Source organism: Pecten maximus, chromosome 1 (assembly GCF_902652985.1).
Source record: "Pecten maximus chromosome 1, xPecMax1.1, whole genome shotgun sequence".
Classification (NCBI taxonomy): Eukaryota; Metazoa; Mollusca; class Bivalvia; order Pectinida; family Pectinidae; genus Pecten; species Pecten maximus.
In genome coordinates this window covers 15,054,893-15,199,071 of record NC_047015.1, presented here as the reverse complement: position 1 = coordinate 15,199,071, position 144,179 = coordinate 15,054,893, and the positions used below count along the sequence as shown (strand labels likewise).

The following is a 144,179-nucleotide window of genomic DNA, read 5'->3' as shown; positions in this document are numbered from 1 at the left end:
CAACCACAGTTGCCGTAGTTACTAACGTTGCAACACACCCTGAATTTTATTTTCTTCGTATTGTATCTAAACGATTTGTTTGATGTAAATATAAGGATTGTACCTCATTTTGACTGCGTCTACGGTAGTATGCCCGCAGTTGGTAACGAACATATCCTATTGAGCACTAACGCGCTAACCATAGGAAATGTTCGTTGCCAACTGCGGACATACTACCGTATAGGCAGTCAAAATGAGATACAATCCTGAAATAAAGTTTCAAATTTGGTCAAACAAGCGCTCGCACTACCTGTTATAGACACTTGTGAGCATAAAGGCAATGGCTATTTGTGCATTATATCTTATCCACGTGAGCTTTCTGTGTTCTCCTGAAGCTTGCGTTTTACACGTTTTGCCGAAATTAACAGGCAGCTTAACAATAAAATGTCAAAAGCAAGACCCATGGATAGCCATGATACATATTAACAATTGGTCATTTGTTCCTATGCACCAGAATGGTGATTAAATGTTTACACAGTATCACTGGATTTTACCATATATATATGCACCTTTTCAGAAAAAAATAGGCAATCTTTAGTAAAAAAATGTTATGGACAGTGCATCACACAGCTTCACTTGCGACACCCGATAGATTAGGAACATCTCAGTCTGCTTTATCGAAGGCCGCATATACATAAACGAGATAATTTTTTTACAAAATTGTTTAACAATGTATCTCGCAAATGAGCTATATTTGAATCTCTACAGTGATAATAAACAGTGAGCAATCGATCTTCATAAAAACCGTGACAACGTGCACATTAAGTGGCATCTAAACAGCAAATCCAGCCAAAACAGTTGATATTTTACAAGGCTATACATCCCTACCAGGATGCAATTTAATAGAAGTAACGTGATAAAATTTTGATATGTATCATGTCAAACTTTGGGCCTTGCTGTTGACATTCAATTTGTTCAGTAGTTCGTAAATTTCAACAAAACATGGGAAAAATGCATGTTTCAGGGGGACATAATTAACTCATTCGTATCTCATTTATTGTGCAAAACAGTCATGTCGTTTTGCTCACAAGAGTCTAAAGCACAAACTAGGAGCAATGGTTTGACTAGATTGGACTTTATGATATGTATTAACACTGATTTTATTTAGACCTTGAAATGCAAATGGCGGTTGTGAATAAGATCAGACAATTATGGCATATAAGAAGGTATTTCAAACGCCAAAGATGCTCATATTAGATACTATAGAGAACTCTAGACATGGCAGGAAGACTGTTTTTAGGAAAAAATGTTCATCCGTTGAGTTTGGGGTAAAAGACATATATTTCTGAAAAAGGCCCAAAACTCACCAGTTTGACAATTTGTCTTAAAATGGTCATTCTTACTATAATCAGATGTCTTAAATGTATGATATAGGAGCATTTTTAATGGCTGAAATGCCTCCCTTTATGCCATATTTGTGTAATATCATCCACAGCCGCCATTTGCATTTCAAGGTCAAAACTAAATATGTGTTTATACCTATATAAAGTCAAATCCGGTCAAACAAATGCTCCTACTCTGTGCTATAGACACCTGTGAGCATAACAGCTGGACTATTTTTCAGGTTTGGTTATTTTTGTGGCATAGAATTATTCCATGCTACAACTTACCACAAAGTAACTCTATAGAAGAAATTGTTAGCATCTACATCAAATTAGTTGTGATTTTAAGACACTACATGTCCAAACAAACATTTTGGTATATTACATGACTATTTTTGTGCAAATTGTAAGCTATTTATTCGTGTTTGAAATTCAACATTATTCTGCTATATAGATGACCCTTAAAGCTCACAATCTGGAGGAGTTGTCCACTTTTTAGCTACAGTCTTGCACGTCCTGTTAAAACTGAAGTACTGTTTTGAAAAGGACTAGACGACAAACGACTCCATAGCGTGATGTAGAGTTCGGAATCTCATAAAATCTGAAGAACAATACAGACGAGATTGCCAGTCAATTTATTCTTTACCTAATAAATCATATTTTCCCAAAATTTTCATTTGTACTTAGAGGGAAATTTATCAAAATTAAGGCAATCATACAAAATGTCTTAAAAACAGTACTTGTGAAGAATATCCCAAACATCAGTAATGAATCCGTTTTTAGCTCACCGGTTTGGTTTGGTTTGGTTATTTTGTTTAACGTCCTATTAACAGCTAAGGTCATTTAAGGACGGCCTCCCGTGCGTGCGACGTGCATGCGTGTGGCGAGTGCGTATGTGTGTTTTGGGAGGCTGAGGTATGTTCGTGTTAAGTCTCCTTGTGATAGGCCGGAACTTTTGCCGATTTATAGTGCTACCTCACTGAAGCATACTGCCGAAGACACCCAGCAGCACACCCCACCCGGTCACATTATACTGACAACGGCGAACCAGTCGTCCAACTCCTAATATGCTGAGCGCTAAGCAGGAGCAGCAACTACCATTTTTAAAGACTCTGGTATGTCTCGGCTAGGGGACAGAACCCAAAGCCTTCGTCACAGCGGCGAACGCTCAACTGAAGGTCAAAAGTGAGGCATTGTCAAGGGAGACATTAGGAAGAAGAAAGTTGTTCAAAAAGAAGAGATAATATCCCAAATTTAGTCGCCTCTTACGATCATGCAATTGGGGCAGCGGGTACAATTCTTACGCCCTACCTGCAGGGTATCACCGGTTTCGAGTAACCTTGAGGTAATCCTGTACCCCCGGCGTCCGTGTCTGCATCGGCGTCACACCCCACTTTAAAGTTTTTCGGGTAAGTTATTGGAAAGCTTGTGAGTCCAAACGTATACACCTCACAACCTTGTAATTTGATTTATACATTCATTAGAAGAGGTATAGGAGTGATGCTATGGCAAAATCATGCAGAAACAATTTTTGTGTTTTTTTTTTTACCATTTTGTGGACTTAATTTTTTTGGTACCAAAACCCACTTTAAAAGTTTTTGGGGTAAGCTTTTGGAATGATTGTAAGTCCAAAAGTATACACCTCACACCCTTCTAATTTGGTTTATACATTCATTAGGGGTCTAGGACTGATGTTATTGCAAAATCTTGCAGAAAAAAATGATTTTTTCGAATTTTACCATTTTGTGGATTTAACTCTTTTGGCACCAAAACTCATTTTAAAGATTTTGAGGTAAGGTTTTGGAAAGCTTGGAAGTCCACACCCTTCTAATTTGGTTTATACATCTATAAGAGGTCTAGGAGTGATATTTTGTGAAGTACAATTTCAAAATGACATACTTATACATGCATTAAAAAATGAGTGCATAGTGTGTGTATAGTATGATTGCAACTGTCGATGAGCTTCGAAATCAATGATTGCACTTGTTACATTTGTATACACCAAGGCGCTTTTGATGCAAGCGCAATAAAAATAATTGTTAAGACATATAGCCCCCTTTAGATCTTCACAATGCGCCCCAAAATCGAAGCATGCATTGATCTACATATAGATGGAGTGATGATAACCCCAATATACTATTTGCGAAATCTGATCTAGTTCTCAAGGGGAACCACTGAATCAGTTTGGCACATAAATGCTGAACTGATTCGAGGCTTCGTCATTCGTAAAACTAAACTCAGAAGTCCCTGGTAACGACACATCATGGCGCAGGAATATATCCAGCTCAGACTCAACATGATATTTACAGTAATTCTCAAAACAGCAGTCTGAAGTGTGAGAGTGTATACCGGCGAAGTACTCTCCCCAGTGCAATGCCAATGCGACAAGATCCCTGACGATTTGGTTGCCGAATTTTAACTCCAGCTGAACATTTAGATCCTCCTCTAGAGCGAGATTTAACAAGAGACCAAAATGATCTCTGAATTACGTCAGCTGCGACCTCTATATCAGAGTTCATGGTACTCAGATGGTGTTCTGATAACTGACGATGGTTACGACTGTTTGCATCCTTGTATAAACGGAAGTAGCCAGAATTTGGACACCTAGGACGACCTACATTATCCCAGATACACCTCCGTCGTCACATTTTACGGTGTAACTCTTGTAGTTCTCCCTTCCAGTAAGGTTTCAAGAACTTCATGAACTTCCGCTTTTGGAGCGAGGATAAGCAGACATCCCGGATGCCTTTAATCCGTATATCTGTCAATGTTAAATGAATTATGTAACTGTAGAGAGTTGGGATTGGCTATTTATAAGGAAGCGTTGAAGGTTAACCTGATAAGCTGCCGTTCCCGATGTAGTGTCATCCGAATACCATTTAAAGACATAACGTTCAGTTTGAGAACACCTCGTAGAAGGACCAGTTTTAAATGATATATCACAGAAGATAGGTCTATGATTGGATACATCTTAGTAAGCTTGGCCACCAACATAGCAGTTCGATATATATGAGGTCAAGCTTTGCCGAATCAATGATCAGATGATCTATTGAAGATGATACACCGTCGTCGGAATGAACGTAAGTATGTAACGGGCCGGAACAAATGGAAGAGGTCGTTAACACGAACATTTGATGACGATCCCCACAACGTTGTAAACGTACTCCTCGGTAGTTTTGGTAGTTTGGTAGACGAGGACCACTGAGGCGAGCGTTGATATCTCCCATTACGATGATTGATCCTTGAAGGGATAACAAAGCACACAGCGTGTCTAATTTGGTGACGTAATCGTTGATGAGGACCGACCCATAGCTCGTATTAGGTAAATACCCCTGATTGATATACCAGACTCCAGTGTCAGAGACAAGTTTAAGTGTTGTGATATGGTCGTCATCCGAGTCAACAACGATTACACAGCAATACAGCGAAGAAGGTTGCGTTGTTGAAGATGGAGGGGATACGAGGACAGATGGTGCATTCGAATTCCTAGCTGGAGCCGGAGAGGAATATTACGAATACTGTCCTCGCGGTTGGTTAAGTCCCGCAGGTGGAACAGACTTATGGACCAAGCATTGTAAGTCATAAAGTTCTTTCCCTATTTCACAGGCAAAACTAACGCGCGACTCCGCAATGGAGTTTACAAATTGCTCCTCGGAGTTTTGAAGGCAGGAACAAACAGATTCCTAAACAACATTGATTCGGGAGGAAGTGTAGGATCTACAGTTGTCAATGGATACCATCTTAGAGGACAATAGATGCATACGATCGGGGAAATTGTTCAATGATGAACCATTAGAAATGTCACAAGCGAAAAGTTTATCGACTACATCACATGATTGTTTAAATTCTCATTTGATGTCTACAACATTATTTTTTATCTTACAATTGTCTTCTTTGATACATGTAAGTCTGATATTTTCCTTTAGTTAATGAATATTTTTCACGACATTCGCTATTTCTAGCAAGACGGGCTCTATGGGGAATGCGCACCAGAATAGTGATTTATATACTGGTACAATATCACTGGATTTGCTAAATATATGAACCTCAATCACCGTTTTCAGAATTCATGAGCTTTTGTTAATACAATAGAGTAATCACACGTTAACTCTATTGGGCCATTTATAGCCACCACACTTGTGTGTTTCGTTTTCATTGTTCGGATACCTCACCTGTACGGCCGACTTGTCGTCACGCGCTATTGACGCCGATATACACCTTTATCAAGCTTACCGGAACTTTCATGTGTGCTATCGGATGAATTGTATATATCACCGTGGAGAAGGTTGACGGATTTTGAGGGCGCAGGACTTGCGTCCCCTTGTATTAGGTTGTGCGCCAAGCGAGACTATGGCGAAAGATACGAGTATGAACTTTTTTCGATCGGATCACGGAGAGAGAGATATCGAGAAATAATTTAACTAAAATGAATTTCGAGAACCAATTTAATTAAAATCAATTGCAAAAGCTATAACTAATCTATCAATGTACGGTGTTGATTTCAGCGAAGACTTCGCGATTTATTCATTTTAAGGCACATTAATAATACGAATGGAGACGGAGGGTCGTTGTTTACGTTTTCAACGCTAAAACAGCGAGCATGCGAAGGTCTCGCATATACTGTAACTTCAAAAATAATAGTAATCGGATTCAGAAATTATTGTAATCAGTAATATTCGAACATGTTTTTAGAAATATACACTTTTTTATTACTCTGAAAGGTGTTCATCGGCATTGAAGGGACGGTGGTTTGAGGGAGATCTCTCGTAACTGGCGACGGCGAATTGGGAGCAAAGTACCTTAGACTGCTATTGTAGTAGTATACTGTGTCTGTGTAATAACTGTATGTTTGAAATGTTCTGAATATTACAATATGTATATGGAGTTCATGGGAAAAAATATTAAAACAAAAAACAAAAACAATAAAAACGAAAAAACAAGGGCACAATAACGTATTGATCTACTTCCGCCGCACAACCATACAGAATCCGTGTTTACAACCAAGTAGCCCGATATACCTCAAATTTCCGCAGATGATCCCTCCCTCACCCGTCACCTAAATCTGTCTATTCAACGAACAATTTTTACATGACATTTAAAAAAAAAAACTTAGTTAGATTCACTTGATTAGATATTATCACGACTTAGTGACATAGTAGGAAAATTCAGTAAGATGGAAGAATCATTACTGGAGGTTAAACATGAACTTCGTGTTCACAGTGAAAAGTGAGAAGGTGTCGACTTCGATCCGACTATACTGGAAGAGAGAGTCAGGAAAGTTGAAGAAGAGCGAGACGGTGTTAGGGAAGAATATCGGTTACTTAAAGAACAGATACTTGAGATACAAACAAGATCTATTAAAGACAATCTCTTGGTAGGGGGAATACCTGATGGTAACGTTGAGGAAGATACAGAGGCTGTGGTGAAGGAATTGATAGAGAACTGAACTCGGTATATCAGATGATATTCAGCTTCACGTCGCTAACCGACTTCGGAAGAGGACAGATAATAAGCCAAGATCGATTGTGGCTAAATTATCTAGCAGGAAAGGTAGAAAGTATCAAAGATTGCCCCAAAACTAACAGAGAAAGGGTGGCTCTCTGTCTTTGAATAATTTCCGCCAGAAATTAACGAACGGCGACGTCTACATTCCACCAGGTCCGATGACCGATATTATTATCCTGATTCTCGCGCGAAAAGACCAGGATGGAATTCATTCACTAATGGAGCCCGGTCTATCACGTCTTCCAGTGGCTCACGTCCTTTCCGTGATGGTCGGCAGGTTCATTTATTCCGTGGACCTATCGGCCCATAAGTGAAAATAAAAACATGTAATTATACATAAATATACAAAAATACAAATACAGTGTACATGAAATTAGAGAGTGGTCAACAGAATATTAAAAACAAGTTGAAGTGTAGTAACAAGCCTTTGTTCAAAAGGGAATATCAAATAGATAAATAGAAAATGGAAAATCATATTTTTTTTTATTTTTTTTATCAAATTTAAACAAATTGTTATGGACACTTTTGAAATATATAATTAACATAAAGTGCATAACTTTTTACATCATTTTAAATCGTATACCCTTTTTTACATATTATTTAAGTGAAAATCTAACCATTATGTCCCTTTAATGATAGTACTTTTGATGATTTTTTAAATAGGTAAATAACAGTTGAGGGAATTAAGTTTACATTGACTGACTTAAAAGACAACACAAACCCCAGTGTACATCAAATTTTAAATTAATACCTTAAGAACACTTTTCATACCAATTTATCAAAATGTCTTTAATCTTATATTAAACAAAGCACATATATCAAATGTTAGAAAACCGGTATTTTAAAACAAGTACATGTACATGTGTATTAAAATAAAGGTCCGTGTTTACCTCAGTCATAAATAATCGACTGTATACAAACTTTGATGTATTTAACCTGATGAGCTATGCTGAAGCTGGATCCCGAAAAGGGTATTCCACAATTTTTTTTTCTTATTTCTTATTGTATTCTTTAATTTCCGTTCATTTTTCATTAAGGGAAAACACATTTGCACGTTCATCGCTTTTAGAAAGACATTCGATAAAGTGTCGAGGGTTGGTCTCTATAAAAAGCTGTTAAAGAGTAATGTCGATCGGGACAAAAATCAATGTAACATTGATGTTATATGAAGATACCAAATAATAGTAAAGACTTATTCAATTGTCAGATCGGTTTAAAAGAAGGGGAAGATTTGTCGCTTTTTCTGTTTCAATTTACCTTTATGATTCAGAAACTTATCTTGTTGAAAAAATGTCACTTGTTTGACAACATCGGGATGTATTTAAAACTTTTTTTATTATTATTTTATACACATTCTTGATATCAGAAACACCGGATGGTTTAAAACAATTATTAAATAAATTTGAACAATATTGTAATACATTGAGTACTTAAAAAGAAAAAAAACCCACACAAATTAAAATGTGTACAAATCCACCATTTTACATTGTGTAATACAGAACTAGCCATAATTGAAGTGCATACATATCTAGGTATATTCTTTAACTTTATTACTATATTGTATTTTTAAAGCAAGGTAAGAAATAAAGTCGGAAAGCCTCTAATTTTGTCACATAGAAACGTGTACTGTTTATTTAGTGATCGGAGATGTGCCGTTTACCGGTCCGTCTGCGGGTAAGCCTCTTTAAGAAAAGTACAAATATTTTATTGTTTATGGCGAGCTAGGAAGTACCCTCCTGACATTGAAATCAACTTTAGATGCTTACGTTTTGGCATAACTTGATATCCTCAATTAAACTACGCATGTATTTAGGAATTTATAGATTAATGTATACTTTACAGGAAGCTGGATCCTTGTAATTTAAATGATTTTCATGCATTAAAGATTTCTCATCTCAAACTGCCTTAAACTATGTCTGGATTTATCAATCAATATTTTCTTTTTCAAAATGTGAATTAAAGGTACTGGTTAAAAGTAGATTGAAGGATCACAATAGTACTTACTTATCCGAGTCGAAACAAAATGCAAGAGATGTTCAACATATCAAATGTTAAAGTCTATACTCTGTAGATTTTTAGAAATAAGTAAATTGATTCAAATTTAAGCTTTGAATCAAGCCGTGCTCCTCCATTATTTAATGTCCTTAGTAATTATCACAATTATGTATCGTATAAAATATTGTAAATTTAACTGTACGCGATGTATCATTGTTATTATATAAGTACAATGTTATGTACATGTATGTCAGAGTGATACCAATACAACCTTGGTACCTTAGTGTGTAGATATCCTAACGTTATTAAGTAATCTAGCACATATGCCTATTTCCACACTCACCACTATTATAAACACATTTTACGGCTCTATCGTGACAGCTATGACCTAAATTATGGAAAGTTGACATATGAAAACGTGAAGCCATAACACGAACTCGCATGCAATTTTACACAACTGAACCACGCGTGTACGCATTTATCACAGTAGCATAGACATTGGTGCAGAATTCATTCTCCATAAAATGCGCACATATCAATACGCGGACATGTTTTGGTCTGGTTTAGGTTTCCTGATGTTACGAATAAGCACTGTATATATTGTTTACTTGACACTACGCCATTGTAGTGAGCAGCTCTATCAGTGACCCAACAACAACTGTGTGTCACAACGATGAAATAACAATTATCAGAAATCCTATATAAAACCACAATCAAATATTAGGTTCTTATAAATAGGGCAATTCACTTTAAACACGTAAATAACTGGATATTATCATAAAAGCAAAATTGATATTTGCAGTATATAGGGTATGCCGTTGTATATATTGCTGAATTGTGGGATATTAACAGCTGTATAGTATTTAATGTCGTTTTCAAGCGTGCTTCAGGTTCAAGGCATTAAACCACGTGATTGTCGGTTCACATACACATTTGTTGGGGATTAATATTTCACTGTGAAACAGTTTTGTCGAATTTCACTACACGGAGGAATAAAATGAAGTTATGATTAGCATTATCACCCGATCGCGCCAGGTGGCAATATTACACTGCAAATTTGATCGGACATTGATATCAGGTTTAATCAGAGATAGTAAAGAGCTTATTGTGTTAGCAACATTCTAATGTTTATGATACCATATCAACATTTTTCTCGTTACACAATTTTCTTAAGTTTCGGAAAAAGTTTAAGTTTAGCCCGTTATCAGAATAATAAAATTGTCGATTATATGACGTAGCAATAACGGCATATTGGCAGTGTCTCCGTGGTAATATTTATAACGGGACATTGGCAGTGTCACTGTGGTAATATTTATAACGGGACATTGGCAGTGTCACTGTGGTAATATTTTATAACGGGACATTGGCAGTGTCTCCGTGGTAATATTTATAACGGGACATTGGCAGTGTCACTGTGGTAACATTTTATAACGGGACATTGGCAGTGTCTCTGTGGTGATATTTATAACAGGACATTGGCAGTGTCACTGTGGTAATATTTTATAACGGGACATTGGCAGTGTCACTGTGGTAATATTTTATAACGGGACATTGGCAGTGTCACTGTGGTAATATTTTATAACGGGACATTGGCAGTGTCTCTGTGGTAATATTTTATAACGGGACATTGGCAGTGTCACTGTGGTAATATTTTATAACGGGACATTGGCAGTGTCTCTGTGGTAATATTTTATAACGGGACATTGGCAGTGTCTCTGTGGTAATATTTGATAACGTGACATTGGCAGTGTCACTGTGGTAATATTTTATAACGGGACATTGGCAGTGTCACTGTGGTAATATTTTATAACGGGACATTGGCAGTGTCACTGTGGTAATATTTTATAACGGGACATTGGCAGTGTCACCGTGGTAATATTTATAACGGGACATTGGCAGTGTCTCTGTGGTAATATTTTATAACGGGACATTGGCAGTGTCACTGTGGTAATATTTTATAACGGGACATTGGCAGTGTCACTGTGGTAATATTTTATAATGGGACATTGGCAGTGTTACTGTGGTAATAATTTTATAACGGGACATTGGCAGTGTCACTGTGGTAATATTTTATAACGGGACATTGGCAGTGTCTCTGTGGTAATATTTTATAACGGGACATTGGCAGTGTTACTGTGGTAATATTTTATAACGGGACATTGGCAGTGTCACTGTGGTGATATTTTATAACGGGACATTGGCAGTGTTACTGTGGTAATATTTTATAACGGGACATTGGCAGTGTCTCCGTGGTAATATTTTATAACGTGACATTGGCAGTGTCACTGTGGTAATATTTTATAACGGGACATTGGCAGTGTCTCCGTGGTAATATTTTATAACGTGACATTGACAGTGTCTCTGTGGTAATATTTTATAACGTGACATTGGCAGTGTCACTGTGGTAATATTTTATAACGGGACATTGGCAGTGTTACTGTGGTAATATTTTATAACGGGACATTGGCAGTGTCTCCGTGGTAATATTTTATAACGTGACATTGGCAGTGTCACTGTGGTAATACTTTATAACGGGACATTGGCAGTGTCTCCGTGGTAATATTTTATAACGTGACATTGACAGTGTCTCTGTGGTACTATTTTATAACGGGACATTGGCAGTGTCACTGTGGTGACATTTTATAACGGGACATTGGCAGTGTCACCGTGGTAATATTTTATAACGGGACATTGGCAGTGTCACCGTGGTAATATTTTATAACGGGACATTGGCAGTGTCTCTGTGGTAACATTTTATAACGGGACATTGGCAGTGTCGCTGTGGTAACATTTATAACGTGACATTGGCAGTGTCTCTGCGGTAACATTTATAACGGGACATTGGCAGTGTCACGTTAGGGTCCATTGGAGAGCTGTGGGATGTGTTCAGATGTGTACGGTTAGGGTCGATTTCAAGCGTATATGTACTTTATTCGATGATATTTGAACCACGTGATCGACTGGTCACGTGTGTATTCTTTACAGATATTCTTGTTAAGGAGAATTTCTTTGTGTTTCATTAGATGTTAATTCATTAAAAATAATCTTTCAGTTGCTGCAGTGAAAATTATCATTTTGAAGCAGGATGCATCTAGTGGTTCTCGTGATAAAGCAGATTGTCTCCCCTGATATGCTGGCACATCTTATCTTGAATGCGTCAGTGATAGCAATGGCCTTATCTGAACTGAAGCCGTTGTTTACCTATAAGTTATAAACCAATCATCTTTAACCTTGGTACACTTTGATACAGGTATGCACATTCAATACACTGGTAGTTTAAAATTGATGTATTAAGTAAATATAGTTTTACTTGTCTTTAATAACTATGGTAAAGAAACATTGACATTATCTTAAAGTTCCATATCTTTTTAGTGTAAAAGGCTGAAGGGACAGCGAGTTTGCCATGTTCTAATAAACAATAGTAGCAAGGTTTAATCTTGGAATCAAAGAAAGCAATTCAGCTCCCTTGAATGCGATGTCTGAGAGACCAGTCAGAGACTGGGGAGGGGGGTACAGCTTGTAATGACGAGCTGACAATCATCATTATCCTATCATCTCATTTGCAGAGGTATTCTACATGTATATGGTCCACTGAAATAAATAATCATTGAATTATGAGACAATGGGCTGAAAGTGCAGTTGAATTTCTAAATGTCTTTGATTTATTATGGGGAATGCCCTCACAACTATCCTACAGCACCTGTCCATGATAACAGTCCCCCTACTGGTGTACTGATAACCGAAAATCTTACCATGAACATCTTACTCGGACAATCACATATTTTCCAGAGTCTTTCCTGTGCCCATCATTACAGCCCCGCCCCTTACATCTATTTCAGACAGATTTAGAATAAATATGCTGCCTTGTATATCCTGCATTAAGCATGAAAAGGTAATATTTTTGTGTACAATTCTGTACGGACAGGAAAGGTCAGGGTCACCTCTACATTGAATGATAGAATATACACACTAATGATGATATAATGTAAGAATCAATATCGTAGTTCTTCATAATAATTGCAATTAAAACAGGGAATCTACCCACTGGTCACGGAAAGTCTCTATTGCGGTGCCCCACTCTCTATATATAAATGAGCTACGGAAAATATGTCATTCACACAATAGCGGCCTGCCAATCAGAGCCATACATCAGGAATCCAATGTCTATCAGACGTACTGGCTACTTTCGTGAAGGCAAATAAAATGATTGGGTAAAATGACAACATCATCTAGACTTACAGAGTCAACATGAGTCTGTTAGACAAAAGATAAAAATAAGTTAAATGTGAAAAGACATCTTAAATTGGCAGTGAAACTTGGCATTTGATAAACAAACCCGTGTTTTTCTGTTTATCATCCGGGGTTGTTGCTCGGCGCGCCCAGGATTGGTTCGCGTTCCATTTTTAGATGATTATTACATACATTACCTATAAATTGTTGACGTAACTGAACAGATTTGACGGGAACTTATTGAAGATGAACACAGAGGGGATTATGAGGTTTACCTTGATAAAGATTATATTTATAAACAAAAAACATATAGAGGCTTTATGGTATCACACAACTAATAACTGTACTATGTTATTACCAGTAAGTCCCTCCCCTCACTCGCTCATTTAAAAATCTAATGCTCTGTAATTTATATCAGTGAAGTTTTCGCTGCCTGACAAATGAGAACAGTAACCCGGGTATTTACAGTGGGCTGGGCACATTTTCAAATCACAACACCTTTGTATCTATTCTCGTATATAGGAAGTGCCTATTTCATATGTTAATTACCCAGGAAGATAACTGCATGTACAAATCTAAGGAACACATGTCTTTCGGGAGTTTAAATCAGTCGTCGGAGACCTTAAGAGCTGGCTACATATACTCTTGCAAGGATGCTAAACACTTCACCAGAGCAAAAGTTTCCCTCGGATTACAAAGAAATCGTCTGTCCGCTAATTCGTCCGTCCGTTCATTCATCCATCCATCATCCATCATCCATTCATCCATTTCTATCCATCCACACAACCCATCAATAGTGATGTTCCTATTCAAATTAGTTCAATGTATATGATATATACGTCTCTTATTAACATTGGTGATATCGCTAACTACACTAATTTGAAATAGATCCTAATGAAATATATATTCTATCAATAGCTCATTATGAGATCACCGAGTACTTTGTTAGAAAAGTGCTTAACACAGTGTAGTAGTAAAAAGGGTTTATTAAAAAGTTTAGTTCCCCTCGGATGTGTTTAACCTAAATGGTCTGTCTGAATTTCAGGGTGGTCTATCTATATAAATATATAACGTATTTTCAATAAATCACATGTTGTCACAAAACCAATTTATCACAATTAGAAAAGTTGTTATTAGCCTTCAATTTACCTAAGTTCGTTGTCCGTCCTGAAGTTTGTTTAATTTGTGTATTCCAAGGGTTGTTTGTCTGAGGGTGGTCTGTATTGTGTAATTGTATTATTCAGTCTTCTGTGTTTCTCATCGTATAAAATGTCACCGACTTTTATTTATGACAGATTTTATGTGTTAGAAGCTAGTTATGAAACGAATTTATCATTATTGAAATTCACATCAGCCTGCAGTATAATGATGTCCTGGTCTTTCGGAACAGGTTTTCCAAATCAGTGTTCTGTGAAGTGGTTCTTCAACATCTACGTAATTTATCTCCATTTAATGAAAAGTAAGGCAGTAAACATGCAAACATAAATCCTATTTATATATATAAAGCACCTGTTTTTAATGCGGTATAGAATCTACATATATCATAGTCTTATTATCCTTATCACACATAAATGTAAGACACCATGACAAAGTATCCATGTCATTGACATTATATGACTTCTTTCTTTTTTTCAATTCGAAAGTGCGAGCAAACCTATCAAACGAAAACAGGACTTTCATTTTACAATCACCTACAGGTAATTCTAGCTAGGCGATTAGATGCCGTAGATGGTGAGTTCGATTCCCGGTCAAAGCATAAGTCATAACATTATCTTCCTTCGTCATATACTACTATATATGTTATAATTATATCTAATTATTAGCCAATGAAACATATGCACTATGTGCTGTTGATTTTAAGGCTTAAGATTGAATTTTCCATCGTAATTGTACTGTGTTGAATAAATGTAAGATGTGTACAATTTGCATTCATGAATTTAATTATACATTGCGATACAGGTATTCATATAATCTAATAGACGATCTGTATCGACCGTCACTTTAATCATGTTGGAGTATTGGGCGACCATCTCTGTGATCATGTCGGGGTATTGGTCCGACTATCACTGTGGTCATGTCAGGGTATTGGGCCGACTATCACTGTGGTCATGTCGGGGTATTGGGCCGACTATCACTGTGGTCATGTCAGGGTATTGGGCCGACTATCACTGTGATCATGTCGGGGTATTGGGCCGACTATCACTGTGGTCATGTCGGGGTATTGGGCCGACTATCACTGTGGTCATGTCTGGGTTTTTGGCCGACTATCACTGTAGTCATGTCGGGGTACTGGGCCGACTATCACTGTGATCATGTCGGGGTATTGGGCCGACTATCACTGTGGTCATGTCAGGGTATCGGGTCGACCATCACTGTGGTCATGTCAGGGTATTGGGCCGACTATCACTGTGATCATGTCGGGGTATTGGGCCGACTATCACTGTGGTCATGTCAGGGTATCGGGTCGACCATCACTGTGGTCATGTCGGGGTATTGGGCCGACTATCACTGTGTTCATGTCGGGATATTGGGCCGACTATCACCGTGTTCATGTCGGGGTATTGGGCCGACTATCACTGTGGTCATGTCAGGGTATTGGGCCGACTATCACTGTAGTCATGTCGGGGTGTCGGGCTGACCATCTCTGTGGTCATCGGGCTGATGAAAACGACACTGCAGTTCGAACACAGAATCGTTGAAGCGAGGGTAACATACCTAAAATGTATACATTTCACACTGAAACGTGTTAAGTGTACAAAGGGAATAAGAAAAAGTGTCCCGGAAAGGTAAGCGTCTTTTGCTTTCCCTTCGGAACTCTTTTTGTAATAGTTAAACGTACATCAATCTATTTCCTTTTTCTTGTGATAAAATAACCGGATTGTTAATTTATAATGATAATAGATAGACGACTGAAAAAATAAAATCAGGAAAATTGCTGACTAAAGACACGGAGTTTAAGTGACGAAGCAGACGGCCAATGAAGCGAACATCTATTGTGTAAAATAGTGTTATTTTCGAATAGAATATGATGCTGTGAATTCAGAAGAGATGTTTCTAATCAAGCCATATGAAGTCATGTAGAAATAAGTAATCGAGTCAATAAGGGTACACATCAGTGTCACTCTGCAATACCATTGCACAGTAGTGATTTTGAGATTGCGAGATTTCCAATTACCGAAAATTGGTAACTCGAAACATGTACTGTAGTATTGAATGTCAAAGTTGAACAAGTTTTACAATCCCGATACTGTAGCGGTATTGTTTACAAACATGTTATTCAAATATTTTGTCAACGAAAGTTTACACCACAATAAATTATATTTAAAGACATGCATACGTTCACGTGTCTCATCGGGATATTAATTAAAACAATAACTTAATACCCCGTTCGTGGTATAGCACAATGCCTGCGAATTTTAACGCCAATACTTTCTAAAACACTATTTTCCTGATAAAATCGGGAGCGGAAGTGTGATGTTATGGTTAAATTGTTTTGAACATTCAACACATAATGTAAATTATGTCAGTAATCTATACCTTTTTGCAATGAAATACTTTATTTGAAATTGAGTTTGTGTTAGATTGTGAAATAAACACTTGGTTCAACTGTGCGACTCCATCACGAAAATGTCTAACTTGATTTATGACTGATTTAGACAAACTAGTTTATTTAATTGTAACTTGATTTATATTTATACTGTGTGAATTGGCTTGGAGGATGATACAACGACTAATGACGGATATGACAGCAATAAGCACATCCCCAGCCGTGACATCAGTGAACATGTTCACACGCTAAAGTAGGGATGGCACAGGTGTATTTAAGTAGTCGTTAATAATTTATTACAACTTAACTGCAAAACAGAACACCTGTACATCAAACATCTATTTATGGTAGTGCACACACATCAAGCAACAAAACACTTGATCAGCATTTTAACAAATATAGTGGTAATGTTGTAACGCGGTGTATCTCGGGCGGGTGTATATCGATTTATAACTCTCTCACACGATATAACTTAACAGTTAAGAAACGGTACATAATTACTGTCCATGATGATTGCGTACATTTAAATGTATGACACGTGTTGACATCGGGTATAGGTATATATATTTTTATGACTAATACTGTACAATGATACACCAACATACTGTCCCTAAAGATAGAGTAAATCTATCTACTTTTCGAATGGTTCATAAGATACGGCAAACGTTTGGTAGCATATCTTCCTTTTTCTCCATGCATTTTTTTTTTAAACAAAACCAATCTCACTTGACACTTCCTCACTGGTTTTAAGTTGGATGTTATTTTACAAGGTCATAACATACACCAATGTATACTATAGAGAACATAAAATAATGTATACTATAGAGAACATACAATAATGTATACATAGAGAACATACAATATTGTATACATAGAGAACATACAATAATGTATACATAGAGAACATACAATAATATATACATAGAGAACATACAATAATATATACATAGAGAACATACAACAGTGTATAACATAGAGAACATACAATAATGTATAACATAGAGAACATACAATAATGTATAACATAGAGAACATACAATAATGTATACATTGACATACAATAATGTATAACATAGAGAACATACAATAATGTATACATAGAGAACATACAATAATGTATAACATAGAGAACATACAATAATGTATAACATAGAGAACATACAATAATATAAACATAGAGAACATACAATAATGTATAACATAGAGAACATACAATAATGTATACATAGAGAACATACAATAATGTATAACATAGAGAACATACAATAATGTATACATAGAAACATACAATAATGTATAACATAGAGAACATACAACAATGTATACATAGAGAACATACAATAATGTATAACATAGAGAACATACAATAATGTATACATAGAGAACATACAATAATATATACATAGAGAACATACAATAATGTATAACATAGAGGACATACAAAAATATATACTTAGAGAACATACAACAATGTATATCATAATGAACATACAATAATGTATAACATAGAGAACATACAATAATGTATACATAGAGAACATACAATAATGTATAACATAGAGGACATACAAAAATGTATAACATAGAGAACATACAATAATGTATAACATAGAGAACATACAATATTGTATACATAGAGAACATACAATAATGTATAACGTAGAGAACATACAATAATGTATAACATAGAGAACATACAATATTGTATACATAGAGAACATACAATAATGTATAACATAGAGAACATACAATAATGTATACTATAGAGAACATACAATAATGTATACATAGAGAACATACAATAATGTATAACATAGAGAACATACAATAATGTATACATAGAGAACATACAATAATGTATACATAGAGAACATACAATAATGTATACATAGAGAACATACAATAATGTATAACATAGAGAACATACAATAATGTATACATAGAGAACATACAATAATGTATACATAGAGAACATACAATAATGTATAACATAGAGAACATACAATAATGTATACATAGAGAACATACAATAATGTATACATAGAGAACATACAATAATGTATACATAGAGAACATACAATAATGTATACATAGAGAACATACAATAATGTATACATAGAGAACATACAATAATGTATACATAGAGAACATACAACAATGTATAACATAGAGAACATACAATAATGTATACATAGAGAACATACAATAATGTATACATAGAGAACATACAATAATGTATAACATAGAGAACATACAATAATGTATAACATAGAGAACATACAACAATGTATAACATAGAGAACATACAATATTGTATACATAGAGAACATACAATAATGTATAACATAGAGAACATACAATAATGTATAACATAGAGAACATACAATAATGTATAACATAGAGAACATACCACAATGTATAACATAGAGAACATACAATATTGTATACATAGAGAACATACAATAATGTATAACATAGAGAACATACAATAATGTATACTATAGAGAACATACAATAATGTATAACATAGAGAACATACAATATTGTATACATAGAGAACATACAATAATGTATAACATAGAGAACATACAATAATGTATACATAGAGAACATACAATAATGTATACATAGAGAACATACAATAATGTATAACATAGAGAACATACAATAATGTATAACATAGAGAACATACAATAATGTATACATAGAGAACATACAATAATGTATAACATAGAGAACATACAATAATGTATAACATAGAGAACATACAATAATGTATACATAGAGAACATACAATAATGTATAACATAGAGAACATACAATAATGTATAACATAGAGAACATACAATAATGTATACATAGAGAACATACAATAATATGTAACATAGAGAACATACAATAATGTATACATAGAGAACATATAACAATGTATACATAGAGAACATACAATATTGTATACATAGAGAACATACAATAATGTATAACGTAGAGAACATACAATAATGTATAACATTGAGAACATACAACAATGTATAACAGAGAACATACAACAGTGTATAACATAGATAACATACAACAGTGTATAACATAGAGAACATACAATAATGTATAACATAGAGAACATACAATAATGTATAACATAGAGAACATACAACAATGTATAACATAGAGAACATACAATAATGTATAACATAGAGAACATACAATAATGTATAACATAGAGAACATACAATAATGTATAACATAGAGAACATACAATAATGTATACTATAGAGAACATACAATAATATAAACATAGAGAACATACAACAGTGTATACATAGAGAACATACAATAATGTATAACATAAAGAACATACAATAATGTATACATAGAGAACATACAATAATATATACATAGAGAACATACAACAATGTATAACATAGAGAACATACAATAATGTATGACATAGAGAACATACAATAATGTATAACATAGAGAACATACAATAATGTATAACATAGAGAACATACAATAATGTATAACATAGAGAACATACAATAATGTATACATAGAGAACATACAACAATGTATACATAGAGAACATACAATAATGTATAACATAGAGAACATACAATAATGTATACATAGAGAACATACAATAATGTATACATAGAGAACATACAATAATGTATACATAGAGAACATACAATAATATATACATAGAGAACATACAATAATGTATAACAAAGAGGACATACAATAATGTATAACATAGAGAACATACAATAATGTATACATAGAGAACATACAACAATGTATACATAGAGAACATACAATAATGTATAACATAGAGAACATACAGTAATGTATACATAGAGAACATACAATAATGTATACATAGAGAACATACAATAAGGTATAACATAGAGAACATACAATAATGTATACATAGAGAACATACAATAATGTATACATAGAGAACATACAATAATGTATAACATAGAGAACATACAATAATGTATACATAGAGAACATACAATAATGTATACATAGAGAACATACAATAATGTATACATATAGAACATACAGCAATGTATAACATAGAGAACATACAATAATGTATAACATAGAGAACATACAACAATGTATACATAGAGAACATACAATAATATATAACATAGAGAACATACAATAATGTATACATAGAGAACATACAATAATGTATAACATAGAGAACATACAATAATGTATAACATAGAGAACATACAACAATGTATAACATAGAGAACATACAATAATATATACATAGAGAACATACAATAATGTATAACATAGAGAACATACAATAATGTATATTGTTTGTTTGTTTAGGTTTAACGGCCCATCGACAGCTATGGTCTTTTTGCCTAACAAAATACTATTGATTTATTTCAATTGAGTTTGAAAAAAAAAAAAACATTTTTGAAAAGGTTTGTATTTTACATAGAGACCATTAATGTATACTATAGTGAACACACAATCATAAATACCATAAAGTATATACAATAATGTATGAAAAATGAGAACATACTATGTATTGTATTAATAATGAATACAATATAGAATGTGTCCCATCGGTACTTGTATCTGAGAATATGAAACACAATAATAAGGTTAATGCTGTGCCTTCCTCGAGGATGTCTATTACAGAATAAGACAATGCATCCATACGAGGATGAATCATAAAGTGCAAGAGTAATTGATTGAACATACCAAAGAGTAAAGAGAGCGTTTTTTACGGTGATACTGGCATACTAGTGTGTATGTGCGTTCACTGAAATAGTGTATTGTACTGGATATGTTATATTAATGTCAAATTGATGGTGCAGCTAAGTTGTATCATATGTCGGAGAATATAATCTATTCAACAGTATTCAGCGGAGTTCCAACACATGCTAAGTTGGTAATACCGGGCAACATTGTTAGCTCTGGAAGCCAAGACACTTCAGTGGAGAAATCACCCACATGGCCTCTCTCATTACAATGATACAACATTAGCATTCTGATCCAGACTCGGAGTGTTTTACTTATTAAAACAATTACCTCAAACGCAGACGGGCTTGTTTTCTTCTGGACACGTCGATACATTATCACACGTAATACAGCTATATTGAATCTCTTTGGCGGAGTGCTACTGTCACATAACGGTGTGGCGAACAGGCAGCGTGTCGCTTTATATGGAAACTTTCAGAGGAAATGCTTACACTGGATGGCAGCGAGACAATAGGACTTCCAACCTACAAACACTATATTCATATATTCTTCCTGCCTCTTATTTAGATTTCGTCTGATTTCCAATTCAAACTGTGAATTAAATCATCATTTGAAATGGTTCATGTTGGTTTCAATTTAGTGCGAAGAAAATCAGAAATAGGGGAAACATAAAATTTGGTTTGGAAATGGGAATACAATCAGGAGTGGAAATAGCTTTGTCAATTTCTACGATCATTGAACATTGAATAAACTAAGGAGACTTGACAATAGCGCCAGTTCCAGGAGATATATCCGCGACACCCGAGAGTCCAAATGAAATTTACAGTCTGGTATTTTTCACACAATGAAATAGCCTTTAATGATAACAATATCATACTTTGTCACACACGTTAGATATTATATCTCCGCAGACAACAATATACAATCTAAAAATCAGTAAATTCGCCTGGATATTTTACATGAAACAGATAGCATGAATTAATGATTTCCATCAATTAAAATATTCTTGGTTCCAATTTAAATAAAAATGTAAAAAGATTTTCGATAAACGTGATCACGTGATATAGTTTGAAAATGACGTTTTCATAGTGATGAAAAGTTATGAATAATTCGTTTGATATGACCCGATTGTTCTTACAGGAAGAATATAAGTCTGTTACGTTATACAGGGTCTGATAGGCGAAAAGTTTGTACTCTGAGTGAAAGAAACAAAAAGAGTGACACAGGAAAAGTTTGTTGTACTGCAAAAGTGTGACAGTCGAAAAGCTTGTGCTCCATCTCTGAGTGAAAGAAACAAAAATAGTGGCAGTCAAAAGGTTTGTACTTCATCTCTGAGTGACAGAAACAAAAATAGTGACAGTGGAACAGTCTATCTGTGAGTGACAGTGGAACAGTCTATCTGTGAGTGACAGTGGAACAGTCTATCTGTGAGTGACAGTCGTACAGTCTATCTGTGAGTGACAGTCGAACAGTCTATCTGTGAGTGACAGTGGAACAGTCTATCTGTGAGTGACAGTCGTACAGTCTATCTGTGAGTGACAGTCGTACAGTCTATCTGTGAGTGACAGGCGTACAGTCTATCTGTGAGTGACAGTGGAACAGTCTATCTGTGAGTGACAGTCGTACAGTCTATCTGTGAGTGACAGTCGAACAGTCTATCTGTGAGTGACAGTCGTACAGTCTATCTGTGAGTGACAGTCGTACAGTCTATCTGTGAGTGACAGTCGTACAGTCTATCTGTGAGTGACAGGCGTACAGTCTATCTGTGAGTGACAGTCGTACAGTCTATCTGTGAGTGACAGTCGTACAGTCTATCTGTGAGTGACAGTCGAACAGTCTATCTGTGAGTGACAGTCGGAACAGTCTATCTGTGAGTGACAGTCGTACAGTCTATCTGTGAGTGACAGTCGTACAGTCTATCTGTGAGTGACAGTCGTAACAGTCTATCTGTGAGTGACAGTCGAACAGTCTATCTGTGAGTGACAGTCGTACAGTCTATCTGTGAGTGACAGTCGTACAGTCTATCTGTGAGTGACAGTCGTACAGTCTATCTGTGAGTGACAGTCGTACAGTCTATCTGTGAGTGACAGGCGTACAGTCTATCTGTGAGTGACAGGCGTACAGTCTATCTGTGAGTGACAGTGGAACAGTCTATCTGTGAGTGACAGTGGAACAGTCTATATGTGAGTGACAGTCGTACAGTCTATCTGTGAGTGACAGTGGAACAGTCTATCTGTGAGTGACAGTCGAACAGTCTATCTGTGAGTGACAGTCGTACAGTCTATCTTTGAGTGACAGTCGAACAGTCTATCTGTGAGTGACAGTCGAACAGTCTATCTGTGAGTGACAGGCGTACAGTCTATCTGTGAGTGACAGTCGAACAGTCTATCTGTGAGTGACAGGCGTACAGTCTATCTGTGAGTGACAGTCGAACAGTCTATCTGTGAGTGACAGTGGAACAGTCTATCTGTGAGTGACAGGCGTACAGTCTATCTGTGAGTGACAGTGGAACAGTCTATCTGTGAGTGACAGTGGAACAGTCTATCTGTGAGTGACAGGCGTACAGTCTATCTGTGAGTGACAGTGGAACAGTCTATCTGTGAGTGACAGTCGAACAGTCTATCTGTGAGTGACAGGCGAACAGTCTATCTGTGAGTGACAGTGGAACAGTCTATCTGTGAGTGACAGGCGTACAGTCTATCTGTGAGTGACAGTCGAACAGTCTATCTGTGAGTGACAGGCGTACAGTCTATCTGTGAGTGACAGTCGTACAGTCTATCTGTGAGTGACAGGCGTCTATTCCTTACATACAGACTGTAGCTCGGAACACTTCCGGTGTAAGGATTACTTAATGGACGACAGTAAATCATTACTTTGTTCGACTTCCATATCTTATATGATGATGATTAATCTTATTTTTCATTTTTTGTCGAATAAAAACCTTTCTTCTTCAAATGTATAATTACTATTTCCAATATACTCAATTAAACGTATGAAATGGATGTAAATCATAGCAGATAATTTCAATCAATGATCTTAAAAAGGATATTATATTGTACTGTGGACACTAAGAGGAAGACAACGTATCACCCGATATGGGCGTTCATTTGGATGCATTCTTTATTGTAATATCACACTTTTAAAATAGAAAACAACCAATAATTAGGAAATATTTGATATTAATGCGAACTGTAAATCGACCATACAGTAAATAGTCTACACAGGCCCAACAACTACGACCATAATTATTGTGAGGCGATGCGATACGACTTATAAAATATGAGTAAGAAACAATGAACCTTAATAGTTAAAAACAATTACTATTAGAAATAGCGGTTATTAGGATAAAGACATTTCGATAACGTGTGCAGCTTTCCAGAGTACACATTGTTATAGACATATTGCTCACTTGGCATTTGTTGTATTTATAGCGTATTGAATTATATACCATCAGAAAAAGATAATTGATCAGACACATATCTATCAGGTACCTAGCACGTGCTTACATGTGTTCATTATTTTAATTGCTGTGATACGTATCGGACTATATATATACAGTAACTAATCGACATCATGAAACGTTATAAAATATATTTTTAGAATTATTGTTATGTGCAAAACTATAATTTATAAAAATAGGCTTGTCAGGATTTGTCTTGCTGATAAACTATCCATTTTATGAGACATGTTTAATTAATATAATTTATGCAATGATATGTTCTCCAGCGACATGAACTCCTCCGCCATTGTATCTAGGTGATACGGCTATTTACGGCCACTACTCCTGTCACGTCCATTACACATGTCTAGGGACCGACACAACCTTTTCTCGTGTCTCTGCCACCGGAAGTACACAGAAAGGACATGTGTTGCACACATAACCTTTGTAACGTGGACTTCCTTGTACAACAGATCTGTCTGCTATATCCTGACCAGACATCTTTTTATCTATTGAACATTTACAGTAGAATAGATTTTCATCTTCAGATATAAAATTACAGCAATCCCATTGAGTTTTACCTGCACACAATGTCATGATGGTATTAGGACAATTTCAGTCCAAAATAACCTTGTAGTTCGTGAAATTGATTTTATTTCTTGGTGGTTCTCGGTTTCTGTGCGAGATCGACATCATCAGTGGGGATTTTACGCCTGGGAACAGTTCTGATTGAGTGTTATGCAGTGTTGAGTCAACACATTTGTCTAGTATTGTTCAGACTAAGTGCATTGTCTTGTGTGCTGATGTAATTACCAGTTCACTCAAAATGTACCACTCTTCCTGTGAAGCCGATCAAGTCTCTAGAGGGTGAATACAACCTCCTCACACCAAGCGTAGTCTTCATTCAAAATTTACTATTGACGTTAGTAGTATTTGCTGACATGACAGTCAGGAAATTTTGAGGTACATCGCATCTACAAAAATACCTTTCTGCTTCCGATAGCTTTGCAATTTATTAAGCAATATAAAACCTGGCGTGCGATTTCAGGCCTAACACCCATTCGACGTCAATGGATGTAAACTCCCCCAGGTCACAGCACGTCCGTAATCGCTCGTTCCTTTAAAGTCGCGAATCTTGTATTCATATCACTTATGAGAAAATGTACAAAAACAGTTAATGCTATTATTAGTTGTAGCCTTTGAGCATCAAGACAGAATAGCAAAACTTATATATGTCCCTTGCTTATGTTATGCATAACTTAGTATTTTCCTTGCACATCGATACGGGGATACTTTAAAATATTGCATTAGCTTATCTCAACTACCATAGCCAGTATTGTACTGTTGTATGTAAGTTAGTGTGTTTCACGGTGTGTTTTTCCCAGTGTTTTATAAATTCTTCATATATGAATAAGTCCTTATTTTGTTAAATGTCTCCTCTCGTTTTTTGTTACTCGGCAGAACCATGTTGCTTTACGTGACTGTGACTATACGACTCGTGGTCTTTTTTTACATGTCATCTTTCAAATTTATATGTACATATTGTGACTTCCTTTTTTGCTTACTTAAGATGTCCTTACTTTTAGAATTCATATATCTAACCTTTTGCTGGACTGCAAGTTTGTCTGAATGTAAACCCAATCGCCTAACAAACTACTCGCGTTTCTGTTTTGATAATGGATAACGATTATATGAGCCATAGAATGGCGATTGGTGTTTTCTATTCTAAGGCTTACAGTTATTGTTTGATTAAGTCGAACTTTATTTTTCTTCTAAAAATCAGTGAAATTTTAAAAATGAATCATTATATTATTCACTATTTACATTGTATAGTTGCCAATATTTTTTCTTGTTTCCATAATCTGGATTTTTCGCTAGTACTTGTATTATTGATTCTACAATGTATGGATGTTAAGCCGAATCCTGGTCCGAGCCTTGACGAGCTTTCACTTTTTCACTTGAATATTAGAAGCGTTCGAAATAAATTGGAATATGTCGAAGATATAATCAGTGAATATGACGTAATATGTTTAACCGAAACCCATCTTGATGGCAGAATATCGTCTGACGATTTGACAATCGAAGGTTTTCATGCCCTTTTAGACGTGATAGAAACTACGCGGGTGGGGGGATTCTTGTGTACGTTAAAAAAATATTAAATGTTACTAGGTTACATCATCTAGAAAATCCAGAGGATGAAACAGTTTGGGTTCAGATTAATTAAAAAAAAATACTCAATTATTGTATGTACCGCCTACAGACCAGAACATTCCACTGCGATATTTTTGGAACATCTTCGCGCTTCTTTAAGTAATGCTTTTGATCTGTCTTCAAACGTAATTGTAACTGGTGACCTAAATACAGTGTATAGACTTATTAACTGTTCAACCCACTCACATTTTCTGTGACATCATTAATTCCTTCAGTTTCGTAAATGTTATAAATGAACCAACACGGTTTGGGCAGACAAGAAATACTCTACTTGACCCTATACTTTTATCTGATTCTCTTTCCAGTTCTATTTCTTCAACTGTTGCTATCGATAGGAATATTAGTGACCATGATGGCTGTATGACTAGCATCAAAGTACCCGGAATTATTTCTCCGAGTTATATACGTAAAGTTTGGATTTATAGAAGAGCTGACTTTTATCGTTTTAATAATCTGTTATCTGAGTATAATTGGGAAAATATGATTTCAAATTGCGATTCTGTAGATTTAGCTTGTGATCGTTTTACCGATTTATTTTTACAATTTGCTAATCAATGTATCCCCTCTAAAGAAGTTTACTATTAGACCTAATGATAAGCCGTGGATAAATTCGGAAATAAGGAAAAATATCAGATTCCGTGATAGGTTATATAAAAAGGCCAAAACGACAAAACGCGATCCGGATATTAGGAAATACAAAGACCAGAGAAATAAAGTTAATAACATGAAAAAAAATGCACGCTTAATTTTTTATGAAAATGTTCATGGTCTTATTGACGAGTATTATAGTTCGGATACTAAATCTTACTGGCGACTTGTTAAACGTCTTATGAAATCCAATATGTCAACTGAACAGATTCCAACTCTTATAGATACTGATTCTAATTCTCTAGCCACTACAGACTCCGAGAAAGCTAATCTATTAAATAAATACTTTTGTGACATTACCAGTCTTGATGACAGTGAACATGTATTACCATTTTTTCCCTCTAGAACTAATAATACATTAAGTAATATAATAGTTACACAAAGTGAAGTTAAAGATGTTTTTAAAATACTGAAACTCGACAAGGCATCTGGCCATGATGGAATCAGCCATCATATGTTGAAATATACTGTTGAGCCTGTTTGTATACCATTAACATTGTTATTTAACTTATCCTTATCAACATGTGTTTATCCAGATGTATGGAAAACTGCTAATGTTATGCCTCTATTCAAGAAAAATGATAGGTATTCTGTAACTAATTATAGACCAATTTCTCTTTTATCAACAGTAGGAAAAGTGTTCGAGAGAGTTGTGTACAAACATATGCATAATTTTATGTTAGAGAATTCATTGTTTTATCAGTATCAGTCAAGTTTCATGCCAGGTCATTCCACTGTTTTTCAGTTAATTGAACTATACCACAAAATCTGTTTGGCCCTCGAAGAAAAAAAGCACACGTGCATAATATTTTACGACATGTCCAAAGTTGTTGATCGTGTATGGCATCGGGGACTTATTACTAAGTTAAAATCATACGGTTTTACTGGTGAACTTATAAAATGGCTTGAAAATTATCTTTCAAATCGTAAGCAGAAAGTCTTTTCATTTTCATCTCTTAGTACGATTAAAGCAGGGGTGCCTCAAGGCTCGATTCTGGGACCTCTTCTATTTCTGATATACGTAAATGATATAGCCGATTTTCTTGAATCAGTTTCTAGACTCTTTGCAGATGATACTTCTCTTTTAGTTTCCTCCCACTCCTGTCAAGACATAGAGCAAATACTTAACAGAGATCTTGAAGTATTGAACACCTGGGCTAAAACATGGTTAGTTATGTTTAACCCTAATAAAACCGAAATGATTTTCATATCTAATTCAAACGAAATTGAAGCAGACCTTGATATTGTTTTTGCTGGAATTTTTATAAATTTTACCGAGACTCACCGGCATCTTGGTGTATTAATCAATTCATCTGCTAAATGGGGAGATCATGTTAATTCTATATATAAGTCCGCTATGAAAAAGATCAATATGTTAAGGAAATTGAAATTCATATTAAAACGAGATGCTCTACTTAGAATTTACAAAACTTTTATTTTATCTATTTTAGAATACGCATGTGAACTTTGGGACGGGTGTTCAATATCAGACTCTATAAAATTAGAATTAGTCCAACGTGAGGCAGCACGAATTATCACTGGTTTACCATCATATGTAAATGTTTCAGCTTTATACTCAGAAACGAGCCTTGAGACACTCTCTGAGAGACGAAAACGCAGAAAATTAAGTCTATTCTACAAAATGGATAGGAACTTAACTCCACATTATCTTAATTCTCTTCTTCCTCCAAATGTCGGCGATACTAACAACTACATCTTACGAACTAACAATAATTACAGAATTCCCCACTACAGACTCTCCCTTACTACCTCCTCCTTTATATCTTCATCTCTACACATGTGGAATGACCTGGATGAATCTACTAAATCATCTCCTTCCTTGGCAACTTTAAAAAAAAAGTATATCCAGGTCTGATGAAGAAAAATATCCAACATTTTATAATTTTGTTGACAGAAAGACAAATATTATCCATACTAAATAACGACATAGATGCAGTGCATTGAATTATGATTTGTTCCGTGTAAATCTCATAAATAGTCCAGATTGTAGTTGTGGAAATCGTTGCGAGAGTGCCTATCATTATTTCTTTGAATGTGAAAATTATGTAAATTGCAGAGGCATTTTATTTGACAATTTAAGAAACTTAAATATTAATATAACATTGAATGCTTTATTGTATGGTAACAATCTGTATGCCGACAATGTAAATCTAAATATTTTCAGACATGTGCATTATTTTATAAAGTCCAGCAAAAGATTTTAAGATATACATTCGTACATATATATACATGTATATAATGTGTTATATTTCATTAATATTGTCTAGGCCAATAAATACATTGTATTTAGGAGAGGGCGTCAATAAGTTGACATAACTTGTGCCTTATCCTTTTGTTCACTTAATTGACAATAAAATATGTTTAAACTAAAGCTTATCTCAAATATTCTAGAAAACGATGGCGCCGATGCCCCATTGCCTACAGAGATTTGACGGGAGTCTGTAGATTATCAGTGTTCCGTAAATGATTGACATATACCGCATTAAGCAGAATAGATTTAGTCAAAATTCTCGACGTTACATCGCAATCCAATAAACGGTACGAGATATACATAATGGTTAACAATTATATCGACAAAAACGTTTTATTAGGATCCCGGACCCATAATGTTGTATAATGAATGGCGGTCAAGCGTCCGAGGGATACGATTGTTCCCAGCGTGCATCTTTGTCCTTTGGGAGCTTGACGCCAGGACGTCTATTGGTCCTTACCTCGTGCATCATTACATCTTACAAAATGATGCGATTGTTTGTCTACAATAAAATTAGACATCGTTAGAGTGGCATTGTTAGTCAATTCTTGCACCGCGGAACAAAAATAAAAAGGAAAGTATTTTCGAAACGATACCATGACGTTAAGCTTAAAAGAAGCTCCTTGTGCTTTTGGCAGGTGCGCGGAATGAGAAAACGTTTATTTTCAAATTGATAGAATACTTTAAGATATATATTACACGTCTGCCTATGTAACTGAATACTTGTCCGTCACGCTGCTGGTCATATTATTAATATTTCAATGTTTTCCCAAAATGACTAAAGATTAATATTGCACTTCCTTGAAAATGTCACACATTGGAGTTTCGATACATCTGAGAGATAATTAACAAATATATATATCGCATGGTGCCGAGGTGATGGTAAGGTGTCATACAGAGACCTGAGCGTGAATGATAGCGTAACTGTTTCCATCTTCCTGCTGTCATAACTCAACTGCTCAACTTTTGCGTCGTTGTTCCTCCTCTGATTTGACTACTTTCAGGATTCTGTTCCTTCTGTTTTTGCCTTCTGTTTTTTCCTCCATTGCTAGAAATGGATGACCCCAAATCCTATTTCTACCAATACAAATGTTCCCCACGATATCCTGCAGTTCCAGTGTGCTCTCAACTCGGCTGACTGTATCAACGGCCGGCCATTTCCAGCCTGTCCTCGTGACCACCACTGCTTTTCGCGAACCTTGTTGTCTCTGGAATCATTCAGGGTCATGATCAATCTGCACTTGGCGCCTTGAATTCTTTCACAACGAAAGACAGAGGCAGCTGGAGCTGCTATATTTGACTGTACAGACCTACTGCTGTGAAAGTTGGTGGTACCCCCAACCATGATGGCAGCTTCCTGCTTTCACATCTCATTTCAGTGGTATCTCGTAGAGCATAAGGGTCCAGGACAGCCTAGGAAGAATGCCATGCTGATACAACCATGCCTTCCATGCAGTCCTGGCTTTTCAGCCACTCGTTGACTTGTCACCGACCTTCCTCACATTCTTCCGGTCGCACAATGTGTCGTCGTACAATCTCCTTAATCGTGTGACCGGGTTGTTTATATTAGACTTACTTCTATCAGCTGGAATGTTGAGAACGAGACACTAAAACGAAAAAGTTGTTCATCATTGGAAGGTCGCAGATGATCCAATGTTGTTGAAGTATTGGAATTGGCAAAAAAATCTTCCAGGATCCTAACAGCAACTTGATTACATTGGCAGTGTTTTTGCTGTCTCTGTTATTCGAAATTTTTGTCAACTGTTCTTCATTGTAAGAAGCAAATCGGGCTGAACCGTCCATGTTTTGTTTACACCGCAATCGGAAATTAGCTGGTAGACATCAACATTACGTGCAAGGTCCCGGAGGCTCTTGAAACATCAAATTGAGGGGAAATTGAAATGCTACCTTTGTAATCACGAGAGGACCGACAGTAAAAATTAAAAGACTTGGCCGGGGAAGCTGTTTTCTGTTTGCAAGATATAAAAGCAAAACTGTTGCTTATTTTTCATTATAGTTTGTATAGGGAATTTTACACACTAACATAACAACATATCATATCCCACAACTTAGGCCATTTTGCCAATAAACAGTAGATACGTGTACTTTTCAATAAGCTGGACATTTTACTGCTGTTTAAGTGTTTAGTGTGTCAGCCATCTTGGAAAAATGAACTGAGATCACGCAATATATCAAATAATGAATTTATGCATCAATAATATGTCCTGAATTATCTTTAATTGCTCTTTTAGTGACATAAACATGAATAACATCACTCTTTAGGTCGAGTCCATGAATGTTTGGGTAAGCTTTCCCAAAGTCAATAAAATTCCAGGAAATAACATGCACATCATGTGTTAACATCCAAGAATTATAACTGATTTTTGAAATATGAGAATAGTCTTCATATTTCACTAATATTGCAGTGAAGTGAGGCGGCGTATTTCCCTTTATGTTTCCTGAAGAGGGCATCAGATCATGAAAGTGATAGACTGGACACATTGCTTGGAGACAGTTAACACGAGAAAACGCGTGCTTTAACAGTGGCCTAGCTACCTATACACTTACAGACTGACTCAAGTAGCATATACACAGAAAAAGTCTGGTCAACTTTCAAGGTTTGAAATGGCAATAATCAAATACACTCGCTCACTTTACTGGAGTATTGTGTGAAATGTGAAGACAATTCAGTTTCTTCAACAAATGTCGTAAGACAGATTATTATACCTTTCCTTATTTTACACTATATAAAAGGTAGAAAATAGAAATACTATTTGAAACACATCCTCCACAAATGCTATTTACCAGGTCAATAGTCGAAAGTGCTATTTACCCGGAATGAGCGCATTAACATTTTCGCGGATTTTTTTCTTTGTTCGTTCTGATTGGACAATGCATTTGTCATATCCCTTCGGATCGTCTCTACCGCCATCCCGTGTATTAGGATAAAGTCCGAAATCCTACAGGAACATTTCGGAAAATGGCTTGATCTACAAGATTATATAATCTGGATAAAGAAGCGTTGGAGAGGATTTTATTCTGAAAGACAACGACAACGCTAACACACAAGTTATGTTTTTTTTGTTTTTGTTTTTGTTTTTTTGTTGATTTTCAATTTATATTAAAATTTAATCATTGGAACAGACTTTGCTTTTATTACTAGTCTTGAACAAAATGAAATAATTTAAATGTGGGTATAATAAAACAGTTACTGTATGGGTGTGAGGGAAATAACACTTTTATTGTTCCCCGAGACATTAACTATTTCCCGAGGCTTCGTCTCACCTCGTGAAATAGCTAATGTCTCGGGGGACAATAAAAGTGCTATTTCCCTCACACCCATACAATAACTGTATACTATGGTTATCAACCCAATGTCGTAATGATGTTTTTGATTTATATCAACCCTGAAGAACCACCTACCAATTACCAGTTCAGTTAGCATTTAGTTAAATCGATAATAATGGCTTCCTTTTAGTGTCAATTCAATCAGAAATTAGAATTAATAAAACAAACAAAACATGTCATATTGCATTCCTTTAAATAGCTTCGTCGCAGAGCCCTTGTGTACAGCTGTACATTCTATTAAATACCGTGATACAAACAGAACATTCCACTAAAACCTTCCCCGTGAATTTAGTGTGTGTGAGTCTGGTAGCGTTATCACTATCCCGATATTTAATTGGAGTAAGCAGCCTTATTTGAATTATTCAAATAGTCCCATGAATATGCTTTTACCTGATACGCATATTGTTTTATTTACACAAAACAAAAGTTGTGATAAATAAAGAGAAAATTAATGTAAATGAATATATCTAAATCGTGTGTTCTAAATCGCTTTTTAAAATTGATCATATAAAACAAAATGTCAGTATATTTAATAACTATCAATCTAAATGTAATTTTCGACAGTAATTAATCTTAGACCTTAGTCTCGTGTATAAATCAGGCATTCACGTCATTGCAATAACCAGCAATTTAAGTCTTTATTCTAGTTAAAGTTGATTTTATCATCAATCTTAAGAAAATAATTAAGATTCGCCAAATTAGCATATCAGCTCAATAGTCTTACACGTATGTATAAACATGACTTCACTATCTCAATAGTCTGTTACACATATGTATCAACATGAATTCATTATCTCAATAGTCTGTTACACGTATGTATCAACATGACTTCATTATCTCAATAGTATATTACACGTATGTATAAACATGACTTCATTATCTCAATAGTATATTACACGTATGTATAAACATGACTTCATTAGCTCAATAGGATATTACACGTATGTATAAACATGACTTCACTATCTCAATAGTCTGTTACACGTATGTATAAACATGACTTCATTATCTCAATAGTATATTACACGTATGTATAAACATGAATTCATCTACTCAATAGTATATTACACGTATGTATAAACATGACTTCACTATCTCAATAGCCTGTTACACGTATGTATAAACATGACTTCATTATCTCAATAGTATATTACACGTATGTATAAACATGAATTCATTATCTCAATAGTATATTACACGTATGTATAAACATGAATTCATCTACTCAATAGTATATTACACGTATGTATAAACATGACTTCATTATCTCAATAGTATATTACACGTATGTATAAACATGACTTCATTATCTCAATAGTCTGTTACACGTATGTATAAACATGAATTCATCAGCTCAATAGTCTATTAAACGTATGTATAAATATAAATTATTAGCTTAATAGTCTATTACACGTATGTATAAACATGAATTCATCAGCTCAATAGTCTATTAAACGTATGTATAAATATAAATTATTAGCTCACTTTTCTGTTACACGTATGTATAAACATGAATTCATCAGCTCAATAGTCTATTACACGTATGTATAAACATGACTTCATTATCTCAATAGTATATTACACGTATGTATAAACATGACTTCATTATCTCAATAGTATATTACACGTATGTATAAACATGACTTCATTATCTCAATTGTCTGTTACACGTATGTATAAACATGAATTCATCTACTCAATTGTCTGTTACACGTATGTATAAGCCTGAATCAATCAGCTCAATAGCCTGTTATACGTTTTTATAAGAATGAGTGCGTCGTCTCGTATGGCTCTCCTAGGAGGAACGTTAGAAACACTCCCTCCAAGAGTTTTCGATAATGGTTTAACTTGGTTTGTTTGGATTTAGAACACATAGATATAAACTTTTTAATGTTTTAATCCGATAATGAACATGCACACATAAGTGCACATTGGGCAGTTCAACACTATTTGTTTTACTTATACAGTTCAACACTATTTGTTTTACTTATACAGTTCAACACTATTTGTTTTACTTATACAGTTCAACACTATTTGTTTTACTTATACAGTTCAACACTATTTGTTTTACTTATACAGTTCAACACTATTTGTTTTACTTATACAGTTCAACACTATTTGTTTTACTTATACAGTTCAACACTATTTGTTTTACTTACACAGTTCAACACTATTTGTTTTACTTATACAGTTCAACAAATATTTGTTTACTTATACAGTTCAACAAATATTTGTTTTACTTACACAGTTCAACAAATATTTGTTTTACTTATGCAGTTCATCAAGTATTTGTTTTACTGATACAGTTCAACAAATATTTGTTTTACTTGTTCAGTTCAACACTATTTATTTTACTTATACAGTTCAACAAATATTTGTTTTACTTGTTCAGTTCAACACTATTTGTTTTACTTATACAGTTCAACAAATATTTGTTTTACTTGTTCAGTTCAACAAATATTTGTTTTACTTATACAGTTCAACACTATTTGTTTTACTTATACAGTTCAACACTATTTGTTTTACTTATACAGTTCAACAATATTTGTTTTACTTATACAGTTCAAAAAATATTTGTTTTACTTATACAGTTAAACAATATTTGTTTTACTTATACAGTTCAACAATATTTGTTTTACTTATACAGTTCAACAAATATTTGTTTTACTTGTTCAGTTCAACACTATTTGTTTTACTTATACAGTTCAACACTGTTTGTTTTACTTATACAGTTCAACAAATATTTGTTTTACTTATACAGTTCAACAAATATTTGTTTTACTTATACAGTTCAACACTATTTGTTTTACTTGTTCAGTTCAACACTATTTGTTTTACTTATACAGTTCAACACTATTTGTTTGACTTATACAGTTCAACAAATATTTGTTTTACTTATACAGTTCAACAAATATTTAAAATTGGATATCATCATGATCGATATTTAGCCAACGCGACATAACACTCTCCCTGGTCTCATGACGTCACGTTATTGTTTTCATAAAGTGTGACGTCATGAGAATGTAATAATATATCAAGACAGAAATTCTTATAAATGTGCTTGCCATAGTCATTTTCATCAAGCTTTAACACGAATGAAAGAAATACCACATGTACACGACACGTCTGTTAACAAAATGATATATAATCATAATAATGTTCAACAAACATGTTGTTTTAATCTAGGCTACGTTTTAAACAGCGCCCACTTGGTCTTCTTTTGGGTATTCATAGTCGTCCTCGCCAACCTTACAATACAACGTCTTTTACTAGTCAATACATTCGGTTGTGTATACTAAACTACTTGGCAATAATCCTGACTTTGAATTATTGATTTTGAGACCATGATTTACAGTGCATCTTCTGTCGCCCCTCACAACTATTTAGTGCCAGCTGCTCGTGTGAGGCTAACCGCCCACATTGTATTTTAAATAACCTGTCATCTTTTCTAACAGATTTCGAAGCATGTCAGAATTGTTTCAGTATTATGACACAAACAAAATCCGGTTTTCTGGTTGCGTCAAATTACACATGACTTTGTTAAATATGCGGCTTTTGGTACAATGCTATTTGAAAATTGGAAAAAGTCTTACATTCACGTAAAGTACTTTAAGGCTTGTAAGAGCTATTATACCACCGCACATGTTCTCTTCGCTGTCCCTGGTGTAGGGTATATCGAAGATCTCTGACGTCGTGTCGACTGCAAAACCGTAGCTAGTATTAAATCAGGGAAATAATGAGCTCCTTCCTAAATGTCAGACAACTGAATTAAGTCTTAACATGTATTGTAGAAGGTTTTCAATGTGAGAGGCGATGCTTAAGGAAGGGAGTGTTGTATTTGATAAACAACGGATAAAACCTAGATATCTGAGATAAATCCGTATTCAATTGTTCAATATTGACAAAAATAGAAGACACTTCAAGCGTTAAAGAAGAAAACTGACAAAGTGCTCCTAAAGGATAGCCGCTTAGCTTCATCCCCGACACGTATATTTAGATATAAGTTATGCCAGAGCCTCCACCAGGAAGATCGGCGGAACCACCAGGTACATCAACGAAACTAACAGGTCTATCAACGGAACTACCAGGTATATCAACGAAACTAACAGGTCTATCAACGAAACTAACAGGTCTATCAACGAAACTAACAGGTCTATCAACGGAACTAACAGGTATATCAACGAGACCACCAGGTATATCAACGAAACTAATAGATCTATCAACGGAACTACCAGGTATATCAACGAAACTAACAGGTCTATCAACGGAACTACCAGGTATATCAACAGAACCACCAGGTATATCAACAAAACTAACAGGTCTATCAACGGAACTACCAGGTATATCAACAAAACTAACAGGTCTATCAACGGAACTACCAGGTATATCAACGGAACTAACAGGTATATCAACGGAACTAACATGTCTATCAACGTTATATCGCGCGATAGTTTCCGTAATAACGCGAAAAAAAATTATTTTCTTCTACGAAAATGGCCCCAACCGGCTTTTGTACTATTAATTACTAACTTCAAAAATGACTGCAACTGCAACTGGTTGATATATTGAGAAATTGAAAAAAACGTAAAATGTAAATTTAATTATATAATTATTCATAGGCCGAACTCTCCGTTTCCTAAGGGCGAAATATAAGGTAATAGTCGCTTTCAAGTGTCAAATTTTTTACGTTAATTATGGTAAACGCGATCGATATGATCAACATTTGTTTTTTATGTAAAGACACAACGGGGCTTTTTGCAAGGTGATTGAATTTGTTACTTGTTCTGATTTCAATCTTCTTTGTAACAAGCCTCTTAAGAAAGCAAAAACAAGTTGACATGCATAGAGAAGAATAAACGCATACACCATAATTTAAAAAGATAGAGACAACATACCTCAGATGTCCGAATGCCACTGTGGCAATATATCTCGTCATCGATACTCAGATGTCCGAATGCCACTGTGGCAATATATCTCGTTATCGATACTCAGATGTCCGAATGCCACTGTGGCAATATATCTCGTCATCGATACTCAGATGTCCGAATGCCACTGTGGCTATATATCTCGTCATCGATACTCAGATGTCCGAATGCCACTGTGGCTAATATCTCGTCATCGATACTCAGATGTCCGAATGCCACTGTGGCTATATATCACGTCATCGATACTCAGATGTCCGAATGCCACTGTGGCAATATATCTCGTTATCGATACTCAGATGTCCGAATGCCACTGTGGCAATATATCTCGTCATCGATACTCAGATGTCCGAATGCCATTGTGGCTATATATCACGTCATCGATACTCAGATGTCCGAATGCCATAGTGGATATGACTCCCGTGACCATGACTCAGGTGTCCAAATACCACAGTGGCTGTTTATCCCATCCTCAGGACGGTCAAGGTTTGATTCATGGAACGGATGTGAAAAGATTATCTTTCCAGTCAGGTTTTCACTGAAGTTTCTTCCGAAATTATTTCAATAGGTACATAAAAAATTGCTGGATTTAGGATTTAGATTACCAACTATACTAATATTGACAAAGTTGTCATAGAAAACACCCAATAAAATATTAGTGATAACTCGTGTTGTACAGGAGACACTGTGTGGCCTCTCTCAAAACAATAATATACCCCTGTCGATGCTGTTTAAATCAAGTCAGTAAAACACGATAAATGTAAAATTGCAGAAAATCGGGCCAACCGACTTGCTTCGGTCGACGTTTTACGCGAAAGCTCCAGTCACCTTACCTATTACTTACCCAAGGGAACAAACATATCATCCCGACACGGGTGGGATCAAATTTTGGAATAAAAACGTAACACACGACTCTTCTGACACATCAAACGACCATTTTATTACGTCATTATTTCCCTGGAACATAGTGTAAACATAAGATAATATCACAGTCAGTTATTTAAGCAAAGAACAGTGGTTTTAAAGTTGTTATAGTCGATATGGCAGCAAGATGTACAAATTGTATGGTGGGCAAAAGGCATGGGAACCCTATCGGGGTAACCCTAACGGGATTCCCATGCTACATTTGCCAATCATACATCTTGCTGCCATATCGACTATAACAACATTAAAATCACTGTTCAATACTTATATTTACATTGTCTTAACACTTTCGTCAACTTAGAAAAAAAATAAACCAACATAAAAAAAAAATCATCAATAAAAATCCCGCCTTTTTTAATGTCACATGACCCACTGGGTGCTATAGCAGGCACTGGGTGTTATAGGCGTATGGTGGCAACTGCCTCTTAGCATTGTGTCAATGGGGAAATGCGGAGCAAATGTAAATATTCACATATGATGTTATCAGCCCAATGTTATATCACCAGAGTATATGATGTTATCAGCCCAGTGTTATATCACCAGAGTATATGATGTTATCAGCCCAGTGTTATATCATTAGAGTATATGACGTTATCATCCCAGTGTTATATCAACAGAGTATATGATGTTATCAGCCCAGTGTTATATCACCAGAGTATATGATGTTATCAGCCCAGTGTTATATCACCAGAGTATATGATGTTATCAGCCCAGTGTTATATCACCAGAGTATATGACGTTATCAGCCCAGTGTTATATTACCAGAGTATATGATGTTATCAGCCCAGTGTTATATCACCAGAGTATATGATGTTATCAGCCCAGTGTTATATCATTAGAGTATATGACGTTATCATCCCAGTGTTATATCAACAGAGTATATGATGTTATCAGCCCAGTGTTATATCACCAGAGTATATGATGTTATCAGCCCAGTGTTATATCACCAGAGTATATGATGTTATCAGCCCAGTGTTATATCACCAGAGTATATGATGTTATCAGCCCAGTGTTATATCACCAGAGTATATGATGTTATCGGCCCAGTGTTATATCACCAGAGTATATGATGTTATCAGCCCAGTGTTATATCACCAGAGTATATGATGTTGTCGGCCCAGTGTTATAATACCAGAGTATATGATGTTATCAGCCGAGTGTTATATCACTAGAGTGTATGATGTTATCAGCCCAGTGTTATATCACTAGAGTGTATGATGTTATCAGCCCAGTGTTATATCACCAGAGTATATGATGTTATCAGCCGAGTGTTATATCACTAGAGTGTATGATGTTATCAGCCGAGTGTTATATCACTAGAGTGTATGATGTTATCAGCCCAGTGTTATATCACCAGAGTATATGATGTTATCAGCCCAGTGTTATATCACCAGAGTGTATGATGTTATCAGCCCAGTGTTATATAACCAGAGTATATGATGTTATCAGCCCAGTGTTATATCACCAGAGTATATGATGTTATCAGCCCAGTGTTATATCACCAGAGTATATGATGTTATCAGCCCAGTGTTATATAACCAGAGTATATGATGTTATCAGCCCAGTGTTATATCACCAGAGTATATGATGTTATCAGCCCAGTGTTATATCACTAGAGTATATGATGTTATCAGCCCAGTGTTATATTACCAGAGTATATGATGTTATCAGCCCAGTGTTATATAACCAGATTATATGATGTTATCAGCCCAGTGTTATATCACCAGAGTATATGATGTTATCAGCCCAGTGTTATATCACCAGAGTATATGATGTTATCAGCCCAGTGTTATATTACCAGAGTATATGATGTTATCAGCCCAGTGTTATATCACCAGAGTATATGATGTTATCAGCCCAGTGTTATATAACCAGAGTATATGATGTTATCAGCCGAGTGTTATATCACCAGAGTATATGATGTTATCAGCCCAGTGTTATATAACCAGAGTATATGATGTTATCAGCGCAGTGTTATATCACCAGAGTATATGATGTTATCAGCCCAGTGTTATATCACCAAAGTATATGATGTTATCGGCCCAGTGTTATATCACCAGAGTATATGATGTTATCAGCCCAGTGTTATATCCCCAGAGTATATGATGTTATCGGCCCAGTGTTATATCACCAGAGTATATGATGTTATCGGCCCAGTGTTATAATACAATAGTATATGATGTTATCAGCCCAGTGTTATATCACCAGAGTATATGATGTTATCAGCCCAGTGTTATATCACTTGAGTGTATGATGTTATCAGTCCAGTGTTATATCAACAGAGTATATGATGTTATCGGCCCAGTGTTATATCACCAGAGTATATGATGTTATCAGCCCAGTGTTATATAACCAGAGTATATGATGTTATCAGCCCAGTGTTATATCACCAGAGTATATGATGTTATCAGCCCAGTGTTATATAACCAGAGTATATGATGTTATCAGCCCAGTGTTATATCACCAGAGTATATGACGTTATCAGCCCAGTGTTATATCACCAGAGTATATGATGTTATCAGCCCAGTGTTATATCACCAGAGTATATGATGTTATCAGCGCAGTGTTATATCACCAGAGTATATGATGTTATCAGCCCAGTGTTATATCACCAGAGTATATGATGTTATCAGCCCAGTGTTATATCACTAGAGTATATGATGTTATCAGCCGAGTGTTATATCACTAGAGTGTATGATGTTATCAGCCCAGTGTTATAATACCAGAGTATATGATGTTATCAGCCGAGTGTTATATCACCAGAGTGTATGATGTTATCAGCCCAGTGTTATATCACCAGAGTATATGATGTTATCAGCCCAGTGTTATATCACTAGAGTGTATGATGTTATCAGCCCAGTGTTATATCACCAGAGTATATGATGTTATCAGCGCAGTGTTATATCACCAGAGTATATGATGTTATCAGCCCAGTGTTATATCACCAGAGTATATGATGTTATCAGCCCAGTGTTATATCACTAGAGTATATGATGTTATCAGCCGAGTGTTATATCACTAGAGTGTATGATGTTATCAGCCCAGTGTTATAATACCAGAGTATATGATGTTATCAGCCGAGTGTTATATCACCAGAGTGTATGATGTTATCAGCCCAGTGTTATATCACCAGAGTATATGATGTTATCAGCCCAGTGTTATATCACCAGAGTATATGATGTTATCAGCCCAGTGTTATATCACCAGAGTATATGATGTTATCGGCCCAGTGTTATATCACTAGAGTGTATGATGTTATCAGCCCAGTGTTATATCACCAGAGTATATGATGTTGTCGGCCCAGTGTTATATCACTAGAGTGTATGATGTTATCAGCCGAGTGTTATATCACCAGAGTATATGATGTTATCAGTCGAGTGTTATATCACCAGAGTATATGATGTTATCAGCCCAGTGTTATATCACCAGAGTATATGATGTTATCGGCTTTGTGTTATATCACTAGAGTATATGATGTTATCAGCCCAGTGTTATATCACTAGAGTATATGATGTTATCAGCCGAGTGTTATATCACTAGAGTGTATGATGTTATCAGCCCAGTGTTATAATACCAGAGTATATGATGTTATCAGCCGAGTGTTATATCACCAGAGTGTATGATGTTATCAGCCCAGTGTTATATCACCAGAGTATATGATGTTATCAGCCGAGTGTTATATAACCAGAGTATATGATGTTATCAGCCCAGTGTTATATCACCAGAGTATATGATGTTATCAGCCCAGTGTTATATCACTAGAGTGTATGATGTTATCAGCCCAGTGTTATATTAACAGAGTATATGATGTTATCAGCCCAGTGTTATATCACCAGAGTATATGATGTTATCAGCCCAGTGTTATATCACCAGAGTATATGATGTTATCAGCGCAGTGTTATATCACCAGAGTATATGATGTTATCAGCCCAGTGTTATATCACCAGAGTATATGATGTTATCAGCCCAGTGTTATATCACCAGAGTATATGACGTTATCAGCCCAGTGTTATATTACCAGAGTATATGATGTTATCAGCCCAGTGTTATATCAACAGAGTATATGATGTTATCAGCCCAGTGTTATATCACCAGAGTATATGATGTTATCAGCCGAGTGTTATATCACCAGAGTATATGATGTTATCAGCCCAGTGTTATATCACCAGAGTATATGATGTTATCAGCCGAGTGTTATATCACCAGAGTATATGATGTTATCAGCCCAGTGTTATATCACCAGAGTATATGATGTTATCAGCGCAGTGTTATATCACCAGAGTATATGATGTTATCAGCCAAGTGTTATATCACCAGAGTATATGATGTTATCGGCCCAGTGTTATATCACCAGAGTATATGATGTTATCAGCCGAGTGTTATATCACCAGAGTATATGATGTTATCAGCCGAGTGTTATATCACCAGAGTATATGATGTTATCAGCCCAGTGTTATATCACCAGAGTATATGATGTTATCAGCCGAGTGTTATATCACCAGAGTATATGATGTTATCGGCCCAGTGTTATAATACAATAGTATATGATGTTATCAGCGCAGTGTTATATCAACAGAGTATATGATGTTATCAGCCGAGTGTTATATCACCAGAGTATATGATGTTATCAGCCCAGTGTTATATCACCAGAGTATATGATGTTATCAGCGCAGTGTTATATCACCAGAGTATATGATGTTAATGGCCTTGTGTTATATCACTAGAGTTTTTGATGTTATCAGCCCAGTGTTATATCACTAAATAATGGTTTGATGTATTTTATTCACTAAGTCATGGTTTGATGTATTTTACTCACTAAATCATGGTTTGATGTATTTACTCACTAAATCATGGTTTGAGGTATTTTACTCACTAAATCATGGTTTGATGTATTTTACTCACTAAATCATGGTTTGAGGTATTTTACTCACTAAATCATGGTTTGAGGTATTTTACTCACTTAATCATGGTTTGATGTATTTTACTCACTAAATCATGGTTTGATGTATTTTACTCACTAAATCATGGTTTGATGTATTTTACTCACTAAATCATGGTTTGATGTATTTTACTCACTAAATCATGGTTTGCTGTATTTTACTCACTAAATCATGGTTTGATTATTTTATTCACTAAATCATGGTTTGATGTATTTTACTCACTAAATCATGGTTAGATGTATTTTACTTACTAAATCATGGTTTGATGTATTTTACTCACTAAATCATGGTTTGAGGTATTTTACTCACTAAATCATGGTTTGAGGTATTTTACTCAATAAATCATGGTTTGATGTATTTTACTCACTAAATCATGGTTTGATGTATTTTACTCACTAAATCAGGGTTTGATGTATTTTACTCACTAAATCATGGTTTGATGTATTTTATTCACTTAATCATAGTTTGATGTATTTTACTCACTAAATCATGGTTTGAGGTATTTTATTGACTAAATCATGGTTTGATGTATTTTACTCACTAAGTCATGGTTTGATGTATTTTATTCACTTAATCATGGTTTGATGTATTTTACTCACTAAATCATGGTTTGAGGTATTTTACTCACTAAATCATGGTTTGATGTATTTTACTCACTAAATCATGGTTTGATGTATTTTACTCACTAAATCATGGTTTGATGTATTTTATTCACTAAATCATGGTTTGATGTATTTTCCCACTAAATCATGGTTTGAGGTATTTTATTTATTAAATCATGGTTTGATGTATTTTCCCACTAAGTCATGGTTTGATGTATTTTATTCACTAAATCATGGTTTGATGTATTTTACTCACTAAATCATGGTTTGATGTATTTTCCCACTAAATCATGGTTTGATGTATTTTATTCACTAAATCATGGTTTGATGTATTTTACTCACTAAATCATGGTTTGATGTATTTTATTCACTAAATCATGGTTTGATGTATTTTATTCACTAAATCATGGTTTGATGTATTTTACTCACTAAATCATGGTTTGAGGTATTTTCCCACTAAGTCATTTGTTTGGTGTATTTTATCTGTGTTTACGTTAGAACTCAACGCTACTATCCAAACTGAGTCTGTCCACAAAGATGCGTCTGTGTGTAGGATGTATTTCTCCTACAATACGAACTAAAATGCATTGTCAATATATTATTAAGTACAATCTTGCCCTCATCCATGCGTATGCATGCTATATCGGTAAACTTGATTCAATATAAATTGTCAATGTATAGCTATCTCCATAGCTATGTAACTATTGGGCTCGTAAAACATGCCTTGTTATGTTTTGTTAAAGCTTCAGTATAAAATTTAGTTGAAAGTCAATATTTTGTATCCGGAAATAAAGTAAAGTATACCTTTCACGGCATTATCCAGCATCGGTCTTCGATATACATTTAGTTCCTGGCTTGTAAGAAAACAAGTGCTCTATTGATCGCCGTATATGACAAAATGCTCTTTTTGGCATTTTTCAAAGTTTCTTTTTTCACGATTTCATTCTATACCATTTATCAGCACTCCTTGAAAACAATTGCTATTTACAATGTAGAACTGGGTGCAGAAATAGGCTGTCAACACCAAACTACACAAATACGTATATACAGCGTAACAAAGACATAAGAGTGAAAAAAAAATAATAAAAAATAATAAAAAAAATATGTGATAAAGGAAGCATGTACGCAGTGGTACTGTGTCATTTGGTGAAGGAAGCATATAGTCAGTGGTACTGTGTCATATGTGGTGAAGGAAGCATATAGTCAGTGGTGCTGTGTCATTTGTGGTGAAGGAAGCATATAGTCAGTGGTGCTGTGTCATTTGTGGTGAAGGAAGCATATAGTCAGTGGTACTGTGTCATATGTGGTGAAGGAAACATGTAGGCAGTGGTGCTGTGTCATATGTGGTGAAGGAAACATATAGGCAGTGGTACTGTGTCATTTGTCGTTTCCTAGATTACAATACTAGACATCATTGGTTAACTAGTTATTACGGTCTATGCCTTTATCATTTCATTCCTATTGACCTTACTGTGAACTGCAGTACTACGTATCCACGGGTAGTTATGTTCCGTACGGTGTCATTAGCGAGGTCTGCTCTTCGTCTTGGTTTACAGATAGTATGGCTTTCATAAGAGTTCCTTTCCATTAACAACAGATCTGTCTTAGGTTTCAGAGAAAATTTTCACAACATTGTCTGTTTTGTATCCTCGGACAAACATCAAACGCTCAAATTGCCATCTCTTGTGGAAAGGTCACTAGATCTTAATTTGGAGCCTAGTCCAAGATTTGTACCCGTTTTGTACTGGCGGCGTCTGTTGTAATGGTTTGTATTCAAATGTTACATCAGCGCCTAGTTTAATTATTATTGCCTTTATTTCCTCCAAAATGAAGAGCATGACATAATAACAATGTTCAAAACACATATATGTTACAGAAAATGCATGACAATATGATAAGGAGCAATGTACATAGATATGTATATATATATACTTGGTTAACATAAATGGTATGATTATTAGTTTAAGATTGAAAATGAGCAAAATTATAGATTATTTTTAAGAAACTAGATTTGAATATGATGATCATCGTACAGGTCAAGCATACACTTTATATGATATATTGTATCCAGCCTGAACTGTTCTAGTATATCTGTTTCCAATGGATAAGCCACATGGCCTCCCAGTAAAATGTGAACTAATATATATTCTGACAATGAATGCAAATATGAAATAAATTCAATATCAGAAATAGATACGATTGCACACCACAGTTTGTCACGAATAGATTCTGTTAGTGAACATTTTAAAATTACATGGTTCACAATATCAGTATAAAAATATCCACAATTTTTGAATTTAAGTTTCTAATGGAAACGATGATTTTGATAATATAACTTATATTGTCGAGACAGTTTGGGTAATGCAGTGCTAGTTTCCATAGATAGTGTGGATTTAGTGAGTCGTGCAGTAATGAAAATCTTGAAAAATCTGCATCCTCAGACATTCTTTGAGACCAAGCCACTGTTTCATAAATGGTAACATATCTACAAACAATTTTCTTCCAATATTCTTGGTTAGGAAATGTACCATCATCTAGTAACAGTTTTAAGAACTCAAATAATTCATACTTTTTAAGTATTCTAACCATATCCGGTATATAACCATTTTGAACACATTCATTTGTTTCAAAACAAAAAAAATCTTAAAATAAACATTTTACTGGTTAAATTACTTCTTTTCATTCTACACAACCTACCTAGAAACAAAAGTTTTTTGATATCTATGTATGCTTCAATAGATGTCCATCCAAGTAAGGAGGTACACATATCTGTTCTGGTTCTTTTATCAAGACCTTGAATTGACTTTACAATAAAACGTTGGGTTCTTTCTAACATTAATAATTCAGTATTTGAAAGTAACCAGATTTCGCATCCGTATAGTGCACAAGGGTATACTTTGATTTTTATAATCTTAGCAACAGTTAATGGGTTAAGAGCACAGTGATGGGCGCCAGACCGTAACAGGGCCATAGTACCACTTTTTAATTTATTACAAGCCTGTTTTGTCCTTCCAATGGAATTGTGTCTAGAGTTTAAAAGGATACCAAGATGAATAATATCAGTGACAACTGGTAATACATTATTATACAGATAAACATTACAATTTATCTCTACAATTCTTTTGTTTGAAAATACAACAATTTTGCTTTTTGAAGCTGAATACATGAATCTCCATTTTCGACTGTACGATTCACAAATTTGTAACAATTTTTGAAGGCTCGTAACACTAGTGGTCACCAGACAGAACTTCCTACACTTGTATACATATACTTCAGAATAGTCCACACTTTACCTGTGAGGCCAATGTCATATAATTTAACTAACAGACCATCGTGCCAAACGGTATCAAATGCCTTTGAGCTATCTAAAAACGACACATATACATCAGAAATATTTTCCATATTATAATAAACACATTCCTGTAAATTAAACGCTTTACAAAGACTACATAAATTCTTCTGGTATGCTGACTGTTGCTTATTGGGAAAAACATCAGAATCGATTACGTTATCAATTTTATTGGCAATTGCCATTTCAAAATTTTAAAAAACACTGGCAAAAGCGTTATTCCTCTATAACTGTTTGGGTCAACTTTAGGTTTTCCGTGACCTTTATGTATAGTTACTATTACAACAAGATTGAATAAATTCTGTATATGGTCAATCACAGATTGGCCAGCATATTTTACATGTTCATATACAAGACCTTCATGCCCACCAGCTTTATTTGTCTTTAATGTTTTGCAGGTAAGTTTGATTTCATTTGACGAGAAAGCATTATATAAAAACATGTCTTTATCAGAACGACTATTCCGTTTAATTATTTCAATTCGCTCTTTGATTTCGTTGCGAAAATAACCATCAAACTCTTCAACATCACGATCTTTAAAAATATTTTGAAAATGTGAAGACCAACCTCTCAAAATATCATCAGTGTCTCTTAAAATCTCTCCTTCATACCTCAATTCGGTTTGTTTAATTTTTGGCTTTCTGTTTTTGTTTTTGAAGAGCTGCCAAAACACGTTCTGGTCTAGTTCACCTGATTGATCAATTTCGGCAAACTGGTTTTTCATGTAAGATTCAAAAGCTTTTCGAAGTTGTCTTCTAAATTCTCTTTTACACTCTTTATATTCAGTAAATAATTAACTTTCTCTACGCTTTCCGGATTGTATCCAAGTAACACGTTTTCGTTTCATTTCATTATGTAGCACTTAGACTTTCGTCCCAGTAAGGTTTTAAATATTTCTTATAAACAGTTTTGGGTATACACTTATTTGCAGCTTCAATTAAGACGGCACATATATCATCATAGTAACGATCTGTATCTTGAACAGATGGATCCTTATCTGGTAGCTTGATACAATCCAGTAAGCGTTTAACACAACATTTATAATTATGTATTGAACCATTTTCTAAAGCTCTTTTCCATTTGTATTTATTACAACGTGCAGAACTATTCACAGATATGAATTTAGGTAAACGTATTGAACAGACTACAGGACAATGTTCTGACAAGTTTTTGTAGTCATCTAAAACTTTACAATTTTGAACAAGGTCTATACAGTTCGATTCGATCAATATATGATCAATTGCAGTGGAATTACCCGTTTCAGGATGAAACGTACATACAGGACCAATGCATTCAGATCCAACGTTTACTGAAACCATATTTATCCTTTCTAAAAATATCTGAAAGGACCGTGAACGGTTTGTATCTGTAAAATTATATCGATCACCTCGTATTTTCACATTTAAATCACCTATTATAAACACTTTGCCTTTCTCCGAATATATATTATACAAAGATTCTAAAATATCAATTTGTTCGTGAAAAACTTCAATAGGTCGTGAAGACGCAGGCATGTATACAGAAAACCAGTACGAATATTCTCCATTATGTGACTGTAACTCAAGTCCAACAATTCTAGGACTGTCTATGATAATTTCCTGTACGTTTAGACAAGACTTGTATAGTAGGCATACACCGCCTCTAATACTACACCTGTATCGGTAGGGGTCTAATTCATGAACAGGTTTTACAATACATTTATAACCCGAATCATGGAAGCTATCAAAAAATGACAAATGAAATTCTCGCACCCAATGTTCTGACAATCCGCATATATCAATGTCATAGGTACTGAGACAGTCTAAAAGATAAGGCGTGCCGGCCATTATACCCTCACAGTTCCAACACATGGTATTGACAAATTCATTTGTGGTCATTATGCTCATTCCAGAATACATACATGTATCGTGGCAACCAGGGACGTGCATATATACCTGTCGACCAAAAGTTGGGATTGTCAATAATGTCAGTACCGTCATCTAACACATTCAGCTGAGCAGAGGCTGTGTTTTTATAACGTTTCTCGAAATAACGAAGAAATGTGATTTTGACACCATTGTCTTCCAAGAAATCCCTCATTGCATTTTCCGAAGCTGTATATTTGTTTATTCCATGTATATAATACCTTTTTACACGTTTTTGTTTAACCGGTATAAATCCTACAAACTGATCGCTCAGTTTCTGTACTGACTGGGGAGTAGGATGACAAACCGACGATGGACAATGGACACTAATTTAGGCAGTTTCGGAGTTTAAATGTTCATTTCCGGTTCTGCCTGGCGGACGGCTGGTTCCTCCTCTCGTTGAGGCTACTGTTGATAGCTTGTGACTAGGATGTCGAGCGGGTTGCGTGACCGATGCTGCATAGGCTGTGCGTTGATTTTGCTCGGTATCTTTAGGCACTGTATGCGGTTGATCAGTGTCTCGTCGAATCGCACTAGCATATGTATGCGTTTGTTCAGAAGATTCCGTGGACGGCTCATGGTCTTCACTACTCAATGGATCAAATCGATTAGATGTTGAAACTGAGTGCGGTTTTCCCTCTTTGAATGTATTTGTGTCGATTCTCGCTTTCTCAGTGCCATTTGTGGGTTTAGTTTTCTGTTTACTTTCTTATGCTTTTGCAAGCTTGGTTAATTGTTGTTGGATATAGAGCGTGCGGTTTTGTGTCTCTTGCAACGCGTCATTTGTTCTTTGTATTTCTTCTTCTACTCACTTAACTTTCTGAGTCGCCAGTTTAACTGAAGTTTTGCAACTTGACACACCATTTAGCTGGCAGTTGTCGATTCTCTTCGAAATCGTTAGGAAATCGTTTATATTTTCTGCTACTGTTTTCACTTCTTTGCTGAGATTGCACATTCTGTTACCAATATTATTCTTGAAATCGATTATCTCATCATTTATTGTATTCACACGCACATCAATACACATTTTCGTTTTGTGTCCATGCTTCTTCATGTTTTTTGGTTTTATCGCGTGATTCGCCAAGTTCATTTTCAAGTTTTGCGAGACGGGTTTTGCAAGAAATGAGATCCTCTAGCGTTCTTTTACCACGTGTTTTCGCTTCTTCTTTTTCTTTCCCTAATTTCTGTAGAGACGTCTTTAGTGATTTTATTTCATTTTCGTTTTTTTGTAATTTCACTTTTCATTGAGTTTATTACGTGTCTGTGTTCACATTTCATGTCGTTAATGTCCACCTGGACCTTTACAAGAATTTCTCTCAAACTTTGGAGGCCTCCAGTCTCATTTGCCGAATGGTTACATCTAACTTGGGTATTTTCCGGTCGTTTCCGTGACGGAATTACGTCGCCGAGATCTTCGGTGTATTCACCAAAAGTAGCTCTAAATAGAACGAAGATGTCTCTGGCTAACTTCAGTTCTACAGATTTCGCTGTTGATGAGCGAAGTTCGAGACGTTTACGCAAGTATCCCTCTTTGAGAGGAAAGTCGTCGCGTGCTTTAGCAATATTGAACAATTCATGTCGGAGGTGCTCTAGATCTGGCGTGCTGCGATTGGTCATGTACAAAATGTGGTCAATCAGAAGACTTTTAAGGCCTATCACAGCAGTTCTCGAGTTCTTTTATATAAGCCATCATCATGAGTCTGAGAAGGGGTTTCATAGGTTGATATCTTGGAATCATCACACGTGACACTGTAGGTTTCAGAATGGTTACCAGTTACTTGTCCATTAGGCCACGAATAACTAGTATCCATGTTTTCTAGTGGGACAGGTAATAGTTCTGTATACTCGACAGTTTCAGACATTTTGTGAGAATGATGATGAATGATTTTAAGTATATCAACTTTATACTGATATAATCAGTACGGGTATAGAGCACGTTGTTTACAGTCTGTATAACTTGGCCGTGTGGTCGCCTGAGGCGCAATTATGTGAATACGCGTAGAGGTAAGACAGGTAACACACAGGTGAATGACATCTATTTATAGCTCGATAAGAGTTCAATAATGTAATGTCCTCCAAAAGATCTGTTACACTTCCATTTTAATGAATATAATCAAAGTACAAAATCATCCAAATCTTGTTTCTATTATCATTAGTATATGTTATCAATCAATTTATTCGACAATAATTTCTGATGAATTTGATATGTTAAATAATGTAATATGATCCAAAATTGGGATATTATGAAATTGTCAAAAACATTGAATTATATATATATGATTATATTATAAACTGATAGGCTAGATAGATGAAGTTTGGATACATTCACACTTAATTTTTTGAATTTATTCGAAGAATATGACCTCGAGAGAGAATATGATAAATGGAAGAAGAAAATATATTCAGATGTATTCAGTTTTACTATTCAAATAAATTTAAATATTAGATAGATGATTGGTGTATGAACAGATTCTAGAGTCAAATTCTTTTAGGGATAAGGATTTGAGGAATAGCCTCGAGGATTTTACATTTTATAATTCCTGAGTTAAGAATTAACCTTCTTGCACACAAATAGTAATCAATTTAATTTAGTTTGATTATTGAAATTTCAATACTTTTAATACAAACAAACGAAGCGTACAACACACGATATATAAATGGATAATTGCTGAGTCATGTATTCACATATTATACATTATAGTCATCAAAGAAGATTTTACCGAAAGTTTAACGGCGAATAAATATTGAAAACTTGGTGTTCAAAGTTTAAATGTAACTGAGACCCTGTCATTTTCTCAGTAATTACTCTGAAGACCAGACATAGCTGGGATTAAGCTCGAAATGTAAGCAATTGAACGACCCGAGTCTAAAAGTAATAACTGTCCCAGTAAACTGGGTTTGGCATCTAGAATCGGCCCTCGTCTTGAAATCTTTCGACCTGAAAAGGAACGGAAAATACTATATTAAACATTAACTGCCAGTACTTTATAGCTTTCCATCAACGACTCGTTCTGTGTTTAAAGTAATTATTCATGTACTCCGGAAGGTCCCTCGCCACAGTCCATGTACTCCGGACGATCCCTCACCACAGTCCATGTACTCCGACGGTCCCTCACCACGGTCTATGTACTCCGGATTGTCTCTCGCTACAGTCTATGTACTCCGGATGGTCCCTCACCACGGTCTATGTACTCCGGATGGTCCCTCACCACAGTCTATGTACTCCGGATGGTCCCTCACCACAGTCTGTGTACTCCGGATTGTCTCTCGCCAGTCTATGTACTCCGGATGGTCCCTCACCACAGTCTGTGTACTCCGGATGGTCCCTCACCACAGTCTGTGTACTCCGGATGGTCCCTCACCACAGTCTGTGTACTCCGGATTGTCTCTCGCCAGTCTATGTACTCCGGATGGTCCCTCACCACAGTCTGTGTACTCCGGATGGTCCCTCACCACAGTCTATGTACTCCGGATTGTCTCTCGCCAGTCTATGTACTCCGGATGGGGGCCCTCATTACAGTCTGTGTTAGCTCCGGATTGTCCTCTCGCCAGTCTATGTACTCCGGATGGTCCCTCACCACGGTCTATGTACTCCGGATGGTCCCTCATTACAGTCTATGTACTCCGGATGGTCCCTCATTACAGTCTATGTACTCCGGATGGTCCCTCACCACAGTCTATGTACTCCGGATTGTCTCTCGCCACAGTCTATGTACTCCGGATGGTCCCTCATTACAGTCTAATGTACTCCGGATGGTCCCAGTAGTCCCTATGTACTCCGGATTGTCTCTCAACAGTCTATGTACTCCGGATGGTCTCTCAGCCAGTCTATGTATTCCGGATGGTCCTCATTCGCAGTCTATGTACTCCGGATTGTCTCTCGCCACAGTCTATGTACTCCGGATGGTCCCTCACCACAGTCTGTGTACTCCGGATGGTCCCTCACCACAGTCTATGTACTCCGGATTGTCTCTCGCCACAGTCTATGTACTCCGGATGGTCCCTCATTACAGTCTGTGTACTCCGGATTGTCTCTCGCCAGTCTATGTACTCCGGATGGTCCCTCACCACGGTCTATGTACTCCGGATGGTCCCTCATTACAGTCTATGTACTCCGGATGGTCCCTCATTACAGTCTATGTACTCCGGATGGTCCCTCACCACAGTCTATGTACTCCGGATTGTCTCTCGCCACAGTCTATGTACTCCGGATGGTCCCTCACTACAGTCTATGTACTCCGGATGGTCCCTCACTACAGTCTATGTACTCCGGATGGTCCCTCACCACAGTCTATGTACTCCGGATTGTCTCTCGCCACAGTCTATGTATTCCGGATGGTCCCTCACTACAGTCTATGTACTCCGACGGTCCCTCTCCACAGTCTATGTACTCCGGATGGTCCCTCACTACAGTCTATGTACTCCGGATGGTCCCTCTCCTTACAGTCTATGTACTCCGACGGTCCCTCACTACAGTCTATGTACTCCGGATGGTCCCTCACTACAGTCTATGTACTCCGGATGGTCCCTCTCCACAGTCTATGTACTCCGGATGGTCCCTCACTATAGTCTATGTACTCCGGATGGTCCCTCACCACAGTCTATGTACTCCGGATGGTCCCTCTCCACGGTCCACGTACTCCGGACAGTCTATTCATGCACTCGACAACTGCTAGTTCAGATACACGAAACAACATGAATGACGCTGAAAGCCGTTTTACCTTACACAATAAAGAATCCTTTGGAACACATAAGTTGCGATTATGAATGTCTAAATCCGGCTTCTCTCTACGGTGAGACCTCTGAAGTGACAGGTTTTGATTGCGAGTCTATATCTTGTCACAACGGCTTGCTGGGGCGTCTATCATGACATCTTGTTATTCTCTAAAATATCAAAGTTCATAGAGGTAAGCAATATAGCTATTAAACGGACGAAGAGGGAGGGTAGATGGCGTGGGCTGGCTGTGCTCGACGCCGTTTATCGATTATCCATGAACTTTTTGATTCACAGATTTTCTACGCGACAATGAAATATTTTGATCGATGCTCCTAATATGTAAAACAATCGAGTTAGGATCGAACGTTCGGCCTTGCGGTCTAGTAAGTGTTCCTTGCTCGCACCTGCACGACATCCCCCGAGAGACTTCGCGTGCGGCAACGAGTAATTGGGCTTCCATTCGGGAATTATGAAGTAGGTTACTTCCTATATATCCATTCTATGGAGATTTTATGAAGCGTTATCTTGACGAGTATAATTAAACTCCGCTAACATTGACTATTATCACTCCATCAAACATGGCAAAGATATCGATCTAAATCGGGCGCTGTCCACCGACAGACAATCGCCACTGAAGGTCAGCAGTAGCTCCATTTATAGTCTAGAGGGCATTTCAAGGGGGTCACTTGTTTAAATGAAGCCTAATGCTGCCAAACCTAATGTTCATTTGAAATGCGTTGATCGTGTAAGGGAGATCTGACGTGTCACCATGGTTACAGTATTGTTCTGACTATTGGTTTCCCTGTACATGTAGGTAGGACTCTCGTAAGTATGCCATCAGCTATTAAGTAGGTTTAGTTACGACCTTTAAAAACACAGTGTCTAGCCAGATGTCAGTTTTCTAGTTTGGCTGAAGTGCTGTCACCCTATTTGGCATCGTATTGATTCACCTATGTGTAAAGTTTAGCAGCAACAGTAAATTGAAACCAGTCCGATATATTTTTCCCATTGAACTTTTTCCTTTTCTTTCTTTTCCTAGCTAATTCAGTATTTGTGTATATGTACACAAAAACGCCCGAAGTCGGAAATGCGTCTGTTATCGGTTTCTTTAACAACAAACAGGACAAAAATTGTGATTATTGCATGGTATTTTATCAAACCTACAGGTACATCTGGTCAGTATACCGAATACTAACCAACGTTTTTCTTCTTGCTATTGTGGTATTGTGAAAAGAACACATATTGACACAAGTCAATTCATCCCCAGAATAGCTTTTCTATTCTGATAGAAACAGGTCACACAAACTCATGGTCGTTGTATGTTATTTTTTTCACTCTCGTTAGTCATTGTTTACAATAAATACTAGCTAAAGCTCGTGTATTTGTAACTTTTGAACAGTCCCAATCGTTCCCGTGACGTTGAACCCGACAATACAAAAATAAACAGCAATGCTCCTTAATTCGTTGATATATCTAAAAACGATGTCGAAGAATTTCGCCATTTCTTAACTTATTGCCAGCCAAGTAGGAGGTTCTTCCTGTAAAAGAAATACTGATATATGATACCTAGTGACTGTTAAGGTCGTAAAAATGCCTGGTCAAAGCACGGTCATTGTTCTAAATATAGCCGAATAGTCCTTCATCTCCGAAGAGTCGAGACTTATCAAATGTCTTAACGATGGATATGACAATACAGAATATCAGTGATTACCAACGTCATGTCGGAACAAAGCACCTGATCCAAAACTCATTAGCTTGTACGCTTCTGGTATCGGTAACATACGTACAGTGTTCGTCAAATTACCGAAATCTTACCGCCGCTTTTGTCAAGACACAAAAATGAATGTGACACGCTAGAGGAGATCAGACAGTGTTTAGCTGTACCTCTAAACGAATTCATTATATCATTTAGTATTGTTGCTCGTACATAAGTCCCATATAAAACCTATTTTCGAGATGTTATCGGTATTTGAAAACAAAAACTGCGTCAGCTGTTTCGCTATTCTACATTTCTTTAATGACGTTTTTGGACAAAACTGGAACCCAGACAGTGTCACTTAACGTATACCACTATTCAGGAGAGGTTGTAATTGCTTTCGTTATAACAACTACTGCAATGCTATTTCAGCCATATATTTGTATGTGTAGGGGTCATGATCAGGTAAACAGTGGTAATAATGGAGCATGCTATCTACCGTGGACTACTTATCTATATGTTCATAGCCAATCAGTTCGGTGTTAGCCTGTAGATTTATACACGTAATAATCCTAGTACTGTATCATTGTACTGACATTTCAAACAACATAACTACAACCACGTGACAGTCGCTTAATTGAAACACATATTCAATAAAATCTTAGGAAACAATGAAAACAATGAAAAACATGAGCGGCGTGCTTGATTTCACGGATTTGGGGAATAATAAAGAAATAAGTTCAAACTACAATCCTCACATATATGGAGATATGGTAATACATAAACTACAATCCTTACATATATGGAGATATGGTAATACATAAACTACAATCCTTACATATATGGAGATATGGTAATACATAAACTACAATCCTTACATATATGGAGATATGGTAATACATAAACTACAATCCTTACATATATGGAGATATGGTAATACATAAACGACAATCCTTACATATATGGAGATATGGTAATACATAAACTACAATCCTTACATATATGGAGATATGGTAATACATAAACTACAATCCTACATATATGGAGATATGGTAATACATAAACTACAATCCTTACATATATGGAGATATGGTAATACATAAACTACAATCCTTACATATATGGAGATATGGTAATACATAAACTACAATCCTTACATATATGGAGATATGGTAATACATAAACTACAATCCTTACATATATGGAGATATGGTAATACATAAACTACAATCCTTACATATATGGAGATATGGTAATACATAAACTACACTCCTTACATATATGGAGATATGGTAATACATAAACTACAATCCTTACCTATATGGAGATATGGTAATACATAAACTACAATCCTCACATATATGGAGATATGGTAATACATAAACTACAATCCTTACATATATGGAGATATGGTAATACATAAACTACAATCCTTACATATATGGAGATATGGTAATACATAAACTACAATCCTCACATATATGGAGATATGGTAATACATAAACGACAATCCTTACATATATGGAGATATGGTAATACATAAACTATAATCCTTACACATATGGAGATATGGTAATACATAAACTACAATCCTTACATATATGGAGATATGGTAATACATAAACGACAATCCTTACATATATGGAGATATGGTAATACATAAACTATAATCCTTACATATATGGAGATATGGTAATACATAAACGACAATCCTTACATATATGGAGATATGGTAATACATAAACTATAATCCTTACACATATGGAGATATGGTAACACATAAACGACCGGGGAGGTTATAGTAACCGTGTATAAATGACTGATCACTTTGTACTGTTCTCCTAATGTTCCACGGGCTTCAGTAAAACTTCGATCCCATCTATAAATGGAATAACGGCACTGTCACCATCTCGGTATTCTCTCTTTTAAGCGTAAAGCAAATGCTATTCAGATTAATGAAAAGGAGACATTGCCGATTTTATCCTAGACAATCTGGCGGTACACATATATACAATGTAATATGGTAGAAATGTCGGGACATATTTAATTGATAACCTTATGATGTTACTAGATATATACTGTAATCGGTTTCTTGTGACGTATTCCCATTAATGAATACATTACGGTCCTTCTTGACAGGTGTAAGTAAAGTTTACGACCGGTGACACGCACTAACCTGGACTCGGAATGGAATACTAATCACTCTAACATATTATACATAAATTAACACAGGTATCTCATTAAATTCATTCATGTTAATTACTTTAATTAAAATGTTGACACAGGACGATAAAGAATATTTGATTAGCTTTATAACTTTACTAAACGCTGAAAGAAAAAACTTCAAAAGGAAAATCTCCATTTCGCATTTCGTTTTGTTTTAATTCGAATTATAACGCAAACTTGGTTGTCATGTTTGCTCGGCTACTAGATAAATATAGCTTTATATCATTAAAACTGAGATACATTTTAACCTTACTGTGGTTAAACAACAGGTACCAGGCGTGACATATATACATTTAAATGAGATTGTCTAAATGTAAGAGGTGGAGCGTAACTATACAATAAAGCCAAATATAGGAAACCGGAACTGGATGTATTGATTAAAAGTTAATTAGCATAAACTTGAAGCAGAATGAGAAGCACTTACTTTAAACATTGTCATTTCGATGACTTAGCATTACCTGGATTTAACATATATAAGGGGGTGTCGTCGATAAGCTAATCCTTCCGGGACACCTGGTCGCGTTATACCTCCCGCTATAGTGTGTTGGAATATGGAAGGTGTTATGACAAGCAAGCCATTAATTCTAAAATGTATAGAAGAACATGGTATAGATATATGTGGTCTGTCTTAATATTGGGTAAGAGAATATCACTTGTCGTTTTTTGATACTTAAACGGATTCTGGCAATTCAAGTATAGTAAATCCTGTCCCTGAGATAAACCCATTCCGCTGTAAATCCTGTTCCTGAGATAGAACCATGCCGCTGTAAATCCTGTTTATTAGATAGAACCATTCCACTGTAAATCCTGTTCACGAGATAGAACCATTCCACTGTAAATCCTGTTCACGAGATAGAACCATTCCACTGTAAATCCTGTTCACGAGATAGAACCATTCCACTGTAAATCCTGTTCCTGAGATAGAACCATTCCACTGTAAATCCTGTTCCTGAGATAGAACCATTCCACTGTAAATCCTGTCCCCGAGATAGAACCATTCCACTGTAAATCCTGTTCCTGAGATAGAACCATTCCGCTGTAAATCCTGTTCCTGAGATAGAACCATTCCGCTGTAAATCCTGTTCCTGAGATAGAACCATTCCGCTGTAAATCCTGTTCCTGAGATAGAACCATTCCGCTGTAAATCCTGTTCCTGAGATAGAACCATTCCGCTGTAAATCCTGTTCCTGAGATAGAACCATTCCGCTGTAAATCCTGTTCCTGAGATAGAACCATTCCGCTGTAAATCCTGTTCCTGAGATAGAACCATTCCGCTGTAAATCCTGTTCCTGAGATAGAACCATTCCACTGTAAATCCTGTCCCTGAGATAGAACCATTCCACTGTAAATCCTGTTCCTGAGATAGAACCATTCCGCCATAAATGCAACATGAGAGATGATGTTTGTATTCTTTAAAAAAAACATATCTAAATGTTTTAGAGATTGTCACCGTTAGTCTTCAAATTGTGGGTGTCCAAATTCAAGAATCTGGTAGAAATTATAATCTTATTTTTCTGCATATATGACAACATCAAGACACTTAAATGTTTTTCCGGGAAACCCTAGACATATTAGAATCTCTCGAAGAAAGGGAATGCCATCATCATAGGTAGCTGTGGGGATTCCTAGCATCCCATACAATGTTATGGTGAATATGTGAGCTATAACCGGCGTTAAGCTGTAAAAAGTGATTAGATACAAAGCTGCAAATACATTGTCGATTTTACCTCAGGTCAGTAGCATTTCCTCAAAACATCATCTCAACCCTAGAAATTGCTACCTATGATGGCGTTCTAAATCTGTTTTGCTAAATGCATCAACATGCCGTATTCAGAAATATAATCTAAACGACATCTAAAACCAGATTGGCAAAATCAATTCCAGATATTTATTCTCGGCTTATATCAAAGTTTCGTTTATCATATCATCAGTTAAGAATAGAAGAAGGCAGATATCGTAATATCCAAAGGGCACATAGAATTTGTATTTATTGTAACCAAAATCAGGTAGAAGATGAATTTCATTTTATTCTTATTTGTCCTCTGTATGCAACTTTACGTAAAAAATTTATCAAAAATACTATTGGAACCGTCCGTCGTCGTATAAACTTGTACAGTTACTAGCAGTACGTAATAGTAAGGAACTTTGTCATTTAGGTAACTACTTACGATCAAGTTTATTATTACGTTCAACGTTTCAAGCTTAATATGTAATATGCATTGTTTAATTACCATGTATTTTCTTCCGGTTACCTCCTGCAAATGACATTTTCTGGCACATTTTTTTACTTCATATGTTATGTCTGTCGTCTTCCAATCTATCAAATTATGAATATGACTTCATACAATTATCTCATATATATTTCACAGCTGTCCGCCAATCTATCAAATTCATTCTTGTCTTGTACAATGTAGGTTATTTTTCATATCATACTTAACATTTTGTATATGTTTTTGATATCCTTATTGTACATGCACATGACATTATTCTGTTTTTGCTGTAATACCGATGGGCCACAAGGCTTAAAGTGAATAAACAATACAATACAGTAAAAACATCAGATTGGTAAACAAAAGAGTGCATGGAAATAATAAAAGTTTCATAAATATGCAAGTTTCTTTTTTAATTATCATTTATTTTTGATAAAATTGTGTTATTTGTTATCTTGTGTTTTACTGAACAATGTGATGATAAATTACGAAGTATATTTTGTTCGAATCATATCCCGGAACAAATTTGCGCATGGATAAATTCACTATTCACCGTCGATCCGCCATATTCTTACAACCGCGTCGATTTTGGAATTAAAAGTATAGCAGAAACATGGTGTGCATTTATTCAACTTTAACATCAAATATGACGACAGTTGGAAGTTGCTACAGTAGCTCGAGTTTACCATACGACCGAAGAGGATATTTATGTGTGTATATGGAAAGATGTTGGTATTAATGTGTCGTATCTTAAAATTTCAATCATTCAAACATTGTATGGCTGTGCTGCGCTAAATATACTCATACTCTTGGAGTGTATCGCGATTTAGGTGTCATTTATGCTCCCATAAAATGTAAATCTATCTAATTAGTTCGTCTTCTTGTTCTTCTTCTTGTTGTTGTTGTTCTTGACGATTTCGTCCTCTAGGGTCCTGACGTAGATGCAGAGGCGTGAAAAAGGGATTTTCGATAAAAGGTAAAAACAGTCGTATGTTTTAGTGTGTGATAAGGGCTTAGAGGGCTATTCGGGGTATGAGTGTCTTAAAGTTCTCTAGTATTGTGTATTGTACTACTGCTATGAGAAGGAGATTGTATTGTGTTCTTGTGTGTAGAAATAATGAATATTTGTAGGTGACCTTTGTATCAGCTACGTGTTTGTATGTGTGAGGGCGGACATGCCTCGTTTGAGGATGTGCGGGTATGAGTATATGTCGGGTTTATAGCTACCATATGGTGTACAATATTGGAGGAAATTAACGAAATACTAATAAAAAAACACAACTCTACATTATACTGGACGCGTGCTGAAATAAATGACTTTCACAAACAATTTTGTACTCATCTTTTTTTATTTAAACAATTAGTAATATTAATGATCGTGTATGTTTCCAGTTTTGTCTCAGAGTCCGTGAGCTCGTGTCTAATAACCCACCGGAGTCATATATCTCTATTTTTAAACAGTGACGTCTTTGGACTTATAGTTCGATCATGTAAGTATCGATTTCACACATTGAAGGTTCTACTGTATATCACAGGCGGACTACATCATAACATTGTATATAAATATACACTGTAGAAAAAAGCCGATTTGTGTGACATTGAATGAAGCATTTTATGACTGTTTTGTTATAATGGTACAGAGGTTTATATATTTTAAACTGTAAATATTTTGCTGTGTTCATTTTATTTTAAATGTACAAATGTTTTAGAGGTGATGATTAATATAGACCAGGAAGACGAAAAACAATTTATTTTAAAATGCTGTAAATCAATACTCAGACCTACCGATATTAAACCACAGTGACAATGGTGATTTCCATTGGTAGCCATCAATATATTATCTCTTGTCTGTTCTAAGTTTAACACTTGTGTATCTATCTTATAACCATAGCCATTGTATTTATTGTAAATAAAACAGAAATATGAAAATACCATGGAATGGTTTGGATAAGTAAGATTATTACATTGAAACATGAGTGTTTGTCAAAACTTAGGTTGGAATTGAGGCGAATAACAAAGACATAGAAATGTTTAGAAATGGATACCACTGGAAACGGTCTTAGGATAACTCACCACTGGAAACGGTCTAAGGATAACTCACCACTGGAAACGGTCTAAGGATAACTCACCACTGGAAACGGTCTAAGGATAACTCGCCACTGGAAACGGTCTAAGGATAACTCACCACTGGAAACGATCTAAGGATAACTCACCACTGGAAACGGTCTTAGGATAACTCACCACTGGAAACGGTCTAAGGATAACTCACCACTGGAAACGATCTAAGGATAACTCACCACTGGAAACGGTCTAAGGATAACTCACCACTGGAAACGGTCTTAGGACAACTCACCACTGGAAACGATCTAAGGATAACTCACCACTGGAAACGATCTAAGGATAACTCACCACTGGAAACGGTCTAAGGATAACTCACCACTGGAAACGATCTAAGGATAACTCACCACTGGAAACGGTCTAAGGATAACTCACCACTGGAAACGGTCTAAGGATAACTCACCACTGGAAACGGTCTAAGGATAACTCACCACTGGAAACGGTCTAAGGATAACTCACCACTGGAAACGATCTAAGGATAACTCACCACTGGAAACGGTCTAAGGATAACTCACCACTGGAAACGGTCTAAGAATAACTCACCACTGGAAACGATCTAAGGATAACTCACCACTGGAAACGATCTAAGGATAACTCACCACTGGAAACGATCTAAGGATAACTCACCACTGGAAACGGTCTAAGGATAACTAACCACTGGAAACGGTCTTAGGACAACTCACCACTGGAAACGGTCTTAGGACAACTCACCACTGGAAACGGCTAAGGATAACTCACCACTGGAAACGGTCTAAGGATAACTCACCACTGGAAACGATCTAAGGACAACTCACCACTGGAAACGGTCTTAGCATAACTCACCACTGGAAACGGCTAAGGATAACTCACCACTGGAAACGATCTAAGGATAACTCGCCACTGGAAACGGTCTAAGGATAACTCACCACTGGAAACGGTCTAAGGATAACTCACCACTGGAAACGGTCTAAGGATAACTCACCACTGGAAACGATCTAAGGATAACTCACCACTGGAAACGGTCTAAGGATAACTCACCACTGGAAACGATCTAAGGATAACTCACCACTGGAAACGATCTAAGGATAACTCACCACTGGAAACGGTCTAAGGATAACTCACCACTGGAAACGATCTAAGGATAACTCACCACTGGAAACGGTCTAAGGATAACTCACCACTGGAAACGGTCTAAGGATAACTCACCACTGGAAACGGTCTAAGGATAACTCACCACTGGAAACGATCTAAGGATAACTCACCACTGGAAACGATCTAAGGATAACTCACCACTGGAAACGATCTAAGGATAACTACCACTGGAAACGGTCTTAGGATAACTCACCACTGGAACGGTCTAAGGATAACTCACACTGGAAACGGTCTAAGGATAACTCACCACTGGAAACGGTCTAAGGATAACTCACCACTGGAAACGATCTAAGGATAACTCACCACTGGAAACGGTCTAAGGATAACTCACCACTGGAAACGATCTAAGGATAACTCACCACTGGAAACGATCTAAGGATAACTCACCACTGGAAACGGCTAAGGATAACTCACCACTGGAAACGATGCCAGTCCCTAAAGTTGGAAGCGAAGGAACTAAATTATAAACATTCTCACAGTCGCCGATATCCTTACCGTAGTGAGGTCATGATAGCGACCATTTAGTCAGCTGTGCAGTGACGTCTTCACCAACCTACATCTTTCGAAAGGCATTGTACGTTTGTATATCACCGCTCGACAGCGGGGAACAATAACTCATTGTACGTTTGTATATCATCGCTCGACAGAGGGGAACAATAACTCATTGTACGTTTGTATATCATCGCTCGACAGAGGGGAACAATAACTCATTGTACGTTTGTATATCATCGCTCGACAGAGGGGAACAATAACTCATTGTACGTTTGTACATCACCGCTCGACAGAAGGGAAATCAGTGTACGTTTAAAAGGTTTTTCCTTTATTCCAATGGTCACTACTTTAGATTCAGTAACAACAGATAAGAATAGAAATGCTATGATCAGGAGGTAAAAACTGTTATCTTAATATTTTAGCAGTGTTGAGATCACAGCTGGTCACCATCGCTTCAGGTTTCGTTCTGTCCTTATCGTGTTGTCCGGGTGCATCCATTCTGATTGGCCCGTTGGCATGAAGAGATGACCAGGAGGTATCATGTTGTTGTTGTCATGGTTACGTTCAAGTGCGATGGTCTTCGTATGATCCCATCGTCAGTCGAAACTGATGTTACATAATACAATAACTAACATCAGTCTTTAATAAATAAAAAACGAATTAACATTTTCATCAAGATGATTAAACACAATGGATCGCACTTCCTTGCTTTGTTACTGTAGAAAATGTTCCTCATCTTTCGACATCACTTCAGACAAAAATACAGTTCTTTCTTAACCAAAAGCTTAATGAATGGTGCAATTTGCAATTGATATTGTGTCGACACTGGTGCGATATACTGTACCTTATTATAAAACGTAAACAAAACGAGTCATTGTCAGACATAAAGACGTACACCTCGTTTTTCTTTCTTTCCTTATCCTGTGCACAGCTAATATCCGATGGTCTTCCACATATTCGGTGATCTTACTATGACTATCCTTTATTGAAAGGCTCCGTATTCCACACCGCAATGCAAAATGGTGTTTCCCTTGGTAGCCTGGAAGTTTGGTTAAAAATGAAAATGTCTCAAAAAAATGTATGGCTAGTTTAGATAGATCCTATTAGTATGATTGGAGGTTAGTTATTCAATACCCGTGATCTTTATTTAATGAATAGTGATTTATCGATGACTGCTAATTAACATTGAACATCTTTTGAAAACGCGGGACAGTTTTTATTCGGAGCCCGCCATTTGTTGCTCAGTACGAGTTAGGGGATATCTCGACGCCTGTTGACGCTGTAGTACGGATTACTGTCGCTAGTGTTATTAGGTTGATAAGTAGCATGGTGTAATGTAGAAACATGTTTAATATGCCGGTCAAATCTCACTACATGTCGTAGGAGGTAACTGATATTGCCTAGGATTGAGGGGTAACTGTTGATCGTAAGAAAAAAGTGGTGGCAAAATTAAAGGTTTCTAGAGGGGTTGGGGAGATCAAAAGATCTGTTGTCCCCATCGCAACAGTTAAAATATGCCGATAATGATACATTGTCTATGTGTTTAATGGCTTAAGTAGCAGAGCAAATGTATTATGGTCAATTGTGTTCTAAGATTTGCTAGCATGCAAAGCACCTTCAAATATGAGTTTAGGACTCATCAGTGATCTTTATGCATGGGAATTTAAAACTGGTAACCGGTGAGCTAATGAACCCTGCTATACACCATCGATGGGCGACACTAATTAGGCCATTGTACAGGCCCGGGACCTCATTGGCTGTCTACAACTCTACCATGTTTGCTATACAATGCCAGTTTTGATTGGTTTAAAACCATGTATTATTTTCCAATAACCCACTCTCGTGCCAATTATACACGGTCGGGAGTCACGGCTGTAACAATTTTATATATCTAATATTCACCCGTTTTACAAAAGGTTACTATAGCCAAGTGGGCTAATGGGTTAGTCTTTCAATAAAGTCTTATCACGACGCGAGTTCGAATCCTACAATTATATAAGTGTGTGTTATTTAAGAAATAATCAACTTTGACTCGTGTATTGTTGCAGGATATACCACTCGGACTCTGATATTTTGCAATTTTAATTAATAACTCAGGCCTGCGGCCTTCGTTATTAATTCAATTGCAAAATATCCTCGTCCTCGTTGTATATCCTGCAATAATACACGAATCATCGTTAATTATTTCTTAAATAACACACAATTATATAATTATGTTCACATTGTTCTGTGTGGTTCTCTTGTTGGTGTAACGTATCCGTTAGTTCTTAACGCGCGCGCAGTGCCACTTCATACACGCGTGTTGAGACGTATATATAAATGTATGTATATGTATCTGTGTTAATTACAGGTTTTCCATGACATTTGGCTCCACCGTCATCCTGCGGTCGACTGGAGACCACTCTGCAAACATTAGTAGTCAGCTACGTTTGTAATCAGAGCTTAGAGTGACAATTTTAATAGGTCAATTTTCGGAATTAAATGTTTGACCTTTCCCAACTAAAGTCTCTGATGACCGATAGCGAAGATCAACTTTTCCCAATAAGCTGACTACTTGTTTGCTTAAAATTTTCTCCGAATAACTGGCAGCAAATCGATCCAGCGAGGCTCATGTATATATTCGACTTGTTTCCGGGTTGAAATTAAATTTTTAAATGTTATGTTTCCAATTTGATGTTAAACCGCTGTATATTAGAAGGAAAGTTTTTTTTGGCGCCGGAAGTTCACGACTGACGCTGGAACGTTGCTGGACGAGCAATGTGACACGACTTGTTCTATCATCAGAGGAATTTCACCGACAAGGGAGTGTTTCGGAAGACAGGGAGAGATAGTAGCCACAGGCACACGGACACGTCTCCGGATGCTAAACAAGTAATTCGGTCCAACACATCTTTAATCATCAATAAATGGATAATGAAGTAGGAACACTAGATTTTCTAACTCGATACGATATCGCCACATATTGATGGCGAAACTGAGAATGACCCCACCAATTGACGTCTATCACTAGTAGTGACCATAATTTAATTATAGTAGAAGCGAACTCACCTTGGTTACATGTAATGCGCGCGTGTAGAGAAAAAGAAGTTACACTATACATGTCTAGTCGACTTTACTCGACCACTTGGTCCGACAACAGGAACTAGACATCGTTTAAGCACGCGTCGTCACTTGGAAGCACGGCAATGATTGGTTGTTGTTTATACACACATATGTAATTACGTTAGACGGAATAAAATAGATGACGCCCGAAGTAGGTCATTGATGACGAAACTGAAACGACCCGACCAATTGACGTCTATCAAAAGGTGTACTTTGGCCATTATTCCGTTGAAATCTTCAGTAAGGCAATAGATGGGAGCTTGTAAAACTTCGGTTTATTTGACAATACTGTGGTTTATATTTTAAAGCTAGTGTTTGTTCATTTCTTATTTACTTATCATTTTACATTATACTGCACCACAGGACGTGCCATCGACAATACGGAAGTGATACACGTTCTGACACAAGCTGGTAGATCTCGAAAATAAGTTGGATATTTCGTACAATAATCATACCTTTATGAAGGCGCATATGTACTGACAAACTGAGGCAATAGAGTTTATATTATATATAGATATATCATGAAGATAATCCCCCATCACCACCCTCTTGCAAGACCTTCCCATACAAAAGTGTCCATGTATTAGTCCGCAAACAGTATTAGTTATAATACATATTGATCCTAGCCCGTAATCATGGCTTCGGTAAAGTTGTTTTGATCGTGAAGATTATGAGATGTAATTATCCCGGCTAGATATCAGATTTAGCAGTTGTGGTTCAGATGATTGGAGCAAAATATGGAGTATTTTTCCCGGGCTTAAATCTCGCCGCGCACCATCACCAGCCCTCTGTCCGTTAAAGTGCCAAAACCTTGTGCTTCCTATAAAATGGTTCTTAGCTCGCTAGTGTAAAGTAAAGGGGTCATCGACATTTGATACTTTCTTACTTGTTTGAATATTGTTCTTAGTTGCCATAGTTATGTTTAACGTTTAGGTACAAATTGCTAGACGATGGCCATTAGCTGTCATTGCTAGTTTAACGTTAAGGTACAAATTGTTAGACGATGGTCATTAGCTGTCATTGCTAGTTTAACGTTAAGGTACAAATTGTTAGACGATGGTCATTAGCTGTCATTGTTAGCTTAATCTTAAGGTACAGATTGTTAGACGATGGTCATTAGCTGTCATTGCTAGTTTAACGTTAAGGTACAAATTGTTAGACGATGGTCATTAGCTGTCATTGCTAGTTTAACGTTAAGGTACAAATTGTTAGACGATGGTCATTAGCTGTCATTGCTAGTTTAACGTTAAGGTACATATTGTTAGACGATGGTCATTAGCTGTCATTGCTAGTTTAACGTTAAGGTACAAATTGTTAGACGATGGTCATTAGCTGTCATTGCTAGTTTAACGTTAAGGTACATATTGTTAGACGATGGTCATTAGCTGTCATTGCTAGTTTAACGCTAAGGTACAAATTGTTAGACGATGGTCATTAGCTGTCATTGCTAGTTTAACGTTAAGGTACAAATTGTTAGACGATGATCATTAGCTGTCATTGTTAGCTTTACCTTAAGGTACAGATTGTTAGACGATGGTCATTATCTGGCATTGCTAGTTTAACGTTAAGGTACAGATTGTTAGACGATGGTCATTAGCTGTCATTGCTAGCTTTACCTTAAGGTACAGATTGTTAGACGATGGTCATTAGCTTTTATTGCTACGGTTTCGCTGTTGCTGTTAGGTAAAGAGTAAAATACGAGCGAACGAGCTAATGACAGATACATCATTGTATAGTTCTGAATTACCATTTCAGTTAAAAAAAATCATTTCCGTTAATCGCTATGGATTGATTTAGAAATAATTCAGACTTTTCTTACATGCATGTATTTTATTGGGTGTGATAGGAACTGTATAACATCGGAGTACTGTAGCATCGAGTTTCGACCTTTATCGTTTTAATTATAAAAGCATACCGCATAGCGACACTCTTACTGGTATCAATAAATCTAATTATCATCGTTTGAATAGAATTTGTTATACAATTCCGCTCGCTTTGATAAAAACGTATATCAGACTTGATTTTTATCCAAACTAAAGTTCAAGTGTCGTGGGAAATATGGAAAATACATGAAACTTTAACACTACAAAGTAAAGCGTTTCATTTTTACGTTTTATTGTTAAAATAGATTCATTAAAAATTAAGCTATGGCAAAATGATAGCAGCAAGCCTCAATAACTTACTTCTGAGCTTATCAACTCAGATTTGATACATTTTGTTAGATTGAAGAGATTTGATTTTCACTTCCAATCCCTCAGGGAATTAATAATGATCGTGTTTGTCTTGTTTGTTTTGTGGTTGCTTGTTATTTTGAATATAAGAATGATTAAATATGACAGCGGTGTATTTCATTAGTGTAACTGGAACGAAAATTGATATCCATTTAGATTTAATTTTTATTCCACTTGTTCGACAAGGAAATAAGTCGAAAACGGTATCATAATCGGTCCACCAGTGCCAAGATACCGACCCCAAAGTCTGCGGTTTCTGGCTTTGACATCACAAGTTCAACCAACGGCTATACTGGTCAAATTGTGAAGTGAACACGGATTTTAAGGAGTTGTATTATATTGAAGATGATCGAAATAAAAGTCATGGAAAGTATTACAACGGTAGCTTGACTTTATATAGAATGGCATGTGTACTTTACTTAAGATGTTTAGTAGAAATGTGTTTAGATACGCGCGTCAGTCACTGTTTGCCTTATACAGTAAAAACACTTATATACATGTGTATGTTATAGTGTTATTGACGGACAATTAACCTGCTTTTATGAGTACTAACTTGTTGTGAGTGCCGCTATTTATCATGGCACTGTTAATTGCATGTCAGATATTTTCAATCTAATAATCAGATTCAAGTTATTTTGGCTGTGTATTGTGATTAAAAGTAAAACGCCCCGCGTAATATTTAATTGTCTTATCAGGATGCGATTTAGGAAAAACTATACAATGAATATCCCTTTTTTTCAAATGCAGAAGAAACAGTAATTTAGGGGTTATAGATAGGTCAGAACGGACAGATCTACCCTATGTAGGCCTGTAAAGTTACATATTGGTACTTAGGTCACATGTAACATGACGGACAGTGTAGTTTGGCCGAGTACTTGGTCAACAGGGAATCTTACAAGATCCATTTAGTAAACACAGTAGTTTACACGAGTGAATTTATAGTCTGTGGTGTAACTTGACATCAGTATCTCGTTTTCATCTATATGTATTTTGCAGTTTTTCGTGTGCGATTTTTAAAAGGAATAAACTTAATAACACATACCTTTACATGCATAGAATATATATTAAATTACCATTTGCGAATTTAAATGTTTACAACCGAGTACGAGACATTTGCTGAAAAAAATCTTATTTTTCGCACTTCATGGCTGTCTTATAATATTATGATGAAATGAAAGTCGAGGTTTAATTTGATTACATCAAAGTTACGTAGATACATTATCGGGAAATCCACTGAACGAGTAGTATAGGACGTTGGACTGGGAGAACAACTTGTTAATTTCTGGGACATGGGCTGCCCTCGTATGTCGTCTGTAACACAGTAGAAACAATTCGTGGGTCTTTTCCGATTTCCGTAAACTGTACCAAATGCTTCTTAACACTGACACGTTACGAAGTCCCTCCACAACCACCGTGAATGACCGACACCGGATATAGCTACATCTGAAGCTATAAACAGTTAGATGCTGGAGTCAGATCGCGGTAAGTTTTCAAGCTTATGTACAATAAATAGCAAAAGATGTCAGACAGATGTTTAGTGAGTGTTTACTGCACAGAAACTTTATGGAAATTGATTCAGAAACGTAAACTATCCATAAATAGACTGCCTAGTACCGACGATATCGCAGTGTTCCAAGAAATAAACGTTGAATTTGTAGATTTAAGAAATGAATTATAGCTAAAAAATGATATAGTTGATCAAGGTATGACTATGAAGTGGAATCACCAGAACTATGTACTGATTTCACAATGTAAATATCGGGAAATGCAGACAACAAAATCTGTCAGTTCAGTAGATTTCATACTTTTAGCTATACGCCGTACAACGAAAATTCTCGCATATTTCGTGCATTCCAATAACTTCCATTACATAAAATTGTCTTACTTGATAATATTCATCATTTTAAATGGCGAACTCTTTAAAATAAAGTCTTAAATGCATTTTCAACATCTAAAACAGCGCTCATGTGGACGTTTAGTCGGTACTGGAAGGCTGATTTATGTCATAAAAACCGTACATGTATTGTTTGTTCATTGAAAATCGCATACCATGGAATCATCAATAAATCTTATCCAAACAAGCATGAATAAATTAGAGGATAATCTTAGCTTAAAACTACATTAAATACCATAGTGTTGACCGTGATTTGACCTCTCGTTGTGTTATTTGTCCGCTTAGAAATAGCTATATCTGGTGTCGGTCATACAGGGTGAAGACGAATTTCAAATATTTTTTTTTTTATTTTCGCCCTTTCACTGAAAAAGACGAAAATTAACAAACTTTAAATTAACAAACTTTAAATTTATCCTAAAATTAAGCTTACTAATTTTCTTTTCGGAGCGAAAAATCGAAAAGACCAAATTAATTAAACTGGAAAAAAAAAACGAGAATTAAAGTCACTTATTTCGTCTTTTCGCATCTGATGTTTCGTCTTTTCAGGGCGAAAAGACGAAATTTAGGGTTTGTTAATTTTCGTCTTTTCGGGGCGAATAGACGAAAGGACGAAATGGCACATATATATGACGGGACATCTCGTTTTTCTTAGGCATAATCTTAATCGGGCCGAGGCGACTGCGTTGAACTTGTGACGTCACATATCTAGGACACAGAAACAGGATGATGCTGTCGGGTTACAGGTGAGAAACAAAGTCGCTATATATGGCGTTCGCACTTTCTCGGCTTTTTGTTGAATGAAATGATTCTAACTCACGTTTGCCTGTATATATGGCATATTTACCCTTCACTTCCTGTTTATACGGTATCTTTACCCTACACTTCCGGTATATATGGTATCTTCACCCCACACTTCCTGTATATATGGTATCTTTATCCTACACTTCCTGTATACAAATGTTTATGGTATATTTACCCCACACTTCCTGTATATATGGTATCTTTACCCTACACTTCCTGTATATATGGTATCTTTATCCTACACTTACGGTATCTTTACCCTACACTTCCTGTAGATATGGCATCTTTACCCCACACGTCCTGTATATTTGGTATATTTACCCTACACTTCCGGTATATATGGTATCTTTACCCTACACTTCCTGTATATATGGTATCTTTACCCGACACTTCGTGTATATATGGTATCTTTACCCTACACTTCCTGTATATATGGTATCTTTACCCGACACTTCCTGTATATATGGTATCTTTACTCCACACTTCCTGTATATATGGTATCTTTACCCTACACTTCCGGTATATATGGTATCTTTACCCTACACTTCCTGTATATATGGTATGTTTACCCTACACTTCCGGTATATATGGTATCTTTACCCTACACTTCCTGTATATATGGTATCTTTACCCCTCACTTCCTGTATATATGGTATCTTTACCCTACACTTCCTGTATATATGGTATCTTTACCCGACACTTCGTGTATATATGGTATCTTTACCCTACACTTCCTGTATATATGGTATCTTTACCCCACACTTCCTGTATATATGGTATCTTTACCCCTCACTTCCTGTATATATGGTATCTTTACCCTACACTTCGGGTATATATGGTATCTTTACCCTACACTTCCTGTATATATGGTATCTTTACCCTACACTTCCTGTATATATGGTATCTTTACCCGACACTTCGTGTATATATGGTATCTTTTCCCTACACTTCCTGTATATATGGTATCTTTACCCCACACTTCCGGTATATATGGTATCTTTACTCCACACTTCTGAAATCTGGATCTTGACCGCACTTCGTGTATATTGGTATCTTTCCTACACTTCTGATAGGACTTACCCCACAACTTCGGTATTATGGTTCGTTTACCAATTCGTATAGACTTACCACACTTCCTATATATGGTCTTACCTAGCACTTCCTGTTATTGGCTTTTATCACATCGATATATGGATTCTTAACCCACCTTTGCTGTATATATGGTATCTTTCCCCTCACTTCCTGTTATGGTATCTTTACCCTACACTTCCTGTATATATGGTATCTTTACCCTACACTTCCGGTATATATGGTATCTTTACCCTACACTTCCTGTATATATGGTATCTTTACTCCACACTTCCTGTATATATGGTATCTTTACCCTACACTTCCTGTATATACTGTATGCTATATTTACCCTACACTTCCTGTATATATGGTATCTTTACCCTACACTTCCTGTATATATGGTATCTTTACCCACACTTCCTGTATATATGGTATCTTTACCCTACACTTCCTGTATATACTGTATGCTATATTTACCCTACACTTCCTGTATATATGGTATCTTTACCCCACACTTCCTGTATATATGGTATCTTTACCCCACACTTCCGGTATATATGGTATCTTTACCCTACACTTCCGGTATATATGGTATCTTTACCCTACACTTCCGAAATATATGGTATCTTTACCCCTCACTTCCTGTATATATGGTATGTTTACCCTACACTTCCGGTATATATGGTATCTTTACCCTACACTTCCGGTATATATGGTATATTTACCCCACACTTCCTGTATATATGGTATCTTTACCCTACACTTCCGGTATATATGGTATATTTACCCCACACTTCCTGTATATATGGTATCTTTACCCTACACTTCCGGTATATATGGTATCTTTACCCTACACTTCCGAAATATATGGTATCTTTACCCCTCACTTCCTGTATATATGGTATGTTTACCCTACACTTCCGGTATATATGGTATCTTTACCCTACACTTCCGGTATATATGGTATATTTACCCCACACTTCCTGTATATATGGTATCTTTACCCTACACTTCCGGTATATATGGTATATTTACCCCACACTTCCTGTATATATGGTATCTTTACCCTACACTTCCGGTATATATGGTATCTTTACCCTACACTTCATGTATATATGGTATCTTTACCCCACACTTCCTGTATATATGGTATCTTTACCCTACACTTCCTGTATATATGGTATCTTTACCCTACACTTCCGGTATATATGGTATCTTTACCCGACACTTCCTGTATATATGGTATCTTTACCCTACACTTCGTGTATATATGGTATCTTTACCCTACACTTCCTGTATATATGGTATATTTACCCCTCACTTCCTGTATATATGGTATATTTACCCTACACTTCCTGTATATACTACTTTTACATATCTTCCTTCGTCGTGGATTTTATTTATTGATATGAATTGTTTTAGTAAATACATTGTACTAAAATGAGTGTAGAAATCGATGGGGTTACCGCTGTATATAGTATGTCACTGAGCTGACAGGAAAACATGTGCAGTCTAACACACACACATAGCCCATATGCACTGTCCATGTGTCAGCGAAAACAGAAAAAAAAATAAAAAATTAGAAAAGAAAAAAGAAAAGAAAACACAACAACATCGTCACTTTGAAGGCTGTTATGTTCAGCAGTATTTACTTTTTACATAATAAACAAATAATAACAGTAGCTCATTACATACAACAATAGGGTCTCTGTCCAGCTTATAATACCGGCACCTCGCCCGTCCTCATCTCAAACGCTTATATATTTTTATATCTATATATATATATATCAACATATAACATAAAATATATGAGCAGCTGAAATTGTTAAACAATTTTTTCTCGATAATGATAATAGGTATTTTACAGTACGCATAATACCAATATTGCAGTTAAACAATGGTGACCAACATCATTTTGCATTTGATGGCATGATATTTTGAATATGTATTTATTATGATGAGAATAAACAAAATAGATGTTTTAATGGCAAACCGCTTTGAGGTTAAAGTAATATAACTATTGTTCAGTAAAGAGGATCTATTTTCGGCATATAACGCAATAGTAAGATCTGTGTAGGTAGGTACGAAAGGATGTAAAGCATATCGCCATGTACGTGTATAGACGTCGCTAAATACGGCCAACGCCACATACTCAACCCCGTACCTAAGGCTAACACACAGTGCCTAACGCCAAAACCCCGTACCTAAAGCTAAAGCCCAGTAACTAACGCTAAAATCCTGTATCTAAGGCTAACGCCCAGTATCTAGGCTAAAGCCCAGTAACTAACGCTAAAACCCTGTATCTAGGGATAACGCCCAGTATCTAGGCTAAAGCCCAGTAACTAACGCTAAAATCCTGTATCTAAGGCTAACGCCCAGTATCTAGGCTAAAGCCCAGTAACTAACGCTAAAACCCTGTATCTTGGGATAATGCCCAGTATCTAGGCTAAAGCCCAGTAACTAACGCTAAAACCCTGTATCTAAGGCTAACGCCCAGTATCTAGACTAAAGCCCAGTACTGTCGCTAAATCCCGGTACCTAAGCCTAACGCCCGGTATCTTCCGTGGTAAAAGAGGTAAACCCCAAATACCAAACGCGGTATACAAGGTTAATGCCAAGTATCGAACATGGTAGAAGTTATGCCTAACGCCAAATAGCCAACGCGGTACATGAAGTCAACACCTAAAAGCAAACGCGATATGTGTTTAACGCGTCCAATTCGGTACGTGAGAGTATGAAAGACTTGTGTAGAAGGTACAACCGTTTATTAGACCGAAACTTGTCGCGTTGAAACGACCACGTCAAGACTAAATAAGAAAATCTATGCGAATCAACAAAGACAGAATCGACGAGAGGTAATTGCAGTTTAATATGGTCATTGTATAGTGCAACGTTTACATTTTTTCATTCTTTTTTGTTTTATTTTATTTTGCCTTTATATGTTCCGGTGGAAAAAAACATACGTGCAATTTCGGCGAACTATACTTTGTGTCTACCAACTCGATAAAATGAATCCACTTTAAATAACATATTTCGCAATAAGGCCGAAATTTCAGATGCTGTTTATAACATTCCAGGATGACCTGTGGACTCGCTACTAACATTCCAGGATGACCTGTGGACTCGCTACTAACATTACATGATGACCTGTGGACTCGCTACTAACATTCCAGGATGACCTGTGGACTCGCTACTAACATTCCAGGATGATGTATATATTTTACACCGTTAATGCTAATGAAGCTATGGATATGACTCAACGAAATATAGCACAGATGTGTGTTATGGGACCTAACTACCAAACTCCAGTCGTCAGACAAAGGTACAGGGATCGTTTCCGATACTTGGGTAGATATGGTAATGACCAGATATGGCAATGGACAGATATGGTAGTGACATCAAAAACCGTGAGCTATATTGTAGGTGACATAGGGGTCTAAGACGAGTAAAATAAAGAATAAGATAAGTTTATTGTCACAACTGAAGGTATAGTAAAGTAAGTACAAGGATTTAAAGTTTACTCACATCCAGACCTTTATTGAACTGAGAAATCTACCGTGCAGCCACAACCAGGAGTCAGGTCAGCAATTTGTCAAAATCATTAAGGCCATTACTAAAGAGAGTACAAGTGTACTCAAAACCAAACATTGATCTTATAGTGAGTACCAACATGTTGACGAAACATTTTAAGTCGCAGTGATATTTGAGTCAGTTGTTTACACACTACCAGTAATGTTTGAGTCAGTTGTTTACAGACTACCAGTAATGTTTGAGTCAGTTGTGTACACACACTACCAGTAATGTATGAGTCAGTTGTTTACAGACTACCAGTAATGTTTGAGTCAGTAGTTTACAGACTACCAGTGATGTTTGAGTCAGTTGTTACAGACTACCAGTAATGTTTGAGTCAGTTGTGTACACACTACCAGTAATGTTTGAGTCTGTCGTGTACACATTACCAGTAATGTTTGAGCCTGTCGTGTACACACTACCAGTAATGTTTGAGTCAGTCGTAGGCTGCTTAACCTCCAGAACTTTGTCCATGCCGACTTACGTTAATGTCTTATTACAGAAGGCGAGTACAATGATTTACGTGATTACTAGTAAAGACAGTGTACAGTGATTTACGTGTGATTACTAGTAAAGACAGTGTACAATGATTTACGTGATTACTAGTAAAGACAGTGTACAGTGATTTACGTGATTACTAGTAAACACAGTGTACAATGATTTACGTGATTACTAGTAAAGACAGTGTACAGTGATTTACGTGATTACTAGTAAAGACAGTGTACAATGATTTACGTGATTACTAGTAAAGACAGTGTACAGTGATTTACGTGTGATTACTAGTAAAGACAGTGTACAATGATTTACGTGATTACTAGTAAAGACAGTGTACAGTGATTTACGTGATTACTAGTAAAGACAGTGTACAGTGATTTACGTGATTACTAGTAAAGACAGTGTACAGTGATTTACGTGATTACTAGTAAAGACAGTGTACAATGATTTACGTGTGATTACTAGTAAAGACAGTGTACAATGATTTACGTGTGATTACTAGTAAAGACAGTGTACAATGATTAACGTGTGATTACTAGTAAAGACAGTGTACAATGATTTACGTGTGATTACTAGTAATGACAGTGTACAATGATTTACGTGATTACTAGTAAAGACAGTGTACAGTGATTTACGTGTGATTACTAGTAAAGACAGTGTACAGTGATTTACGTGATTACTAGTAAAGACAGTGTACAATGATTTACGTGTGATTACTAGTAAAGACAGTGTACAGTGATTTACGTGATTACTAGTAAAGACAGTGTACAGTTATTTCCGTGATTACTAGTAAAGACAGTGTACAATGATTTACGTGATTACTAGTAAAGACAGTGTACAGTTATTTCCGTGATTACTAGTAAAGACAGTGTACAGTGATTTACGTGTGATTACTAGTAAAGACAGTGTACAATGATTTACGTGATTACTAGTAAAGACAGTGTACAATGATTTACGTGATTACTAGTAAAGACAGTGTACAATGATTTACGTGATTACTAGTAAAGACAGTGTACAATGATTTACGTGTGATTACTAGTAAAGACAGTGTACAGTGATTTACGTGATTACTAGTAAAGACAGTGTACAATGATTTACGTGATTACTAGTAAAGACAGTGTACAATGATTTACGTGATTACTAGTAAAGACAGTGTACAATGATTTGCGTGATTACTAGTAAGGACAGTGTACAATGATTTACGTGTGATTACTAGTAAAGACAGTGTACAGTGATTTACGTGTGATTACTAGTAAAGACAGTGTACAGTGATTTACGTGATTACTAGTAAGGACAGTGTACAATGATTTACGTGTGATTACTAGTAAAGACAGTGTACAGTGATTTACGTGTGATTACTAGTAAAGACAGTGTACAGTGGTTTACGTGTGATTACTAGTAAAGACAGTGTACAGTGATTTACGTGTGATTACTAGTAAAGACAGTGTACAGTGATTTACGTGATTACTAGTAAAGACAATGTACAATGATTTACGTGATTACTAGTAAAGACAGTGTACAGTGATTTACGTGACTACTAGTAAAGACAGTGTACAGTGATTTACGTGATTACTAGTAAAGACAGTGTACAATGATTTACGTGTGATTACTAGTAAAGACAGTGTACAGTGGTTTACGTGTGATTACTAGTAAAGACAGTGTACAGTGATTTACGTGTGATTACTAGTAAAGACAGTGTACAGTGATTTACGTGTGATTACTAGTAAAGACAGTATACAGTGGTTTACGTGTGATTACTAGTAAAGACAGTGTACAGTGATTTACGTGTGATTACTAGTAAAGACAGTGTACAATGATTTACGTGATTACTAGTAAAGACAGTGTACAGTGATTTACGTGATTACTAGTAAAGACAGTGTACAGTGATTTACGTGTGATTACTAGTAAAGACAGTGTACAGTGATTTACGTGTGATTACTAGTAAAGACAGTGTACAGTGGTTTACGTGTGATTACTAGTAAAGACAGTGTACAGTGATTTACGTGTGATTACTAGTAAAGACAGTGTACAATGATTTACGTGATTACTAGTAAAGACATTGTACAATGATTTACGTGTGATTACTAGTAAAGACAGTGTACAATGATTTACGTGATTACTAGTAAAGACAGTGTACAGTGATTTACGTGTCATTACTAGTAAAGACAGTGTACAGTGATTTACGTGATTACTAGTAAAGACAGTGTACAATGATTTACGTGTCATTACTAGTAAAGACAGTGTACAGTGATTTACGTGATTACTAGTAAAGACAGTGTACAATGATTTACGTGTCATTACTAGTAAAGACAGTGTACAGTGATTTACGTGATTACTAGTAAAGACAGTGTACAATGATTTACGTGTCATTACTAGTAAAGACAGTGTACAGTGATTTACGTGATTACTAGTAAAGACAGTGTACAATGATTTACGTGTCATTACTAGTAAAGACAGTGTACAGTGATTTACGTGATTACTAGTAAAGACAGTGTACAGTGATTTACGTGATTACTAGTAAAGACAGTGTACAATGATTTACGTGATTACTAGTAAAGACAGTGTACAGTGATTTACGCGTGTTTACTAGTAAAGACAGTGTACAGTGATTTACGTGTGATTACTAGTAATGACAACTGTGATAAGGAGAATGAAGATGTACAGTTGACACAGTATGGTATTTCATCGATCATACAAAAGAAAGTGTCAAAAATAAAAATATCAAAAAAAGAATTCTCGCATATAAATCCTAGATTAAGGAGAAATTACACGGGGCATCAGAGACCACGGGGCCTAGGGGCAGTATTGTAATATAAAGATACCGCCTAGTGGCAAGTACAAAAATAATATTTTTTTTCTTATAATGGTAAAAAGCGCGTGGTTAACCTTTTACCTGTAGAATAGCACCGTGTATCAACGAGTCTTGATGTTTCACAGCCGTGTGTAAGCCAGGTGTGACTCATCAAACTCCATTTTCGTCACAGAACAAATTCAATGTGTCACGGAGATAATGATAACACAGGTTATATTAGTGTGTATCGGAGCTAGTTATAACACAGCTTACATTAGTGTCACTGAGCTCGTTATAACACAGCTTACATCAGTGTCACTGAGCTCGTTATAACACATCTTACATTAGTGTCACTGAGCTCGTTATAACACAGCTTACATTAGTGTCACTGAGCTCGTTATAACAGCTAACATTAGTGTCACTGAGCTAGTTATAACACAGCTTACAGTAGTGTCACTGAGCTAGTTATAACACAGCTTACATTAGTGTCACTGAGCTCGTTATAACACAGCTTACATTAGTGTCATTGAGCTCGTTATAACAGCTAACATTAGTGTCACTGAGCTCGTTATAACACAGCTTACAGTAGTGTCACTGAGCTCGTTATAACACAGCTTACATTAGTGTCACTGAGCTCGTTATAACACAGCTTACATTAGTGTCACTGAGCTCGTTATCACGCAGCTTACATCCCTGGCAATGAGCTCATCATAACACAGCTTACATAAATGTGTATCAGAGCTCGTTATAACACAGCTTACATAAATGTGTATCAGAGCTCGTTATAACACGGCTTCCATCAGCGTGCCACTGATCTCATTATAACACAGCGTACATTAGTTTGTCACTGAGCTCACTGCATGTAATAGAGCGCTTATGGTGTCATTGAGTTAATTGTATGTCATAGAGTGCAGTGTATGACAAAGAGCTCAGTGTGTCATATGGAACTAATTGAGTCTTGGAGCTTTTTAGTATAACACATAACTCAATGTTACAAGACCCGATTGTGTGAGCTGTGTGTCCAAGAGACACGTGTAACAGCAGCCATACACAAAAGAAAGACAGGTGTTGAGACACTGTCTTTGGTAGTGGTGTTAGGATAATCTACATATGTTATATCATATAATATTATTTACGTATATGCACATTATAGAAGTATATATATAATACTATAATAGTATGTACATAGGTCGTGTTGATATATATCAAATCCATATTATGAATTCGTGCTGAGTTTGGGATATATTTCTATAACTAATGAAAAACATATTCAGAAGATAAAATGAAAAGTACAAAAAAAAAACAAAAAAACTGAAACCTTGCAAGCGACACACAGAGAGATAAGAACTACCCAGTCAGCTAAAACTGACACGTTTAATACCCCGTTTAATTGCTGTTGTTGAAGTAGACATGTAAACGTTGTACGTATTATGTGTATTTCTTATAAAACCGTTTATATTCTACATAAGTTTATATGCAACTTCAATAGGCGAAAATGGTTTGCTGTTAGTATCAACCAGCAACATATGTATAGATATGTATTCATAATTAAGAAATGCAATAATCATCAGTTTTATGGTATCGCTCTGAAATATACTTGTCTACTTTCATTTGATTTAAATCCATGATGGAATCAAAAGTGACTAGGTCTCGACTATCTCCAGTGTACGGGAGAGAGGTGACACTATGTGGTGTCAGTGTTGTTTATAGCCCGGAACAACACATTGCGTGGTGTCAGTGTTGTTTATAGCCCGGAACAACACGTTGCGTAGTGTCAACGTTGTTGATAGTCGGGAACAACACATTGCGTGGTGTCAGTGTTGTTTATAGCCCGGAACAACACATTGCGTGGTGTCAACGTTGTTTATAGTCCGGAACAACACATTGCGTGGTGTCAACGTTGTTGATAGTCGGGAACAACACATTGCGTGGTGTCAACGTTGTTTATAGTCCGGAACAACACATTGCGTGGTGTCAACGTTGTTTATAGTCCGGAACAACACGTTATACACCTGTAGTCACTGCCATGAAAGAGTAATTAAAATTATCTCATATTAAATTCATCCAAGCTGATAACTGATGTTTCTGCAGCTAAAGTAATGTCTAGTTCACATTGTCACTGTGTAATGCTTGTGTTCGTTCTATTTGTCCAATACAATGTGCTAAAACTTGTATGTGATGAGGCAGTCAATAAATTAACCGAGTTAATTATAAATCAAAGAACAATGAGTAACAACCTGGGGAGAGGATCCCGCTCTAGTACGTAATCAGTAGCACGTGCTGCCAATGTCATAGCTGTCACACTATTATTTACTATATGGAAACAAAATGTTTAACAACCTATATATGATATATGATTAACCAGTATAATTTGTGAACTGTCCTTAACCGATCGCAGTACAATCGGTATTATACAAACCGAACCTAATATACATGGAAAACATGTCTTATGCTGTCATAGCATGGAAACCTGTACAATCCGACAAATCGCTAATCTGGAATAGTGTAGCAGTCCGAGAAGTTCACAGTAAGTCATACGAGTAGCTAGCCGACTCGTGTCATGTTGTTTTCTAGTAAGTCATACGAGTAGCTAGCCGACTCGTGTCATGTTGTTTTCTAGTAAGTCATACGAGTAGCTAGCCGACTCGTGTCATGTTGTTTTCTGTCATGTGCGTAGTGATACATACATACATTATATGGTGACCCTTTCGCGAAATTAAGTCCTTTTGAATGACTTATTTTAAGTATGAACTTTAATATGATTTCTTACTGAAAACGTTGATTATACGAAGGATATAAAAACATACGATATGCTAGATTAAAATTTGAAATATTTGTCGTTGCTATGGAATCCATGACGTTGATACTGGCTTTTTTCAGGAGTTCAGTTCTTTTCTCGGAACGTTAAAGAGGACAAACAGGCGATAATGAGGAAGATAACAGTGTATGATAATTAAGCTTGAATTTCTGGATGTGTATTTGGGATAACTACATCGGAGCTCAGATAAACACTAAATTCAGAAACATGCTAATAGTAAAGAGTTTTCATTTCAGAATCTTGGTCATTGTAAAGGGGTTTTAGCTGGTTATACATACATACAGAGTGTGACTAGACCTAGTACGTTGTGTTTACCAACTCTCTGTGTGTGCTTGCATTTGACTACGCCCGAAAAAATGAAAACAGTCACTTAAAAGAAACATTTTTCTGTATTTTCTTTTAAAGCTTGAAACTGCTTCAAATTGGAATTCAATATATTAAAAAAATAAATACTGTTTTTACACGTTTGACATAAAATAACATAAAATTGAAAAAGAAATCGAATTGCTCGATTTTTCCTTGTGTACAGGCTTCACATGAAAATAAAACGAACCGCCGATACATATGAAGGCGATAATAAAATAAATATGTTTAGTGTATTAAATATATATGGTAAAATATACTATAGTAGCGATTCATCTCCTAGCTAACTATACACAGAAAGCTAGCCAGCATGCGCTAGCGAGCCGCTCCCTACGGGCCAGTCTCTTATTTGAGCGTCAGTCAACGACTTCTACGATCACCGCCTCCCTCATGAAATGAGCATGAAAAATAAATACAGTCTATGGGACGTGGAAGCACGGGCGGCAGTATGACGTCACGGGCGGTCATGTGACGTATGCTACGGTAGTATAACATATGGATGAAGTAAAGATGGAATGTTATATGGTACCAGTTCTGTAACAAATCTTCTCAAAATAAAGTTATCAAAATATCATTCGAAAATATATATATATATATCATATATCATGTATGTTATAATAATTACACGAATGGAGTGAAGTGGAGTGATTTGTCCCATCCTTACGTGGCCTAACGGTTTTCACGATCAAGATATTGTGTCAATCCGCAAACATGACGAGCACCAAAATAATCCCAAATAGAAAATCTCATTACATTCCTTTAGAGGCATGCTGATAGCTTAAAGGTCACATCCCTCTATCACACACGGGGTAGTCACGCCCTTCCTCACAACACACAGGGAAAAGCCCCGATTCACGACACAAGAGGACACGACCCTCCTCGTGACACACGGGGACACGCCCCTCCTCAACACTTGGGGACACGCCCATCCTCGGGCCACCGTATGGATGAGAACCATGGCGTAACAACGAGACTGACGAATACAATATAGCACGTTAAGTTCCCGTCTCCAGAAGAAAAAAAAACTGCAGAATTTAGTCGCTTACACTTCCAAGAGATTCTTGCATATCGTAATTGTCATCTACCTCCACATTTTCATTATCAGAACATTGGTTTTGAATTGGTTCCAACTCGTCGGAAGAATCCATGTCCTCGATATTGTTTATTTTTGCCTTCTCGAATGCGTATGGTCCCTTTTCTCCCCGGAACTCACATATAACGTTGGTGAGGGCTTTGATGTAGTTTTTGGCTAATGTTAGTGTTTCTATTTTTGATAATTTCCTTTCCAACTCAACATGGGGAATCACTTCCCGCAGGTCCTGGAATGCATCGTTTAACGAATGCATGCGCATGCGCTCACGTTCATTGCTTTCTATTCTACGTATGTTACGTTCCCTAGCACTCACACCTTTTCTTCGCCTAGATGACTTTTTGGGGCTCTTCAGTTTCCGGTCTCCTGATTCTTCTGTGGTGGAACTTCCGCCGGAATCTGACGGTGATCCTGGCCCTTGTTTAAATGGCCTTTTCCGGATCGAATAATCACTGCCTCGTAGACCGGGGACATCCCAGTAACTATCTGTTGGTTGGTTACCTTCCGTCATATCAAAGTCGCAGGACGACCGAACGTCCTCAATCAACGAACGCATCGCCTAAAATAGAGAATAGCAGTCAGATAAGTCTAGCACGGTGAAACAAAACCACTGGTACATTATCACTTTAAGCATGTACTGATTTTTACAATTATTACAATTTTTTAAATGTTTGATTTTTCATCCAGTTAAATGGCCTTGATGACACAACTTTGATGCGCTTGCGTAAAGAAAGTTCAAATCAGATCTAAATTTGAACATCAAAAGTTGTCTTTTTTCTATTTAAAAAGAAAACAACAAAAAATGCAAAATCAGCATACATTTGTACATGTAATACTGGTAATAAATAGTGTTGTTGGAATATCTCCTCATATACACCGAGACATGTGGTTCTAACGATTTAATTATTCAATTTTGTTGCTATACTATGAATCATTATATCTCTCGACATTAAACGCCTGTCTGACCCAGACTAAGTATACATGTGCACGTGCACGGGAGTGCATTGGAGACCGACGTCTGAATAGTTAAACATTCTAATAAACGAGTTACATGACGTGTTTCTTTTCAATTAGTGATGCTTCAGGTTTTGTTTATTTAACTTGTAATCAGTTCGACTATCTCGGTTGCAAAAACGATGCCAGAAACTGCCTTATTGAGGGACTGCCGACCCCACTGTGTATGTGTATCACGCGCATGTTAAACCGAGCGTGACGGAAACATCAACCTTGTTAGCGGTCTGCTTATGTATATTTGCGTCCTGTGTCCTATTTCAACTGGCATGGGGTATTTTCCCCCGCGTAACTGTTTTCTCACTTTGAGATGACATTAATATTGTGACTACATACGGTGGTCAAAGACCCTTAATGTGAACCATATACGTCGATTCATGACCCCTTAATAGAAACAAAAATCATGATACGTGGATCATACAGGTTGGCACGAGATCCCGATATGTGCTACAAACGTTGTAAGCAGCTGATCCTTTAACGAGCAATATAAACGTTTACCAAAGAAGAACAGAGAAAGCTAACATAATAAGGACTAAATATAACACAATTATAGTGTAAATGCTGGCCCTAGAAACCTTAATTTTACAGATGACAGAGTATGTATTTTTGTTGACCAAAGATATCCCATTGCACAATTTAGTATAAATGTTGACTGGGAAATACATGTACAGCATGAATGTCAACCTGGTCGCGTTGATCTACAACTAATTCTCTCCCCATGTGTAATTTGTATCTACATGCCGGCGATGTCGCGAGGGCTGTTCCGAGGTAGTCATTTGGCCTTTTGTTTACTCGACACGTCGCTATAATGGCGGTTTGTTTGATTACGAGCGGACCACCAACATCACAAACGTAACAGCACACGGGGCTAACACAACATACTCTACAGCAAGTCATGTTCGGTTGTTTAGTTTAGAATTATATGGCATTAACATGTATTATTGCAGGGCGAAAAGTCAAATGCAGTGTCACGATATCCACTAGAATTGTGTTTACATTTACAGTGCCGTTTTGGTTTTGTTACCGATGTACCCAAACGAGTTTTGTTCTACTCCGAACATTGCATTCTCCCGTTCCTTGACACTTGTCAATGTTATTATCGTTCTCGACCGTTTAGACATGCGTCAACGTTGACATCGTTCTTAACCGTTCTGACACGTGTGAACATTGAAATCTTTCTCTGCCGTTCAGACATGCGTCAACGTTGTCATCGTTCTCTACCACTCAATGACATTTGTCAGCGTTGCTACGGTAGTGTCCTGTTCGTTGTCACACCGTTTATACATAATGGTGTAATCGATGTTCACATCTGCTTTTATTACTTACATTCAGTTTCGTATGGATAGTCTCAATAGGTCGTTACAGACATCGGCTTTATAACTACTCGTGTATGAGGGAAGACATACCGGTTATACTCGTGTACTCGTGTATGAGGGAAGACATACCGGTTATAAATACTCTTGTATGAGGGAAGACATACCGGTTATAAATACTCGTGTATGAGGGAAGACATACCGGTTATACTCGTCTATGAGGGAAGACATACCGGTTATAAATACTCGTGTATGAGGGAAGACATACCGGTTATAAATACTCGTGTACGAGGGAAGACATACCGGTTATACTCGTGTATGAGGGAAGACATACCGGTTATAAATACTCGTGTATGAGGGAAGACATACCGGTTATAAATACTCGTGTATGAGGGAAGACATACCGGTTATAAATACTCGTGTATGAGGGAAGACATACCGGTTATACTCGTGTATGAGGGAAGACATACCGGTTATAAATACTGGTGTATGAGGGAAGACATACCGGTTATACTCGTGTATGAGGGAAGACATACCGGTTATACTCGTGTATGAGGGAAGACATACTGGTTATACTCGTGTATGAGGGAAGACATACCGGTTATAAATACTCGTGTATGAGGGAAGACATACCGGTTATACTCGTGTATGAGGGAAGACATACCGGTTATAAATACTCGTGTATGAGGGAAGACATACTAGTTATATTTAAATTTCTTCTTCGGTAGGCGTAATCTTTGATAACGTCCATACAATGATGAACTCCGTAAACAACACGACCTGGGTGGATTTTATCAGCTTAACACGGCTAAAAATAAAGTGATGCAGAACATGTGATCAGGATTACATATATAGCCGTACACTGTACAGACGGGAATGAAACCACGCGTGCACTTAACAGGAAAACGCGTGCGATCTAGAAACCCATGTACCCTGGACGCCATTCGCCTTTGTGAGCTCTTTTTATTTCCTACGGTCAGTGGAGTTTGGTATTTATTATCCGGCAAAGTGCCCACGAAATGAGCAGACGACTGTTGAGTAAGTTTAGATCTCCCTCTTATCAGAGTCACTGGACTAATCTGGGGCCAAATGAACAGATGTCGGCTTCCACGCCATGTCGATACCATAATCAGCTTTAGTTGTGGATACATATAAGTAAAGTAGATGTTTGTATCCCCTTCCATAGAAGTACAGAAGGCAGTCGTACAGACAGACCAAAACAGGATGCCCAATTTCACTTCAGCCACACAATATTGACAGGCATACCTCGCTTCATCGGTTTCTGTTACGTGCCTATAGTTGGACGTAGGTGTTTAATTCGGCAAACCCGACAAGACCTCCTCCGTGATCTCTTACAGATCAAATATCACTGACAAATTAAGTGAGACCCAATCGTCTATTTGCCATTGAGAACATGAGTTTTGTGACGGCATTAGTCGCTGAAAACCCCGAGTCTGTCAATCGAAATTACGTATGTATATATATCGGAACTAGTGAAACTGCGATCATCACTCAAACACGACCAAAAACCGGTTGGTCCTATTGAAGGCTAGGCAGTCGCGGATGTCGAGACCAATCTTTCAAATAACCTGGGGAGAAGGTTCGTAAATGGAGAGATGGGTATCCAGGTTATTATATATATATATATAACCTGGGAGAAGTAGGAGGTTAACGAAGTCAAGAAAGCTCACTTAGTTCCATCATTTCTGCTAGTAAATTCCAACAATTGATTAGAACGGCTAAGTTTCCTTTCACGTGACTACATGTTCTACACAGCACTTGTTTCCATGAAGATCGAATGTCGCTCTTATTCGACTTTTGTAAGAATAATTCGGAGCAATAACTTAATAAATACTTTATATAAGATGCAAACGATACCACTGCAGAAATTACCTTGACCACTCAACATTTTTGAGTGAACTAATGGAACCCTTTCTGGGATCAGGTGGTAGTTTTGACAACAAGTTTTCCTGAGACAATGGGGCTAGGGCCGATAGTGACGTGGCGTGACTGGTGATATTTAATAACTCAGAATTAATCCAAAATGTCCAAAAAAGCCATATTGATGGCCAACAATAGCTAAAATACAGAATAGCAATGACGATAGGTACTCAATGAAAACCTGCTATCGTTGTCTTTGCAATAACTGAAAAAAGTAAAACCTCCATAAGGTGGCGAGCCTTTATTGGGATATCAACAACAGGCCTGGCAAGTATGTGGTCTCCGTACAGAAATAAAAACACAGACGGTTATGTTAATATCAATGTACCAGTTAACATGCTAGCCCGAGTTTCCTCTGGCCCTGACACCGTGTCTGGTGTAGGGCCAGAGTGCTCTACTATATGAAAACGTGGAATTATCTTGGTGCAATACTGCAAATACAATAAAATTGGGTGTGACATAACAGCTACCTTGCGAATATGGATAAATGAGATATTTATTTACCCCATGGCAGAACACACATTTAGTCTCATTTAGGTGTTTTATTCCGTCAGTATAGACCTTCGCTTTACGCTAGTCAAAATTTCACACTGTTGACCCGCCATTTTGTAAGTGACAGTACAACTAACCACCGAATCGAAACGCAATTGACCGAAAAGACCACACATCATTTATTGTGTTTTTCTTCTTCCATAGTTTAAATAAAAAAAAACTAAGCTTCTTACTTCCGAAAACCTGTTATATTTAATTCAAAAATTCATTATTTATGAATTATAAGCGGTAAAATATATAGAAATAAATGGGTTTTTTTTTCTTTTCGCTCCATCGCGCAGTGATTATGGTAATTAAGCCGCCCGCGACCTGCATAGTTAGCAGTATATGTGGTCGAGTCAGTTATGAAATTCTGACTAGCGTAAAGCGAGGGTCTATACGGACGGAATAAAAAAAATGTAAGGAAGGTGTTATGTCGCACCCGATTTTATTGTATTTGCCCCAAAATTTTAGCGACACCAAATGGTGTCGGAGAATTCCACGTTTTCTTATACTTTTGTAGAAGTGCGCTCTGGCCCTACACCAGACATGGTCCATTGTGGCCTTATTGTAGATCAGGGTTTAATTGTGTCACCCTTTTTTTCCTCTCAGGCATTTGTAAACAGCCAGTGGCACCGTTCCCCTCATTAGTTTCTCATTAAGCCATACGTCATTGTCTCTGTTATTTATCTGCTTTGAACGTACTGTATATCTCACCGTTTATATTCAACGCTTGTCAGTGAAATTACGGCCACAATAAACTAATGAGTTGTCGTGGTCTGCATATCGCACGTACTGTTAATAGTCCAAGAGTGGGTGGAAAACATCACCTAAATATCGAGTCGTATATGACAACGTTAAAGATCAGGACCAACCTGATGTTGGAGGGGATATGTTGTACATAAAAACCAGCATTGCCTGCCAGACAAGCAAAAAATCCCCTTAGCATGAATTACACTGACATCCAATCCTCAAGGGATCGCCCGCAATCGTGATACAGTCGGACCCAATGTATCTTGTTTATGGTAAGCAGTTCAGTGTCGAGTCATTTTAGCCGATTTGTCATTATAAACTTCTGTTGGTTAATCAAATCTACGCCGTATATACTGGTATAGTTTTACACTACTACGGTCTATTACAGCAAATTATCGCCAAAAGGCTACTCGTATAAATTGTAAAATAGCATGTATGGTATAAGTCACTCTAAATTGACAGACTTATTACGGGCAACGGGAGGAGAATTTGACTCAACAATATTTAAGATCATCTCTTGCTTAACAAATGTATCCATGTATTATTTCATATGTCCTGTACAATTTTGTATGTATGTCCTTCTCTACACTTTATATATTTATGAGAATAAAATATTTTCATTGTCATTGTCATTGAAAGGTGGGTTGGCCCAAAATGGACTTTAGGGAAAGAGGACTCCGGGGTAAGGGGCAGGAATGGTTACCAATAGGAAGTGGAACTTCAGGGAGATGGGCGGAGTTATAACGGTCACCATAGTAAGGGACAGGGTAGCTACCAAATGCCAATATATAGCATTTCCTTCATCTGTAATTCCATGTATGTAACACGTGGATTACTAAATATAGCTATGCTCATCTATTGCCTTCTGTATCTGAGACTTGCAATACTATATTAGTGTTGGTCCCTCCATAATTCCCACGTCCACACGATAGTATTTACGCGTTCAGACACTACCGGGGTTGACACTTATTATATAGCTACCTTCCGATCGATAAGTTCCCTTTACTCAACGGGTCCTATCAATATCGCTCTGCCTACACAGTCGAGTACGAAATGGCTAAATTTTATGGTTAATTAGTTCATGTTGTCTAAAACGAACGACAGGAGTTCCATTACAGTTGTGCTTACTTGTACCTGTTATAAATATTGCATTACACTGCAGACTCCCACGTGCGCACCCACGAACAGAAAGTCAAATCTTCTCTCAATGAAACAGAAGGCTCGTAATCTGCCTTGTACCAATAGACGCTTACAGAGTACAGAGTATAACGACAGTCAGAATACTCCAGTACAGAGTATAACGACAGTCAGAATACTCCAGTACAGAGTATAACGACAGTCAGAATACTCCGGTACAGAGTATAACGACAGTCAGAATACTCCAGTACAGAGTATAACGACAGTCAGAATACTCCAGTACAGAGTATAACGACAGTCAGAATACTCCAGTACAGAGTATAACGACAGTCAGAATACTCCAGTACAGAGTATAACGACAGTCAGAATACTCCGGTACAGAGTATAACAACAGTCAGAATACTCCAGTACCGAGTATAACGACAGTCAGAATACTCCGGTACAGAGTATAACGACAGTCAGAATACTCCAGTACAGAGTATAACGACAGTCAGAATACTCCAGTACAGAGTATAACGACAGTCAAAATACTCCAGTACAGAGTATAACGACAGTCAGAATACTGCAGTACCGAGTATAACGACAGTCAGAATACTCCGGTACAGAGTATAACGACAGTCAGAATACTCCAGTACAGAGTATAACGACAGTCAGAATACTCCAGTACAGAGTATAACGACAGTCAGAATACTCCAGTACAGAGTATAACGACAGTCAGAATACTGCAGTACCGAGTATAACGACAGTCAGAATACTCCAGTACAGAGTATAACTACAGTCAGAATACTCCAGTACAGAGTATAACGACAGTCAGAATACTCCAGTACCAGTACCGAGTATAACGACAGTCAGAATACTCCAGTACAGAGTATAACGACAGTCAGAATACTCCGGTACCGAGTATAACGACAGTCAGAATACTCCGGTACAGGGTATAACGACAGTCAGAATACTCCAGTACAGAGTATAACGACAGTCAGAATACTCCGGTACAGAGTATAACGACAGTCAGAATACTCCAGTACCGAGTATAACGACAGTCAGAATACTCCGGTACAGGGTATAACGAAAGTCAGAATACTCCAGTACAGAGTATAACGACAGTCAGAATACTCCAGTACAGAGTATAACGACAGTCAGAATACTCCAGTACAGAGTATAACGACAGTCAGAATACTCCGGTACATAGTATAACGACAGTCAGAATACTCCAGTACAGACTATAACGACAGTCAGAATACTCCAGTACAGAGTATAACGACAGTCAGAATACTCCAGTACAGAGTATAACGACAGTCAGAATACCCCGGTACAGAGTATAACGACAGTCAGAATACTCCAGTACCGAGTATAACGACAGTCAGAATACTCCAGTACAGAGTATAACGACAGTCAGAATACTCCAGTACAGAGCATAACGACAGTCAGAATACTCCGGTACAGAGTATAACGACAGTCAGAATACTCCAGTACAGAGTATAACGACAGTCAGAATACTCCAGTACCGAGTATAACGACAGTCAGAATACTCCGGTACAGAGTATAACGACAGTCAGAATACTCCGGTACAGAGTATAACGACAGTCAGAATACTCCAGTACAGAGTATAATGACAGTCAGAATACTCCAGTACAGAGTATAACGACAGTCAGAATACTCCAGTACAGAGTATAACGACAGTCAGAATACTCCAGTACAGAGTATAACGACAGTCAGAATACTCCAGTACAGAGTATAACGACAGTCAGAATACTCCAGTACAGAGTATAACGACAGTCAGAATACTCCAGGTACAGAGTATAACGACAGTCAGAATACTCCGGTACAGAGTATAACGACAGTCAGAATACTCCAGTACAGAGTATAACGACAGTCAGAATACTCCAGTACAGAGTATAACGACAGTCAGAATACTCCGGTACAGAGTATAACGACAGTCAGAATACTCCAGTACCGAGTATAACGACAGTCAGAATACTCCAGTACAGAGTATAACGACAGTCAGAATACTCCAGTACAGAGTATAACGACAGTCAGAATACTCCGGTACAGAGTATAACGACAGTCAGAATACTCCAGTACAGAGTATAACGACAGTCAGAATACTCCGGTACAGAGTATAACGACAGTCAGAATACTCCAGTGCAGAGTATAACGACAGTCAGAATACTCCAGTACCGCGCTATAACGACATCAGAATTACTCCGGTTAACAGAGTAAATTAAAACGACAGTCAGAATACTCCGGTACAGAGTATAACGACAGTCAGAATACTCCAGTACCGAGTATAATGACAGTCAGAATACTCCGGTACATAGTATAACGACAGTCAGAATGCTCCAGTACAGAGTATAACGACAGTCAGAATACTCCAGTACAGAGTATAACGACAGTCAGAATACTCCAGTACAGAGTATAACGACAGTCAGAATACTCCAGTACAGAGTATAACGACAGTCAGAATACTCCGGTACAGAGTATAACGAGTCAGAATACTCCGGTACAGAGTATAACGACAGTCAGAATACTCCGGTACAGAGTATAACGACAGTCAGAATACTCCAGTACAGAGTATAACGACAGTCAGAATACTCCAGTACAGAGTATAACGACAGTCAGAATACTCCGGTACCGAGTATAACGACAGACAGAATACTCCAGTACAGAGTATAACGACAGTCAGAATACTCCAGTACCGAGTATAACGACAGTCAGAATACTCCGGTACAGAGTATAACGACAGTCAGAATACTCCAGTACCGAGTATAACGACAGTCAGAATACTCCAGTACCGAGTATAACGACAGTCAGAATACTCCAGTACCGAGTATAACGACAGTCAGAATACTCCGGTACAGAGTATAACAACAGTCAGAATACTCCAGTACCGAGTATAACGACAGTCAGAATACTCCAGTACCGAGTATAACGACAGTCAGAATACTCCAGTACCGAGTATAACGACAGTCAGAATACTCCAGTACAGAGTATAACGACAGTCAGAATACTCCAGTACCGAGTATAACGACAGTCAGAATACTCCGGTACATAGTATAACGACAGTCAGAATACTCCAGTACCGAGTATAACGACAGTCAGAATACTCCAGTACCGAGTATAACGACAGTCAGAATACTCCGGTACAGAGTATAACGACAGTCAGAATACTCCAGTACAGAGTATAACGACAGTCAGAATACTCCAGTACCGAGTATAACGACAGTCAGAATACTCCGGTACAGAGTATAACGACAGTCAGAATACTCCAGTACCGAGTATAACGACAGTCAGAATACTCCAGTACAGAGTATAACGACAGTCAGAATACTCCAGTACCGAGTATAACGACAGTCAGAATACTCCGGTACAGAGTATAACGACAGTCAGAATACTCCAGTACCGAGTATAACGACAGTCAGAATACTCCGGTACAGAGTATAACGACAGTCAGAATACTCCAGTACCGAGTATAACGACAGTCAGAATACTCCAGTACAGAGTATAACGACAGTCAGAATACTCCAGTACCGAGTATAACGACAGTCAGAATACTCCGGTACAGAGTATAACGACAGTCAGAATACTCCAGTACCGAGTATAACGACAGTCAGAATACTCCAGTACAGAGTATAACGACAGTCAGAATACTCCGGTACAGAGTATAACGACAGTCAGAATACTCCAGTACAGAGTATAACGACAGTCAGAATACTCCAGTACAGAGTATAACGACAGTCAGAATACTCCAGTACCGAGTATAACGACAGTCAGAATACTCCGGTACAGAGTATAACGACAGTCAGAATACCCCGGTACAGAGTATAACGACAGTTAGAATACTCCGGTACAGAGTATAACGACAGTCAGAATACTCCAGTACAGAGTATAACGACAGTCAGAATACTCCAGTACCGAGTATAACGACAGTCAGAATACTCCAGTACAGAGTATAACGACAGTCAGAATACTCCGGTTCAGAGTATAACGACAGTCAGAATACTCCAGTACAGAGTATAACGACAGTCAGAATACTCCAGTACAGAGTATAACGACAGTCAGAATACTCCAGTACAGAGTATAACGACATGTTACTATTGGTAAAAAACATACTCCATCACCAGACAACATCGTCCATTTCCCCTTGAGGGGTACTCTTGCAATTTGCATGCCAATGAGCTGAACAGAACGGGAAGCTGGGGACAAAAAATCTCAGATCGATAAGAACTACAGGAATAAAATATAAAAAGGATACAATCGAAAATGTTTAAAGCAAAATATAGTTGAGGCAATGATGCGCTATGTTATGTTCGGGTTGGAAATTCTAAGACTATGCATACGCAATCCCAAATCAAATATATTGATTCCAATGTTTGTTAATGGAATCAAACGAATTCTATTTAATTGTGACAAGTCAAGATTTATTACAACTTGGTTGGCTATAATTCAGCTATGCGGGACATTTTACTTTGACTTCGCAGTCTTAACACTAGATTTGATTTTTCTCTGTAAACGGTATCTCTAGAAACCTGTTGCTGACCTCTCTCATACTCCGAGATACAGTGGCTGTGCGGAGTGTTATCTCACAAAAGGCAGTCACAGATCATTAGTCAGGGTTGTATTTAGTGTTGAGGATATGTGGCTGGTAGCGGTATAGATAAGGAGCGGTATAAACAGCCATATAAAGAATACAGTGAAATTACTAAAATTTGTGGAAAAAATTTAACTCTCGTTGAAAATGAAATGTATTTGTCAAATCCTGATGCCCGAGTAGTTTAATAAATATTTCAAACATGTAATTAACCAAAATGTACTTTTTTGAAAACAAAAACACGTTTTCACAATGCACACATGCCCGGCGACGTGTTATTACTGTAAACACACATACACACGCACACATATAGTGTTATTAGCCTTGTAAGGTAGCGATACTTACTAGTTCGTAAATGTGCTGATCTGTGCGGTTATTTTAGTCCTTTAAAATCCCAAATCGGTAAGTCGCAAGAAGGTCTGGCACTTCATCCGATGTCTGTGTGTTGACAGAACCAGGTGAGAGTCCCTGTGACAATATATGTCGCCTCAACAGTCGCCGTCAATCGGAAGTGTTAGTCTGATAATAAACATACATAGCATCGTGTTATTGTAATACTGAATCGATTCGAGCAGCCAATCAGAAGCTCTCTCTCTTCTGACGCAGTACTATATGTACACTAGTCCGCCTCTCTCAGTAACAATACCCATGCAGGGCGAGCATGTTTATATTTTAAAGCCGACTGTCACGAAATATACTCAGAATGTCTAATGCCCCTGTAGACAGTTCGAATGATCAGATGAATTAAAATAATCATCAATATTAATCCATACACGTTAATACACACTGATACACTGTCTAAACATATAGACACAAACTCTATCTAATATACAAATTGTTTGATTTAAGCATGTTCTCTAAATTTCATTTTAACCACAGGCAATGTTTTTAAAAGTGTACACATATACACTACGTAATATTTGCGTCTCTTTATAACCCCGAGGCTCATGTTAACGTGAACGTTGTGTGTATACATTTTGAGTGTTTCAACAAATGTTCCATGAAGTTATTGAATTAAATGATGGCTATAGAGAAGGAGAGAGAGAGAGAGAGTGTGTGTCCATCCACTGACGTCGATTAATATGAGCCACATATGATTAGTATTGATTATGTCACGTGATAATACTTACCACAGAGTAAAACCCCACACGTATGTACCGAGATGAAACCATGAATGAAATGCTGTTAAATGTTGAATTGACGACCAGATCAAGTGGATAATACCTATCAGCTTCCTATATCCTACGCACGTATCCAATGCAGTCGTTTTACAATGTTTCGGGTGTCGTGTTATTGAGGGAGATTTAGTGTGGCTGCTGTACAGTCGACAGGTGTGATAAGTCTATCGGACCCCGTGAGTGCCGTGGGAGTGAACACACGGCCTACTGGCACTGATAAGCCCGCAATACCTGATCAACGTTAGTCTCCATGGACTATGTCCGTCTGTTATGGTCAATTTGTTAATTATTTTAAAGTGTACGGTTATATGGATGAACCGAGGTAGTGCACGTTACACGAAACTATATTTTACAGGAATATACAAAGTAACGGATAGCATGGTTATCATGTTACACTGTTATCAGTACAAAGTAACGAATAGCATTGTTATCAGTACAAAGTTAGTTATGACATTGTTATCAGTACAAAGTTAGTTATGACATTGTTATCAGTACAATGTTAGTTATTACACTGTTATCAGTACAAAGTTAGTTATGACATTGTTATCAGTACAAAGTTAGTTATTACACTGTTATCAGTACAATGTTAGTTATTACATTGTTATCAGTACAAAGTTAGTTATGACATTGTTATCAGTACAAAGTAAGTTATTACATTGTTATCAGTACAAAGTTAGTTATTACATTGTTATCAGTACAATGTTAGTTATTACATTGTTATCAGTACAATGTTAGTTATTACACTGTTATCAGTACAAAGTTAGTTATTACATTGTTATCAGTACAATGTTAGTTATTACACTGTTATCAGTACAAAGTTAGTTATTACATTGTTATCAGTACAATGTTAGTTATTACATTGTTATCAGTACAAAGTTAGTTATTACATTGTTATCAGTACAATGTTAGTTATTACATTGTTATCAGTACAAAGTTAGTTATTACATTGTTATCAGTACAATGTTAGTTATTACATTGTTATCAGTACAAAGTTAGTTATTACATATTTATCAGTACAATGTTAGTTATAACATTGTTATCAGTACAATGTTAGTTATTACATTGTTATCAGTACAATGTTAGTTATTACATTGTTATCAGTACAATGTTAGTTATAACATTGTTATCAGTACAAAGTTAGTTATTACATTGTTATCAGTACAAAGTTAGTTATTACATTGTTATCAGTACAAAGTTAGTTATGACATTGTTATCAGTACAAAGTAAGTTATTACATTGTTATCAGTACAAAGTTAGTTATTACATTGTTATCAGTACAATGTTAGTTATTACATTGTTATCAGTACAATGTTAGTTATTACATTGTTATCAGTACAAAGTTAGTTATTACATTGTTATCAGTACAAAGTTAGTTATGACATTGTTATCAGTACAATGTTAGTTATTACATTGTTATCAGTACAAAGTTAGTTATGACATTGTTATCAGTACAAAGTTAGTTATGACATTGTTATCAGTACAATGTAAGTTATTACATTGTTATCAGTACAAAGTTAGTTATTACATTGTTATCAGTACAAAGTTAGTTATGACATTGTTATCAGTACAATGTTAGTTATTACATTGTTATCAGTACAATGTTAGTTATTACATTGTTATCAGTACAAAGTTAGTTATCACATTGTTATCAGTACAAAGTTAGTTATCACATTGTTATCAGTACAATGTTAGTTATTACATTGTTATCAGTACAATGTTAGTTATTACATTGTTATCAGTACAAAGTTTAGTATGGTAAGGAAAGCTAACTAGCATTTCTCGTATCCGTTCTGACCTGGATAGCAGTCACGGACATAGCATTACATAGCATAAGTATTACTTTTACTATTAATAGGTATTATTGTTTATCTTTGTGTTGATATGAAGTAAATGTGCTTTTAGAAAACTCAATAATTTTCTAAATACGTCTGCTCGAATCGATTTCGTAAGATATTTTATGGAGAATGTTTGTTTAGAAGGTTGTTCAATACATCAAGAACTGAGGTTGTCTCCCGAGGATTAAGAAATGCATGACGTGTTAAGAATTGCTGTATGTCATAAATTGTCCCATAATTGCTCAAAATGCTTCTCCGGGATATGACGCGGAATGCACGCAGTGCACAGATTTAAACGGTAAACTTGTAACAAACTTACCGAAATAGCTTACAGGGTTAGTAATTGGGGACATCTATACATTCTGAATGACGTCAATATTCAATTTTCCATCGGTATTAGAGTTGAGTAAATCCTCCGTGTATATTAAGTTGACGATAGATGATAATAGTGTAGTTATTTATAAACACTAGCAGTCACCAAAGACACACAGAGAACTAAATATAGTTGACCTTACCACAGTCAAGACACGATTTCTGTGGCACAAGAAATGCAACAAGTGTCACTCTCTATTGGTCAAACCGGCATTCCCGGGAGCCCCGGGGTCCCGTGAGCCCAGGGGATCTAGTTCAGCTGCTACACCGACACTAACACCATTGGCACTCTTGTGTCCGTGAACTTGTGAAACTCGATGTAATTCACAGTCTGTCACCACCAAACCAGCATCACTGTCAGGAAAAACTCTGATGTCACTTTCCTATGTCTAATTAATATATATATAACCGATCTAATCGGCCCAAGTTTAATTTGTTTTATTATCTCAATATATCATTTCAAAATAAGGTCATATCTATATATTAGCATCAAGGACAGCTCGTAATCTGTCCATTATCAAAAGGGTCCGTGAATCGATCACCGCGGACGGAGCCCCAGGCAGTCGTAATTACAATCGGGAACCACAACGGGAGTAAACGTATTATCTCCTATAGTGATTAGCCCCAGGGCATTCTACTGCCGAGGTAACAGGTGCTACAGGATCTAGGCCCCACATGTAAACACGTACGTTCAGAGAACTGTTGTTATGAGTTACTATAAAAACTGACTGCATGGAATTTATGATTTATATCTGTCATCAACAAATTACTTTCTCATTGGATTTCTGGTGAGACCATTAGTCTCACTACAACAAAAAAGCAAGCTAGGTTGTGGTGTACTGACATTGAAAATTACAGTTAATATCCGTTATACAACCAGAGACGTCTATATCACATTGGGATATACACATGTCTGTTTACAACATATACGGAAATCAAAATATCACCATTTATAAAACCAGGGCAAATTTTACCATTCATTATTATGTAGTTTTTGATATGATGTTATACATTATTATGTAGTTTTTGATATGATGTTATACAGATCAGATGCTAATTGATATTGCTATATACCTAAAACCTGAGACGCATATATTATGACAGGAATACACCATTTTGACTATCAGAGTTAAATCCCATCGTTTCACACATTTGTCATTTTATGATGTCCCAACCCTCATCTGAATGGTTCAACACAAGCGCATGCCGATTCAATCTGACTAAAATACAGATAATCCAATGACACCAACAGCATATTAATGATATATCATATACACGCACTTAACACAAACTGTTAAAGAATCTGCTCTTGCTTTTTTTCATAACAGATTCCAAATACGCCTTTCCGGCAATGACGCGAAGACCTTTAATTAGTCTGTACTATAATCGGTCATATCCACAATAGAACGCGCCTTGTCCGATATCCGGTGCCTACAAACAGACCCGACACACCTGTTCATCTCCAACGTCTAACGCCATAGGTTCCTGGGATTTAATCGGATTGATTTTACGTAATTAAATCCCAAAATAAAACCATGATCGATATTCGCCTTTATATGTTATCTGGGATTGATTAGCATGTCGTAGGCTATGTACTGGGCGGGCGTAATTAGCGCGCTATATACAACAGGTACGGACGCTGACAAGGAGATGGACATCCGATGGGAAACCAGGTCACAGCTACCGGACGGAAGTAGGCGGGGATCACTATTATCATGATACTTCATTTAACCGGAATCCTTTCAGGTGTCCTTAAACTCAATATGTTGTTGACGTGTTGATTTAGCAAAGACGGTGTCATCGTCGTCGTCGTCGTCGTCGTCGTCGTCGATCATCATCATCATCATCATCATCATCATCATCATCATCATATTTCAAATAAGAGAAACACTTTGTTCATCGTGTATATAAATATGAAAATGAAATATTAACACGACAACTGAAAGTCCATATTAAAATCACTAACGTTTTCAAGCCTTGCGGCTTTAATTTCCTCGGGTGATTGCATGGATGAGTGCATAAACTATTTTAAAAGTATCGAGATACCTTCATAGATAATAACCAATCGTAGGGGATAGTGTTGGACGCGTATCGGTATACTTATATATTATAAAATACTCCTTTCACTTGCTTATCTCCGCGATCGACACTTTATCTCGGGTAAAGAAAACTACGACTATATCTAATCAAACGCTACGCATGTAAAACAGGTCTCCCTGGTATAAAACAGGTACCCCTGGTATAAAACAGGTACCCCTGGTATAAAACAGGTACCCCTGGCTCCATTAATATAACATGTACCCCTGGCTAATAACACAGGTACCCATGGCATTAAAACAGGTACCCCCTTGGTATAAAACAGGTAACCCCTGGTATAAAACAAGACCTGCATATAAACATGTACCCATGGTTTATAAAACAAAGTTATACCTGGCATTAAAAAACAGGTACCCACTGAGTAAAACAGGCAGGTACACTGGTATAAAACACGGTACCCCTGGTATAAAAAAGTACTGGCATCATTATAAAACAGGTTACCCCTGGTATAAAAACAGGTACCCCTGGCATATAAAAACAGTTACCCCTGGTATAAAAACAAGTACTGGCAATTATAAAACAGCGTACCCCTGGTAAAAACAGGTACCATGGTATATTAAAACAGGTACCCCTGGTATAAAACAGGTACCCTGGTATAAAACAAGTACCCCTGGTATAAAACAGGTACCCCTGGTATAAACAGGTACCCCTGGTATAAAACAGGTACCCCTGGTATAAAACAGGTACCCCTGGTATAAAACAGGTACCCCTGGCATAAAACAGGTACCCCTGGTATAAAACAGGTCTCCCTGGAATAAAACAGGTCTCCCTGGAATAAAACAGGTCTCCCTGGCATAAAACAGGTCTCCCTGGAATATTCTCATGTTAATGACACTCACCTATCTTCTTGATTCTACACTGTGTGTTACGTACATCCAAAAGCTTTGTGAAGGAAGTTTGGTTGTATGCTATCGGACTGGGTGTAACGATATTACTGGCCATCGCATGCCAAAGGATCTCAACTACCCTTCCGTCTGTTTACCATCCGGGTACCTAATCTGTAGATCAGCCCTACAGCTACATAGCGTATCATTGGGGAGCCCTAGGCCTTACATAAGGGTTTTACTGATGGTTAGTAAACACACCTTCAGGGCAGCTACTCGGGAAGCTACTTCATATAATGATAATAAACAATAGGTATAGATATTTTGGATATAGCACATGTTTTAATTGTAATTGTGGGAAGAGGAAACGCTAGTGGTTGAATATAGACGTACAAATTAGCTGCATTGACTTTTAAAATCTTGTGATATGCTTACGGGGTCCCGATCTGGCCTCATCTCAGTATCGGCTGTGGAACATATCATGTTACGTGACCTCTACGCTGGACTGTATAGACTTTTATCTATATCATCTATATTTGTAGGAAATCCAAAGTCATTCAACGATAGTAAGATTAAAGCCAATTTGTATCGATTTTTCAGGTTAACCAAGGATTCATTCACATCCAATTGAGGCGGGAAACTGTTTCCATTGAGAGAAACACGTTTTGTGGAATTGAAATGAAATGACGTTTTTACATTGAAAGGTACAAAGTGCAATAGCTTTGAGGTGCTGAAACAAGACAGGAAATTAGGTATTGATACTGACAGATACACACGTTGGAGTACTGAAACAAGACCAGGATTTTGTTTACAACGATAAACTGATAAACACACATTTTCAGAAACTATAGTTCGACAATTTTATTGAGAGAGACGCTTGAAGTACGGGAGAAAGAACAACGATATATGACAAAAATAATACAAACGCTATCTACAATGACAGCAACACAGATACTAAATAAACTGATAGGCAGTCTGAACTAGAGACAAACATCCTAACCAGACACACTTTCTATGGAGTACTGTAAGGGGTCAATAGACATCTGTTACCATAGGTACAGACTTCAGTCTACAGCAAGATAAAAAACTGAATCCGATGACGTAACCAAAATCAGCCAGGTCTTCCCACTTCGTATTACGTTATAGACTAGTCGGGTAGTTCGTCATCCTTTCCATACGTCTCCGTGTTAACACACAGCCTATGTGTTGTGCATATAAGGACAGTGAAGTAGACACGTTTTTATTGGCATTAATAATCGTCAGTAGGTGACAAACACAGTAGTTCCCGATCTGATAGGACATGTGATTGACATCGACCGAGGTCGAGATGTCTTACAACGTTACCAGGCCAAGACGATCTGGTATACATAAGTATAGTCAGAGAGGTGTTATCATTAGACTCTAGTCGAGATACATAGACATGCATACTTTAAATAATAACTCTCCAATGGTTACTTTTAACGATTATCACATAAGGACAGGTTTTCCTGGCGAATGGGTGTTTGTTACAGAGCATCATCCAACTCATCAATACAAACGCTATGGAGACCTGGAATAATAGATTACCGTCCGATAAAACACCTGAACGAAGGGATAGGTCAGCAGCCGAAGCAAGTTGAATAATTTTGTAATAAGAATAAGTATAGACGGCGGTCGAGATTTGGATTCTAGTGGTATATTAGACACAATTGTACAGGTATCTGAAAATAAATGAGGAAATTGTAAAAAAAAAAAAAAAAAACGGTCCCAACACTGATTGTAACAGTTCATGGTTAATGAAACGACCGTAATACTACGGCAGAATTGTTTCACAGTTTTAAACACTTATCAAAATCAGGATATCTCCATTTGTTTTTATTCGTATCCTTGTATGAAGCATAAATCCCATTAATTTCCGTTATTAATCTTTTAACGCTAGATCCTTTTTTCTCGGAATCAAATCCTACCGTCAGATGAAATATACAGTGGAGAGTGCATTGTATATAGTTGATTTAGAGGAAATCAATTATAAAAGTGACTAAATGGTCAGATTATTAGTAAATGGATCTCGAGCTCATTTTTATTTGTAATTGGTGACAACCGCTATCAAACATAAATGTAGTCTGAAGTTCTCCAAAGTCGACGTAAGCAACGTATTGATTGCCGATCATAATGATATGCATCACTGTTGGGTGAAATGTTGTTTTATTACAGTTGATTCCAGTAATCAATGCCGTGAAAATGCCACGAGCCATCAACTTCGACCAGTACAGTCTTAAACACCTCTTTAGGCGATTGTCAAAGGTCGGCCTCTATCGATGTTACTGTATACCTCAGACAAGTAAACTATCTTAAATCTACTTACTCATTTGACCTCGTTTGCTGAAGATCATTTTCTTGAAATATTGATTGAAATGCATCGCAATCAAATATTATTTTGAGGGGCAAGTATTCTCGTTAACATTGTATCATCGTCCCCCGCACAGTCGCAGTAGGGCAGAAATCGTTCGCGCACATCAGGACATCAGGAAATATCACAAACGCCGAAAGCACGATTCCCCAAAGACGACAAATGTCAATTAAACAGGCTACTACGGATCAATTAAATTGCGAAAATAATTAAAAACCAGCTCACGAAATCGATTTCCCCCGACCCGTGTTCGCTCGATGTCTGTATAATCCTTGTGTAGTTAGATTAAGTATTATTTCTAAGGTCATAAACACACACACACACACACACACACACACACACACATATACATGTATATCTATACGGTAATATGACCACCAAGATGTATACAACATCACACACTATGAATTACCAGCTAGTGAATCGAACTGTTGGTGCGGTGTTATTTTTATACTGTTGGGGTCTGAAGACATGTGTCAAAAACTTGCATAACTTTATTAGATTAAGATTAGAATCATATCATCATACTAGTATCTGTTCTTATATTATTCTGAAGCCATTTACACGCACAAAGGTACAGCTAATTCAGCCATATACAAGGCGTTATATTTCAACAATACGGTAACATTGAAATTTAAACGCCAAATGTTTCTGAGGGAAAACCCTTTTTGTAAACGGTTATTTAATGGAATCGTTCGAAATTGTATCCTGTGTAGATTTCCTTTGACAATGACGGTATAAAATCAACAGATATCAGAATACGATAACGCTTTACAGCAATCATCACATCGAGTACGACAGTGTTAAATCTTGGGAACCCAAAAAGTAAAACTTTCCTACAATTAACATCAATTATAGGAGCCTTTTACAGAGATAGCCTTATTATGACATATACACAGACCCTTTTTGCGGTATGATCACTAAAGTCCGTGCATAATTACTTTATGTACTACGATCTAGAAGATGAATGGGTTACGACTACTTAATGGTTAGGATGCACCGAACACGGAAACCGGTAATTCCGGCTGTCTGGGTTCTTTTGTTTGTATGCGAGTCCAGTCGGGATCACTGACCATTTGACTAGTCTAAGGCCATAACACCACCATCAAAGGCCTGAAACACCAAAGTACACTTGTACAGGAAGTTGTGCATGTATGCGGCCGCCATCTTTTCCCCCAGCACGTCCCTAACCCTGTGTGACTCGTCAACATCAAACACAGATAAAAAACAGGGTTTCGTTAGCAACCCTATTTGTTCAGTAATGAAAAGAGATTGTGCTCTTATTAGATTTGTGTAAGCGATCGTTCGCTCATTTCGTAAAATTGATTAATATTGCCAAAAACTCCTCATTCATTAACAACTTCCTCTTAACTACTGCGTCACGATATAGCCGCGGTTTCCCGCTGATCATTGACACATAACTAGAGCTTTATAATAGCATTAATGGGATAGCTACAGAACGCCAAGGATGACATGCCACCATAGGGTCACTTCTTACATCATCAGCTCCAAATCTTTAACTATCAGGTGGGGCTCAAAAGTATTACAATTCGGGGGACTAAATGCGTGTTAAAATGACTATCAATCACGTACAAGCTCAGCGATACAATTGATGTCAATACCGACTTGACTAACGTGAGAGGGAGACCTGTTATGTCACTGTGACGAAACATGATGCATTTCGTCAGTGCAGTGGCGATACTTGAAAGACGCCGCCACTCTACAATCGTACATAACCGATGTAAACAATGACAGGTATTATAAGGCCCGGATGTTTCACGGCTATTAGTTTGTGTTTCAGAGTAATAGTATTCTAATGATATCCAATCTTGTTAAGCTCACCTATACAATCATATACATACACAAGTGTATATACCACTGACAACAGTGTAGCGTCGTTCTCAGTGTATAGATCATCTACGTGACGCTAAAATCTGAACTCATCGAGGACATTCACATACCATTTTATACTAAAGTTGTGCTAACGAGTACAAATACATGTATCAGTGATGGTCCCTGGCTTTTTTCTTACAAAGGGAGATAATCAATAATCACGCTGTCACAGTTAAGATGAATCGTTGACCTATCCATCAACGACAGAGATAGGCATGCGACAGTCTAACAATAGTCACGTGATAGACTTAAAACAAATATAGTCCCCGTCGGTACTAAAACTGACACTGAATTCATCAGAGTGAATGTATAATTGAACGAAATAGTCTTCATTGCATTGAGACAAACAAAGCAGTTGGCATGTAATTCCAAATAAAAATCAATGTCACTGCTAATATTTAATTCCGCCTGAAATGGAGTCATTAATTGGTCATTTCTGCAGAAATGCGTTGTCCATTTTATTTTAAAACATTCAAAGAAAAAATGCTAAAACAACAATTTTAATACAATTGGAATAAAATTTCTCTTAAACTCTGTGTTTATTATCATGATTCACCAATCTCATTTGTAAGATGAAATTGAGGTCGTCCAAGCAACAATACTTAACTCCATCAGAGGAATAACAGATTACGTCAAGTACACTGACAGAGCGCACACAACGACAGCATTCTCCTAGGCCAGTAAAACGACGATATGAACAACGCCAATATTAACCTGAGTCTACTCAACGTGTTCATCTGAGTCTATATAATAACAATATTAATATGGGTCTAGTTAATAACAACACTAGATTGGGTTTGGTTTGGTTTTATATTGTTTAACGTCCTATCAACTGGTGTGGTCTTTTAAGGATGTGTACGAGTTGCATGCATATTGTGTGTGTTTGTAGGGAGGCTGCGGTATGATTGTGTCTATCTCCTTGTGACAGCGCAGAAATGATGCCGACATATAGTTCTATCTCACTTAAGCATTCTGCTGAATACACTCAGCAGGACACCCCACCCGGTCACATCATACTAACAACAGGCGAACCAGTCGTCCTCTCCAAAAATGCTGAGCGCTAGACTCGGGTATGTCTCGATCAGGAAACAGAACACACAGTCTTCATTACAGGGACGAACGCTCAACCAAAGGCCAAAAATTAGGAAAGATAACATCCCAACTTTAGTCGCCTCTTACGATCTTCTTAGCCCTATATGCAGGAATTATGAAGTCTAGAAATCGACAATATTCATGCTGTTTACTATATAATGACAACATAAATATGGGCCTAGTTACTAACAACAACACTAATCTGAGGTCTAGATATCGACAAAATTAACCTGTGTATAATGACACCATCGACGTAGGTTTATATAATGACAATATTAAGCTGGTCTATGTAGCGACTGTTAACACATAATTTACCTTGGACTAACAGAACAGGATCACGAAGCATGTAAACATACAGTTATTAACAAACTTGTTTGACGTACTGGATGACGTCAGGATACGAGGAAATAAGCCGTGTTATATGTGTCAGCAGTCAGCAATATATTGTTACGGCTGTATACGTGAATATTAAGTCGTCTCCTTATCAATCCGATCACTACGATTTGGATGGGTGACCTCCTGGAATACCAGGTGTCGTAGACAATATAGGGATCGCCGTTTTATTAGTATAGTGTTAATGATAAAAGCTTCTAAACACAGGAGAAGTGAGAGTTTCCTACTTTAGATAAGGAAATCGTGTGTTGTGACGGTCACAGAGAACACAACGTGACCAAACATTCAAAGCTAGTCCTTTATAGCTGGTGTACTGTAGGTGTGTGACAATTGGCATGTGTTTGGCATCACAAGGCCTACAAGGATAGCTACGACACGCAGTATTATTGTATAATTAGTGTAATTATCACTTCTTTTTTAAAGAAAATGATAAACGATAATAACAATTCAAGTCTGCAACTGTACTGAAAATATTTGTTTGTATAGTGTGTTGTGATTAAACAGCTTTAAGCGGCCGGATAAAAGATGAACACAGTGTTTACCAGTCTTACCACATCATAAAACCATCGAGAGGCCGTTGGTAATTCATCATTATATCATGGAGTATTTGTTCATTAATTGGATCAATACACATTCAAATCTACTTACGGTTGCTTGTTTTTTCCCTAAGACAGCGATATTTCCAAGAAAATTCCTGTTAGTGATATCCAAGACGATCAACTACTAACGAATGACAATGTTTTCTCTCCGTCAAGTCCAGAGGGAGGGGGCGGGGCCAACCGTCACCTCGTTTGTCATTTGTCAAGTGCACCTTCCTTCTCATTCACACAAGATAAGGAGTTTTCACCTGTACACGAATGGTGAAGGTGACGTACACAGAGTGGCAAAGATCATTGAAATATCAATAACGGAATACATTACAGCATCAGACAGTGTGTACATAGGTATGAAACAGGAGAAGACAGAAAATAGATTTCCTTTCGATTAACAGAACTAAGCATCAGAATAGTCTATTTCATCGAATGATTACGAATTTCCACACATTTGAAAAGGGGAAAGTGAATAAGAACACCATTTCACATCAAATGCAAATCACAATGTTGATAAAAATTTGTCGTTGAAAAAAAAAATAAGAAGAATTGACCAGGGATCTGTGTTGAGTCCATATAAACAATTAAGAGAGGTGTGAGTCAGGGATCTTTGTTGAGTCCATATAAACAATTAAGAGAGGTGTGAGTCAGGGATCTGTGTTGAGTCCATATAAACAAGTAAACGAGGGGCAGAGAACTGTGTTGAGTCCATATAAACAATTAAGAGAGGTGTGAGTCAGGGATCTGTGTTGAGTCCATATAAACAATTAAGAGAGGTGTGAGTCAGGGATCTGTGTTGAGTCCATATAAACAAGTAAACGAGGGGCAGAGAACTGTGTTGAGTCCATATAAACAATTAAGAGAGGTGTGAGTCAGGGATCTGTGTTGAGTCCATATAAACAATTAAGAGAGGTGTGAGTCAGGGATCTGTGTTGAGTCCATATAAACAAGTAAACGAGGTGTGAGTCAGGGATCTTTGTTGAGTCCATATAAACAATTAAACGAGGGGCAGAGAACTGTGTTGAGTCCATATAAACAATTAAGAGAGGTGTGAGTCAGGGTTCTTTGTTGAGTCAATATAAACAATTAAGAGAGGTGTGAGTCAGGGATCTGTGTTGAGTCCATATAAACAAGTAAACGAGGGGCAGAGAACTGTGTTGAGTCCATATAAACAAGTAAACGAGGGGCAGAGAACTGTGTTGAGTCCATATAAACAATTAAGAGAGGTGTGAGTCAGGGATCTGTGTTGAGTCCATATAAACAAGTAAACGAGGTGTGAGTCAGGGATCTTTGTTGAGTCCATATAAACAATTAAACGAGGGGCAGAGAACTGTGTTGAGTCCATATAAACAATTAAGAGAGGTGTGAGTCAGGGTTCTTTGTTGAGTCAATATAAACAATTAAGAGAGGTGTGAGTCAGGGATCTTTGTTGAGTCCATACAAACAATTAAGAGAGGTGTGAGTCAGGGATCTATGTTGAGTCAATATAAACAATTAAGAGAGGTGTGAGTTAGGGATCTGTGTTGAGTTCATATAAACAATTTAGAGAGGTGTGAGTCAGGGATCTGTGTTGAGTCCATAAAAAACAATTAAGAGAGGTGTGAGTCAGGGAACTGTGTTGGGTCCATATAAACAATTAAGAGAGGTGTGAGTCAGGGATCTGTGTTGAGTCAATATAAATTAAGAGAGGTGTGAGTCAGGGATCTGTGTTGAGTCCATATAAACAATTTAGAGAGGTGTGAGTCAGGGATCTGTGTTGAGTCCATATAAACAATTAAGAGAGGTGTGAGTCAGGGATCTGTGTTGAGTCCATATAAACAACTAAAAGAGGTGTGAGTCAGGGATCTGTGTTGAGTTCATATAAACAATTAAGAGAGGTATGAGACAAGGGTGTGTGCTTTCATTGGGTTTCAATAGTTTACACATTCGCAACAGGTAAGGTCGGTCGTAATTATGGAGAAGGTGTCCACAGGGCCACTAAAGAATATTTTTAAAGTGTTATCACGCCGAAATGTCACACACGAACACGGCAGCCTGAAGTGCTTTGCCATACATGAGGTAACGCGCGATGTTGAGGATACCATGCTTAACATTAAATGAGGTTGTTTTTCATAGTTGACGTCACGTTCCTGTACGCCATTGTATTCTACATTGAACATTATGTGCTTATTGAGACCAATAAGTGTCTCTATTGCCAACAGAACTGATATTTTATTTCTCAAAGTCTATCTTTATACGGATACAGGCATATCGCTACTTGACTGCACATGTCAACATACATTAAGACAAAATGTCAACCAATGAGTAAATATCGGAATTTTTAATACAAATATTTTCAGGGAAGGCGCTATTGAAATTGGATAATTTCATAACTGTGATAATTCCAGCTCAGGCAAATTCTATCTCCAACATTTTCTGCTTTTACATTGAATCCCGATAGATTCAAAGCCTGTTTACTGCACGGTAATAGTTACCCCTGCTCATAGCAGTTCGGAGCCTGTTTTTGTAAATATACCGATCATTAAACTGAAGTGTTATCCTTTATATCGTTTGTGAAACATTTCTAGATATTTTAGGACTGTTCTTCACTTTATGTGTACTGCCGACACGATTATAAAGGTTTCTTTGTCGTTCCAGTAAATTTAACGCGTTACACACGTTATTTTGATATTTTACAAGTTTTCAAGATCAATAAAAGTGTTTTATGTTGTAACATATATACTCTTTATTATAAGCACGAATAGAAAATGTATCAAAACCCCTTTTCTTTGATATATGATACAGTATGATGCCGATTTGAAGCGATGTCATCGACATCGCGCGTAACACACACGCGCATTATACCGACATCTTTGACGCAAACTTTACCTATACACGTATATGTAGTACAGCCGTTCTCGCTTTTGTGGACGCTCGCAACAAATTCTGCAGAGTGTATCCACATTAGTCGCCTCTTACACACATGCAGTGACCAATGGGAGCTTTCGCTATATTTGTTGGCTTCGTGTTAAAGTCATAGGAACTACGATATTCCCGTAAATATATATTCCAACTCATTATCATTGTAGCGATAATAATTAACTATCGATTTTCAATATTCAAAAAATACATCGCGTAATATTCAAGGTACAGTGTACATTTTTTTTTTGCAGCAAGTTTCATACCTTTTTTCATTGTACATTATTGAAGTATATCAATTCAAACAGACGATTGTTTTGAGGATATATCTGAAATCCTATGTATTAGTAGCCTTTGAAATCACGAATGAAGATATCGAATGAAAAATTGGTTACTTTATTACTTCTACTCGTTTCGCTGTAATAGAGATTAACTGATGTGTATTCGTTATCAGTGTGGGGTCAGTGACATGAACCGTTAAATTAACGAGATAATCCGAGATCTAGAGTTATCCCGCTTGAATACATCAAATGTCACTCATCTTTAATTTGTTACGGTTGGTGATGACGAAGCTATTTTTTCCGAAGTCACATAACATCAAACACAGTCTACTTGGCGAATTTTAGGTGTGTGGTTTACCTCGGTACAATCGTCAGACCAAGATAACAGCTGACATCAGCGACGAGTTACACGTGTTGATCAGACATAAAGCCTAACGCGGACATAGTAACATATTCTGATGTATTACTCAACGTTTTTTTACTTCACTAACATGTGTTTTGTTTTTCGTTGACACGATCGGTCCAGATCTTGAATATATTGTACAGTATTACAGATAAATATCCATCATTTCTAAGTCTCAACTGACAGCTTTTTCTTTACCACCTAACAATCACTCAAGTATGGGTACCTTTCAGGATGGCGAACTTTAAGTCGTATTTTTAGCTCGGGGTTTAAACGAGTGTTTCTCTAAAGATATTACCGATTTGGCTAGGTTATAACAATCCTAGATAAAAGAAGGTTGACCCTGACGTTAATAACCAATGATAATTAACGGTGTCCCTGGTTTGATTACTTGTAAGGAAATAAACCTGTACATGTACCTGTCGACAAATCACAGGCCCCGACATCTGACGTCATACTTGTAAACCGCGAGGGAATCCCCCGCGTATTTATGGACTCCGCATAATAGATCAGGATGATCAACAAGCTATTGTCTTTTTTAATTGATGGAAGACTTCATCCGGGTTGTTTCTTATTTAGTGTTATGCTACCAAATGTTTTTGAATGTGTAGTAGTTTAGAGTACAACATTCAGGTTGTGTTGAGAGTTCTATATGGGTGAGTGGTACAATCTGATCGTCACACATTTGTACTTACCTTTCTTAAAACAACATTAACATTTGTGTTGTCTCTGACAACCGATTTATTTATTTCAGTTGACTGTTAGTGACAAGCCACAAAAGGCGTCATTGCTGTGCCGAGGGCAAAGAGCTTCAGGCTACAATAGGACATCTGATAATCTCGTCTCTAACCTCGCTCCAACACGTTATTACATATATGAACGCCATGCTGATTATTTATATCTGTTCCATATAGCACTGGCTATTTTTGCCCAAGGTCGATTATAATGAATCGATGTTTATCAAGTCTTCTTAACAGAAAGATATATCATAAGCAATAAACAAATATAGAATCCCAAAATCGATAACAGAATTATTGATTTGTGAAGTTTTTGATTTTCTGTCCGTAGCATGTTCAAAGTATGGAATATCAATTAAATACAAACAGAAAGCCTTGTTGGTATGTACTATTGTCGCAGTTATAGTAAACATACATCTAGGTCGATGCATGTTTAAAAAAACATATTCTTCATGAACAGTGTATTGGAATGAACTTTTATTTTCTTGTATGAGGTAAATTGTGGGTTCCCAAAGAACCATTAAGTAATGTTTCAATTTCTATTCCAGTTGGACTCACTGAAACTGCTAAACTGCCAATTTGATTTGCTCTTGAATTTGACCAAATTACCATTGCCTGTGTGTATGGATATGTGCCTCTATTTTTTACACCATGAAACATTATTGATCACTCGCCTTTCACCTAGGCGGCCGGGGTTTGATTCCCCGATCTGACGTGACGATGTACGACTTGCCCGACCACTCGGGTTTTCTCCGGGTAGTCTCGTTTCTCCCAAAGTAGGATCCCTCGCACTCTTCCGCCCGGGCCAACAAAATTGACATTTACTTCATTGATCTTCACAAAAGTTGAAATGCTTTGTCATGATTACAGTATATTTAATATTCAAAGGGAAACCGTGTTGAAATGTTAATGTGCAATAGATATGCTGTATTATGTAGTTTGTTTTTATATCGTGGTCTATGGAAATGTGCAGGCGTGCTCAAATTCCACCATTTAATCATCGATGTTTGATAAGTGAATGAATGCACACACCGGTTTAAAAGTGTTTTATTGAAATTCAAGGATTGAATATTACTTTACCGGTTTCATGGGATGGTGACCGGAGTTGCTTTTGTGATAAATTCAACATGAACTGTAACTGCTGCGCAGCTCATTAAATTTATCTCAAGACCAGCACCATTCATCCCATGAAATCAACAAAAAGTGTCATTCATTAATCACATGCTTATGTTGACCGCGTTTACGATGGTGAAGCCGAATGTTATGGTACAGGTGGTAATCGTTGCCTAGAACCGGATTGTTCGTGAGGATAACACTAAATGTATATAATTCAAAGGAAGGCATACGATCTTTTTATTCCAATAGAAAACAATCGTCGTTTGATATCAATTTACTGTTAATTTACATCACTAATAACGAAATGTAGAGTAATCCCTGGTAAACCTTAAGAATATTTGAACCATCGAGGAAACAGCCCATACAGATCAAGTTTCATAGACAAATACATCAAATGTAATTATCAGCATTGTGTTATACCCGTCCAGACCAGACATATCCGCACTACCATGAAATATCGGAAATCGTACACGTAGGTCTGTCCTAGATTTACATTAGGTAAGGTTACTATACATAGCTACATGTATATTACGTAAATGGGGAGCATTCCTCGAAATAGGTTTTGTAGGTGTACATGTTTGGACGCCGCGACCCCAGGCTGGTGTGCCACCGACCTGTCCCCCCGGGCATAGATACAAGAACACACCCGTAATAGATGATTGATGTTCGACCAACCTCAGTATGGCCCAGAGCCCCGCTAACTGCTTCCTCTTTCCGGTGTCTCTTACACTAGGGTATCTCACGAACTTAACCATCCCGTCAAATCGCAAGCTGTCAAGTAATTCATAAATATATAAGTACACATACATGTATGTGTAACAGGTACGGGTGGGATGTTTGAAATCAGACTAACATTTGTCTTCTAGCAACCTAAATCACGATTGGAGAAAGCAGTTTAAAACATTTAGCCGTTTTTTCAACTCCCGGTTTCATTTTTTGTTATTTATTTGTTTATTTATCTTATTTATTTCTATCATTATTTTGCACATACATCCTATAAAGAGGCAGAATCTGTATTGATGAAATCTATGTCGAAACGATGATTATATGAGTGTTTGTGCCTACATGTAATGAAATTAACGGTGAAACGTACTAGAAAAGGGCGTATCGTATACAAATACCGTTTGTCTTTGCGCTTATTAGTGATATTTCGGGTCGAATTAAGAATTACCAGGACTTTTAAACTTAAACTTACCACATATAAACAATACACCTACAATATCATACACTACACCTACAATATCATACACTACATCTACAATATCATACACCACACCTATAATATCATACACTACACCTACAATATCATACACAACACCTACAATATCATACACCACACCTATAATATCATACACTACACCTACAATATCATACACAACACCTACAATATCATACACCACACCTATAATACATACACTACACCTACAATACCATACACAACACCTACAATATCATACACTACACCTACAATATCATACACTACACCTACAATATCATACAATCTACCATGTTTGCTATGTAACGCCCGTATTGATTGGTTTAAAACCATGTATTATTTTCCAATAACCCACGCTCGTGCCAATAATACACGGTAGTGAGTCACGGCTGTTACAATTTTATATATCTAATATTCACACATTTTATAAAAGGTTACTATAGCCGAGTGGGCTAATGGGTTAGTCTTTCAACAATTTTTTTATCATGATGCGAGTTCGAATCCTACTGCGGCCTTTGTTATTAATTTAATTGCAAAATATCCTCGTCCTCGTTGTTTATCCTGCAACAATACACGAATCATCGTTAATTATTTCTTAACTACACCTATAATATAATACACTACACCTACAATATCATACACTACACCTACACTATCATACACTACACCTACAATATCATACACTACACCTACAATATCATACACTACATCTACAATATCATACACTACACCTACACTATCATACACTACACCTACAATATCATACACTACACCTACACTATCATACACTACACCTACAATATACAATACTTTTATCTATAGATGTGTAAGACGGCACCTTTATTAGCGGTCTCCAAGCTACCTACAACTTTTAGGAATTTGTCCTAGCTAATGAGGTTGTCTCACCTAACCGCCTTCCTAGTTGGATGTATGGATATTTATATTGTTAAAGTTGTAACGTTCTTCCTAGCCCATCTCCGTTGTCAAGGTACGTGATGAGGCTGTTGTGTTAGAGCTCGCCACTTCACAATATAACAGATTTCTTCTTTTTTCCCTTTTTTGGGGGGGGGGGGGGGGGGGGGCGGATGATGTTGGGGGGGGGGGGGGGGGGGGGGCGGATGATGTTGTTGATGATTCTGTTTCTCATATCAGAATGACATAGTACCAATTCTCACTGAAGATAAATCTAAAGTCTGCATGGACCTGTTCATGGTTTAAATCCATTTTCCATTGTATAGATACAATTAGTTTCTTTGTGAAATTGAAATCACGAATCTAATATTTACAACCGACCACAACATCGTAGAAGTCGTAATGATGCGGAATAATTTAATATTCACGTATAAGTCTCTAGCGAATAAAATGGAATTACTATCGTTAACAATAATGACCGAGTCTACCAAGTGAAACTCCGAGCAACTAATAAAGTAAATCTTTCTATTTGATTTAAATGCAGTTGGCTTTATCTTTCCCCCACATTCCATCATCGTCAGTCAATCACAAACAAACGCTGGACACACGACCCACATTGTCGTCAGATAATTGATTTCACGATGCAACACTCGTGAAGAGGTGCCAATATTCTGACTTATATTGTACATGTTAGGAGGGCGTTCAGTAACTCTCAGTGCTTGTTGTATGAACCAAGACTTGTTTCTCTGATAAAATGCCGTATAAAACACCATCTGGTCTCAGTAATGTACAATACAAACCAAAACAAAATATCCTCCTTGAATGGAACTTCTTTTTCTGGAAGATAACTGCCAAATTATACACTTAAATCATTATAATACGGGAACCTATATCTGTACTTGTGATTCGAACCTACAGCCGTTCGTGTGAAGTCCGACGACGCGCGCGTGCTTCACTCGTGCGCTGTGTAAGTAATACACAATAAAGGACAATGTCAGACCCAAACTGATTGATTGACCAGGGATAAAGAAGAGTTTATAACATTTCCATAGTAACTCGATAGTCCCGTAATACTCGACCCCCGGTCTGCAGACGGCGACAAATTAAGCGCAATGGCGAGACGTAAGTATGATAGATGGATTTATTTTCTTGGGAGGGGGCATTAGGTTTGTACTGTATATATCTACATGGTTTGATTCAACCAACAGACCGTCAAAGGCACGGTTTTCGGCGTTCATTTCTTTGGATGTTTGCTTCATTTTGATTGTTTCTCGTTTGTTTGTTTGTTTGTTTGTTTATTTGCTGCTTTGTGAGTTTGTTTAAGTAGAGAGGGTCTTTTGCATGAAGGTCTGAGGATGAGTAAACATGGCGTCACTTAATACCAAACGGATTGATGTCGAGCCATTAATATGTCGTGTCCTTAGTATGTCTGGGGAGTCAGAAAAAGTCCTGACATTGTGGTATGGTTCTCCTGGACTACATTTTAAATACCAATAAATACTGTGTCAGGGAATGAAATACAATAAAACCGGGTGTAGAAAAATCGTAGTTCTCATTCAAGCGATTCGCAACAGTGATTTCTGGACTGTCGTTATATTATGGGTGGTAAATGCACTCAGTCTAATCGGTATTGTAGGACATGCACTAAGATGGCTTAGATTATATCTGTCAAATACTAATCGTGTATGTCACACACGTACATTACAGTAGAAGATGGGACAAAGGTAAGAGATTTTAATCGTTCTATTAACCCTCTTCCTCCCCACGATGAAGGTAGATGCCACATTTCAATGATCTCAAGTTGTGATTAATGTGCGAGATTCCGGATTAAAGATATTCATTTGTTTGAACCATTGGATTTTTAGCGATAATTATCATCAATTATTGTACTTTATATACCACATGCGTCTTAAAAATGTCAACAGGATTTCTCTTAATCTATTTTTCAATTTAATTCAGTCGTCCAACCAGGATTTATTCAAGAAAACACTGAAGTTTTATTTGAGAAACCAATCTACGATTAAGTTTAAACTTTATTTTATTATCGCATAAAAGGTTCAGAAACAAGTACGTAGTACTTATGTAAATCCGTGTCCTAATGTAACAGGGAGAGAAGACAGAGAAATGGTGCAAGGGGTTGGAGTGGGATGATGCTGGGGGTTCAGGGCTGATTTTCTGGAACATGGGAATAACGATAAATTCATTAGCACTTTAGGTAAAGTTGTTCATTTTACAAATAAAACTTAAACACAATTAAAGATTGACAGATGTATGATTTCTGGTTGTACTCTGACATTTGTCTTGTCCGACATCTGTGTAATCAGATCCCTACCTATGTACAATATAAGACGTCAAAACAGATCATGTTTCGTACCTCACTGTTATGTCGCACAAGACAGTTTCAAATAACAATAGGTTAATTTTGCTCTTAATAAAACGTTTAGACTGACCAATTCCGTGATTTAGTTAAAACGAACATTTTATAATCCGAGACTAAAAAATGTTCAAGTTGAATTTTTTGTTTTCGTTGCGGAATCCAATTCGAATTTCTTTGAATCAATTGTATGCCTGCTTGACATATAAACGTAGTAGATGAATACAACCTTAAAATGAAATATGTAGGACTCCTTTATGTAAATATTTTTATTACACAACTAATGACTGTTTATACGTGTTGTTTGGATGATAACTACGGTACTGTCTGATAAAGGTGGCAATGTACATACCGTACTAGTCATTGGTCTGATAAAGGTGGCAATGTACATACCGTACATAAACCATACTTTCCAACCACAAAAAATGTTTAGAAAAAAAAGTAGGACTCCTTGTTCGGTCGGTCTGCATACGCATGTACTACCGAACCAGGGACATCTCTGGAGACACCACAGAACCGGGGGCACGTCTGGAGGCACCACAGAACCGGGGGCAGATCTGGAGACACCACAGAACCGGGGGCACGTCTGGAGACACCACAGAACCGGGGGCACGTCTGGAGGCACCACAGAACCGGGGGCAGGTCTGGAGACACCACAGAACCGGGGACACGTCTGGAGACACCACAGAACCGGGGGCACGTCTGGAGACACCACAGAACCGGGGGCACGTCTGGAGGCACCACAGAACCGGGGGCACGTCTGGAGACACCACAGAACCGGGGGCACGTCTGGAGACACCACAGAACCGGGGGCACGTCTGGAGACACCACAGAACCGGGGGTACGTCTGGAGAAACCACAGAACCGGGGATGCTTCTAGAGATAACTACTACACCAGGAACCCCTCTGATATTACCGTACCAGGAACCCTTCTGATATTACCGTACCAGGGACCCCTCTGATATTACCGTACCAGGAACCCCTCTGATATTACCGTACCAGGGACCCCTCTGATATTACCGTACCAGGAACCCCTCTGATATTACCGTACCAGGAACCCCTCTGATATTACCGTACCAGGAACCCCTCTGATATTACCGTACCAGGGACCCCTCTGATATTACCGCACCAGGAACCCCTCTGATATCACCGTACCAGGAACCCCTCTGATATTACCGTACCAGGGACCCCTCTGATATAACCGTACCAGGGACCCCTCTGATATTACCGTATCAGGGACCCCTCTGATATTACCGTATCAGGGACCCCTCTGATATTACCGTACCAGGGACCCCTCTGATATTACCGCACCAGGAACCCCTCTGATATCACCGTACCAGGAACCCCTCTGATATTACCGTACCAGGGACCCCTCTGATATCACCGTACCCGGGACCCTCTTGGGGGGAACCAACGAACTAACTTCACCTTTGCAATCTTAAAATATAAGTTTTTTCCCCTACACCGATCAAACAGTATGTAAATTGCATGATATCTTCCGGGGATGCAGACAAGAATGCAAGAGAAATATACCCATCACAATCGACGGGATGTTTGTATGTGATTATTATATATCATGTTTGGATTGTTGTGTACACGACGGAATGTTTGTATGTGATTGTGACACGTTTGGATTGTTGTGTACACGACGGAATGTTTGTATGTGATTGTTACACGTTTGGATTGTTGTGTACACGACGGAATGTTTGTATGTGATTGTTACACGTTTGGATTGTTGTGTACACAACGGAATGTTTGTATGTGATTGTCACACGTTTGGATTGTTGTGTACACGACGGAATGTTTGTATGTGATTGTTACACGTTTGGATTGTTGTGTACACGACGGAATGTCTGTATGTGATTGTTACACGTTTGGATTGTTGTGTACACAACGGAATGTTTGTATGTGATTGTCACACGTTTGGATTGTTGTGTACACGACGGAATGTTTGTATGTGATTGTTACACGTTTGGATTGTTGTGTACACGACGGAATGTTTGTATGTGATTGTTACACGTTTGGATTGTTGTGTACACGACGGAATGTTTGTATGTGATTGTTACACGTTTGGATTGTTGTGTACACGACGGAATGTCTGTATGTGATTGTTACACGTTTGGATTGTTGTGTACACGACGGAATGTCTGTATGTGATTGTTACACGTTTGGATTGTTGTGTACACGACGGAATGTTTGTATGTGATTGTTACACGTTTGGATTGTTGTGTACACGACGGAATGTTTGTATGTGATTGTTACACGTTTGGATTGTTGTGTACACGACGGAATGTTTGTATGTGATTGTTACACGTTTGGATTGTTGTGTACATTACGGAATGTTTGTATGTGATTGTTACACGTTTGGATTGTTGTGTACATTACGGAATGTTTGTATGTGATTGTTACACGTTTGGATTGTTGTGTACACGACGGAATGTTTGTATGTGATTGTTACACGTTTGGATTGTTGTGTACACAACGGAATGTTTGTATGTGATAGTTACACGTTTGGATTGTTGTGTACACGACGGAATGTTTGTATGTGATTGTTACACGTTTGGATTGTTGTGTACACAACGGAATGTTTGTATGTGATTGTTACACGTTTGGATTGTTGTGTACACGACGGAATGTTTGTATGTGATTGTTACACGTTTGGATTGTTGTGTACACGACGGAATGTTGGTATGTGCTTGTTACACGTTTGGATTGTTGTGTACACAACGGAATGTTTGTATGTGATAGTAACACGTTTGGATTGTTGTGTACACGACGGAATGTTTGTATGTGATTGTTACACGTTTGGATTGTTGTGAACACGACGGAATGTCTGTATGTGATTGTTACACGTTTGGATTGTTGTGTACACGACGGAATGTTTGTTTGTGATTGTTACACGTTTGGATTGTTGTGTACACGACGGAATGTTTGTATGTGATTGTTACACGTTTAGATTGTTGTGTAACAATTAAAACGTTATACCTCAATGTTGCACACACAAACAATATCCTTCTATTTTCTAATTAAGTTGATGTTTATATTCCTATAGATAACAAGAGTTATTTAAATAATGATTCAGTTTGTCAGTATTTGTACAGTTTTAGCTGATGTCTATTGTTACACTCAGCAAACCTCGATAGAGATCATTTGCTCAGTTCGACATGCAATGTAGCGTGGCCACACAGAATATGAGCTGTCGCATACTGGAAATTAATTCAGCTTGTCGCCTCTTGAACGTACCATGCAGTTTGATATATCGGCACACCGAAAATGGGATTATTATTCAAAGCTGCTAATATCACTCACAATAAAATAATGAGCCAATATGTTAAAGACCATCCGTATACTAAAACAAGTATTCACGTCATCGCCACAGGTAGACACAACCAGTAGTCTCGTGATCTCAATATACCTACATCATCATCATCATCATCATCATCATCACCACCATCACCATCATCATCACCATCGTCGTCGTCGTCATCGTCATCATCATCATCATCATCATCATCATCATCATCATCATCATCACCACCACCACCGTCGTCGTCGTCGTCATCGTCATCATCATCATCATCATCATCATCATCATCATCACCACCACCAGCATCATCATCATCAACAACATTTTATAGATGCCACATTATCATCTTCATCACATAAATCATCGTCAGCTTTACGAAGAAAAATGTAAATTGTTCATAATCGATTCAACATCTGTTGTCAGTTATTAAACTTTTGAACCGTGTTCTGCCCTCAGGGCCTAACACAACCAGGTAACCATTGTGGTGTGTTTGATGTATGGTCCAGAGGTTAGAGGTCATCCCATACTAATTACTGCTCCTATCAACAGGTAGACGGACAAATGTCGCCATTGTGTGTTTGTAGTAGAGTTCAGGAATTGTACAAATTGTATTACACACACGTCTACCACCTTAATAAATCCGGCAATGCACACAGGTGATATCAAATCAGAGAGCAATAAAGATAGACCTAATCGTCCACCAAACACACAGTTCACAAAGACAATTGATGTTGGGCTTGTTCTTTAAGGTTTTTACTTACAATGAAAACTGTTTTCGATTAACAAACCAATCAGAAATGACAATAAATTATATTGAAAAGATTTTTACATCTCTCGGTTATGTAACATGTACATTTCATACGGTTCACGGTATATGTTAAAACAGATTTGATATTATGTTTTTTTGAGCAGAGTGTGTTTGTCGTGTAACATTGTCATAATCCAAGATCAATTTAAGATTTCACTTACCATCAATCAACAGATTTCACACTACATAAGATAACCGGAATAGTTCCATAAAGGTAACATTTCAAACAACATACCGAGTATTGCTAAGCGGTACACAGTACTGATGGATTTATGAAGAAACTTCCTTTGGTCGATTTCATGGGGTGATAAATTGAGTTGTTCTTGAGATAAATTTAATGAATTATGAGAACCAAAATTAACACATATTTCCTAATAAATTGGAGAATACCTGTCTTCAGTTACTACAAAAACTAACTTGAGTAATTCTGATGTTTTGTGTTAAACATGTCCCGTCCATAGAGGATGACAATACAGTATTTTTAAGACAAAGATACGATTAGGCCAACATATATAATATAAAACAATTTTACGAATAACATTATATAATTGAAATATTCATCATGTGGTTGAATAAAAAAATAGTATTGAAAACGCTCCGCCAGCTCCGCGGAAGAATAATGACTTCGATTCGAACTGAACAGCCATCTTTACGAAACATGTTCGAAAGTCAGTTGTGTCCTTGAAACGAGCTCTACGACTAATTAAAACGAGGCGTTTTATTTATTGAATGTTTACTGATGCTTCTTTTTGATCGATTGAACTTGGCTGTATACACTGATTCAAATGGAAGTGGTTATTTCGAACGCCTGGCACACAGGGACATGACCCGAATGATTCCCAGTCCACTGTCCATTTGGACGACTTACAGGATTAGGATAGACTCGGACCGTTAAAGTGATGATTATGTATATAAATATGAATTGTAAATTGGCATATCTAAATATATACAAAGTCAGGTACACTCTTGGATTTTTAAACCGTGAAAATATCATTCAAATATTAAGAATCTTGATGTTAATGATCAAACAGAACAGTCCCGTTCATTTTCCCCAACGCTCTAATAATCTAGCATGTACGTTATTTTTGACCTAGAGCTGTTTTCCCACACTGGCCTAATGTACGTATGGGTTTGACCTACAGTCTGTAGGCCCACAGGATCGGACTGAAGAGGGCGGCTTTACCTTAAATTGTGCACTATATTTTTTCGGCATAGCCGTATAATATTCTTTTGGCCCCGGATATGACGCGACAGGTGGCGTCACCGGTCAAGATGAGGTATGCGAAATGCAGATATGCAGTTAAAAACGAAACAAAGTTAAGATTGAATGCAAGCTGAATAAGTGGATGTATCTTTTCAAACGACACATTGATAACATTATATTCCTGATTCAAATGTAGTCTTATTATCACCAAAAATGATTCAAACTGATATAATTTTGTTATCCGTGCTGAAACTCATTAGTTCGTTAATTTTTGTTCACCAGCAGTTTTACATTATAACCACCAGTATTAAAACTATGCCGTTTATCGTTTTTAAAGACATTTCTTGTTGTTTCTGTTTTCATACGCTTAGATTGATGTTAATCTATTCAAAGTCAATGACAAATGATACAGATTAAATAATGACGTTTCATTGAGTCTCACTCTCAAAATGACATATAACTGGGTATAGTTTGATCAAACAATGAAGGCCGCTATATCACTGACAAACTGGTGTTAGGAAGGTATTACAATACGAACGGAGGGGACTACTACAGCCCTCCCTCTTTCGGGTTTCACCTGAAGGGAACGGAATAAATTAATTTGCAAATAAATGATGTGTTCTTTATTTTCGTATGTCCACCCTTTATAGCGATGTCCTAGACTTGGAGTGTGTTTACCACTAATCCAGTTACAGATATCAAAAATACTTTTTACAGAAGTAACAAGTAATGCTGGATGCATGTCTACTGAAAAAGATATCAAATTATAAACAAATCAACAGCATTACCGACAATAGTCTACCAAAAAAGATATCAAAATATATAACACTGCAACAGTTATTGGAAATAGCATACTAACAAAAATATCGAATTATTGAACACTACAACAGTTAATGACAATAGCATACTAACAAAAACATCTAATTATTGAACACTACAGCAGTTAATGACAATAGCATACTAACAAAAATATCGAATTATTGAACACTACAACAGTAATGACAATAGCATACTAACAAAAACATCGACTTATTGAACACTACAACAGTTAATGACAATAGCATACTACCAAAACAAACTATTCTCCCCCTCGGTTTTGGGACTCAGCTTGCGGCCCCGGGAAAAAGTTCATTGGGTTGGTCCCAACACCTTGGAAGGAGTTTTGACTGGACTGATAAGGCATGGCACCCTTCAGACGGACGGTAATACTATTTCTCTGTCCGTGACTACCTCAATGTCTGAACGTGTTGTGTAGCTCACACACTTATTGAAATAGATCGTTGTTGATGTGTTTGAAGCATTTTTCGGATACAAGCCTTTCTCAGTTGCTGTGGTCATGCTTTTATATGCTTCATCGTAATGTATTGTTTTGTGTGTACCAAAACAGAGAAAGTTAAGAATAATAATTGAAACAGCGGACGGGCGTGTTTCTGTCACCGTGATTAACTTCCTGCCGTACCATTCATCCTTCGAATCATCGGGAATACTCAAAATGAATAATGGCTCTCAATGTGTATGTTCGTTTTCCGCCCAGTGTTCGACAATTGAAGGAAGCGAGCTCGGTTTCCGTCATAATTCTGGTACAGTTCATGAAAGGAACACGATTCAGAATATTTCACGAAACCGTACACATGCTCAAATACACTTTTTGTGGTCAGACGCAAACACTTTTGATGATCCCTGTGATATTTGAAGTCATTTCGGAAAGACTGCAATGGAGATATACGTTTCGATGGTTAGGGGTTTCCTTTGAACTGCTATTCGATGATTTAAGTGAGTTTACAGGAAGTTGGAATGAACACAGTTTTCATTCTTGAGCATGATAATATTTTGATCAATACGTCCTCAGACCTTTATAAGGATATACTGATATATTTATTACATGATAAATATGACAGTTCGGATATTTCTTAGGAAGACAAATTATGACAAAACATAGCTTTACGAAATTCTATTCAAAATGCATCTCAATATATTATATTATGTTTAACGTAATTGAGTTTATAAATAGTTGTCTCATCTAAATCCGAATCTCTCACTCGCTTAGCCATGATTCGATGTTAGAATTTATTTTGAAGCTAGACGTGACGACATCATGATTGTAAAGTAACCAAAGGGTGTTCCCGGTACAAGTTGTCATCATGCTGGTATTCCCGGTATAAGTTGCCATCACGGGTTGTTTCCGGTTTTAGATGTCATCACACTCCTGTTTCCGGTATAGGTTGTCATCAAGGGTTGTTTCCGGTATAAGTTGTCATCACGGGATGTTTCCAGTATATTTTGATAGTGTTTTACGAGACCAAAAGACATAAAGCTATGACATGTAAGGACGTAGAAAAGACCATGACCAGCAGGAGGAGATATAACACCTACTACTTACACACATATTATCCTAACAAAAAACATCGTCTGTTTTAATCGAGATATCTGTATAATGTGATTTTCAATCTGCTTTTTCTTTTAGTGAGGCCATTTTCTATGGTGTCATTAGATTCACTGTTAGAGTGGATTAAATGAGGTTCATAATTCTTTAAAGAAAACGCAGCTTGAAAGCCAAAATGAAATCAAAACCCAAGTATGTATTTCCTGATCCCCGATGTCAAAACCACACTAAAATATCACTATGGAAGGTTTGTGGCTGTGTCTGCAGATAAGTCAGCTAATAATTTGGTTCTGATGTGAAAATACTATTATATTTTCTATTTGAGAAAGAAGGGTTGTTTGACAATCAGGGTAACCCTATCTACACATTATCCGATTTTTCTAATGACGATATACTTACCAATCCTTTCTCAGTATTGCATTCTTCAAAATTCCATATGGTGTGATGGATGCGGTCTTCCAAAAGAATATTGATATACCCTTGGGGACAAGCTGTGTCCATCTACTGACCAGCTAGTTTCTGTTTTCATACAAGGCTGATTATAGTGAAGAACAGACAGCAGAGACATTGCACAGGCTTCCAATTTCACCCAAAGCTAAACTGACGATGTGTTATCTTTAAAATAACGAAAACTTTATTAACAAGTCGAACGGATAAACCATGTAGAACTTAAATCAAGGACACAAAATATTCAACATCGGCCGCTTACTTCGATCTGTACTTACAACGTAACCAGCAGGGACAACCTACATCTAAGCTGTATAATAAAAGTGAGGATTTAACAGCACAAGCGAGGTGTCGAGAGATGGAGATTGATAAAGACCATGGTAAAGTACTTTGGCTGACATCATGATCTTATTTGGAAATATATATCTCCTTATGTTATATGAAGTCAGACGTTTTCGATGCTTGCTATGTCTAGTGTTTGCATTGTCATCACCCTCGTTTGACAAGTTGGACTTAACCGGATTTCGATGAAGCAGAAAAAAGCTTGCTCTTCCGGGCCACCTGGTCTCCTGTGACATGTTCCATGGTAGATTTGTTTTTATATCAGAGATAGACTGTTGCATGGTTATAATTGGTGTAGAGCTCAGTCTTACTGGAAGGTTTCCCATTATACGTTTTTTTCAGTATATCCCTTATTTGTTATGTAAGTCATACCCTGTAAGGATCGTCTAGGTAGGTGAGCATTTCGTACAAGTGTTATGCGTCTGCTTTAGATTAAGCCGTTGCTATGTCAATGACTGGCTCGTCGTATCTTCGTCTGACTCTATATCTATATTTGGCTGTTGACCTTGGAACTTTATTTTTGGTATTGTTGTATTTTAGCTATATAGGTGTCTTGTAATGTCCATGTTCATCGTTCCTGCCATGTACTTACGAGCCTTAATGCTCCTAAGACGTTTTGTGTATACGGGAAATAAAAATTAAAGCAACATGAACAATTTTGAAATTCGATTTGCCACTCAATAGAAAATGGATGTTTATTATTATTCCCCGTGAGGAGTCATTGAAGGAGGATATGGAGATGTGTTCATGCGTACGTAGTCCCAAGAAGTGCTCGCCATTGACTTTGGTTTGGATCCTTATACTGTATGGTACCTAACCATTCTCTCCTGGTGTCACTTTAGTGTTCTATATACGTGTGACGTCCCCGCTCTGCCGATCATTTTGACCCGTTTTTTACGAAACCTCCTACAGTAGTTTCATTTCCATGGATTTATACCGTCTACATATTTAATTTTGAACGAGAATTTCAAAAGCAATATAGCAGTAGCATGGAGATATTGGTCGCCTTGGTCATTAACACTTAATGTGTCTGGAGGCTTTCACATCACTGGCCTTTTATTCGTCAATGTTCGATTAAGCTATGAGCAGCATGAGTTATGTCCCTAGTAGTGACACATATTTAAGTGTAGATACTTCCCCTTGTAGACAAACTTAAGGATCACGAGAAGGGAAAGTTAACTGCGCACCATTGCAAACGCTAGTGCGTAAGCATTATATTCTTGAAAACCTAGAATCTGCAATCCACCTATATCCTCCATTTACATTTGTAATTCTGATGTAAGTTCCTCTTTCAATTTAGTGTTGTTTTATTTTACTTTTATTTATTTATTTATTTGTTTATTTATTTTTGTGGTGAATATTGTAAGTAAAGTGTGTATTATTTTTCGTTTTGTCATTATTGTAATCGTCATGATTAAATGTTAAAATGTTCGTAAACTATCTCAATAGTCATCTAACAATACTCATATTAAGTCAAGGAGTATACTTTGTTGTTTATATGGCAAGATGGATGATGACAAATAATTGCACATTATTGTAGAATAATTTAATTTTGTATGAAACACGCATTTTCATTGGCTGAAATAATTTTGTTATATCTCCATAACAAAATTTTTGACGTTGCGAAATGTAACGTCATTTTTGATTGGCTGATGACGTTGCGTAATAATTTATCACAGAAAAGAGTTCGCCAAAGAAAGTGAAATATCTTGGTGTATATAAGACGAAATTAAATTATAAGAATTAACATTAATTATTTTTTCTGTTATACAGTCATAACAGAAAAAAACTGGAGTGTACTCTAAATAAACCGCTTCGCGGTTTATTTAGCGTACACTCCAGTTTTTTTCTGTTATGACTGTATAACAGAAAAAATAATTGAGGTTAATCCTTAATTACATGTAATAAGTAAGGTCATGCTGAAGTGAAATTAAGGATGTATATATTTAAACTTAAAATCGTTCGTACCAGGACAGAATTAGGGAAACAGAATATGTAGGTACCGTAGTATGGGGGTATTAACACCCGCATCATCGACGACATCTTGAAATATTAATCTAGGTCGAATCCAAGCGATGTCATACTTTCAAAGAGAGAACCAAAACAGTGGCATCATAATTAGGGGACATGCGTATAAACCAAAATAATAATTCATATAAGATCTACTAAGAAAATAAATAGATAAATAAATAATTAATAAACAAAAATTACTACCTTCAGACTTAAGTATTATTAGAAGGAACACACTTTGTGTTCCTTACAGCTGCGGAGTAGCTAACGGACAAATTATTGTTGGCCAAGAGAAAGCACGAGGGAACAGTCAACCAAACTGTATTTATTGTGATACTGCTAGAGACATACACCAAACACGCGACTCCATAGAGACCTGTTCGGTAAATAATATACATACCATTTGTGTAAGATACCATCTCAAAGAAAAACTTTACCACTCAGTAATCTAATAATGAGATCAGTGTGCAATGGGAACAGCTCTTTTGTCTCCGCGTCGTACAGATATATCAACAAGGATTGTCCTCCACGGAATACTCCGCCGTGGATCTACTGCACAGACTAGTGTAATCGTAATGGTCGATATTAGAATCCTATAGTAGGTTTGAATTGTTATTCCATGTTACTTTAGGTCGTATACATGTTTATTTACTGTTACCTAATTTGAATAAATTAACACATAAAATAACGCAACCGCAATAGCGTTTACAGAAACGGCGAAATATAACCTAATTCCATATCTCAATCTCGACAAAGGCAGCCTTTGGTGCGTCATACCGTTGCATGGTTACATCTCCTGAGGGTGGATACACGTTAGCTGCGATGTCATATCTCAAGACGACGGAAACTTTATGACAGGCGTCATCAGAGCTACGACTAGGTCCCATGCACGCCAATGTAGCAAATTACTGAATGTCGAAATAGTATAATTTGGCAAAAATAGTCCCACAACCAATTTAGGATACGATATATTACAAATATCAGATACTGTTGGAACTGACATACAGTATACTTGGCGTTATTTATACATTTACGTCACCAGACATAGCGGGTATCTCGCATGCATTACCACAAACCTTTGAAATTGACATATTGTTCTAGATTCGGGCAAATTTCAAAGAATGTTTTATAAAGAAAGAAAAAAAAACATCACTACAGAATCATCAAATAACTCATAATCATGCTTCCAAAGCAAGACACGGATAAAACAAGACAATTCAGCGATTTGAAGTCCCCCGCCGAATGTGAAAGTTATATGCCAAGAATGTATATTTGATCAATAAATCCTGGCATCCGACAGACATTCACTGATAAGTGGTGTCTTTTTACCATGTTTTACTATGATGACCCCTGGGTATTGTTTTACTATGATGACCCCTGGGTATTGTTCCACAAAGCTACGTTCGTAAATATTTACGAAAAAGTTTGTTCGTTTCACAAAGGTGTTTTTAACTGTTTCGTATCTTACTTCAAAATCGTACGTTCTCCCGGTAAAAATATATCACTCTCTAACTTGGAGGTAAAAAAAGACGACACTATTGAGATGAAAATTGTACGCTGGTCATATTCCCGAGTCCCGTACACAGACTATGAACTTTATTTTGTTCGATCAAATTTACCGCATGAAATATAAAACAACCATGACCAAACAGTAACAACGCAATTTTCACAGATTTTGCTCACTGCTCTAAGATATAATAGACTAACTGTCGACACAGTGTACGAACATCCGTACAATTAGTTGAATGAAGAAAAAGTTTGTTGGCAGTTTTGACAAAAAAAACCACCAAAAAACCCAGTTTGTTTTGTAATTTGGAGTTAAAAAAGGTTTGCTCCTATAAGATAACAAAGAAAAAAGTTTGATATGATACATTAAAAAGATGGAAAGAATCCAAAATTCATAAAAAAAAATTTGGGGGCTTTGCCATCGAATACTTGGTCATAATTATTTTAATATCTAATTGATACATATGTAATTTTTTTTAATTTCTTCATAATTATATGATTATTCTTACAATAGTAAGAAGTGATTGTGATGTTTTAAATATAACAGCTTATATTGTTTTATTTTATTAAACCTATTGATCACACCAAAAATACTTAATTATCTCCCTTTACTAAATGGGCAATCAAGATATTTTGCTGATATTTGACATGCATTAGATCTGTATCCTTCTTATTAATGTAGCAGTTGGTTATTTTGTTTTACTGTAATAAATGTATTATTGTATATATATATATATATTAATTGCCAAAGTGGCAAATATATATTAAAAGATGGTGTGAGTATTGTATGTGTGAATTTTAATTGTCATTTTAGATATTAGGTATACTTAATGTGCATCAGGTCTGGTTTGTAAAAGTTTTGTATTCCCGCGTCTTGTGCTTACATTTACGTAATGTTCAGTTTCCCGCGTCTTGTACATGTACCTTGTGTTGCCCGTGTATGTCATGTATATGTTGTCACGTGACTGAGTGTACCCGACCTGTAGGACCGCGCCACCCGTGGACTATCACATCAGCGACACACGGGTGAGGACGTATATACATGCACGGCTTGACTGTTGACTATCTGCCAGATTATTGTTAAAGGATAAAGTAAGTTTAAAGTATAAATTTCTAATTATAATAGAGAAGGTGTATAACTGTATTTCTATTTTCTATTATTGTTGAATATAAATATATATCTAGTGGGGTCCTCCGTTGTGCTTTTTACAACGAGAGGCCGTATTCTATCTTTAAAGTAAAGTAAGTTCTGGTAATTTTAAATGGTTTTATTTATTATATTTAGTAAAATGGATAGCGTTAACTTGAAGCGGGTTATTTATTTTTGGCTTTCTTTTCCTTAACAGAACGCATGTGCTCGTAATTTATACTTTGTCTACGAGTCCCGTAATATTATCGGGAGAGGAACCCCTGTCCAAGGGATAGGGTATGTATGTTATTTCTAGTGTAGGGTAATTGTAATGTAATATGTAACATGTATAATATAGCCGTTATGGACTTTTATGTAGTTTAATTGTCTAGAACTGTATATTCTCTGAAAATATGTATAAATTGTAAAAAGAGGCTGTAAATGTATCGTAATGTAAAGCGCATTAGGTATTGTGAATTGTAGTTTTAAAATTGTGTATTTGTATGTTTTTACAGGGTTTTTACCTGGAGAATAAAGTGTAAACCAAGCTCTACAAGGACAAATAGAAACTCTGAATGCTAAGATCCGAATAATAAACAAATACCTACATAGCCATAGTCCTCCTCTTAACTTTGACATCTACAAAAACTCGAAGTACAAATCAGGCAAGGGAAAGAACAGTAGAACCCGACAGTACTACAATTACAATCTATACACAGATGGAGTCCATCCAGGTAACCTGTTGGCAAAGGTGTGGTTGAGGAGGCTTAGTCTGCAAATGATTGAGGACAGCAAGTAGTCAGCCCAACATACTGTATGGTAAATATGTGATAATTATAATTGTGGTATGTGTGGAGACCAAAGCTACAATATACAATGCTGTGGAAATCTGGTTCATATACCTCAAGATATCATCCATATGTGACCCTGACATTGTGATTGGATAATATGACAAGTAATGAAGAGCACAACTCTCCCTCAATACCTGTTTAACATGCATATGGTTAGGTAAGTAAGTGTGGATTTCCACGCTACAATTTTGTTTGATATGTGGCATAATTAACTCCTAGTGGTCAGTGTGGATTTTCACGCTACACCACATTTATCGTCATATATTGTGGAAGGCATTAATTTAATGAAGTCCTATAGAGTGTCAGTGTGGGTTTCCGCACTAAACTACAATCATTGATATGTTGTGGAAAGCTTCAAATCTAACCGCATAGAGACTGAGTGGTCAGTGTGGATTTCCACGCTACATTACAATTATTATCTACATTTTGTGGAAACATCTATAAAAATTAACCGCATAGAGAGACTGAGTGGTCAGTGTGGATTTCCACGCTACACTACAATTATCTATATGTTGTGGACATATCTATAAAAATTAACCGCATAGAGAGACTGAGTGGTCAGTGTGGATTACCACGCTATACTATAATTATCCACATGTTGTGGAAACATTTATATAATTAAGCAGCATAGAGAGACTGAGTGGTCAGTGTGGATTTCCACGCTACACTACAATTATCTATATGTTGTGGAAACATCTATATAATATTAATCAGCATAGAGAGACTGAGTGGTCAGTGTGGATTACCACGCTATACCATTAATATACATCAACTCTATCAGTATTACAAGAATCTCTATGAACATCTATTTGTATAAATAAATATCTGATGTATCCACTTGTCAGTGTAATGTCTATGCTGAGGTAAATATAGGTATCTACACTACATCCTACACTAGTAGCTACTAGTGTTAACCTGAAGATGGCATCCAACAAAGCTACTACGAACATTGCCAAACGGAGAAGAGGGAATAGCAGTAGGGAAAGGCTAAGATGTCCCATATGTATGAAAGAAATAGGTGAACTCGATCTGTCACTCTCCTGCAATGTATGCGAAATGTGGTTCTGCCAGCAGTGCTCTGACCTTGACACCGAAGTGTTGAAGGTAATCAAAGAGAATGATGGTTTGACATGGACATGCCGAATTTGTCAGGACCATTGGAGTCCGAAGCTCTCAGCAATTGAAAAAATTCCGGATGATATAAAGCATCAAACAAGCGAGCGGCTGTCATTAGTGGAAGCCAAGCTTGAAAGCATCGATCAAGTTATTGATGCCAGAGTCGAGTACAAGACAAATACAATCAAGGACAGTCTTCTGACTGATATTAAAAGTCAAGTAGAAGAACAAGTATTAAGCTGCTTCAAAGAATGTCAGGACCAAAAGAACCGGGAACTCAATCTGATGGTTTACAATCTACCTGAATCAGAACTGGAAGGAGGCCAGGCCAGGAATATAGAGGACAGGAAAGAACTAGACAGAGTAACAGAACTCCTTGGAATAGGGAATCTAAGACCAAAACACATTATAAGAATTGGTAAACCAGGAGCCAACAAAACACGTCCAGTCAAACTTGTATTTGAGCAAAAAGAAGAAAGACGCCGACTTATGGAAAAGGCACCAAATATTAGAATACTGCAAGATGAACACCTGAGAAGAGTTGTAGTTGCCAGAGATTACACACCAAAACAGAGGAAAGAAAGTAAAGATTTGCGAGAGGAACTACAAAGAAAAAGAGATAATGGAGATCACTGTTTTATTAGAGGAGGGAATATAATCCAAGCCATTGGTCCAGCTCCCAAACCAAAAGGATGGAAATCTCCAAGCCTACCTGTAATGCCTGTGCATTCAAGCAATCCATCTAGTCTAAATCAATTCAGGCCAAGAATTGCAACTGGACAGAGAACAACCAACCCAGTAAACATACCTCCAATTACGCCTGCTAGTGGACACCACAATGAGAGAATGTCACTGGTCACACAGGGGATAGCTAGAGGATTAAGGTACCAACATTCACCAAGCAGTCTGCTTATTCAAACTAGCGACGTCTTCACTCAAAATACTCTACACGACTCACAAATATTCAATGACAGCGAGTCCGAAACGGAAGATACATGCGATTCAATTGAAGGAGAAAGCGTAGAACCAACACTGATTTATGGAAACCAATCTGTGATAGAGAACATGGACCTTATAGGAGAACAATAGGAAATTGGTTTTAACAGCACAGTCACTGTAGATAAAGCACACACTCACAGAGTCTTATACAGTAATGTGGACACCCTGCTAAACAAAAGGAACGAACTTCTACATGCAATTGAAGAAGAGAAACCATCAATTATATCCTTAACAGAAGTTCTTCCAAAAAACAATTCAGGTGATCTAGACCCATGTGAATTTGCCCTAGAAGGTTTTGATTTGTTTTTAAACTCCACAACAGAAGGTAGAGGAGTTTTGTTGTACATAAAATCAGAACTTGAGGCAGAGTTAGAAGACAACCTCATGGATATGCAATTTAATGAAATGATTTGGTGCAAAGTGAAACTAAAAAGTGTGGATAAACTCCTGATTGGCTGTATTTATAGAAGCCCCTCCAGTCCAGAAGAGAACTCCAAAAGGCTACAATCTGTAATAAAAGAAGCAACCGGAATTGCAAGCCACCTCATAATAATGGGCGATTTGAACTATAGGAATATAAACTGGCAACTGGAAACAACAACAGATCCATTAAATTCACCTGGCTATGATTTCTTAGAATGCCTGAAAGACAGTTTCCTCTTCCAACATGTCACTGAAAACACAAGATATCGCCATGGAAATGAGCCAACATTACTTGATCTCATCATATCAAATGAGGAAGGTATGGTTAGCAATATTTCACACAAGCCTCCACTAGGAAAAAGTGATCATGTGGTAATTTTATTTGACCTCCAGCTGTACACTCCCAATTCAACTGAAAATCAAGAACCGAGGTACTGTCTGTACAAGGGTAACTATGACAACATGAACAGAGTACTTGCTGAGATCAATTGGGAAGCAGTACTTCACAGTAAAGGAACATGTGAATCTTGGGATATCTTGAAGGATAAAATTAAAGAATTGATTATTACAAATATACCAGTTAGTAGAGGTAAACCAAGACGAGCTAGGTCCCAGTGGATGAACGGCACTACAATTGATGCTCTAAAAATGAAACGTAAATGTTGGAATAAGTACCTGAGGAACAAGAACCAAGAAACATACGAACAATACAGAATAGCCAGAAACATCGCCACATCGACACAAAGACAATCAAAGAAAGAATTTGAAAAAAAGATAGCCACCGACTTCAAAAAACATCCAAAAAGCTTCTGGAAGTATGTACACACCAAAACAAAATCAAAGGTAGGAATAGCTTCCCTGGAACAAACAGACGGGAACACAGCGACGGACAATAAAGAGAAAGCCGAAGTGCTGAATGAATGCTTTAGCGACATATTCACAGTAGAGGATCTTGATAACCTACCAACAACTCCAAATCTTGACCCAACAGCTGCTGTCCTAGAGAATATAGAAATCAGTTCAGAAAAGGTCATCAAGAAACTAGATAACATCAACACCACAAAATCACAGGGACCAGACGATTTACACCCCAAAGTGATCTATGAACTGCGGGCTAGTATAGGTAAGCCATTATCTATCCTTTTCAACAAGTCCATTGAAGAGGGAATTTTGCCACAAGATTGGAGAGAGGCCAATATCACTGCTATCTATAAAAAAGGAAATAAAAAACAGCCGTCCAATTACAGACCAATAAGCCTGACTAGCATTATAGTAAAGATACTTGAATCAATTATTAGAGATGAGATCATGGAATATCTTGAGACCAACAACAAACTGTCATGCTCCCAGTATGGATTCAGAAAGGGTCGATCAACAACACTCCAGTTATTAGAAGTTCTAGATGAAATTACCAAAGTTCTGGACTCTAAAAAATGTATGGATATAATTTATCTTGACTTCCAGAAAGCATTCGACACAGTTCCCCATAAGCGCCTTGAACTAAAACTCAAGTCATTGGGAATAAGCGGCGCACTGTTGTCATGGATATCAGCGTTTCTTAGCAACCGTAGGCAAAGGGTCAAGGTCAAAGGTCAATCGTCAAGCTGGACAGACGTGCGAAGTGGAGTTCCACAAGGGAGCGTACTTGGGCCGGTACTCTTTCTTATCTTCATCAACGACATTCCTAACGGTACAAGATCCACTGTCAAATTATTTGCAGATGATACGAAAGTGTACGGCCCCAGTGACTCTGAGCAAGACACAGCCATCATCCAAGAAGATTTAGACAAACTACAGTTGTGGTCAGACAAATGGCAGATCAAATTCAACCCCTCAAAATGTTAAGAAAACCAAATACAAACTGAAAGATCAGGAAATTCAAGGAAACCCTGAAGAAAAAGACCTGGGTGTTTTATTTGATCCAAAACTAAAATTCAGTGCACAAGTCGCATCCAGTGTCAAGAAAGCTAATCGCATGCTTGGCATCATCAAAAGATCATTTGAAAATTTGGATAAATTCATGTTGACAACCTTGTTTAAATCTCTTGTAAGACCACGACTAGAATATGCTGTCACAGTCTGGAGCCCACAGTTAAAAAAAGACATTGTAGCAATTGAGAATGTCCAAAGGAGAGCTACTAAACTGGTCAGGAACATATCTCATCTCTCTTATCCTGAAAGACTCCGCCACCTCGGTCTCCCATCACTCCAGTACAGGCGGAAAAGATATGACATGATCCAGGTGTTCAGAATTCTTAATGGGATAGATGTGACTTCAGAGGATCTACTACAACTAACTGGAGAAGGCAGGACAAGAGGACATAATAAGAAACTGGCAAAACCATACACAAGGCTAAACATTAGAAAGCATTCATTCCCAGCCAGAGTTGTTGACGACTGGAACAGTTTACCAACTTCAGTTGTCAATTCACCATCAATCAACTCATTTAAAAGCAACCTTAACAAATACTGGTCTAACAAGGAGATCAAGTTCCACCCATCCTGCTACACGTACTAGTTAAATAACGACCCGCCAATATTCTGTATAACACCTACCACCTATACAGTCTATACATGTATATAAAGATAGTGACCCTAGATACAGATGGTGTGTCAACTGTTAATAGTCCAAATATGAAACTGAACACCAATTCGTCTTTTGTGAATGAAAATTGATGACCATATTGAGGAAATTAGAATATTGTACAATATTTAAAAAAAAAAAATTTTTAATGAGGAATCTACTATACTTGATACATAATTAAACATGCGCACTGTAAATAGAAGTATATAAACAGGTGGTAAAGAAGCGGACACGCTTACAAGAAGACCGATAACTGCTATTGCTATTGCTATGGCTTTTTGGATTCTCTATAACCCGTGGCAGGCATGAGCACCCTGTTACATTTTGGCGCCCCACGTTGGGCGCCAAAATGTAACAGGGGTTTTTACCTGGAGAATAAAGTGTAAACCAAACTATGGCTTTTTGGATTCTCTATAACCCGTGGCAGGCATGAGCACCCTGTTACATTAATTAAAATATGGACTAATGTACAGGACGAATGATAAAATTTTATGAACTGATATAGATAGCAACGGGTGATGAGATCACAAATATTAACACTTTTTTCAATTTTCCATTGCAAAATTTAAAAAAAAAAAAAAAAAAGTTCAAATGGAAGTAAAAATGTTAAAGAGTTATTAAACTATAATATAGCGGATATGAAAAAATATTGTTGCTAAAATGTTTTGAAAAAGGCTTGCCTTCAATTCTAGGCTGAAAAAGATGAACTGTTTTCCACTGAGTTTGAAAAAAATGACCCTGATAAAAATCCCAGCCCATTGCAGTAGTTCTGAGGTCAGTTCTGATGTAAGTCAAAGGTAACAATGTGGGTTAGACTGACCGACTTTTGGTTCGCGACACACTGCTACATTAAGTGCCTGTAATAAGAAGTGCAGGAGAAAGAGCTCGGGCAAACTGTTTCTATGATGTAGGCCAAAGGTCATGATATAGGTCGGAGTGACCTACTTTGGTACGCGACTCACTGCCCATGCCCCAAGAAAAAAGGGTCAGGTGTGTAGGTGTAGGAGATTGAGCCCAGACAAGATAATGTGCGGAAGGACGGACGGACGAAAACAACACAAAACTATACCACTCTCCACTAATAGACTAATTAGCAAACCAACAACGAAACGATAGGGAAGGCGGAAACGTTGTTACCCAGAAGCACGTCGGGTGTGTATTAGATACCCCGTTATATTTTGAGCACTATAATAGACATTGTGATTAATACTCACCTTGTGCTGACACGCTGTACATAGTACCTCGACATTATCAATTTGTGTTCGCTGTGGACCAATTATTATTGTTGTGGGGAATACATAGTCAGTGTCTTAAAGTAGAAAGACAATAGTGGCGAGCCTTGGCGAGCCACTTTTGTCTTTCTGTCTCGAGCCAAAAATACAGCTTATATTTTAAGACACTGACCATGTATTCTATTTATCACGCAACAGTCATCAAAAATAAGTTCTACTGGCACACATGTGAAACAGATAGAATCATGCTGTAACATGAGTTGCCCATTTAATACTAATGACCCATTACGTCAAAGTAACACTCATAAGACGGACATTTTTAAAAGACGATGGGAAATAAAATTAACAAAAGCTGGTCCGAGAAATGGTGCTAATGGTGGAAACAATCTACGAACATATAAACATCCCAAAGGCCATTATCCTAACAGTATGTTTACTAAAGTTTAAATTATTCAGAGATGCACTGGTAAAATTTAAACGGTAAGGTACGGACGTGTATCAGTAAATGACAAACAGTGTTTTAACTGTGAATATAACACAGAACCAGAAAGTGTCCTCCCTACCATGATTCAGACGTGAGCTGGTTGAGAGTGCTAAATATAATTTGGAAATTTTCAGTTTATGGGGAAAAATTATCAGTAGGGTGTAGCAACCATGCATTAGTATGTGCTAAAACCTGCTGCACTATGATAAATATTAGGAGAACGAAAGTATATTTGACAAAACGTTTATCATCATAACTTATATATTACATACAATCTGAAGTATAATACCAATAAAGGAGCTTACATTGGTGGTTATGTAATTTAGAGTTTACTGGGCGAGCTTCTGAGCGAGTTCAGCGGTTTGGTACGTCAGGAACCTTTAGGAGAGCGCCATGAGAATATGTATGGATTGATTTGATTTTATTTAACGTGTTATCAATAGCTTGATCATTAGGGACGGACTCCACTTTGTGTGATGGTTTGGTTTTGTATTGTTTGACGTCCTATCAACATCTATGGTCATTTAGGAAGGCCTCCCCTGTGTTCGAGCTGCCTGCGTATAGTTTTGGGAGTCTTTGGTATATATGTATGTTAATTTATCCTCCATAAAAACGCGAAACTGGTGTCGACTTTGTAGTGATACCTCACTGAAGCATCCTGTCCAGCAGGACACCCCACCCGGTCACAATATCTATCAACGAACCAGTCGTCCCACTCCTAAAACACATGTACTGAGCGTTAAACAGGAATAACAACTACAATTTTCCCTCTTTCCTTCATTAATATATATTTCTTTAGCAGATACTACAAAAAGTATTATTTTTACTCCAATATTGAATTTGTATAACCGTTAAAAATGAAAGGTTCATTTTTCACTCTCTTAAAATTATGCTTATCACCGAGGGGCCCATAGAATGGCCAAAAATGTCACCCCTCCTTCAGTCGACTACAACTCCTAAACCCTACCTGCTGGACTCGATATTACGTAGCCGCGAGTGTAAGATTGTTTATCACATGACGTATGTCTTTGATAATATTGATGGAAGCTTTCAAATTTATTTCCATTTTGGTCAGTCGAATTTCAGCTTAGGCATATGCATTGTATCATGTGTGAGGTCATACGTATTTGTGACGTCAAAATGGCGTCGTTGCATTTAAGGATTGTACCTCATTTTGACTGTGTATAGGCTAACCATAGGAAATGTTCGTTGCCAACTGAAGGCATACTACCGTATACGCAGTCAAAATAAGGTACAATCCTTAAATGCAACAAAGCCATTTTGACGTCACAAATACCAATACTTTATGGAGCGCTATCGCACCAACCATAGGATATGTTCGTTGCCAACTGCGGGCATACTACCGTATACGCAGTCAAAATGAGGTACGGTCATTATGTTTGAATCAAACAAATCGTTTAAATACAATACGGAGATAATAACATTCAAGGTGTGTTTTGCGACGTTGTTAACTACGGCAGCCGTGGTTGCTAAGATAATATAGTTCCAGTGAATCTACGTTAAGACACCAGTAGGCCTATTGTTAACAAAATTAAAAAAAAACAACTCAACAGTTTTGTTTAATACCTTTTACGTTTTTTATTAATTGATATATTCACTATCCACAATAAATGTCTCAGATTAACTATGGTTGTCAAGCAAAGCGTGTAGGGACTTCAAATCACTTTCATCTCGCTCCGAAAATCTTTGACAGCGCCATTTCAGTTGACCGGTCGTCTGCAAGTAGGCGGTGCGTTCAGTAGCAAGCTCCGCCCACTTGGCTACGCTAGTAACTAACGCCATCTTCGGAAACAAGCTCCGCCCACCTCGCGTCTGATTGGTTCAACGGAAACACCCGAAGATGCAGATGTGTGTTAGCTCAGGGGTGCGCTAGTTCTCAAGACAGGACTACCGCACAGCAAAGCGAGGTTACAAAACGGAGGGAACTAGTCTATTTAACCAATTAATTTTTATATAGAGTAAATAAAGTAGAGGTATGATAATCTCCAATAACAGCGTGGCCTCGCTATTTTACTACATATATACTACAGTACATCCATTTTAGTTTGAATGTATTGCTAATGTAATACATATGAGGATGAGCCTCAATCAATCAATGAATGAATACAAAAAATGTGATTACTCACTACACATTGTAGTTACCTGTATATGTAACACTCACTACACATTGTAGTTACCAGTATATGTAACACACACTACACATTGTAGTTACCAGTATATGTAACATAACACTACACATTGTAGTTACCAGTATCTGTAATACACACTACACATTGTAGTTACCAGTATATGTAACATACTCACTACACATTGTAGTTACCAGTATCTGTAACACACACACTACACATTGTAGTTACCAGTATCTGTAACATAACACTACACATTGTAGTTACCAGTATATGTAACATACTCACTACACATTGTAGTTACCAGTATCTGTAACACACACTACACATTGTAGTTACCAGTATCTGTAACACACACTACACATTGTAGTTACCAGTATCTGTAACACACACTACACATTGTAGTTACCAGTATCTGTAACATACACACTACACATTGTAGTTACCAGTATATGTAACATACTCACTACACATTGTAGTTACCAGTATCTGTAACATAACACTACACATTGTAGTTACCAGTATCTGTAACATACACTACACATTGTAGTTACCAGTATATGTAACATACTCACTACACATTGTAGTTACCAGTATATGTAACATACACACTACACATTGTAGTTACCAGTATCTGTAACACACACTACACATTGTAGTTACCAGTATATGTAACACACACTACACATTGTTGTTACCAGTATATGTAACACTCACTACACATTGTAGTTACCAGTATCTGTAACACACACACTACACATTGTAGTTACCAGTATCTGTAACACACACACTACACATTGTAGTTACCAGTATCTGTAACATACACACTACACATTGTAGTTACCAGTATCTGTAACACACACTACACATTGTAGTTACCAGTATCTGTAACATACACACTACACATTGTAGTTACCAGTATCTGTAACATACACACTACACATTGTAGTTACCAGTATCTGTAACATACACACTACACATTGTAGTTACCAGTATCTGTAACATACACACTACACATTGTAGTTACCAGTATCTGTAACACACACTACACATTGTAGTTACCAGTATCTGTAACACACACTACACATTGTAGTTACCAGTATCTGTAACATACACTACACATTGTAGTTACCAGTATATGTAACACTCACTACACATTGTAGTTACCAGTATCTGTAACACACACTACACATTGTAGTTACCAGTATTGTAACATACACACTACACATTGTAGTTACCAGTATTGTAACATACACACTACACATTGTAGTTACCAGTATCTGTAACACACACTACACATTGTAGTTACCAGTATCTGTAACACACACTACACATTGTAGTTACCAGTATCTGTAACACACACTACACATTGTAGTTACCAGTATCTGTAACACACACTACATATTGTAGTTACCAGTATCTGTAACATACACACTACACATTGTAGTTACCTGTATATGTAACACTCACTACACATTGTAGTTACCAGTATCTGTAACACACACTACACATTGTAGTTACCAGTATCTGTAACACACACTACACATTGTAGTTACCAGTATCTGTAACACACACTACACATTGTAGTTACCAGTATCTGTAACATACACTACACATTGTAGTTACCAGTATATGTAACACTCACTACACATTGTAGTTACCAGTATATGTAACACTCACTACACATTGTAGTTACCAGTATATGTAACACACACTACACATTGTAGTTACCAGTATCTGTAACACACACTACACATTGTAGTTACCAGTATCTGTAACACACACTACACATTGTAGTTACCAGTATCTGTAACATACACACTACACATTGTAGTTACCTGTATATGTAACACTCACTACACATTGTAGTTACCAGTATATGTAACACACACTACACATTGTAGTTACCTGTATCTGTAACACACACTATACATTGTAGTTACCAGTATATGTAACACACACTACACATTGTAGTTACCAGTATATGTAACACACACTACACATTGTAGTTACCAGTATCTGTAACACACACACTACACATTGTAGTTACCAGTATCTGTAACATACACACTACACATTGTAGTTACCAGTATCTGTAACATACACACTACACATTGTAGTTACCTGTATATGTAACACTCACTACACATTGTAGTTACCAGTATATGTAACACACACTACACATTGTAGTTACCTGTATCTGTAACACACACTACACATTGTAGTTACCAGTATATGTAACACACACTACACATTGTAGTTACCAGTATATGTAACACACACTACACATTGTAGTTACCAGTATCTGTAACATACACACTACACATTGTAGTTACCAGTATCTGTAACATACACACCACACATTGTAGTTACCAGTATCTGTAACATACACACTACACATTGTAGTTACCAGTATATGTAACACACACTACACATTGTAGTTACCAGTATCTGCAACACACACACACTACACATTGTAGTTACCAGTATCTGTAACATACACACTACACATTGTAGTTACCAGTATCTGTAACATACACACTACACATTGTAGTTACCAGTATCTGTAACACACACTATACATTG

General features: G+C 37.0%; 1 protein-coding gene across 7 annotated transcripts; it reads right to left on the bottom strand.

The window, feature by feature from the left end:
* Positions 1-64,828: 64,828 nt before the first annotated feature.
* On the bottom strand, positions 64,829-108,875 carry LOC117325798 (protein dimmed-like). 7 transcript variants are annotated; one of them, XR_004532383.1, is made up of 4 exons: positions 108,743-108,875; positions 96,367-96,540; positions 65,419-65,560; positions 64,829-65,127 (listed from the first exon to the last, which is right to left on the bottom strand). XR_004532383.1 is itself a non-coding variant. In XM_033882274.1 (3 exons), the coding sequence occupies exon 3, from the start codon at positions 85,301-85,303 to the stop codon at positions 84,692-84,694; it is 612 nt and encodes a 203-aa protein (XP_033738165.1). In that variant the 5' UTR covers positions 85,304-85,306; positions 96,367-96,540; positions 108,743-108,874; the 3' UTR covers positions 75,238-84,691. The 7 variants fall into 7 exon arrangements, 5 of the variants coding, with proteins under 5 accessions (XP_033738165.1, XP_033738189.1, XP_033738182.1 ...); XR_004532384.1 differs by lacking the exon at positions 96,367-96,540 and having other exon boundaries at positions 108,743-108,868; XM_033882274.1 differs by lacking the exons at positions 64,829-65,127; positions 65,419-65,560 and adding an exon at positions 75,238-85,306 and having other exon boundaries at positions 108,743-108,874.
* Between the last annotated feature and the right edge of the window lie 35,304 nt (positions 108,876-144,179).

Bases quoted from the DNA above. Each gene is read 5' to 3' on its own strand.
- LOC117325798 (XM_033882274.1), bottom strand. From the start codon at position 85,303: ATGCGTTCGTTGATTGAGGACGTTCGGTCGTCCTGCGACTTTGATATG.